Here is a 144,179-nt window from a genome sequence, read left to right as displayed (position 1 = left end):
TTACAAGAATATTTATTTAATTCATAAAAACTTTTTTTTTTTTACTAAAAAGAATAATTTGACTAATAGGTAGACTACAGGTTATTTAAAATTGGTTTTTTAGTTGACTGTTGTGTTTTCACAACAGGAAACCTAGGGTAGAGCTGGGCTGATTTTTAAGTTGTCTTATTGAAAATCACATTTTGAGAAGTCAGCATAAGAGTATCTGCCAGTGCTGTCCTGAAGCCCCACAAGGAAGCACTAAGACCCTGGACAAAATATGTTTGATGAGCCAGCAGCGAACCAGTAGTAGGTGGCCTGTTACAGATGCACTGAAAGGATAGCAGAAATATGCTGACATGGGTGGAGCCAGTCAGATTTCTCACAGGTATAGTTTCAGGTACTTGTTGGTACTCAGTAGTTGTTCTCTTTCATTTGAAAACATCACACAGAGATGATGGAGTAAATGTTAGAACTTCATGAGCCTTATCATGCCTTGCAGAGTGATGATCAGAGTCCCTTCCTTATATGTTCTTCCAGTTTAGGAGGAGATTTAGCATGAAGACCTCTCCTCTCCTTCCCATTCTTGTTTCTAGTGAGACTTGGAGCCCTCCCTTCTCTCTCAGACTGGAATAAATATTATGAGACAGATCTGAGGACATTGGGATGCATTATTTTCAAAATACAGATCACCTACTATGCCCACAAAGTTCTGACATAGAGAGAAATTATAGTGAATATCCTCTCTTGATATAGCCCACTATGCTGTACATACAAGTCAAGGCTGATTCATGTCTAACTGTTTTCCTGGTATTCAAAGGTTTATGCTATAATGCTTCTTATTTCTGAGGACTGACATGCTGTAAATCTATGTTTGTTCAGCAATGCAAGACACTGACGGGCTACTGTCTGTAATGCTGACTAAGTCAATGTCACTAAGCAGACTTAAATCAAAGTAGGATTTGGTCATTTTTCGAAATCCAGGTAGGTTGGCTGTAATGAGAGATCAAGAGATCTGGATGCACTGAATCCTCTCCACAATAATGCCCAAGATAAGGCAAAACTGCTGGATAATGCCCTCAATATACCCACATGTTTGGACTTGCAGGGCTCCTTTGGAAAAGAGCTGTGCTTGTGTCCACACTTCCCGCACCAAGGATGCTCTTCATCAGCCAGAACTCAGGGCAGCACCATCACTTTACATAAAAGCAGGAAAAACAAAGGATCTTCACACTAAACATGGTATGAATTTTACCAGTTGATTCCTCAATGCAAATGCTATCAATTTCATAGATTACTTCTTCCAAATCACCCCCAGATGTGGGTGGGTCCAACAGGCCCAGCTGCAGCATGCCAGAACAAAGGCTTGTTAGACTTAACAGTCCCTTCACTTTTATGCATACTGGATGATAAACTGCATAAAAATGTCCATCTGGTCTCTGCACTTGCCTTAATAGAGTTTTGTTAGACACTTTATGATCTAAAAGATAATCCCAGTTTGGAATACATTAGCTTGGGAAATACTTTATTAGCAGATTGTGGTGGGTTGACCCTGGCTAGACCCGAGGTGCCCCTGATAGCCACTCTATCACTCCCCTCCTCAGCTGGACAGGGCAGAGAAAATATAACAAAAGGCTCATTGGTCTAGATAAGGACAGGGAGGGATCACTCACCAATTACCATCACAGGCAAAACAGACTCAGCTTGGGGAAAATTAACTCAATTTATTACCAATCAAATCAGGGAAGGAAAATGAGAAGTAAAACCAAAACTTAAAACACCTTCCCTCCACCCCTCCCTCCTTCCTGGGCACAGCTTCACTCCCAAATTCTCTACCTCCTCCCTGCAGCAGCACAGAGGAATGGGGAAGTGGGGTTGTGGTCAGTTCATCACATGTTGGCTCTGCCGCTCCTTCTTCCTCAGGGGGAGGACTCCTCACTCTTCCCTTGCTCCAGCGTGGGGTCCCTCCCACAGGAGACAGTCTTCCATGAACTTCTCCAATGTGGGTCCTTCCCACGGGCTGCAGTTCTTCACAAACTGCTCCAGCGTGGGTCCCTTCCATGGGCTGCAGTCCTTCAGGCACAGACTGCTCCAGCGTGGGTCCCCCGCGGGGTCACAAGTCCTGCCAGAAAACCTGCTCCAGCGTGGGCTTCTCTCTCCACAGATCTGCAGGTCCTGCCAGGAGCCTGCTCCAGTGCAGGCTTCCCACAGGGTCACAGCCTCCTTCGGGCACCCACCTGCTCTGGCATGGGGTCCTCCCCAGGCTGCAGGTGGATATCTGCTCCCCTGTGGACCTCCCTGGGCTGCAGGGGGACAGCCTGCCTCACCATGGTCTTCCCCAGGGGCTGCAGGGGAATCTCTTCTCTGGCTCCTGGAGCACCTCCTCCCCCTCCTTCTGCACTGACCTGGGGGTCTGCAGGGTTGTTTCTCTTACATGTTCTCACTCCTCTCTCCAGCTGCCATTTCTGTCTGTCCCAGCAACATTTTTTCCTTCTTAAATCTATTCTCCCAGAGGTGCTACCACTGTTGCTGATGGGCTTGGCCTTGGCCAGCGGCAGGTCCATCTTGGAGCCAGCTGGCATTGGCTCTGTTGGACATGGGGGAAGCTTCTAGCAGCTTCTCACAGAAGCCACCTCTGTAACCCCGCTGCTGCTAAAACCTTGCCACGCAAACCGAATACACAGATGAATGACGTTTGCAAGCTCTTGAAAGTCATACATCTGGGATTGCCCATACATCATGATTTCCTTCCTGCTAGAGAGACTGATGTCTCACTGCTGAAGGAGGTATAAGTAACTCCAGAGAAAACAGTTACATCCAGTGCTCACACATGTACGCACAAGATTAATTACTTCTCTGCATCAGAATCAAGTAACACAGAGTTAAGCTTCAGTTCAATAGTAGGTGGCAATCTTATTTCTGTTCTTGTTTCTGATTTACCAGTGGTTTAGTGGATAAATTTTTTCTTGATTAGTAAAATTACAATTTGGAAGTGGAGTAAGTCCCCAAACATGCATTGAAAAATATCCAAGAAACACAAAGCTAAGAACAATGTTAGAATACAACTCAAATAATACATTTTAAGATACCAGAAGCTTTGATGGTGGTGGTCTGACTGGCTTTAAACCATACACCTGATGGGAATGTTTGGTCCAGGGGACCACACTAAATCTACTCAGAAGCAAAACTTGCCAAAAAAAATGTGCTGGATTTGTATAGGGGCCCAAACACTGACTGCTTTGATATGCTAATCTGTTCCCTGTGTGCCCAATTACTTGCTCATAAATGAATGGTAGAGGAGAAATTCCTTCAAGAAACATTGGTTGCCTATTTCTCACTGTATAAACCACAATTTAAAGCTGGGCAGATTGGTAGAAATGTGTGCTGCCACCACATTTTGAAAGCAGGAGAGAACTTAACTCCTCTTTGGGTGCACGAGCTGCAGGTTGGTGGCCATGCCATGTGCTATGGGAGAAAGCATTGCTCCAGTCTCTGTAAATAAATCAGATTGGGGCAGAGAGGCCTTCTGACCTTGTAGCTTCTCTGGCAAATGTGTGCCGGCAATACGTGTGCCTCAGGTGGCTTTAACCAGCCTGAGTACTGATAGGAAGCTAGATGTGGCAGCTGAGAAATGACATTTGAGGTATTCATTCACTAGCACTGGGCCTGACATGAAAATATGTGTAACCTTGAATGAATGATATGTAAAATGTTATTATGGATTGTGTTTTATAAATTATGTGTACTACGGTGTGCAATGAAAGTTTCACAATGGGAGCCATAAGAATTATTATCTAGTACAGCAGATGTTTAAGTGAAAGAAAGATATGGGAAACCTCATCATGGAATAGCCTGCTGAAAGGGAAAATTTCTTTTCCCTTCTCAATAATTTCTGCCATAATCTTATGCCTCAAACTAAAGGAGTATTATTACTTCATAGTTCCACATTCTTTACATAAGACTGGGTATTTAATTGCACATAGAAATATTAGATACATTTTTATTCAGACTAAGCAGCTGACCTCAGGAATGTCTGCTGATAGTGGATTCCAGAAATCATTTTTATGCTATGCAAAAATCAGAAATGGGCCTGGGTCTCAATCATAGATGAAGGCATACTGCGCCCTTTCTTCCATCTGAAAAGAGGAAAAAAGTGCACAGCTAGAAGTCCTCTGTCTTTTTTGGTTTTCACTTCAAAAATTGTAAGAATTATTATGTGTCCTGGAAAAGTGACTGATATGGTGGGTGTCAAGACACTTTCTCAAGCTTCAACCTTTCATTAGGTTTCATTCTTCTTTCGACACCCACAGGGTGTAAAACAAAGAAAAAATATTTAGTGATTTATACCGGAAAAAAGTCTTGGTTTTGTCATGCTGCACACTTCACAAGTGGGTAATCCCCAGGATATAAAACCTACTTGTATTTTACTTTGCTGCTAATCCTACTGCATAATGTTACCTGGTTAGATTAGGCTGGATTTACACTATGAGGTCCCCAGTAAAGGTTTGGCTGTTCTAAAATAGTTGTAATACCAGGTAATCACCACCTTTAAGAAAAATGAAAAATATTCTTGGGATTTTTTAAGAGTTTTTGACTTGGTGACCTCTGAATGCTTTGTTATCCGTGTGTACCTACAGGAGGGACATGAGAAACACTTTAATCTTCCCATGACTAGACACAGTGAGGAAATCACTGCGTATTTTCCCCAAACATCAAAGTAATAAACCCAAATCTAATGAAAGTCCAGTCTGAGTGGCAAAAAACCAAATCCTTGTCACTGCCTTTAAGTTAGCATAAGAAACTATCCATTGCTTGATAAGAGGGATTTTAAACAGTTCAGCTAAACCAGCAAGGAGTATAGTTAATAAAACTTGAGAGAAGGAAAATAAAGATGGAAGCCAGCTGGTATTTGTGTGTACCATTCTCAGGGAAAGTCTTGAAGCAAGTATAAATATTTTCCTGGGGTAACCTCACATAAGTGTCTTGAGTTTATGGGATACTGAGACTAAGAATTACTGGGAAATGTTGCTTCAGACCTTCCTTTCTCACTCAGTGGCTCCAATTACTCTCTCCATCAGGGTTGTACCTCTCTTTTTGCCTCCAGTTTTTCTTATGAAAAATAAAACAACTCATAAAACAAAACACTTTTGCTGTAAGTCTTGGGTCTATTGGTTTAGGCAGCAAGTCACCATCTACAACCAACCCACGTTACGTGTAAGAGATACCCTGGAAATGCCCCAGGTTGCTTGTGAGAGCACAGACATGCTCAGCAGCTTCCCGGGGGATGGACGGGCTGGGCATGGGCAGGTCCACATGTGCTACATCCACAGTACGAATGGATAACCCTGCTCTTCCAAAGCACCACGCGGACAGCTGGAGCCTGACCTGTGTAAACCAACCAGCTGCCTCCTTACTGTCTTGCATTCACATTTCCAACATCTCTATGTGATTTTCTTGCCTTTAAAACAGAGTTTAATTGGGATTGTGTTGCACTTCATAATAGGCTGTGAGAAACGATTGGATTTTTTGACTATTCCCTGCTATGTGTTCCCTGAGTCTGTCTGGATGTTACAAGTAGATGATTCCTGTTTACACAGGGGAAAGTTTTCCCAGCTGACTGTGAAAGTCTGGGAAATCAGAAGCTTGTGCATTTAGTTAGCTTGGCAAAATGTAGAAAATTTAATTTAAACTGCCATGCTCACTGACATCTGCTAGAAATTAAGCTGCAAGATCAGCTATTCTTTCTCATAAATATTTAATCAACAAACTTTCTTACAGAGTACAGTATCTAACTATATTAGGGTAAATTTACAACAAGACTAATTTAAGTTCAGACCTTAGAAGTAGGCAGGTTTAGTAGGCCATCAGTAATATCCTATAACATACAGGATGTACAGGTTTTATATATATATGTATGTCTGCATGTACATACATATATGTAAACATATATATACATATATAACCCCATGATCCAGTATACTACTAATGGATAAAGTATTGCTTTATATGTGTACATATGTGTAAGTATAAGTAAGTGTACAAACATATACACATTTGTGTGCATGTGTGTGTGTATATTCTTTTGTGTGTGTATACAAAGATATAGATATATGTACAGTGTATATGCATCATACGTATAGGAGATATATGCAATACAAATTGCTGCTATTTTAGGAAATTTTTATAGAGAACAAGCTAATTTCTAGTGGCAGGAAAAAGAAGCTATCTCTAATAATATGTTTGGATGAGGTTTGCTTATTCTTTGACTTTGAGATGACTCCTTCAATTGCCTTTTAGTTTTCCATTATAAAATTGTTGACTCTACATCATTTCATCCTAAAGGGAAAGGCTAGCAATAAGGAGTGAGCCAGTCTTTTCCTTATCACAGGTAGCTGTTAGGAAGCCCTGCTTCAGATAAAATAATATGGAAACTTTATTCTGTGATATGATTTGTCATCTATATCTTTCCGGGTTGGTTAACATATGCTGGCTTGCACATCCCTGAAATGTCTGCTAAATCTTGCAATCCCACTGCTGATGGGTTCAGTATTTGAAACTTTCCAGTTTCCCATGTTGCATTTTGGATTACATAGTATGCTGCTTTAACCTTTGAAAGTGGCTTTTGACTGCAAGTTATAAAAAACTAGTAGATAATATCTATCAAACTGAAAACAGTAACAAAATTTTTCTGTAACATTTCCTTCACCTGCAGAAATTCAAGTTCATTCAGGTATATAATTTATACTTTTTGTCCCAAAGCCTTTAAATATTTTGTCCCAGCCCTTCAGCACTGCATAAAAATTATTGCTTATTAGATGCTCAATGTGATGCTTTCACTATTCTTAAGAGAAATAGAAGTTAAATGGTTGTCCAAAGAACAGGTGAAAACTGAATCCAGAACTTTGGATATTACATATTCTTAGTCTTCTTACATTTTGATATAAACTATATTGTATGCAAGCTGCTACTTAACTTTAGTTTTGTTTAGAAGTTAAGTCCTTGTAAATGGACTCCTTATAATGACAACTTAAGGCTGCAACCCCATTTCATTTTCATCCATGGTATTTTGTTATGTCTTCCTTGAAAATTACCTTCTGTGTTAAAAGCTAGTACTGCTACCAAGAGTAGCTGTTTGCAAAATTTGTGTCCTAAATTCTCTACTGTAGCCCCAAAACTATGTAGAGTGGATCCAAAACACTATTGAGTCAGAGCTTTCCATTCAAACCGATAGGGATTAAACAAACATAAATCCAAGTAATAAGATTTTCCAGATTTAGAACCAAAAGGTAAAAAAGTAATCTCAAATAATTTCATTTCCTGATTACATTCTAGAATGGATTTTCATTAAACATGCAGTTTATTTGATCACTCGTGCTCATTTAACCAACAATTTTTCCTGAAAGTTTCCTAGTGCTAGACTTCAAGTCATTATGGAAATGTATTGACTCACAGCATTTGTTTACTTCTCTTTTTTAGGGTGAAGAAAATACCTGCAGGACCTGTAATTATTGAGAAATGTCAGCAATTTCACTTCCCTTCACTTCTAAAGCAATATAATCAAATGTCTGCTTACTTTGCAATTATGGTAGCAATCTCTGGGTGCTTTGTATTATTTACTTAATTCCACAGTAATTTAGTGAATGTTTTGTTTAAGAACAGAATAATTACATGCCTTTTCAATAATGAACTGCACCTACTATATGTTTTTAATGTATCATTTCATAATTCAGAAAACAAGAACAAGAAACTGTTTCAATTTTAATTGCTATCCTTCTTTTAAAGTGCATTTAGAAAGGGAGAATTCTTCAAAAGTAGAGATCACATTTCTCATTGCTATAACCAGACATTTCTAATATGACATGTCAACTTGTATATTCAGAAATAAAATTGTTGCAAAGCATGTGCAAAACAGCTTCAAATGTTTGTTTGTTTGTTTGTTTTTAAACAGCAGGTTTTATTGATTGCTGTTTTGCAAATTACTTAACTAACACTTCTTATTCAGTCACTTGAACTGTACAAGCTGAATAATTAGTGCAAGTCTTTCACAACACACTGCAGGTAGGTATGTTTGTATGCAATAGGGGAAGGGAGTCAACCAAGTTATTCACTCAGCAGTTCATTTTGGCTCTTTTGATGCCTGTGAATCAACTGTGTGTGTGTCCTACAGAAGCACTGGGGACCAGGTGCTGACAGTGGGCATTCCTCTCTGTGAGTTTTCCATGTCCACATTTACATTCGGCATGTTTGATCTCCTGAGTCACAAGGCCCAATACCTTTTTCTTTATTACTTGATCTCCGGTTTTCAGCCACGAGCAGTGTCTGAAGAAGTCCTTTGGGTCTGTATTTCTCAAGGATGTGTGAGAAGAAAAGTAATAGCAGGCCAAACAGAGCTGAGACACTTCAAGTAACTTCAATAATTTATGGACCAAAAGAAGCTACACATGCTGAGTCTAGGCCTGGAAGGTAGCTACGACAGTTCCAGAGAAGAGGAAGAAGAGATTTCACAGCTTCATATATAAAACTGATTTCTTGAGAATTTGTTTTTAACAATATTCCATTTCAATGGATCTCCAGTTGCTTTTTTTCCATATGCAGCTACCACTAGCCCTTGAAGCTTGTTGGAAAGTTTTCAGAAGTCTACCAAGAGATAATTCACTCAATGGGAGTTAAGAGCCAGACAGCTCAGCTCAAGTATCTGTTAAATTGGAGGTGCCTCTGAAAGTCTAAATCAGTTTCCTTTCCTTAATACAAGATATATATCTGAGTGCAAACGTGCAATTTCAATCTATAATGTTCATGCATGTGATTATGCCACTGTCCAAACTATAAAAAACATGAATATATGCTAATTTTCAGAAGGAAACAGGAAAAATGCCTTTAGGACACTGTAGCACAAGTGGGTAAAGTTTATCATACAAACTGACAGAAGTTAGCGTGTTTTTAGAAACATGCTGTTCTCCCAAATAAATAACACCGCCCCGATGATATGAATAGAAAATTAATTAATGAAGCTCTATGGATCATGAATGTTAAAAAATCTTAAAAGGAAATAATTTCATTTTTTTTAAATGAGATTATAATTATGTATAGTGGGTAAATCAGCATGATTTTACTGTTGATAACATTTAGTAGATTTTTTAAATAATACTTAGTAATTTTTATTTTTTAAAAAAAATCCACAGAATTTTTCCAAACAGCTAGCTTATCAGCTACACAAAATTTAAGAGAGAAGATTATCCTCTTTATTCAATGGGATAATAATGCTTGTGAAACACATGATGGTGATCCACTTTTTTCACACGAGAGAAGGCATCATAGCCATGAAGTTCCCATCCCATGGAACTTTCTGGGTATGAGTCCTGTTTCAAATGTGAAGGTGTAACACACAACAACATGATGTTTGTTTACGGTACATGTACCATAGCACTGACTATAGATTACATGCAATGCTGAGCTGACCTGTTAGGGTTTTTTTCACTACCCTTCTGCTTTTGTCAGCCTTCTCATTTTGCTTTATCCCGACACTTATTTCCACTGGAATAAAACCCATCTTCTCAGTTATTCTCAGTTCAATGTCACTATTCTCAGAAGCAAAGTACAAAACATAGCTTTTACATCAAGGTTTTCAAAAATATATCCTCAGCCTCAGGTCTTTCAGGGTAGTCCCTCACCCATCTGAGATCATCACTTGCACTAAAGATAATTTTTGTCTTTCATTTTTCATTTTAACACTTTGAAGGTGAAAAACAGACTACAAGGAAACAATGGCGAAATTTCCACTGACCTCAGTCAGGGTAACAATGGGATCAGGGAAAAAATCAGGGATCAGTCAATTGCCTAAAATCATTAATAGCATTAATATATTTATATAAGTCCTTTCTTATTCAAATTGCAACATTTTAACTGTCTACAGGAAAATACATGCAAATTTGTCTAGTAAGTGGGGTAGGGTGTCAAAGCCCCTTGTGATGGATTGATGATTCAATGCTCTCTACTTTCTGTATTCCCTCATGTGGCATTCAATGATTACATTTACTGTTATCTTCCCCATTTGTCCGAGTCTTTCCTCTTCTCCTTTCCCAATATTTTTTCTGGTTAACCATCGCTTGCTTTTTCTGTTCATATTTCTCTTGCTCCTTTTGTTTCCACTATTCTTTTCTAAATTTCTTGCTAGCTGGTATTTTTTAAACCTTTGTTCCCCTACTTCAGAAAAGGAAGACCATCAAGACTCTGAGGGGAGGTGGACTGCAAATATATTGTTTTGCTCGTGAGTGCTGTGGAGTTAGAAAGGACATCTGCCCTGGCAGGCTGCACCCGCACTTCTGCAGCTGAGCTTCCCCTGAGGTAGCTGCTAATACAAGAGAGGTGGCATATACTGCACTGCCTATACGTCTCAAACTGACAGCTCAATCACAGTCAGGTGCCATCTTTAGAACAGGGAAAAAACTTTGGTAATTTAATCCATGGGTGCCCAAGTGGAGATCCAGTGGTCTATGTGATATAATAGCTGGATCAATGTCTCATGAGCTTTTTTGTTCTCCTCAATTTTAACTCCTTTTCTCTAGTCTTCCTTCTTTTCTTTGCTGTTGCTGGGTGTCACACAAGTTAAGTATTTTTAGAAATATATACATTTAAGATGATGATCCTGTATTGAAGAGTCCTTGAAACACAGTGTCAAAGAGACCTCATTCATGACTCTCAGACCAATTTTCCAGGCGTTCACTATCAGAGAAAAGAGAATTTGCTGAGAACTTAGTTTAGATTTCAATAGGGTTTTTTCGTTATATACTACACAAGAAGTTACTACAGAAGCTGAGCAATCATGGTGTGATGCAAAGACAGCTAAAAGCTGGCAAGGATTCAGATATGAAGTAGAAGGGAAATCTCGCCCTGACAAAAGACTAGAATGGAGTATCTGGAAGTTCATACCATACTAATAAAATTACATTCACTGTGAGTAGTCAAGTAGCAAAATCTGCAGAAGACACAAAGTTGATTGCTTTAGCCAAAAGTGAGAAGTGAAAAGACTCTAAGGAATATTGGAGAGACTTAAGTGACCTATCCAAATAGGTGCTATGTCAGTAAGTACAGAAAGATTAACTGCAAACTTCTGCACAGGGTCTGAGAAAAGGTGCTGGCCTCTTGACATATCCTCTGTTTTATATGATTTCCTAAAAGACCATTTACTAAAGACTAATGTTTATCCTGCAACAAGGTTAAGAAAGCAAAAAAGGTAAGTTTGGAATGGGATGGTGAGTAATACAAAAAACGTAATCATTCACTGGAACAGGCTGACCATGGAAGCTGTGGAATTTCCTTCCTTGCTGGTTGGAGAAAGCCCTGAGTAGCCTGCTCTAATCTGAGCCCTGGGTAGATCATGAGGTGAACTGCAGAGGCCCCTCCTGTCCTTCCTTATTCTATGTTTCTATGTCTTTAAAGAAATCAGTGGAGCAGCTACCTTTGGGGACAAAAAAATCATCCAACCATCTGGAAGAAGCTTTTGAATCTTCTGAAAGAAAGGAAGTGATGAGACTTACAGAAGGACTCCACTGCAAGGAGTATAAGTACTAGGAAATGAGAGGGGGAATTTTACTCACTCATGCTCTCATACCAGCATGCTTACTAGCACCAAGACACATATATCCAAGTGGTTTGGTCAGGATTTCACGGAGGACAAGGAACACCAGCTGTCAAGTCCTTAGTACATCTTTTATGTTCTTCTTAGGTTGGTGACAAGATGCTGCATTTAGGTAGACCCTTTTCTGGATGTTCCTTTTTTGTGTAACCTCTGTACATCACTAGGATTTTTTACCTGTCTATCTATCTGAGTCTCCTACCTGTCCACCCTTCCTGTCAGTCCGCCTGGGTCACTTAAAACTTCAAGCCTTTTCTTTATATTCACATCACCAGCTCTTATAGTCTGTCCCTTGGTTTAAGCTAGTATTAGGCTGTCTGCTTTGCTCCTGATCTTGTTGTCATGACAGGTTGCATGTAGAAGTGCTGTGACCTTGATGACCTGCTGATCTAGGAGTCAACAACACAACCTATTCATATACCTTTTCTTCTGCTATCCCTCCTGGAGCTTCCAGTCCTGGACCCTCCTGTTTGCTCTCTATTGATACCAGTCTTTCAATCAATGCTTTGTACGGGACAACAATCTAATGGGAGAGACTGTAGTTTGAAGTGGCCAAAATAAAACATCCAAGAAAGATGCTTACAAGCCCTGAATATGAGAGTCGAAATCATTCTGAAAGTACTAAATAATTGAGTGCCACTTTCTCCCCTCCTTCCTGGGAAGGGAGGGAATACTACACTGAAGTCCCCTGACACATGCGGACTGTATCTAGAGGGAAACCCAAGTAAGAATGACTTTCAAAACTTTATTCAGAGCACAAAGAATAACCAAAGCACCAACCAACCACACACTGGGAGAGTCTGCCCTAGGAGGGAGAATCGGGAATGGATCCAAGGTGGGGAGTGAGCGAGCGGCTGTGTGGGGCTTAGTCGCCAGCTGGGGTTAAACCGTGACAGTAGGTCTTCTCATTTATGCTAGCAGGGAAGTTCTTGAATATTTTGGTATTTACCCTTTTGATTAAGAAAACAACATTTTAATACATATTCCCTCTTTCTTTTTCAGTTAGATTACTCTTCCTGCCTACTTGTTCTTCGTTCTCTTTCTAAGGAAAGTCTAAGATCACCTACCTTATTCCCTACCTACCTCATCTCACCAATTCTCCTTCTCCATTTTCCCTTCTTATAAAAAAGTTGCAAATGTAAGACAAAAATCTGTCATCCATATGAAAGACTATAACACCCTGTTCCCAAAAGCTTAGTTATCTCAAAATATATGTTACAGAAGAATGTTTGTGCTGCTTTAATTTATACTATTATAGTTCCACTCTTAAAAGAAATTGTGAGTTTTCCTGTCATTTATTTCATGTTTTTTAGGTTTTGACGTGCACCTAATTAGTGTAAAAGTATTAACACTAAAAAATATATTTGCCTGTCATTTTAATTGATGTGAATGGGGACACAGTATTTAAAAATAATCCTGTGCTTTGTTCCATGCAGTGATCTGATGCCTCATTAGAGTCGGCTTTTCACTGTGCCTCTGTGAATCCTTTGCAGTCTTATACTAAACTAGGATCCAGGAGGCCAAGGTGAGGATGACCCCAATGTGCTAGGCTCATTCCACTTCAATAGCAAAGTGCAATCCTTTCACCAAATATCTCACAGGTTTAAGAGAAATCCCTGATAAAAATGGAAGAAGAAAAACAGCATTGAAAGATAAAGTAGTATTTCAACATTCAGAGCCTGGTATAGAACCAAGAGATCAAGGTTTGCGCCTGCTGTTCAGACTGGGCTGGTTCAGACCACAGTGCTGAATTTCACTTGAGAAGAAGGTCTGCATGGAAAAAATGTTTGTTTGTTTGTTGATTTTTATTTCACTTATCATCTGCATGAATTGGAAGGGAAGTTTATAGGAGAAACGGTGGCTATCCTTCACACAAGGCACTGCACAGCCTGCTCTAATTGGACCATGTTGAGAAGGAGGATGGACTAGATGGCCTCTGGTGCTCCCTTCCAACCCTTCACACCATCCTGTGAATCTATGGAAGTGCCATATTGTCCAATGAGAAGCTGAAAGTGTTTCTTGGAAACAGCCCTGTCTATATTCACCTGAGTCGTATTGTAATGTTCCTGATATGGAGCTGTTCTGAAGGCCATTAGCATTATGTCCAAACTATCAGTTAAGCAAGGTAGAGTTAGCCTGTGAAGCCAGACTTATGCACCACTAATATTGTGAACCCTGCTACTCACACAAAGAATTTACCTTAAGGATGACTATCTAAAAAGGAACACCCGGACGTACTTTGTGCTTTGCCTCTGGTTCACACCATCTAATCAGATTAGATACAGATGTGGTCATGCACACTGACTGTTAGTTATACCAAGTTTAGATCTTCCTGAATATAATAAGAATGATCTGAGGCTGAACAATAGCCAGCAATGTCAATAAAAGGTTTGGGAATGATCTAATTCAACATGCCAAAATTTGCTGTAAACCTCATTCATCACGTCACAGGTAGGCATGTTCTCACAGCAAAGCCTCAGAGACTAGCTTGTGTAGAATACTGTCACTCTCTTTTCATGCAGGTTTTTAGTGTCTGAACTATATTAAACCTGTCTTCTGAAGACAACCAGTTTCCGACCATAATTCATGTGCAGTCATGATGGAAAATGGCACTGTAAATTGTATGTATGTCATCTCTTTATTACGAAGAGATGTTGCTAATGTTGCTATTTTCAAGTGATTTCTTGTCTGAAAGTTAATAAAAGGTTGTTGCCAAGAATAGAAAGTTTAAGACAAAACACTGACTGGAAATATCCACCAAGGCTATGCTGTTGCTCATAATATCCTCACAATGAACTGACAGATTTTAAGATATTACCAGAATTCCAGTCAGTATTTTTGTATCCTCTGGAAACTGCTTTATAATTTCACATAAATTTTCAGCCCCAGAAAGATGAAATGATACTTACACTGTGATCTGTAACACCCTTTCGTGCTGTCTTTTTCTCATGTTTTTTTCACTAAGCAATTGAAAGATTGAGAGCTCAAATGAGTGAGGTTCTTTGCTGGCAATAAAAAATGCTGAACCAAATATGCAACAGTATCCTTAATTCGACATCACACGCCTGGGTCCTGTAGTCATCATTTTGACCACTGGGGACTATGAAGAACACCTGAGCAATGTCTAAATCTGGTACCTGCACAGAAGATAAGTAGTTTGCTGACTTCCCTTCCTGCATCCAAGCTACATCACAGTAGTATGGTCCAAATGTACATTATTCAGTTACAACAGAATACTTTATTATAAAAATTCCCTTATTTGCTTGTTTGTAATTGTTGATCACATATATGTGAAAGGAGTGGTTGTATTTCATTACTCCTTGAACATTAATAGAGCTACATGTCAAACTATCAAGGCTTCCCGTAACGAGACTCTTAAATGTAACATGGATTGCATTTTAAAATTACTAAAACTGTGAGCAACGTTTCAATAAAAACCAAATCCAGCCTTACTGCCAGGAGAAAAATAATAATAAAAATAAAAAGTAATAATAATAATAATAATAATAATAATAACAATAGCAGCTTAAAAAAAGCACTTTAGTTGATTGGGTTTTAATTTCTAAAAGTAATAGCCCTGGCCAGTTAATTGAATGAGAAATAGCAATGAACTATCATTAACACTCATGAACAGTAACTCAGACTTTCAATCTCCCTTAGCTAGTCATTCACTCCCACACCATACTCTCTGTATTCATCTACCTTCTCATTTAAAAACTACATTAAATATGACAGTGAGTCACCCTGTACAATCAAATGATTGACTTCCTAAATCAGGTTTATATATATTAAGGCAAAGTTATATTTGTAATACATTTATATAAATCATATATAAATTAATATATTTGTATATATTTATATAACATCTATATGTTTAGGCAAAGTTCTTATTCAATTAATGATTATATTTTAATTGTATCCTAGCAGTGGACATCTGGAAAAAAGATAATGCTGTAGGGCTTTTTCTTTATTCCTGATTTCTGCTAGAGGAACCACCAAGTTTATGGAGCTAAACGTGTCCCATAACTGGGGAGGAGAGGGTATTTATTACTCTGTAATACAGAGTAATAGAGTAAGAGAGAGTAATCGAGTAGACCAAGCACTGCACAAGCAGAGAAAAAACTGTCTGTGTCAAACAGAACACAGTCTAAATAGACCCCTGAATTGTTCAATATCATGTGATTATTCCTGGCAAGCCACAACACTGAAAGAAACTGGCTGCTGGTTATCTACTGGAAGAAATTAGCTGCTGTTGATTTAGATCTTTCTCAAACAGATGTTATTTCTTCCTTTTTTCAATTAACATTTTCCTGATTTTTTTTTTTTTTTAAATCTATTAGACAATATCCGTAAAGCATTTACTCTGTCTTCAAGCTACCAGATTCAGGACCTCTATTTTTACATCTTCTCTGAAATGCTTTTAGATTTAGTTACAATGATGTTCTTTCTTCAAATACAGTAAAGGCTTTGGCTTTAAAAAAGATTGCAGAAGGATAAACTTAAAGCTGAGTTAAATCATACTGCCAGGGGTCTGCACTATAAACAAATCTTTTAATCTCAACTAATTGACTACTTTATGGTCATAATTAATGGCACAATGGGTGAGGAAAAGGAACAGTAGAAAAATAAATAAGACCTATCTGTACAACAAAATGGATATCCTACAGGCAATTTAACCACATGCTACATGGTGTGTAGAGAAGCAATGAAGCATGCTTTGTTTAAATACATATTTTGTAAGAAAAAAATCCATGGAGTGTTGACGTTTCGGAGATGCTACAGTTTATGGGGAACAGATGATTGAAGAGCCCTGTCTTAGACTTCTTGAATGACACACAAAAGATGCTAGTAATTTTATTCTGTGGCAGTAAGACTCAAAACAATAAATTGTTGAAGTTCCACTCCCAGAGGCTTCAATCATGGCAGGACAGATTGAGCGCAGAGATAACAATCAATAGTTCTGTCATTGGAAGGCATTATATGTTAAATAGAGGCACAATTCCCCACAGATCCCTGCTAATACTTATGGGCAAATCACAATGTATGTTTTTCAGATGTTTTCCATTAATACTAGCATAGGGGAGCGTGGATCTGTCTGCCACGCTTGTCTCATTTTCATTGCAGCAAAAAGCTCCTGTGGTAGAAGCATCATGACATTTTCCCTCATGTCTGAGCAATTGCTCAGGATACTTTGTGCAAAACTGCATCTGACAAGGCAGCCTCCGCACCATTTTCTCTAAATGAGAAGTTATATACCAGAGCACATTTGCTAGATGTAGCTACAACAATGAAATACACTCCTAGTAGTTTCCAAGAAAAATGTATAGATCAGGAGTAACTGAATATGCTCATTAGGCATCATGAGACTGTTAGCAATTATATATAGCACTGTAGGCATCAAACAGATGCAACATTTAGTAAATAGCAGAGTGAGACAATGCATTAAAATAGAGCACATATCAGCTTAAGATAAACATGCTCCACTTTCAAAGAGCTGCACAGAATTTTAAATAGGCAGCTACTACCACAGTGGGATCATGTGGTAAGGAGCCATTTGACAGTCTCTGGGAAGAGGCAGGAGTGTGATTAAGTCTTCTTTTTTTTTACCATGATCACTGTCTTTTGTTGCATCTATTGGGAGCCGAGTGAGGAAATTTTTTACTAATATAGAAAAGAACTCAATGACTTTGCAAGTCAGATTATAAAATTATTACTGGAAAAGTGTTGGGTCTGGAAAGTAGATTATGGGAACTGCTTAAACTAGGAGTCTTCCTACTGGGATTACTACAGTCTTTTGAGTTTGGGTGTCTCTTTTTCTCCCTTCTGCTGTAAGCAGCAGCAAACACTTCCATATTTCTCAAGTTCTTTCCTCCCTTTTCGGTCGAGTCCTGACATTGGGTTGGTTGGTGCTGAGGGTGGCTTGGGCCTGAGAGGGGCCAGCTCTGAGCCTGCTCTCCCAGGCAGTCCCTGGTCCCCATTTTCCCTCTTTGTGTCCCTCCGTGCTACTACCTGATCGCTGCTGTAGCCTCTGCCCAGCAGTCAGCAAGAGCACCTTCCCATCCTTGATGGCACGTTGGAAGGGGCTCTGCTCAGTATGGCAAGGGTAAGGTGTTTCCACGCTTAGAAAGTTGTTTTCCTTCACTAGTTCAAGCTCCTTTTCTGACTGCAGTGACACAGAGTAATAGTGTCCCTGCATCACTTTTACATGGGTAGCCGGGTGGCTGCTTTGCATAGTGGTGGGCTTTGAAAGGTCTCTGTAGAAGGATGGCATCTCCCCATAGGTGAAATGAGGTGGCCAGCTGAATTTATGAAAGAAACAAGTATATAGGAAATAATTATCTTCTGGATTACAACAGAACTTCATGTATTATTAATGCAAGTCTTTTAGTCTAAAGTTAATCCTTATATTTTAAGAGATATTAAGAACCTAGAATCATATCAAGGGAAAAACTAACCATGGGCACTCAGGTATGTAACTCTGCCTTTGGACTAGTAACCGATAGGATTTTTAATTCGCTATCTCTCTGCTCTTTTCTCAGCTGGGAACAGAAGAAGTCGGTAAATTAATCTTCTCTTTACTACACAAAGTTCCTGTGGCAGGGTTTTAGTTTCTTTTCCTGTTAAGGTCTTCATACAACCTATACTGTTGTTTACTGTTTCTATACATACGACCTACAACTGTGCCTACTGTTTTATTTCAAGCCCTACTTAGGAAAAGATTACTTTCAAATGTACCTAACATTACTGGATTATAAAAATCATGGAGTCTTTTATTTTGGCCTCTATAGGAACTGTTTTAATTGAAAAACATTTCTGTTATCAATGTTCTCTGAAATTACTTGTGTGAAGATTTCAAAAATAAGCAGCTCAAAAGGTTTAAAAGACAGTCTTTTACTTAATCAGTAAAGGATTGGACATATATTTTTATCATTATCATCAATAAAGAAAAGTTTAGTTAAATCTCTGCAAATGTTGTGAAGGAAGGTTTTCATTTTAATTCCAGTGAAATATGCTTCAGAAGAATTGGGATAAATAAGAATGTTCATGATTACTATAGTAGTCTCAGGACCCCAATATACTATCAGGTATTTTACCTCCTGACTATGAATAAATACAACCATAAAGCACTCTTAAATGGCCAGAAAATTAAGAGTCATCATCAGTCAATAATATATAAGAAAAATGTAGTAAAGAGTTTCAAAGACTTTACCTACTTTTGGTATTAATTGGCTCCAGCTATAAAGCATGTGACTGAGTCAAAATATTTAATATTTTGATATCAAAGTATTCACTGATGTGGGGATGTCACTATGCTAGGCAGCCAGCATGCTTCTGAGCACATGACTATACATACGTCTGCATTCAATAAGTAAAATCTTCTCAAAATCTGGCTCCAAATTTAAGATTTCTAGCTGAGTCAGAGAAGATCAATTCCTATTGAATTTCAATAGGATCTGGATGCCAAATTCTTTAACTTCTTTTCCTTGTTTCCGCAGCTTTAAAGTGATGATAATTTTTATTACTTGCACTCTCATTTGTTTCTGCTCTGGTATTAAGGAGTGGCTTTTTTCAGGGTACTCATAAATGTAGGCAAGTCCTTGTGATATTTTCCAGACTTCAGTTAATAATTAGTATTCTACTACTACATGCAACATGGAAACAAGGCAGCTCTTTATTTTTAGGTCATAACAGTTGCAGTGTTACAATTCGAACACTAGCAGATCATAGGTGAAAAATAACCTTGCTGATGGATTAACATTAGCTGAGGGTAACTTGGATCAATGATATCTTTACACAGGATAAAACACCAGATGGATATTATTGCTGATTGCACAGTGCTATGAAATTTACTTCAGGAGAAACAAATTACCATCAGTCTCAGTTAAGCTAAAGTACATGCACTTCAACATACTTGAAATCACATAGCAATTTCTCTGTGTTTTACAACACTGGTAATCCAATGTCTATTTATTATGTTCTATGAGTAAAGCTGAGAACTACATTCAACCCTCCCCCAAAAAGTCATCCAAGGGACAGGCTAAAATATTTTTATTGATACTCTTATCAAAATCCACAGTCCCCTAATGCTTCATAAGGTTATTGAGAAGTAGAATACAATATGCAATGTCCACTCACAAACTTCCTCAAAATAAGCATTGGGAATATGTTGACTCACTTTCAGGTATTCAGACAAATAAGAAAAAAGGATTTGCTTTACACTGAACTTTTTCAGAACTGTATTGGTATGTTCATTAACATCAAAAACTTTGAAGAATATTTATCTCCAGCTATTTCATCTCAGCACCTCTGTCCATTTTGAAATTATTTAGAAATGCTCCAAGCATAGAGTAACAGAAGTGTATTACCAGAGTAATATAAGCAATGCAATATGAACAGCCATTTAAGCTATTTTTAGATAATACATTTTTCCTTTCCTTTCTAGATACAAAAAATCCTGCATAAAACATTAAGTACTTTTAAATTATTACTTTTTTCCTCTGCATAGTTCTAAATATGGTGAAGAACAGGCTTTCAAGGAGACTGACTGAAATATCTCAGTTTAATCAAAGCTCAAGAAAGCCATTTACATTAGATGCCTTGTCCCATTTTTTGTTCTTTACACTCACTCATTGCATTTTATTTCAGATTAGACTTTAATGCTTTTGGCAATGCAGCTTACAGAGCCCAGGAAATGGAAAGTGCTGGAAATAAAGCAGCCACAGCTGTGGAACAAGTTTCCTGAAGAGATTAGAACATGGAAGGATGTGCTGGAAGATCCTGATTTCTATGGAAAAACCTCACCGTTTCATTACTTTTAAAACTTTTGGTCATCTTCTCCAGCAGTAATAAAACTAAAATGAAGAAACAAAATGTAATAGCCTTCTGCAGTACCAGTGGCCTCAGTGCTGCAAAAACTATCAAAATTAAATTATCTGCGGTCAAACTCCTTTGACCCAAATGATCCAACCTGGGATGTGCTAAGCTCCATGCTCTCCTCCCTGCCAAGGATACTTTCCTCATTTGTTACAGACATTTGTATGTAAAGGAATGCAAAAAGAGATAAAATCATGTCTTTGAGTTGAGTGACATGTAGTACAGAAACAACATCTTTCTAGCTAATGAGCTGCACAAATAAATTCTGCTTTTGCACAGTGTACTCTGGGTCCATTCTGCACCCAACAGCAGACATAGGATGACATGCCAGAGTACTTGCCACAAGAAGGTTTGCACACAAGAGACACCAGTGTGGCAGTGTCACTGATCTCTGTGCCTGTTTTCAGATCCAGCTTATTAATAAGATGCAAAAAAGTACCCATGAATGCATCTTTTACCCTCTCACTTGAAAGAGAAATGTATAAAACTTCCAGGGGGTGCAGTTTACCATGTCTGTATACATGCTGTGAAGGAAAGGCATAGAGCAGGGATACCATACCTGATTCTTCCTTTTCTTACAATGTGAGCCAAATGGAAATCAGGCTTGCTGTGCTTTGAGGAAGGAACTCTCTATAAATGAATATTCCTAATGTTTCAGGATGAAAGTGTTCACTCCACATCCAGGGAGATTTAAAATGATCATTATTATCAGTTATATTTTTATTACATATTCGAAAAATAAAGTAGCAATTAAAATGAGACAAACAATAGGCAAACCCTTCAAAGGAGAAGATTCCTTTTGTGTAAAGCACACACACACAAAAAAGCTATTTCAGACTAATACCATGAATACATAGGCAAGCACTTAATTTTTAAACATATATAGTACACTGCAGATTTATTGCTTGAAGGAAGAAAAAAAGCCAGAGTATGTGAATAGGGAATGAATAGCCAAAACATCATTAAATAGAAAGGTGTGAAGTGTTTAATAAATATTTCTGATTTGTACTTGGAAAGAAGCAAGGAGATATTATATTGCATATGAATGTTGAAGTACTTTTCATTATATTAATAATTAAGGAAGACTTTAATCACCTATGTGGATGGTGAAGAAATAATGTAAGCTAAGGAAGCCCAGACAGTTCACCCAGAGTAGCAAAAGCATTGGCTGAGAAGACAGCTAGTTAGCTGATGCTTATATTTAGTAAAGTTTGGAATATTGGGCAAGTTCCTGGCCAGAGCTAGCAGCTTATTCAGCAGTTCTGATCCAGGCTGACCCATGAATTGCTTCCATCTGAGCCGGTCCTTTTTCTCAGGAAAGGAAAGAGATGTCAAGCTCCCAAGCACCCATCAGGCTCCCAAGCACCTGTCAGGCTCCTGAGCATCTGACCAGCTCCCAAGCAGCCAGGTCTTCCCAGACAACTATGTGCCAAACTGCGACTGTGACATGATGAGCTGCTGCCATCCGAAGGGGTTTTGGTCTGGGGGGTGACGACTGCTGTTAGGGGACTCTCTGCCTAGAAAACCCAGATCCAGCTCTTGCAGCAGCTGAAGCTGGAACAGCCAATATTTATTAGGTCTATTCACACATTGGGCAGTCAGTCTGTAGGCCTGTTGGTCTCACCACTAAGCCTATAAAAGTATAAAGAATTAAAATTATCTCATAAAGAATTAAAGAGAAAGCATATAATGATTATCAGTCAGCACGGTCTTATGGAAACAAGATCTTGTCAAACAAATATGATAACCTTGGAGGAGATTTCACTTACAGTGGATAAAGACATAATAAAGGCACAATATAGGCTGAACCAAGACATTCATCTGAGTGCTGCGCAACAGTCTGATTAAAAAATGAGGAGTAGGCACAGCATCCATGAAGCATAAATTCAATGGATTAAAATTTATACAATTAACTGATGACAAAATGCCATTCTCAAGGGGGTATCATCATAAAATAGATGTATTTCTAGCATTTACAGAGCCTGATAATAGACTGAAAGGTCTCAGTACCTCAGTGATGAGAAGCACATAAAGGCAATCCAATAATATTTGCAGATGAGACAGAGCTGACAAAGTGGTAAATACTGATAAGGAGAGAGCAATCAGAGAGACTGCTCTGAATTGCTTGGCAAATGAAACTTGCAAATGCAAAATAATAGATCTATCACAGGAACAGTATTCTATGTCCTAGAAAGCAGCATACTGTTGGCATGTAGCATTACATCTGCAAAATCAGAACTTTAATGAGGTGACAGTAGAGTAATACATTTACTTCTGGTTTCCATAAGTTTAGAAGGCTGGTAGAAATGAGACGATGCTGAGAACAGCATAGAAAAAATAATGAAAGATTGGAGAAAGTACTTAGGTCTTTAAAATTAAAAAGAATGGTGAAGATACTTGTTTACAAGCTATATGTTTCTTTACAGGGAGAAACTACCAGTGACTAAACAGCTCTTTAATCTAGTGAAGAAAGGCATAATAAAATCAGTAACTGAAAAAACAAATTCAAACTGAAAAACTAAGCATAATTTCCCGTGACAGTGATTAAACCATGAAAATCAATTACCAAGGGTAATACTACCGCTTCTGTCTCTTGTTTTCCTTAGACAAGACTGCCTGTCCTTTAAGAAAAGTTCTAGCTAAATATAGTGGGATGAACTCAGCACCGGGGTAACTTTTGGAATGAGTCAGTCTCGTTCAAAAAAACAGCAGTTCAGATGATCTGTTATCCCTTCTGCAATGAATTATGAGCATCTTAAGATCTTAATTAAGGTCATTCTGCATTGGGTTTTTTTGCCTTTCAGTCTGGAATTGTACCCTTCCTCTGGGGTAGACCTCGTCCTAGCTCCTGTCCAGTGCACAAGGCGTATAGTGCAGCCTTCCCTTCAATATTGTTTAGTTTATTTTTTAATGCCTGGTCTGGTGCTGAAGCCTCCATCCACTACTCCATTTAGTTTACTATAGAAAGGAGAACTGGTCCTTGAAAATGCCTGCACTGAAACACTTGTCCCTCCCAGGACAGTCTGGTTATGTTTCGCTACTGTGTGTTAAAAGCTGGTGAACATTTGATACAACCTACCAATGCATTTCTCTGTTTCTTACCAGTTGTCTTCTTTAGCCTGACCATTATTATGCTAGCAACCCACAGTTATAAGCTCTAGCACTGGTTGCTCATTTTAATCAGTTCTAGTGTTTTTAATGCTACCCATTATCCTGCCGCTGTTTATTCTGCATGCTGCTTCTGGGTCTGGGAGATCTCTCCTTTGAAAGCGTGCAAGCAGGTCATGATGTGGAACTGCTCCTTCCTAAAGTCTGAGAGTGAAGGAGGTGCTAGGGACCAAATTTTGCCATCACCCTGTGTGGACACATATTTAGCTAACATCGGTCGCAAGAGCATTCCAGACGCCTTTAGAAGACCTTGAACAGAATAAACAAGAAGACAAAAAAAGAAAGATGCCAATTAGAAGAACACAGGTGCGCATTCCATAATAAAGGGAACTTGGCACAAAGAACCTCAATTCGGCAGTTTATCTTGACCAATTAGACTGAGACAAGTTTCGCATGTTTTAATTGGTATAACCAATTATGTCCTATGTTTATGCGCATGTACAGAGTTAGTATAACCAATTATATCTTATGTTTATGCACGTGTACAGTGTTGATATAACCAATCATATTTTATGCTTGTGCGCATGTACAGTGACTTTGCAGAATATGTGACTATAAGTATGTGTGTGTTTTAGCAATAAAGGGTCGTCTGTTGTCTGCTCTCAAGATTACAGGCGTCCATCTACTTCAATCTCCTCAACCCTGCAGTGTTGGGTTTTTGCCTTTAAATAGACTTCTTGTCTTCTTGCACATAGGTGCAGTGAAATCTTTTCTCATGGTCGTGAAAAGATCTGCAAAGAGCAAATAGCCTTTCAAGTTCTTCAGGTAGCACCCAAAATATGGTGTTTATTTTATTTTAGCTTTCTAAATGTTCCCAAATGAGGTGTTCAGGGATACAGACTTCCCTCCATTCCATCATAAAGCATTTCCACGTTGTTACAGCAGCTGTGAAACATCCACTCCACAATGACAGAAATGTGCATGCTGCAAGTGTGCTGACATGACACAATGGACCCAGTGCAATTAGGAGAGGAGCACAGAAGACATGGAGGCACAAGCAGGAATCTAGAAAACCATAGAGCTGCGTTGCTGTTGCACTGTGCCTTAAAATCTTGCAATGCTGAAGAGGAGGAGCTCACTAGTTTCAGCACAGTGCCATGGCTGAACGACTTACAGTTTTGGGGTTGATGGGGTAGTGAAGCTGGCATCTGGGGATCTCTGCATCTCACTGTATTGAGCAATAGAGTAATATTGCCTTCAGTAATACTGGCAATTCCACGATAAGTATGCATTACTAATATTTTTGTGTGCGCATTTTGTAAAACTGCATGTATGGATTGCATGTTTCCAATGGAATTTTGTGAACCATATTTGATTTCGTTACCCCACCACGAAACTGCCATTAAATGGTTATAGTATAAAACTATAGCAGAGAAATCTTGTTGTGTTGTATGTATATTCAAAAAGGCATAAAATATTTTTAAATAGCCGAATATCTTTATTTATGTTTAAGTTTCTTGCCTATCCTGCAAACCAGGATGAAGGGGGAAAAGTGAAATAGAAAATATGGAAATATAGGGGACTTTTTGGACACTTAAAGGACAAAAATTAGTATCACACAAGATGGCCTCTTAAAATTTTATTAACCTGCCCAAATGACAATGGATACTTATTTAACCCTACTTTTCATCATACGAACCCTCTTTTTTTCTACTAAAATGATAGACTTGAGTGCTTTTACCTCAGAGGCTTTTTGCTCTGTGTACATATATGAATCACTTCATTCAAAACCGTCTGATTCTTTTATGAAGAATAGATAATAGATATTTTTATTTCAGTTTGTTTTTAATTTCTTCTCTTTGACATTGAAATAATTTCATTGAATTACATTTTAAATGAGCAAAGATAGACAGAATGTACTAGCTGATCCATGTCGGAAACTGACTTTACAGCTGAATTTACATTTTGGTATTCTGATGTGTCACAGATCCTATGGAAACCTGGACAATGCTGGTATCCTTTCTGTGAATTTCCATATGGAAGGTTATACAGCTTGTGGTGCTTTTTTCATGTTTTCGAGGGAATAAAACTACAGCCTTACGCTTTTTGAAATAGTAGAGAGTTGCTTGCATTTGATTTCTACTGTTACCTTTCTCCTTCTATTCAGCACATCTAGATTTAACTGTAGTTCACACTGGAAGCTCTAGTAGAGCAGTGGCTATTTCTGTGTCTCCATTTCTCTCTTTCTTAGCACAATGGGACCTTGGTGCACTTCGAAGGTATACCAATACACCATAAGACCTGAATGGTTTGGCTATGGCAATAAGAACAATAAGGGTATACAGGCTCACTGGAATGTTTCATTATCTATTTTGGTTGAGTTCAGTAGCTTAATGACTAAAAGATCTGTAGCACTGATGCATACTGGTATTGTTTGCCACAAATGGCTTTATTACTTTACCACTCTTCAGCTTATAATGCTATATATAGCTAAATTGATGGAGTGAGAAATATAATGTTGTCCTTACTTTTTAAAATCAACAACCTTTAAAGTTGAATTGGTATAAAACAAAGATAAAGCATAAGCAATTTTAGGTCTATTGTAGCTAGTTAATTAGCTATTCAATACTTCAGCAATGCTTTTATTCAAGAAAAAATAAGAAAATTATTAGAATACTGTACATAGAAGTACAGAATCACTGAAAGCTAATGGGAAGTGTCCTCACCAATGTCTAGTGTCTTATTCTTTATAATATCATGCTGTGTCCTAGGTTTTTTTGGAGCAATACTTCATGCAACTGTTGCATTCTGAAAAAACTTCTTCAAAGATTGACTTAGTGCAGTGAAAGATCATCTTCACTTCCATTTCCTGCCCATGGTTTAGATAAATGTGCATAGAACTCCGTGAAGTTCAGGGAATTGCAAGCTAACATGGAAAACTGCTGCAAGAATTGCATTATTGTGCCTTTTAAAGTTCTAAAGTCCCCTCCTTGACATCAACAAACATTCTGACTGTGCTTATGTTAGTCAAAACCTAAGCAGATGTTGCTTTCTGAACCAGGGCCAAGGATTATATTCCCAGTATATGACGCAGACACTTGTCAGAGGTAGTTTACAATTTTTAAGCAGAACTGGAACTTCTTAATCAGATATTCGCCAAACAGAAAATCTGTTGGGAATGAGATGTTGGACCATGTATTTATTTGCAGTTGTTATTTGAAGTAAATTGTTATATGAAAGTAAAATTTGCTTAAAATCTATTTAAAATAAAACCAGCTAGCTAGCTGCAGAACAATCCAATCAGTTTAAAACTACAAAAGTTAGCTGTTTCATTAAATTTTCTGGGTCACTCAGGAAACCATGTGCATCACTTGCAATAAAATTAAAATAAATGCACTATCAGCAATTGTATCTGTGTTAATTAAAAGATTAGAGACAGATTGTGTAATCATGATGACACATGTGCAATGAAATCATTCTAACTGTCCAAAATTAGCCAAGTCCATTTTGTGGAAGACAAACAAAATGAAAATGAATATGTTTATAACATTCATGGATTATTAAATACAGTGTTTCTTTCAGAGATTTAAATAACTGATTAAGGAAAAACAAAAAACATGACTCTGCTTAGAACCACACAGGCATAGACAACCAGTTTGACTCTTTTCATACACCCAATAAATGGGGATGCTGGTGTGCAGATATCCACTTTGGTAACACCTAAACTATCTGTGCTATGGATACAGTATAAATATATTTGTGTAGTACCTGCTATCCTGTTATCATGAATCTGCAAGTACACAGTCTCTAGCCTGAAGCATATGTCTGTGTGGTGCTGTAGCATGCTACACAAGAAAGGAAGAGAGACAAATTTACTGCCTTAGATGATTTCTACCCAATGTAAGTATATCTTCACCATGACACATTTCATGCCACAGGCATGTTCGTAATTACTGTTCTTCTCTCTTCTGGAAAGACGTCTTTGTTTTTCTAGATACTTGAGGGGGTCTGTGCAGCCCTGTGCATTATGCATCTCATTGCTTGCTCCAGCATGAGGTGTGGGACTGCCTTATGACCTAAGGGTGCACCATATACTTCTGTCCTAAAAATGCACTGTACAGGAAGCAAGAGAGAGTCAGGAGGTATACAGCTATTTAAATTGAAGCTAGCCTCAGCAGTAAACCAGGAATCAAGAATCCTGATTCCTAGACAGATACAGGGGTCCAAATTTTCTAATCTGAACATATGTATTCAGAGACTGAATGGCTGGATTTCTAGAGATGTTGGACAACTTTAGCACTCTCAGAAGTCAGATTCCAAGGACAGTTTTCAAACTATCTTTTGCTAGAATTAGCACAGAAATTTAAACTTACCTAACATTATCTTAAAAAACTTGAAGATGATCTATGCAATCTTAATTTATCCCTCTTGCGTATTAGGGCACAGTTTTTAATTATATCGTCTCACTTCATTTTTTGTGCTCAGGACTCTTGCCTCATTCAATACTCCAATTAAAGACTTTAGCAACATTGTAAGAGCTGAAAAGGAATTATAACATCAGAAAATACATTGGGTATGATCTTTGCTATCTACAATAATTATTCTGAAAACTGTATTCATTCAGTCAGAACAGGGACCTATATTATACACTATGTTACTGTCATTCAGAATTAGGAATGACAACATACAATTTGGCTTCTTTCCAGAGGCAAGGCCAGCTCAAGCAGAAATATCTTACTCGGCTCACATATATGTAAGGTGGATCTTAGCAAAGTTCACGAATCTGCTGTTCATTGTACAAGGATTCATTTTTCTTAAAGGCTGTTCTACCTGTGAAGTCACAACGTATGTTGTTGCAAGTTATGGAACTAACTCAGGCATACTGAATTGTCAAAAAACTTTAAAAGATGACCAGAGAAGTGATATTTCCTGTCACTAGAAAAGTGACAGGTTACAGACAGTTTTGCTGCCACAACCAGTCATCTTGTAAAAGAGATCTGCTCAGTGGATTCCACGGTGGAATAAGGTACAGTGATAGTTTAATCTATATACTGAAAGGCAAAGAATAATGAGCTCAGCTGCTTTTAAATGCTGAGGTGAGAAGGAGTTAGCAGTATATTCCTATATCTGGGGAGCTGGCATAGCATGTGCTATAAAAGGCCTCTGGAACTGAAAAGGTTCACCCAGAGAAAGAGGGGAGATTCAGCAATGTAATGATAAAGACATTGGGGGAAAATAGAAATACAGAGGCCTTTTTTTATTGTTTCATAAAAACAGCTTGTCTCTCCTACCCTTCCCTCTCACTAACAGTGCAAGTGTGCCTTTAACTGTGGAAAGGTGTGAAGATAAGTCTGCCTCACCTTGGCACAGCACTGGGATGCTCTGGCTCTACCCCAGGCTCTTCTCTGACAGTCTTATAATGCTGCCTTTCTTTCACCCAGAGAATAACTTGGTTTTGCTATGAAACAACTGTGTGTTATAACAGCATGATTCAGAAACAGTGGAAATGTGTCATGTCATGGATGTTTTAAAACCAGTTTGGGACAGTTAGGAAAACCATACTGAACACAGGAGCCCTTTAATCCTGAAAAAGAGTACAGAAACAAAAGATTTTACTTCTCATGCTTCAGAATACTTCTGCATACTTCTTGTGCAACTTCTTGTGAAGGGATCGTGAGATTGGTCACCAAGCTAGAAAACACCACTGAGAAGTGAATTAATGTAAGGGGAGAAATCACATAAGCCTTACAAACAGACTATGCTAAGTGCATAGGCAGTAAATGGCACACTTGTTTACAGATGAGGGAAGTATGTAGCAGCCACCTTACTGTGCCAGTCTGAATCTGTGCAGTGAGAGAAAGCCAGAGCAGTGTCTCTGCAGTCTCAGTGTGGCTCTCCCACTGGAGATGGCTGGAGGTGCAGCCCTCCAGCAGTCAGCTACTTGGTACAGTTCTGCAGTGACTGGATCAAATCCCATCTCTGTGCCATTTATAACTGAACTACAAGGCATTCCCTCCACTCTCTAGATTGCCTCTAAGTATTTCATGTCCAGTACCAAAACAGCCCTATTTAATGGCATCCACATTATAGCTACTGACCTATCATCTTTCGTTTAGTTGCTGTTACTGGTTAGTAGTAATTTTGCAAGAGGTTGCCATGGTTGTTTTGGTAGAATATAAAGCCTGTTGATCGTAGACATAAATTGCCACTGATATTAAATCTCTATTTTTTGATAAAGCAGGTCTACTAAGAAGTTTTGCAAGTGCAACCCACAAGAAGGAATTCAATCTTTACAGTTTGTCATGACAGTTGTGGAAGAATTAAAAACAAGTTAGTGGAAGCTCTCAGGCAGAAGCCAGGAAAGCCAGGAGGCTTGAAATAGCTCCAATTTTCTCTAGGAGCTATTTCAACTAAAATGTGCTCTTTTAATCCATTTTGCCAACCTGAGTAGATTTACAAATTAAGTAACAATGGATATTTAGACTGTTTTCAGGGGGTTTTTGTTTTGTTTTTTGTAGAAATCCAAACTAGCTGTTTTCTTGAGAAAAAAGGTGGGAGAAAGGAAACTTTTCTACAAATACTACTATACTGAAAGCTGCTAATGACTGCAATCCAAGGATCGCTTGGACCTACGACCATTAGAGACTCAACCCAATGAACACATCAGAATTGTGCTTCTGGCTCAGGAGATGGAGCAGTTAAGGAGTTAGGGCTCCTTAAAATAGTAAGCATGATGAATGGGCAGGCCAGTGCAGTAATCTGCATGGTATGTCAGAGATAAGCCATGTGGGTTTCTGGATTTGTCAAGCTGCAAAAGTGGAAGCATACATCGAGTGAACAGAGCGCCAAGTGTATGAAATGGAGACAGAGAGTCTGGAATAGCAGCTGAAGGTCAAAATAAGTCTGGAGGGAAAGAGGCTGTCTAGAGCTGTCAGGTCAAGAGTGGACCTCCTTCCTCAAGCATCCTGTTTTTCATGCTAATGACATCTCTCTAGGTCAGGATTAAAATGTTCACACTGTATTCATGAAGAGGTAAGTGCCAGATAGCTGGTCTGTGGCAAGCCAAGCTCACTTATATTCACAGAAAAAAATCTCTACTGAAGTTTGTGCCAGACCATTGTTTATGTGTAAATGTGTGAGTGACTGGAGAGTCTAGACTTGAGACCAAGATCAAATATGTGTTAAGTGATAAACCTGGAGTTTCCTGGGCACATAACTGAAAATTCTGGTGAGTTTCCAATTGTTAATTTTAATGACTGAGGACTTGGTGTACATTTGTGGGAAACAACAACAAAAATAGAACCAGGCCCAGACAGTTCTTGTTGCAAGCAACTATGGCAATAACTCTTTTGGTGAATGGACTGAGTTCCATCTTAAAACATTCGGAGATTTTGCTCCTCTATACCAAAATGAAGGTTGACTTCTTTGGCAATTAGAAACCTTCTGCTGTTTTACAACATAAACTCACTGGCTAATACAGACAAATCATCTGTTGTCTTCAGTGACATGTAGACTGGTGGTTTTGCAAGTCCCACAATATCCAGTTACTGTATTTTGCAGCAATATTTCAGATTACTCTAATTTAGTGTCTTGTTTTATAAAATAAGTTTAGAAGCATTGCAGCTGTATTTTATTCATCATTATCCCTTCTTTAATCCCCAGGAAAAAGTCATATAAATGACTCTATTATCCAGTTTTCTATTACTCTCATGAAGATTTACACTTTTTCCAGTTTGCTTTGCTACTGTTGTTACTCTTTCATGCATTACTGTTTCTTGTATACCTGATTTTCGTCTTCTCATGTATCAATATAAGTTCCCAAATTCTTGCTTTAGTAGAACTCACCTATAATCATGTCAGATCTAAAAGGCTCTTGTTCCAGCACTCACACAGTGTTTGTCTACCTACGGTAGTTCCTACTCTGAACATACTCCAGTTCTAAACACCAAACCCTCCTTCATATTCCTGATACTTAAACCATCTGATCATTCTTTAACACTTTCATTGTCTGTCTTTAGGAACAAGAGAATATCACTGAAGTTCACCTGAATCTCTGTCTGGGAATAGTCAGCCTGTATCTAATTAAATATGAACCTTGAAACAACATTTCTCCTAAGAGTGATATAAAAAAATGTGGTAGTAAGGTAAAAAAGAAAATGCTAGTTAGCCCCCTGCCCCCCCCCCCCCACCCAAGAAAAAGTCAGTGAAGCAGGCAGAGACCAGAATCCAAGGATACCATATGGAAAGTATGAAAAAAAGGAAAACATTTAAAAAAAATGCATTCAGGAGGGAAAATGGAAAGAGCAGGACTGAAGGTTAATACAAACGTCAGAAACAGGCAAGTTTATGTGAAGAACCATAGGTCTTTTACTAGAGGAAGTCCAGGAAGGAAGTATTCCTGCCAGGGGCAAGAACACCTATTTCTGAAAAGGAATGAAGAATTCACTCTTTGTAATAAATTTAAAGACAAATACTCTTTCAAGGCTCCTATTTAATTAGAACACAGCTGACAACTCCCAGACAGAGATTCAGATGATCTTCAGTGATATTGTTTAATTAACCCTTCAAGGAAGTCCTGAGAGAAGTAAGAATCAGGATTTTCATGCCTGACTGACAATGCTAACTGGAAGCCCCTTTCCATTGCTGAAGTACTTTATGTAGGGGGCATCCATACCATCATTCCCTGTGCAAATGATGAGAGACTATGAGAGATTATAGCTGCAGAAATCCAAATGATAGATTTTTCATGCTCCCTTGATATACATTCTGTGTGTTCTTTACACTTAATGATAATGAAAATTAATCAGGTTTCTACTGGTTTTGAATTTGCACTGTGAAGAATACAAGCTCATTTTCACTCCTTTGCATCAGTCTCCTAAACATAAAGTAACATCCCCCTCTTCCTCAGATAGCAGTGTCTCCAGAAATAAAATTACATTCATTTTTTACTAATTCCATTTTTAAGCTTGGCACCCTAATATGACCATTACGCATGCTATTCTATTGGCTTTTAACTCAGCCAAAAGCAACAAGTATCAGTTTCTATAATGTGTGACATGAACTGTTAATTAGGCTCAGATGTTCAGCTTTAGTTTTCCATTTTGAAGTTATTAGGAACATGCTAATTGTAACACAGCAGGTAAATAATAATCTGAAACTCTATTTCATAGCAATCACAAGGAAGCCAAGATAAATGTGTGAGTTACAAACGGATTTAGAAAGCATAGTGGGTTTAATGATTGCTTATACATGTTACAACTCTTGACTGTTCCTAATAGTCAAACACTTATTAATCTTAGTACAAGTTGTACAACAAAAGAGTGCATTTTGATGAGAAGACAGGGAGATCTTTAATGTTCCTGCATCTTCCACATATACAGGACAGAGTAAGAAATTTTCATCCTTGGTACAAGAAGATGGAAGTATCTCACTCCTGATACTTGCAGTTCTCTGGTGCCATGCAAGTGCAGGTGTGACAAGAGCTGATGGGAGACCTACTGGAAGAAAGCAAGCACATGCATAGGTTTGACCAGTCTGATGATGGTTCTGGAAATGTGTTAGGAAATATCCAGATGACTCAATATTTGCACCTGTTGGAGTAATCATAGAATCATAGAATCATTTAGGTTGGAAAAGACCTTCAAGATCATCGAGTACAACAATCAACCATACCCACTAATGACCGCTGTTGTGGCAAAGTGCTGTGGTCAGAGTGTGACACTGATGTGGAGTACCACTGCTTGGTACTGGCTCTAGCAAATACCGTAATCAGTGCATTCAGAAATAGCTCTGTCCTTCTTAAGATTGAGCATTAAAGTTGTTTTTTAGTTAGTTGTAAACTGAAACTTTCTGACTTTTTTTCACTTTGCCATCTAACTTCTGCCCAAGCTCCCAGTTTTTTCCCAAGAGATTGTTTTAAGTGAAAGAAACACAGCTGTGATGGTTTGGATAACTGCAATAATTTAAACTCTCATATTACAAACCAGCCTTGACCCTGAACCTACATCCTTACAAGATAAGCTGTTATCACTACAGATGAGGACATTTGTATCTCACCATAACTGAACAACATGTCCTGTGGCAAAAAAAAAGGCAAATCTGTAGCATGCAGACATTCCCACAAGTCCATTACAAACAGAGGATGGTAAAGCAGAGGAAATATTAAAAACAAACAAACAAGCAACAACCCCACCCCCCCAAACTAAGAAATGTTTTGTAAGAGGCATTATGTGAACTGAACAGAAGCTTTTCCTGAAGGATTAATTTTTGGCTAGCTTGGACACTTTGTGCTATCTTCTGATAGTTTATGATACATTACTATTTCCTGTAGCTATCAATTTTTCATCATTCCCACTAAATTTTATGATGTCTTTGGTGAATATAAATGTCGTTGGCCAGACAGTCCAGGCATGATAAGAAAAAATCTCAGTACTGGACCATCTTTAAATATATAGTGGACTGGCTGAGGGATGGCAGGGCCAGGAGGGAAACATTCAGAAAGATGTGACCAAAGGGTATAAAGCTCTTTGTGGGGGTGGACCTCAATATGCCCAAATTAAGAGCCACACCTCTGACATTACCCACGCCCCAGAGTGAAATGTCCCTCAACACGTGAAGAAAACTTACAGGAATTACTTTTCATTTGTGATTTCTGACCTTTGAAAGCAGAGTTGGAACAGATTTTGGTTTTTTTTTATTTCCTGAAAATTTTGGAGTGTAACATTTACAAATGTTACTTATTTATTCCTTCTTTAGTCCTCTATATGAGGTCAGTGTTAACACACTTTCTCTAACTATCTATATTTAAATGTCCTTTTGAACTTCTCTGAAACTACAACTGATTCTCAGTTTCCCTTGGGATGTGGATGTTTCAGAGACAGCTCCTTTGAGTCAGTATCCCTAATATGCCTCTTGCCTTGCAACACTCAGCAAAGCAAATCTTCCTGTGTGTACTCAGAATTTTTTCTCTGTTAACAGATACTAAGTGAAACATTTGCCTTATCAGTCAAATTCAGTACAGGTAATTTCTTTCTGCTTCTTGAAAAGGTTTCTTGATAAATAAAGCATTGTAGTTCACATAACTGCAATATAGAGCAATACACAAACCACTCACAGTTACATAGGATTGTCGGCATTATCAAATGCTGTTGACATGGTTGAACTGAAACCAGATACTCTGACCTCATCCTTGATGGCTTGACACATTTTCCCACATGCAGGCATTTAAAATTGTCCTAGTTTCAGCTGGGATAGAGTTAACTGTCTTCCTAGTAGCTGCTACGGTGCTATGTTTTGAGTTCAGTATGTGAAGAATGTTGATAACACTGATGTTTTCAGTTGCTGCTAGTAGTGTTTAGACTAATGTCAAGGATTTTTCAGCTTCTCATGCCCAGCCAGCGAGAAAGCTGGAGGGGCACAAGAAGCTGGCACAGGACACAGCCAGGGCACCTGATCCAAACTGGCCAACAGGGTATTCCATACCACGGGATGTCCCATCCATTATAGGAACTGGGAAGTGGGGGCGGGGAATCGCCACTGGGGGACTAGCTGGGTGCCAGTCGGTGGGTGGTGAGCAATTGCACAGCGCATCATTTGTACATTCCAATCCTTTCACTATTGCTGTTGTCATTTTATTAGTGTTATCATTATCATTATTAGTTTCTTCTTTTCTGTTCTATTAAACTGTTCTTATCTCAACCCGTGGGTTTTGCTTCTTTTTCCCGATTTTCTCCCCCATCCCACTGGGTGGGGGGGGAGTGAGTGAGCGACTGCGTGGTGCTTAGTTGCTGGCTGGGGTTAAACCACGACAAAAAATGCAACTGGAGGTCTGGTACAAGACCTTTGCACATCTGCTAAGTGTCACCCACTGCTCTGCACATTGGTACCTTCAGTCAGGATTTCTGACTTAATTTATCCCCCATTCGCATCGCTTTTCTGAAGATCAGCTACAGGGCACCTCTGTAGCAGAAACCAGGAATGGGTAAGTAAGTGGAAATACATTAAACTATCCCTCCCCTTCCCATTCTTTTGCAATAGTATTCGTAGTGAGATGCAAGTGCAGGTCAACATTACAGCTTTCCACAGAGGATGTTGCCCTCAGTCTAATCCTTTCATTAGAAAATATGTTTGAAGACTAGATCCTGTTTGCCAAATCTGTTACTTCACTAGTAAAATTATTACAATGCAATGAATCTGTTTTAAGAAAAATAAATTTAAATGGCTCTCTTAGAATTCATATCAATGAAATTCTGAGAGAAAATAGCATGAAACAGGTGAGACAGGAGTTGCACAAATGTAGCAGGGCAGAGATAATGGAAAAGTAGTAGATAATAAAAAGAGGCAGCTTTTTTCCCCTCTACCCTGTAAAAATGGTAGAGCAACTAAAAGGAAGCAACAGAGCGTGAAAATCACAGACTAAGCATATGAAAAATGGAAACAGACAGAGGAAATTAATAATTTCCTGTACAACCAGAACAATGTTTTCAAGATACACAGTAGGTTTACAAATGAAAACAACAAAGTGAGAAAAAGTTTCTAGAGACCATTCTTTCTTCTCAAAATACCAAAGAGCACAAATTCTCCATATGTTCTGAAAGAAACCATTTTGAGAAAAAGCTTTGTGATTGGGCTAAATTTAGCAAGTGTATTTCTTTGTTCTTTTTTTATACAATTAAGTGGCTCTGAAATGTATAACAACATTTAGCCCAGAACATATATCATAGTAACAGCTTTTCATGTGGATGCTAAGAATAGACAGCTAGAATGCTCTTTGCATAAAATTATGTGTGCCTCTTTATGATAGTTATGTTATTTGCATTAAATAGCAAGTTAAGGATACATTATATCTAGGACATTATTAACACATGAATAAAACATGCTTTTGGTAATGTAGAGTATAGCAACACTTTTGGGGGGTGAGAGTCCCTAAAATTCAATGTAGAGGAAAATACACTCCAAGGAGCAGAACACATCATGGGCCAGCATACACTGCTACAGCTCTAGTCACATCAGTGACGCGGATTTACATCAAGTGAGGGTTTGGAATGAAACACTCCCTTTTCCCATTAACAGACACCAAGTAAAGCAGCTGTAGACATGATTTAGGGCAACTGAGTGATATGGTGCAAGACAGCTGATCTGTGGCCCTTTAACTTCCTGCAGCTTGTGAGCAGCTCCAGAGAAGTTCCCAGCCCAGGGCAAATTCACATGATTACCAATGAGATTTTGGTGTCTAAAGATTGCCAAGCAGTACAAGTTCTCAGTTTTGGGAGCAGCTGAACCAAGCACAGGCTAATGAATCTGATATCAGTGACTGCCTTGATGCCCAAAGGAACCTCCAGGCATGCTCTGCAGAACCCATGAAGAACATATGTCTTACAGTTCTTGGCTTTGATTTTAGGGTCACAGTAAATGGCCAGCACAGTGTAATGGACAGTCAGTGGGACAGAGACTCAAGGCAGATAATTTGCTCAGGTTTCAGATTTTGATTCTCTAGCACCACCAGAAAACTGACAAAACATGGTCCAAGCTTCATATTCAAGAACTGAGCTCTCGGTCAGTATCAGCTAAAATCAGTATTTCTCCTTCTTACTAGGACTGTATTAGAGATAAGACTGCAACTAGTGAATAAGAGGATAGGAGGTGTAGGATTGCTTTTTCTATTTCATTGTACTTCAGTACTTCTGAATGTTAACTTATATTGATGAACACTAAAAATTTTAAAAGCAGTTGCAAATTAATTTCCTCGCCAGAGCAAAATGGCAGATAATTCATATAGACTATAGAACCTCCTACTCGTCATGCTTGACAAGCAAGACATGATGAGTTTCTTCTGCTTCATTTCCCCTAGTATTTTGACATGAAAATGAGGGAAGGATGTGATGTGATTGCAACGTGTATGCAAGAAAAGAAGAGGAGGGGATGAAATTTTTCTACTTGATTACACAGATTGATGTAATACTGAATTTTTTTCTATTGTAGATTTTAATTTTAAAAAGAAATTGAAAATAATTTCTGTTCAAAAGGAATAAAGAACATAGAAATAAAGATCATATAGATGACAGTTTTCGCTTTGCTTGTGATATAAGGGATATTATCTATCCCTTATTCTGATTACACTGTAATTACATTGAGCCCTCATCTTCAATGGACGTGTTGGCACTAGACTCACCCTGTCTGGAGTACTTTAGTCTTAACATGCATGTAATACTACAAGAAGTTCATAATAGGACCAAACAATCTGTCCCAAAGAATATTGTAGATTTTAAGCTAAACCACCACTCAGTCCCAGCAGCTGCCTGAGTTTACCTCATAAAGTTAACAAGGTAAGGAGTTCAAGCGTTAGTGTTTTTCTGTAGAATACCTTAGCCACTAAAGGTTTTACTGATGCAACTGCAAAAAGTTTCTAGGTTTTTGCACTATTTATTATCTACTGAGGTTGTTTGAACATCATCAGTGGTGAAAGCTATCAGAAGTCACTGAGATACTTCAGGGGTTCATGAAGCTAATAATTCTATTTAGCATAATTATGTAATGGAAAGATGATACAAATACTTTGCACAAACAGAATGACGTGTAGAGATTACAATTATTTGGCTTACTAATTAAACCTCCCATTTGGCCTCTTTGCTACAAGTTTAATTTTATAAAGTCATCATGCATGTAATTCCATGAGTCATGCAGTAGTTAAACTAGTAGACTCTATATCAATTTCATCTCCTAATGGAGAACCTTACTGGGACTTTCCTGTGTATTTGGGGGTTTGGTTTTGTTTGCTGAAAATGCTCTGAACCAGTGGTAGTTAATCAAATTCAAAGCCAGTAGAACAACAGGGGTTTGATTCAAAGGTCACTAAAATCAGAGGAAAGCTTTCATAGGTGTCATGGTTTAAGACCAAGTGACAGTACGAAGGTTAACTGGGTTTGGATACCAAACCACCAATTATATGCAATTGTTTGAATTCCCCAACTTCCCTGTTTGGTGGGAGAGTCAGTGCCATCCAGGAGGGAAGTCAAAAGGGAGTTAGTGTCATGGCCCCTACCATGCCACGAGCTGCTGAAAGACACTAGAGCTAGTCTTTGATCCAAATGTGTTCAGGTTTAGGGACATAAAGCACATTACTAGAAATATGAGTGTTACAAATCTTCTGATCTCTCTGGTGTGTTCAATCAAATATTTTCCCAGGATTGAGAACTTGAATCACAATGTTCAACCCCATTCCTGCCTTTAGTTTTAAATCCATAACTTTCAGATCTTTCATTCTTAAATTTGAAAAAGTATGTTTTGGAAACAATCAAACTGGTTTTCAGTCCTGTGCAGACACGATCTCTGTTGCACAAATTTTTTTTAGAAACCTTCCGTTTCTCCCTCTTTTCATGGTAAGTATATTTCTAAAGACTGCAAAAAACAGTATCTTGATGGGTGTGTCTGAACTCAGTATTCTGACATTTTGATTAAGGTTAATGTCTTTTTTAATAGACAGAGACTCACTAAATTCCATCTACACATGCTCAGTTATGATCTATTGATGATGCAAACTCACTTTAGCTGTGTAGTTAAGCTGTGCTCATAATGCCTAGAAATGCTGAAGAATTGTCATCAATCCAAGGATTTCTTTTTAATCATTTCTGTGCTGTAAATTTTTAGCTAAATATCAGATGGGAAACTTCAAATGTGCACTTCAATATGCTATGCCTGGTGAAAATTCATAAAAAAATTATAACTGTTACTTATTAAATATTGTTCTGTACAAAGAAAACTGGACCTCTTACATCATCTAAGTAAGCAGGTTAAATCTGAAGACATATACAACTGCTTTACAAATTTTCATAAATGTATATTCAGTCTGGACTTGACATCTACTTCTTTGTATTGACTATATGGTTACTGTAAACAGAAAAGTGACCATTTTTTACCAATAGAAAAGTTACTCATATGAGAAAAGTAAGTATAATTTACAAGACTTCACTTTAAAGTTTGTGATGTAAAAAAGATACTTCTTATGGCCAGTAAGGAATAGATAAAAGTATTTTGTTCTACAAATTTGAGGAATGATTCTTATAAATCTGTTTTATGTGGTTAATGTTGTATAATATCTTACCCATGTAATAAAATGGAAAATAAAAATTAAATTACCAATCTGTGTCTTCACAGTATTATCTACATTCATTTTGCACAAAATTCTTAACTACTGAATTATAACTTGTGGGCAATAATTTATACACAGGTGTTTTACATTTAAAAAGCAAAATTGAACCTGTTGTTACTTGGATCACATAGATTATCTGAAAGCACAGAATTTAAATCTCTAAGACACAATTTGTTCAGTAGCATTAACACTCAATATGAGCCCTGTGGTACTTTACTGAAAGAGAGTACTCTGGTCTACTTGGTGGTTTAATTCATGACTCTCCCTTACCTGCAATGCTACAGTAAGAAAACAAAAGTGAGAGATGTCAGAACAGTATTAAATACAGAAAGGTTTCATAACTTGATGAAGCAATTTTAATTGGGAAAAAAATTTAATAAGACTTCATTTATTGTTCTGATTGATAACTCCTAATATTCCTTGAGTATGAAAAAACTGAAAACTGTCTCTTTTTCTTTTTGCATAACTTTCATAAGGTGAAGGCTCTTCAAGAAAAAGTAGAGTTCACATTGTTTCTCCTACAGAAAGTAAATATACATTCTGATAGAAACCTGATAAAAACAGAGGATGCCACAACAGAGGCTCATGTTTAAGGTCTATATTGTACAGTTGCTCCTAACAACTGCCAAGGGTGAATGACTCTTTGCAAACACCAAATGCAAAATTATTTAATTTTATTTTTATTTTCAGTCATCTCTATACTTTTGGGTTAGGCACAGTAGTGCTATGAGTGCTATGAATCCACAAAAAAAATGCAGTTCCCTGGAGTGAGGAAGTTGTAGGATACTTCATCTCACACTACGAACAAAGATGTGAGTCATCACAAGGGAAAATATAAAAGTGCTTACAGGAAAATTAACACTATGAAAGTTGTCCTTCAATTTACCAAACAAGGTGTGAAAGTAGAAACAGGAGAAAACTAAGGTAAATAGAACACAAATATTTTTTCCAAGCCTATTATTTGCACCCCACAATCAACATCTCAACATCTTTTTTGAAACACACAAGTACCTGAAGAGGTCATGCAGTGGCAGTAATGAGAATAGAATAGATTTTCATTAGGTTTGGAAGAAAAAGCAGCTTCATAGGTGATTCTGAATAAAGTTAGGAAACAATAGAGGTAACAAGGAAGCAGTCAATAAACTTAGGACATCTTAAAAATATTCAGGGCCTAGTGCTTTGTTCATAATATTATATTTGGGTATATTTATATATGTATATATTACACATACATTTTTTATACATAAAGTCTACACATACACAAACTTGCACATATTTATATACACATATGCATATAAGAGAGAGAGAGATAATAAGAGAGAGACAGACAGACAGAGTCATGTATATATATGTCCTGCATTGGTAACATTTGATATCTTGGCCTTCATTTTGGTTTGAGCATCTATGAAATTTTGACCAAAGACTTTTCTTTGGAAAAGACTTGCTTCTGTATAGAATCCTTATTTCTGGGGATTTTATAATGTTGGGAGAAACCTTTATATTTTCATAACATGTATGCACATTGTCTTTGCCAGATGAGGAATATTTCTGGCATAGTTTCAAAGACTAATTTTAAATAACATTATCACTGGTGATAATCTTTAGTTACTTGGCACACAAGCAAGGACTACACTGGTGTGTACTTTGAAATTGCCAAGACCAAAGTGAAAGACACCAGGCAGACCATTGGCATTAAAACGTTTCCAAATTAAGAGCACTTACAGTAATTTTAACTGTTTCCAAGAGGCTAAAATTATAGTAGCTGAATCCAGAATAATGAGCTTCCACTGAACCTTAATGCTTTGGCTTCAGAGACCTTTGATTTATTAAAATGCACATAAAGTAAGGGGGAAAAGGGAACTTTTAAAAATATTGCAATAATTCAAAAGCTTTCTGTGTGTTCAGATAGATGCATAATGCTTCCCTCCCAAGTCTGTGCCAAATTTCTACCAGTAGCAGCTTGTTGCCATAGAGAGAACACAACACATGAGAAGATGGTGAACCAGGTCACAGAGTGAACTATGTACATCTGTTCATCTCTGGAGACTGGATTGCCTGTATCAGCTGGGGACAAATGAAGCTGAATATAGTTATCCAATGTTAGCGTCTGCTAAAACCCAACACAATTTGGCTAATTCTTTCCTCCTGATATAATTATCTGTTTAGCTCGAGAGTTAGCATATTCATTATAATTCTGAACATCTCCTCAATCTATATTAATTATATGGATAATATTATTTAAAACACAGAGCTAGCAGGGTCACATCGCCAGTCAGGGAAACACATTAGCCTCAGGCTAATTGTTCAAGCAAATTGTTGTGCTTCTGTATGTATCATTTAGATCCTAATTCTGTTCACAACATAAATAACCACTAACTTGGCCTAAGGTATCCTTTCAGCACAAGTTCCTATGCATGCTTAAAAGAGGGAATTTTCTCCCATGTGGATAAAGAAAAAGGTTTTATTTATCTTCAGGTATCTGTAATGGCAACCGTCATCCCCTCAGCAGTGTCTGTGCCCTTTTATCATGAGATGGAGGCATGATAAGAATGAAAAAAGGAAACCAGTATGCACACAGATTTAATGGGATCTTGCTTCATAAACCATTTGTAAATCTAAGCAGCAAATGTATTCTACGGCATAAGACAGGATAAATGGCAAGTGATAAGGCAGTTGCAATTCAAAAAGTGCAAAGCTAATTATATCAGTCATAATTGATAGGACAATAAGCACAGAAAAACGTGGATACATTTAGTTGGTTTTGTTGACAATCAACCAAAGCCACTAAGTTCATGAATTTTAGCCTTGCAGAGAGGATTAATCTAGATGTGCTTTGCAGAGCAGACTGATAGAGTGTTTTCCCTTGCACAAGAAAAAAACAGCTGATATATCTGGATACTCTAGCAAAACATAAAGCAAGCAGACATAAGTAGCCATTATTCTTGGTACGGTAAATTTTTAAAAAATAAAAAAATAAACCTGGTTTGGCAATGATTCTTTCCATTCCAGATGTGGCAATCAGCACCTCTGCTTAGTAAAGATTTCACATTAAGACATCATGACCATGTCAAGTTGGCTTACAAAATAGGTCAGTGGTAAAGAGAAATGTATAATGTCTGCTTTAAAATCAATCAGGCTGTATGGGGGGAAGTGTGTGACTCTGGAATAGGCAAATTAACACTAGCAGATTCTCTGAAATCAGATCAAATCAAATTTAATTCAGGATACATTTTCAGTGCAAAGATATGTTAGGGACAAGATGTATAGCCATTTCCACCAGCAGACTTTTAATTTGATAAACTGTTCTTGCCTTGTCACCAGTCACAAATGAGAATGGTTTCTGTCTTCTTAGACTGCCCAATACCATCCTAAACATACCTCCCCAAACATGACAAGTAATCTGCACAAATGAGCTGCTCTGCTTGGAAGAACTATCTTTTCCTATGGGATATGACAGAGCCTGGTGCTGTCTCTGCTTGCGCTTCACATCCCCTTGGTTAAATGATCCTTCAGGGCAGGAGAAGGCTCATTCTGAAATGTTCTTGAAAACACATTTAGGTTCCTTTGAAGTCTGCAGTAGTCTTTCTGCTGACTTCAAACAGCTTGGGATTGGCTCTGTTATGGATAAACACAGAGGAAATATGAGCCGAGCAAGGAAAATTAGCTTATAAAAATAATGTTGATACTGATCTGAAAAGAAAAAACATATATATTACACAGCATGTGATAAAGACAAGGCATTCTCATGTAAAAGCTGCATAATAAACAATCCATTTCACATGCATGGGCATTTAAGAGGGAAATTTCAGCATAATTATCAAGATTGTAGGTGGTATGTTACTGAAGTTAATGCTTCAATATAATACACTGCTGAGGTAAAATTTTCCAGAAGACTTTCATGCCAACAGACTCGTCTGACTATTGCTACCATTACTTGATCCAGCAAACCCAATCCTGGAAGCTGTGTTCAGTTAACACTGCCTCTAAGCTAACATGTCCTGCCCAAAGTCGGCACCTGTTGACCGTGGATCTGACATGCTACACCTGCAAGGCATTTCTGCTGCACTGTGTGAACTTGTGTCCAGTGTTAAATTAGGGACTCTCTGCATTGATCTCTACTTGCACCGCAAGCATGCTTTCAGGCATCCTGAGCATTAATATTCCATGGTATCTGCTGCTTCAGAAGATGTTAAATTAATCAGGAGGTTTCATCACAGCCACACAAACTTGCCATGTATGCCTGACTGCTCCCAGTCTGCTGAGACTTACCTATTGCAAAATGACTGCCCTGCTCCTCGTACAAAACCTTCAGTAACTAAAGGAATTAGGTAGCCTTCTGCATGAAGTAATATTTGCTTGACTAGGATTGTTTTCTAATCATGGGCTGTTGTTTTGAAAATCAGCACCTTAGAATGCTGCAATTTTGCTTAAAAAAAAAAAAAAAATTTTTAAATTGCCAAGGCTGATCTAAAAGCATTATCTGAAGGAATAAAGGCCAACTCTGCATTGCAAATATTTTCATTGGCAAGCCACGGTCACAGAATTCTAGTGCTATAAGCAAGGTTCTGATGTCCGCTACAGTGTTGTTCTGACCGTCCATCTGCCCAGGTTTTGGTTCTAAAAATTACATTTTACTGCATTTTAGAGCAGAAATTAGGAACAGTGGGGTTTATTGGCACTCTCCAGATTATATTAGATACCGCAGCTGTTTTTGAATGGATATGTGAAACAGCCTCGCACTATCTCCTCCAATATGCTTTATGAATTTATCATTTGAACTAGCAAGTGCTATTGGCAGTTCAGACATTAAAGCATTTTGCTAAGTATTATCTCCACAGAGCTTTCTTATCCTTCTAAGATAAATCCTTCTCTGTGCATGGTTACTGTTAGGAAACCACCCTGAGAGTTTCAGAGAAAGAGAGGAAAGGAGAGATGAAAGGAGAGAGAAAGGTATTGCAGGAGATGTACAGGAATAGATTTCCTCTTTCCACCACTACTCCCTTCACACACACATCACTTATGTCTGTTCCATGCATTGCTACTATATACACAGTATATAGGTTTAAAAGATAGGCCCGGAAATGCTGATGCAAAACCTGAAAGCTGGGAAGAACTAGCAATTTCTTTGACTTCTAGTGTATCTTGAATTTCTCTCAGTTATTCTCATATTAACCACAGTAATTTTGAATTTGTGTTTTCCCAGAAAGAAGTCAAACTTCATTTGAAGACCTTAATCAATAATAACTGTGATACTAAAAAAACCGTTCTTGTTAATATTTACTGCTTATCTTGGTAGTTTGTATAATTGAGCAATTATGGCTTTTGTAAAAATTTACTTAATTTCTCATCTAAATTATTGAGTTTTAATTCCAGAGCATTGACTTTCATCACATTTTATTTTTTAGTGAGCTGAAAAACATTTTAACAAACCTGGTCTTTTCTCCTCCTGAAGATACTTTTACAACTGAATCACATCGCCTCTCACTCTTCCTTGTGCTATATTAAACAAAGTGAACCCTCCTGTTCTTTAAAAGAAAGCCATGTGTTACAGACCTTTCATCACTTCTAATCTTTGCACCTCCCTATGTGCAATTTTTTCATCATCCTTCTAAAAATGTGGATAGCCATGGGATTCAGTATGTTCCTTCTGTAGGAAAAAAGACATTTACAGAGGTAAAGCCATGTTTCTATTTGCTAATTCCTTCCCTCTGTAAATAAGAATAACACTAGACTTTTTGCTACAATGTAACATTGTGATTTTATTCCTAGTTACTTAACTCTTTGGAAAATGCATTTTGCCATTACAGAAGTGTAGCAGCAACTTCTGTATTTGAGCCTCGCAATGTTTATACATCTTCTTTGGAAATTATTTGACAAAACTTGTAAGAATGACTATCTGGCCTTCACTATTTGCCACTCAGTGTCACCTTTGTGTAATGTGCACATTGGTATTAATTTATTTTTTTTAATCTGGTTCTTGATAACTGATGAATGTCATGTTACACTGAAAACTGCTCCTTGAAAATCCTCAGTGGAAACTCCGGCACTAGAAACTCCATTCACCTGTTATTTCTTATTAATGACAAGGTCTGAGAGCTCCAGGTCAACTCTTATCTAATTATCTTGTGCATAAATGCCAGTTTTCAATCTGAAGGTCATCAAGTACAAATCAAACTGCTTACCAAAGGCTTTGTGTTTTACAGAGCCTTTATCAGCCAAGCTCATTATCTCAATTCAAAATGATATTATATATTGTAAAACAGATATACTCTGGGGTTTTTTCAGCTTCGGGGAGAGTGGGGGTTGCTGTTCGTTTTCCCCCCACAGGAAGCTACAGTGGCTGCCATTAATAATATTCTCTCCCATCACTTCTTTATGGATTGAATACAGTCTGATTTTTTCTGTTATTATTCCCAAGTAGACTATGAGTCTCCAAGCAAAATAATGCCTGGTCTGCAGAAGGAGTAAAACAGCATTTGATGCTGGTGTCATGACAGGCTGTCTACATAAAAAGATCAGGATTGCTGATCAGTGTAATATAAGCAATAACAGCCAGCATGGCAGATTATCTTTCTAATCCATTGAACATGCAGGAACTGGGAAAGTTACCACCAAACATCCTACACACTGCACAAAGCCTTGCATTGCACAAGGCACCCTTCTAGTTATTAAAATTTGTTACATTGGTAGAAACGCAACCCAGAGATTTCAAATTTACTTATCTGTGACCTTTATTGCTGAATTTGTATGAACTCTGAATCCAAACACAAAACTTGAAGTATCACCACATCTTTGGTTGCAAACTTTGAACACTAGTGATTTTGCTCTTTAATTTTGTCTCAGCCCTATCAGTCAATTACAGATTTTGAATGTATATGCTTACTTATGTTGCTATGGTTCCCTTTGTTATGCTGAGCAAAATCTCATGAAAAGAATTTGCATTTTGCTGAGGGAAATCTGTCTTTTGCTTCTTCTCACCAGGAGATTATTCTTTGTGATATTTCAGTCTCTTGCTGAGAACATTGTCTTAAAATTGCAGAGAATTATGGCTTTATATGAGGTGACGATAACAAAAAATACATGTGGTTATTCTTAAAACAAATACTATTCTTTATCAAAATGCTGTGTTGAAATGTAAGAATATTTCATCAAGTTAACAAAACCAAGAAGAATCAAACAGAACTCAGGACATTGTACTTAACAATAGTTTATTATAAAGCTGCATTAAAAAGAACACCTCAAACTTAGTTTTCTCCTTTTTTTTTCTTTACAGACAGAATCAAGAAGAAAAGAACTGAGGTATTGGAATAGGTGCGATGAAATACAGAAACTTTTTAATTGCTTTCATTTTTGTATTTCACTATTACAAAAAAAAATCAATGGATGTACCATTATTTACTTGCAGTAATGATTGTGTTGTTCTTTTTTCACTTCAAGGGCTTTTATTATTTGTTCTTTTACAGCATACAAGAACTTACTCATACATAGGAAATAACTGTGGCTATGTGTACATGTTGAATAAAAGGACAGCTTCTCCATTTTATGCCATCTATGACAGGAGGCAGCTATAGATGTATAGATATTCAGACATGGAAGTAAAAGAATTGACTGACACACTCTAAGGAGTTGCATTCACTTTTTAATGTTTAATCATGTTTTGACTGTGCAAATTAATACGCCTGCACTCTAGCAAATACTAGGTTTAGTTTGTAATAAGTTATTACAAAGTTATTATAAGGAATTATATTTGTCAAAAACAATACTGTAGGGAAAATTTTGTTGGTATGTTTCATACATACTGTCCTGGTTTCAGCTGGAATAGAGTTAACTGTCTTCCTAGTAGCTGGTACGGTGCTGTGTTTTGAGTTCAGTATGAGAAGAATGTTGATGACACCGATGTTTTCAGTTGCTGCTAGTAGTGTTTAGACTAATGTCAAGGATTTTTCAGCTTCTCATGCCCAGCCAGCGAGAAAGCTGGAGGGGCACAGGAAGTTGGCACAGGACACAGCCAGGGCAGCTGACCCAGACTGGCCTACAGGGTATTCCATACCATGTGACGTCCCATCCAGTATAGGAACTGGGAAGTGGGGGCGGGGAATCGCCGCTCGGGGACTAGCTGGGTGCCGGTCGGTGGGTGGTGAGCAATTACACTGCGCATCATTTGTACATTCCAATCCTTTCATTATTGCTGTCGTCATTTTATTAGTGTTATCATTATCATTATTCGTTTCTTCTTTTCTGTTCTATTAAACTGTTCTTATCTCAACCCGTGGATTTGCTTCTTTTCCCGATTTTCTCCCCCATCCCACTGGGTGGGGGGGGGAGAGAGTGAGCGGCTGCGTGGTGCTTAGTTGCTGGCTGGGGTTAAACCACGACAATATACAGCTCCACTACTGTATTAGCCCAGAATACTTGCCCCATAAATGAGGCACATTTTTACAACTACAGATTTCAAGCCACACCTTTTCCATTCACATTTCAATCCCTCAAATGCTGTAGCACATACTGCAGTTCACCTAAAAGCCATGGGGTAACAGTTGGAGGAAGAAAACATGAGATAATTATTTCCTTTTGCTTTTCAAAGAGGAAAGGAAGAGTTTAAATTCCCTGCCTTGATGCAACATGGACTTTGGAGTGACAAGAGCCCACTTCCACTGCACTCCTCTTCCCTCCTCCTTCCTCCCCTTGGACTAGTGAAGCAAGGATGAGGTAGTCACAAGGCAAAATGTTAGCACTGTTCCTGATGTTAACAGGTCATAATGCTAGCATGTGGACCTGCAACTTTTGTCAAAAGGGGAGAGACAAGTTATTTCTTACAGGCCATCATGCGGAAAAAAGTAGACAGGATATTACGAGGAGCCCCAGAAAAGGAAGGGCTGTATTACTAAATGGTAGTCTTTAACAATAGGGAGAAATAAACCAAATCTAAACATAATTTGGGAGATAATAGTGCATTCCAAAATGTTCAAAATAATTCTTTATAGTATCTGCCTAGTAGCTTGTGAAGCTGCTTATTATTGCAGGCCTAGCCATCAGAAAATGATGCCATCTTCAGACTCAAAATGAGAAGAGCTGATAACTAAACCGGCCATGTGAGGTATTGAAATTAATTTCCAATGCTAGACTTAGACTCATAACACCTGCAAGCCCTACAGTATTAGAAAGCATTGCTAGAGTGTTTGTGACTAAGACCAATCCTCTTCTCAGAAAGCAAATCAGAGAGCACATGTTCATGAGCTGAACTTTACACAAGCATCAATAAAAGCAAACATCCACTTTAGCTTCATGTAAAAGGGCATTCTTCTTCAAAAGCTCAGTCAGGTGTCTGATCACAGCCAGCAATTATTCAAGCAGATAAGTCAAGATTTTGTTGTAAGTGGAGACAGTAATAGAACTGCATTGATTAATGTAATTAAGTGCAATCCAGCATTCAGACTTGCAGTCTGAGTTGGCATTAGGTATTATTCACACTTTTATTTTGTAAGAAGCTCCACTTGCTCAGTTCCTCAAACTCTGCACAAACATATTCTCTAAAAAATATTGGAAAGTATTTTGCTGCTGGAGGTACTGACTCCTAGTGAGATAAAAAACATAGTTTCTTTCATTATAGAGACAAACACAAATGCTGAATCTATTGGAGTAAGGAAAGTTATGGGTAATTCTATTTTCTTTTGTGTCCCTGCCGTATTCTAGCACAAGTGTCTCAGAAAGTCAGAGGCTTTAAAAGCAGAGCAGAAAGAGCACCCAAATGATTTGTTCTGTCTTCATAGTTACATGATCATTTGAGCAAAGCTTGCTTTTTAAACGATAACAAAACTTGAGAACAAGAGAAGATAAGCCATATCCCTTAAAAAACATGACAAATCATTCTCCCTCTTTCCTACGGTAAGCAGGCAGGAATATTTATAATTTATTTTAATATAATTTAATTGCCTTCATTTCCCACCTCTATTTAGGGGGTGTTAGACATGTGCCATCATGGAACCAACTGGAAACTGGCTGGCCTGGGTCACGAACACCATGGGATGCAGTGTTTCCCTGGTGGTTACTGTTTGGATCCTCACAGATGTTGTTTAGGTTTAATGTAAGATGACAAACGTATGTTAAGTTCATGATGACTTCCCTTTTACTGTCCTAGAGACAGAAAGTAATGATTAATTCAGATAACTTCCTGTGACTTAAGATTCTTTTCTCCTGAACACGTAGCTCCTTAGAATCCCACTTCATGATCTTGTATTCATTGTGCAAATAGCCAGCAGCAGATTTGTACAAGGGGGTGGAAAGATTTACAGGATGTATCTGCAACTAGAGTGAAAGAAGCCATGGGGAAAGGAAAGACATTTAACTGGACACTCCTTTGTCAGCACAGTAAGGTGTTTCCAGTTTAAAACTTTTTTTCTTTTAAAAGCTGTATCTCCTCTGGGAGACCTGCATGAGGCAGCGGCACAGGGTGACACACTTTCCATGGCATGTAAAAATGTTTAATGGCTTAGACTGGGCTCCTACTGGCACTTCATCTACTCATAAGAGTGACTTCTAGGGAATAAAAATGAAAACCATTTGGGGAACTTCCAGTATGAAAATGAAACTATATCATGATAAGATTTTTTTTTTTTATTTCCTCTGAATTGCCTTCTTTTTTTCAGTTAAATTCAAGAATATAGAAGAGGAGTCTAAGCCAACATTTAATGAATGTAATTCAGAAGGCTAGCAATAATTTCCTAAGGAGTGACAAAGGGATCATAGGGGTTTTTTTAGTGGCATTTCTCTGACTTAATGCTTTATTAGAGAAAAAAGGAATGGGAGACAATTCTGACAAAGGTCGTGTAAATCAGCATTTTAGCACAGGAACTAGTTATTCTAGACTAGAGGAGAAAATAAGTTACTGTCCTCTCAATATACAGAAGAAACAGTCAGGTTAAATATCAGAAGGAAAGCCCAATAATGCCAGTGTATCAAACATCAGGTCAATGGTACTCATTGGCAATGCAGATAGTGGAATCACAATGAATGGAATTTTCCTTTTATTTCAAGCTAGACTTCATATCTCTATCAGAGACAAAATATCAGTAGTTAAACTTGCTGATATAGAGAACTGACTGAGCAGGCCTTTTAAGTTCTTTTCAATTCATGTTATTTCAGGCTTCCCCTGTGCATCTCTCCTTTCACCCCGAGAGATAAACAGTATTATTTGAGCCTGGGAAAAGTCTGCATTTGAGATTTCCTGACAATATAAATCATTCTGGAAGTTAGCAAAGTTCATTAAATGTATTTAAGCAAATCATTCTTTCTTGTGATTTAACCTTATGCCTGAATTCCCATAAAATGATACAAGTCCATTACCTGTGAAGGAGCTATGATGAACAGATAAAACAGATTTTTAAAACTGATTTTATTTTCCTTTCACTATGATGATCCTCTATTTTATTTTCTATCCTTTTCCCGCTATTCTTCCCCTTTCTTTCTTCTTTTTCTGTTCACTCTTGGCTACAATAATTGTAGTAATAGTAACACACACTCTTTCAAAAACCACATGGTGTCCATGTGATGAATAAGGTGATTAAGGAAGTGATTGCAGTGACTGTTTCTGAGCATTTGTAGAATAAAATAACATACCTTCTAGAAGACTGTGTAGTGTTAGCGATGCATATAAATGACTAGACATGCAGAAATGTTGTTGTACTAATATGTGGGAGATATAAAACAGAGAAAGGGATTAGACCAGTATTTACGGTGCCTGTGATTAGGATTGGCTTTCTTCCCAAAGAAATCAAATGCCTTTAACATTATTAAGAACCAATATTGTGCTGAAAAGGCAATACATTTTGTTAATTCATCAAAGAGGATCTACATATTCAGATCTAAATGAAAGATATTTCATTTATAATCATCCCCTCTTTTCTCTAATTGCATATCCATTAATTTAGCTCTTTCTTATCACATTACTGAAAATGAGTTTGCCCATCTTTCTATCATCATTTGCAAGCAATTCCATGAGGAAAGAATGCCTTAATTCTCTTGTTTGAGTTCCTGGTTCCTTGGGCCTTGAAAAAGGCATTTTCACAGTGTGGCAGCTGAAATTCAGCAGCTAATCCTAGTGAAGGAAAAGCAGTCTTGTAGCTGTCATATCAGTTAGCAGACTGCAGTGAAGAATGATAGGAAACCAAACATATACCCTGAGCTGATATCCTGGTAAGAACTACCCACGTTACACATATGTTATCCCATGCTTTTCAGTAGCCATCATTAACAACTGGAGGTTTTGCCTTAGGTCACAACTAAGTGTCCACCATAGTAAATTAATAAATAAATAAATAAATAAATAAATAAATAAATAAATAAAATAGCTAGAGTGAAATAGAGCAAGACAGTGTATTTTCTCTGTTAACGGAAGATGAAGTCCATCTCCCATGAAGGCAGGAAAACTTCCTTGCAAAATCATTAATACACCTCTGGGATAAGTAAATAAGTGGCCTTAGTTCTGTGAACCAGCTGCCTATCTTCTCTTCAGACTGGTTCTCTAAGGTTTGATACCATGATTTTTCTTTTCTCATTTGAACCTTTGTCTGAAGTGTTAAAATTTCAAAACTGAAATAATGAAGTCTGAGATATCAGCACCAATGCATTGACAATTAAAGTAACTTGTTAGATCATTTTGTACCCATGTATTATTTTTATGAGATTGTCATGGTCACAGATGACACCACCAACTTTGGAGTGAATGATTTCAACACAGTGGATACACAGAAAACTATCTTCTATCGACACTTAGAAACTTGGTAGCTACAAAATTTCATTATCACAGTATTTATATCATCATTTGTATAACCTGGTATTTAGGTAGTCAACTGAATTTTGCTGAACCTTAAAAATAATTCTATCTTTGTCATATTCAGCTTAAGCAACAGGAAACAATTGGTGCTGAGTTGTTGCTAGTACATGCTATGTATTTTAGTAATAATTTTTTCCTGACACTTATGTTTAGCACAAATTTTTCCTTTCCACAGAAGTGTTTATTCAGGGAAGGATGACTAGAAACTGTAAGGTATCATTTATGGCTTCCTGCTGCTGTAAGTTGATCTCAGTCAGCCTTACGGCTATACCAGATAAGAACTGGGAGGACACAACTACACTGCCTTCCTGTGCCAGACCCTTCCTTCACTGCAACTGGCAGTGACAGGGATGCTACCTAGAGCAGCTTTAAACTATTTTTTTATTTGAAGCAGCTTTCTGCTAATTTGTACTGCCTCAAAAAAACGAGCTGAAATAGAAAAGAGACGCTACAACACACCGTCTGAAGATTATTAGCTAGCAATTACCTAGCTGCCTGGCAGGTGCTTTTTAGGTAGACACATGTACAAGGCCAACCAATTTGTTCTATCTAACTAACTATTGACATTGCAACTTGCAGTGATAGTGAGCAGCTGCCAGTAAGCCAGGATCTAGAGCTTTCAGCAAAGGCACACAAGGCTTCTGTCCAATTCGTTGTTTGAACCTGCCTCTCCCAGAGGTATTCTGAAGCGTACTTTCCTCTGTCTGCGCCATGGAAGCTATTGCAGAAAATACCTGCATGTTCCCTGGAGCATGGATCCTGGAGGATTTGGGGTGACTGGCTTTCACTGGCCATGTGCTGAGAGAAGCCAATATCTCCCATGCTCGAATCAACATTCTTAATTACCTTAAGGTAAGGTAAGTAAGGTATCATGTGATTTGGGCACAATCTGCAGGTTTCCTCCCTTCCCACTCTTTCCTTAAAGGACAAGATCTTTTCTCCAGCAACTTCCATCATTTCCCTCTGGTCCCTTGAATTTCTTTCCCTTTTCTTGGCATCTCCCTACTCTCCACGGCTAGTCTATCTTCCAACACCTACTCCACTCTAGGTAATGCTGGCAAGCAAATTAATCACTTTCTCCCTCTCCTTCCCCTCCCATTCACTCTCATCATTTACTCAAAGGCCAAGATGGTCACGAGTAGATTGTCACCTTTGTTCCAGGGGATAAGTCTTGTTTCAGATTTAGGATCCACCATTCAGTACAGTGTAGAAACTAGTGGTGGTCCACATTCCACTGGGATTACTGGCTTCCCTGGCAGGCTTAGTGGAACACACGCCTTAGAAAAAAAGGTAAACCAAATGGGACTCAGATGGAAGGTAGGATAGGAGCATGTCCTATGCACGTTAATCAGAAGTCTCACTGGAGAATTACCAGACTTAAACTCATTGTGAATCCCCAGAGAAAGTGGTAGGTTGGTAGGGTATACTAATGAATAAGATTTAGATGTTGAAACTCACCTCACAGGTTTCAACTCCTTGTCTACTTACCTCATTAGTACCCATTCTGACGCTTTCCTGACTTTTAAAAGCCCAAGTATGGCACTTGGGGAACACTTCTCAAGTAAGACCATTCTTTTGTGTGTGGCTTGCAGAGTTGCAGCCACTTCATGAGTGGTGGACTGAGGCTTTGCTACTTACAGTCAGTGACATTGCTGTAGACACACCAAAAGAGCACCCCTTTGCTCAAGGAAGTTAATTTTTCTCTTTTTGCAGGGTTGACTCTTCAGCTTCATTTTTTCCTCCCAAGAAGCTTAAGTCTTCTCTGTTTATATTGATGAAACATCATCAGCATAACAAAAAAGTTGGCTTTAAGCAAATAGCTAGAGGATTAATTACTTGAGAGAAATATGTATATTTGAATACCTATTTCGTCAATTCCAAGTACATGAATCCTTTGGAAATCCTGCATCAAAACAGATTTGTATTTTCTGCAGAGCCAGAATATCTGCCAAGAACTAGTACAAAGTAACAACTCTGCTTAAAAGTACTATGTTGAAAACTTCTGAAAACTTCTGAGGTTTGATGTTGCATATTATAAAATACTATTCTGGGGAAGTGAACTGGCAAAAGTTTGAGAGGCCAGTCGTTAGGGGATTAAGTAACCTCAAATTCCATTCAGCTATGTCAACAAAGAGTCTAATCCGTTGTGATTTACTACCAAAATGTGAAATTCACACCCTTGGAGAGAAAAGCCTTAATTAGAAAAGCTACTACAGTATGTACTGATCAACCCTCTTCTTGGCAGTCATTACAGATACGCCGACAGCTGAATGGACATGAAGTCTGGGAACCAGGAAACTGCTCAGAGATTTTGGAAATACAAGGTCCACCTGAGACAAATTATTTATTATATATTCTAGATATTTAATATTGGCATTAGGGGAGAGGCATAGTATTGGACAAAGGCTAATATACGAAAACTAGTGATTAGGCTTCTGTTTTTTCCCCTTCTTTTTCACATAATAACCACCTTTGTGCATACTGGTTTTACCCTTTTTAACAGCTGGATGAAACAGTTTTAGAGAGAGGGAACAAGGAATCAAGCAACACACTTGTCAGTTTTATCAAAAATACTTTCAAATAAGAGTTAAGATGCATAGTTCAGACCAACATTTTTTGTTCAAGTGAGATTGTATTTATCATACTGAGATAGGGAAAAGAAAAAAAGGAAAATATTTCATACCAGAAAACTAATGTGTATACAATTTAATGATACATCTACTTGTCTGCTCAGTACAGGAGAGAGTAAGTCTGAGTTTATAAAATGTTATTTTAGAAATAAACCATAAGACTGGTAAAATTCAGTCTCTTAAACCTTACCATGTTATTGTCCTGAATGGTAAACCACTGAGGGTCACAGAGTTTACAAAAAGCAAGCCTTTTATACATCACCATTCACAGAGAATGAGAGTTATGAAGCAGATATTTTGAGTAGGATGTAGTGGAAACATTTGTCTGACAATACACCTCGACTTCAGAAACAGATAACATAACATTATTTTTATTAGCATTGGTTTCATTATGGTAATGCTTAAAACACCAATAAAGAGTGGGTGCCTTCAAAGGTACTGCACATTCACGTATTTACAGGATAAATAGATAAGCCAGTGAAAGAAGAGGAAATGAAATGGAGGACCACTGATCTTAAAACACATCATGGCCAGGAAAAGACTGCACCACTGTAATTGTCATGTCTGTGTTCATCATGCTGGACCAGTGGAACATCTTAGCAGTGACCTGCACTATAACACACCTAAACCTGCCCGAGAGTGGATACGTGACTAGGAAAGTGCAGTTACACAAGCACATAGAGCCAATGCATAAATATTTTAAATTAACACCTCTTATTAGATTTACTGCTGATCTTAATTTTCACCAAAACAATCCATTTAGTATTAATTCTTATCAGTACTTGCGTGTGTGCGTGCGTGTGTTAAGGGTGTGTTTGGACTCTTATCACGGGCCATGATTCCGTTTTCCTGTACTGTACCCAGAGATAGGAAAGGAAGCCCATGACTGTCAGGTTACGTATATAAGGGAGTTAAGGCAGGTGTAGCATATCCATCAGCGGTTTCCAATCTGTGCATAAGACAAGATGTAGAAGATGTTTGTAGGGAGTGTAAGGTCTACTCAGCCTGCCCACACAGCCCCGGGAGGCCCCAGAGAACCAGCATGACATTGCTGCCATCATGTCTTGTGTGCCTGAGTGCCCTGAGCACAGGCTGCCCCGCACGCCAGAGTGCTCAGCTGGTGGCCATGATGGGGCATGTACTGTGGTTACCAGTGCTCCCAAGGCTGGTTTTTTTGGAACGAGGTCAGGCTGGCTCGGTCAGCACAAAAGGCGCATTCATGCACCAGGAACCTGATGCTTCTCAGTCTTTTGTGGGGCCTCAGTAACGGGCAGTTTTTTTAATGTAAGGACTGGAAAGAAGATATTGAGATAGCTTTTGCTCTCTGAAATAGTTTGAGAATTATTCCAGATGTGATCTGCTCTTGAAATTTCCTTTATCTGCTCAGGGTGAGGTAGCAGTGTCCTATTTCAGTAAGGCTTTTAAAACAAATATAAGATCTCTTCTGTCAATATAGGATGCTGGGATTTACTTTTAAAAGTAAATAATGGTATTTTATGGTCCTTTTACCTACCTTCTCAGCTACTTTCCTCCCTCTCTGCCGTACTTCTAATAAAGCGCTAATCCAAATCACAGTAAGGGTCCTACCATGAAGACCTACCATTTTTTTTTTAAGATAATCACAAAAAAGAAAAGTTTTCTTTTTACTAAAGCTCCATATATGTGGTAATTGTTTTAGAGACCAGCCTCAATGATGCTGTTTTCTTTCTTCCTGAAAGGCATATTGGTGCTGTAAGGATATGTCTGTATTACTAGACACTTTCCAATTTTCAGGTCTGGATGAATGCCCTACCTATATTCCAGTTTCATATCAGCACAAGACAAGTGGCACACACTACACCCCCCAGCACATCACAGACAGTAGTCTGTAGACAGCTAAAGTAATTTGCCTTCCTAAGCACCATAAACTTTCTGTAGGTAAAGTTAGTACTGCATAGTCTGTGAAGTCTCATATATTACCTCTTAAGACTTAAAGGCTGGTCTCAGATGTCTCCTTTTCCCACTCCATAAAACTGTAATCTTATGAGGACCATTGATTTTTCAAGTTAATGTTCCATCTTCAACTCCCACCATGGAGAAAGTGGTTTTATCTTGTTATTTGCACCATGGAGTTTTTCCAGAAGGAACAACACTAACACTGCCACAGGAATGGAGAAGGAGAAGAAAAACAAAATGTTATTTATCACTGTAGCCTGGGGGCATAAAAACAGACTGAGAATATCCTATTCCTCCTTTTTTCTTTTAAGGCATTTCTAGCATGTTATTACTACATGAAAGATTAATTTCTGGCTTTGGGGTTTTTTTCTTTCTCTTGTGGAGCTGAAAAACTCACTGAATTTAAATAGGAAGAGAAAAAATATCTCTCTTAACTGCTATAGCACAAACTGCAGCATATGAAATTGTCCAGATGTTTCTCATGGTACAAACTATCAGAATACCTGATAGAATGGAAAATCCTTGTGTGTACATGACATTGTAATACACAATCAGAAGTGCCCACTGAAAAGCAGCAAGAGAAGCTCCATCTCTGTCCAAAATCCCTAATGAGAGATGTATTGCCAGATTCCTCTTCTTTGTTCATGCCACACTGTACCCATACATCTTCCTATAGAAAGGGCTCCCCTACCAGGAAGATGTACTAATACATATATGGCATTGACTTGTTCTAGTGCCCCATACCCTGAGAAAATGCAATGAGGTCCTTGTAGTACATGTCCACTTCCCCCTGAACAGTAAGTCCCAGGATGAAACCAAGTCAGGTTTCCAGAGTAATGCCTCCTGTTTTGGGAAACGTTAGAAGCTTCTTCGCTGTTACCTTCCTGTTGTCTTCTTCACTGTTATAACCCCATTCCATGTCAGAGGAACTCCTCCTTCTGGGTGAGCATGCCACTGTAGCGCCCAGGTAAGAGCATGTGTAATACCCAAGTTGTTGTGCATGCTGAGTAGCTATTGAATTGTGCAGAAAAGTCTGCAGGACTGATCAAGCTGTCTTTTCCAGCCATGGAAGGAAGCTATTGTTTAGGGCAGTCAATGAAGCAGGCACTATGGTCGTGATACAGTGTTCTCTGAGATACCCAACCACTTCTTCTTCCAGCGCTGGTCTTACAGAGGCTATGTCTTTCTCTCCTGGCAGAACACCATTACGTGCAGATTATGGGGTTCTTCTGTTATCGAGTCTTGAAAATGAGGAAGGATTCCACTTTTGGTTTTGCAATAGTTATGATGACTATGATGAGAAAGGAGGACTGTGTACAGAAACCAGAGTGTGCTCATTTGTAACTGCCCAGCAAACGCCTTCTTTTTAGTTGCAGGACTGTATAAACATCCAGGCATTCAGGCTGCGCATTACTCTGGACGAGGCCATAGACATCTACAGTGCAACACACTCTGTAGAAGGTGAATTACACATCTGTGCAAGGAGGAGCAAATTGCAATTAAAATGAGCGTCAATTCTGGAAGACATGTCTTACCTATATTTGGATGAACACCTGCAGCCAGTTGAAGTGCACTGTTAATATTTACATTAACTTTATTAGCATTAAATTAATATTTAATATCTTTATTGTTTTATCTAAAGACTGATACTGGTCTGGATGTATGTAGTTTTGTCAAGTCCATTTTCCTGATGAGTCCTGTGCTGTTAGCTGTCCCCACTTCTGACCAACACCATAAGGCAACACACTCTCTGAAGGGTACAGAAGCCCTCAGCAGGCCTATGGGAGTGTCTACTCAGCAGTGTCACCTATGTGAACTATTCTGGTTCTCTGCTGTGTATTTACGGCTTGGGAGGGTTTTGTATCTTTCTAAACTGATTTGCCTCTTAGCAAAGAAAGTGCAAAACAGATGCACTGCAAAATCAGCATTCTCCCATTGTTTACACCACCCATAGTATTTTCTGCTCACTTGTCACACTTTATTTGTCCCAGTTTTGAAAACACAGGAGAGTTAAAAAGTCACAGGGTTGACATTTTCTCTTATTCTTTATGAGCATTGTGCACAGTCGTTGATCCAACAAGATATCATAAAGGCAATTTACAAAAAAGGAAAGATTTTAATCTATTTGACATGACTCAAGGGTGTACCCAAGGGTTATATCTGCTGTGTACATTTTTGCTTCAGTAAGAAGAGAAACTGCTTTTGTATAAAAACCTTCGCTTGGTTCTGCCATTGTGCAAGCTCTGGGAACACGCTGAAGGGTTCTGATGTGCCATGGCTTCGCTTGCACAGTGTCTGATATAAGACTTTGTCAGAAAATATCTTTATTTTCACCTGACAGACTGAGGGAATAACCTTTTTTACTTTCTGCCTTTCAGTCGAATTACTATGTTGTGCTTGTTCGTATCAATATCTTTCACATGAAATAAAAGTCATATGTAATTTAATTAAATATAAAGGGGATTCTCTAGTAAAAATTCTCTGTACACGGGAAAGATCCTTTAAAACTTGACCTTTTGCACATATCACTTCTGCACGGGGACTGTCAAACAGTTCCCTAGACTTAAAACTAATGCCAGAGAGTTTAAATTGGGCAGTTTGGGTTCTTCTGCTCCTCAAACCCAGAAAATCTCTGGCATTAAGTATAAAATCTGATTTTTCTCTGCTTTTTGCTTAGATTCAAACAGAACTGTCATTTTTCTTACTAGACTTAAATTTACTTTTTTTTCACATAATATGTGACATCTTCAAGAAAAAAATCTTGAGCTTTTTGTATAATATCTTTTCTTGGAAAGAATTTCCATTTTTCAGACAATCCTAGTGAAAACCATCATTCAGGACACCTGAGTTTGATTTTCAGTTGTTCTTTGTTGGTTTTGTACTTTCATGGGAATTATAGAGGCTAAATGAGATGAATAAATGGATTTTTAACAGGCTTATTACAATGAACACTTGCCAACATGTTCTCAGCTTGAAAAATAAAGCTCTTAAGATTTAATTTTTTAGCAGCCTTTCTCTAAAAGTAAAATTTAATTAGAACCCAATTATACTGAAATTGAAGTAACTGCTGAGGTAGTGCAATGAATACTCGGTTCCATATGGTTTGATTTATAATCCACAAGCACGTTGAAGAACTACCTTATTGTCCTCTCTATATTCATATGTATTTCCTATTAAAATCAATAAGAATTGTATGGCTGCTTTGCATATATTTGAGAAAATTTTTAAATAAACTCATGTAAGAATCTCTATATTATTATACATTTACTATGGCTTTACACTGCCAAGAATAAACATGCATAAATTCATGTTAAATTTCAGGACCTTAAAGCTTCTGTTGGAAAGATAAAGAGGAAAGTAAGTCAATCTTTCAGAAACATCAGTATCACCTTAATTCTTTAGTACAGAAAAACCTCTCCTACAAAACACGGAGTAAGATTTCCTATTTTGTACCCACTTACACCAATGTGAGCCCAAAGTAATGTTTCTGAACTCATGATTTCTAGTTATTCCAGACTTAAAATGAAGTATAACAAATATCTCTAAGTGATATGTTGATCCATAACATAAAAGTTTTAAAAAAAATTTTAAAAAGCATTTTAAAAAGCATTTGGAAAAAAAAAAAAAAAAAAAAAACAGAGATATTTTGCCAGACTATTTTCTTACGCTCCATCATTTTTCTCTCAGGGAATTTCTGACACTTTTAAAGGGCTTGTGTCTGAGATTACTAGCTAATTACATGACCAGAACTTAGAGCAGAAAGCATCTTCATGCTTTCTCTGTGTAAGGGACAACCTAAAGTACAAGACAATGGAGAATCAGCAGGGTAAAAAACAGTGAAGAAACATTTGGTCTGCAGAAATGGCCCTCTTTGACTCATGCTTTAAATATTTTTTGGTCAAATTTCAAGTCAAAAATATCTGCAATTGTTTACCTTTTAATGTCTAACAGGAAATGTTAATGATTAAATGGTACTTAGTCACTTGCATGATTAGCATTTCCTAGAAGATAATTTTGATGTGGACCTAGGCTAGCTTGTTAAGTTCAAGTTATTTTCTCCAGAGATCATTTTGTATTTTCAAAATGGTTTCTGTAAGATAGCAACCTACATTTTAAAAAACAATTTTCTGTATGATCAGCATGATGATCAGGTTTTGCAGGCTAGTCAAATGGCAGTAAGATACCAAGTTAGCGTACTAAATAAGTGTTTTGTTAAGACCTAAAAACTTTTCTTTTTTGAAATGCAAAGCTCCTCTTACTTCCTTTCCTTTTCTTACATACAAGAGGCTTAAAAATACTTTTATTTTATCTGTTTTCTCCACTTACACAGTCTGATTGCAGATCTGACACCACCATGGTAATTGCCAGCAGTTCTGCTTGTTGGCATATAATATCACTGAATGCTGATACTGTACATCACCACACAACTTCTCACACCACATTTGCATCCGCAATCCAAGCACTGCCACAGAAAGCTAAGGGGTGTTCCTAAAGGGGAGGCAGGACTTCACCACCTCCCATCCAAACGATCATTGATCTCTGCAGCATTCAATGCTTGATTACACACTGTTGAAAGGTTGAAAACTCTAGCAATGTGGCTTTTTTTTTTAACCCAATTCAGGCTGCTGCTATCATTATAAAATCATCATAAAATTTCTTTACCTCTTTGAAAAGGAGTTCAGAATTTGGTTAACTTCCGAGCACGTACTTACCTATTTGGGAATCTCGCAGGATGTGATCATCAGCACACTGGCCCTCCTGTACATACTGTGTAAAAGGACCATTTCCTCTCCTCCACATGTATTGTCTGGTTTTGTGGGCAAAAGAGCCAAACCGTGAACTTGCACCTGCTCAGGTTTTAATAATATTATTCAGACATAAGTCTTTATTAGTAGCTTTTCTGGTCAGATGCTGCTAAATCCTGCCCAGGTATAAGCTGATTTGAAGCTTTGATGTTTAATTGAAATGTGTTCTTGAGCCTGTTGTTAGTATTGGCCAATATGCTGGAAAATGTAGCCTGACTTCTTGTGATACAAGCTGTCAAGGTGACCCAGCCACTTTTGTTTCAATGAAGGCTAAACCCATAAAACCATTCTTGCTTTGTAAACATGATGAAGAACATTCAAGAAAATCATAGTCAAAGGTCATTATTGAAGTAGCAAAGCAAAGATCTCCAAAATTAGGAAATGCTGGATTTACAGTGACCCTTGCTACCTTTAGCTCCTGCCCCGTGCAATGAATAAAGAGAAGTCCTGTGGGAGTGGAAGAGTTTGTGGTCCTAGACAACCTTAATGATGTCTCACGCAAAAGACAAGTGAGAGGCACCAGTGATTTTAGCTTTTCGTTCTTTGTCAGTGCTCAGGTCCAGCAGCTGAGCCAGGCTATTAGCACAACCAGGGATATAATGTTACACTGAGGCTCAGGAACCCATACGGCTCCTGGGGGTACAAAGGAGGTTTAGAACAGTGTCATTCCTCCACTGAGTGGAGTACTGGTACAGTCCCTGGGTTTTCTTCGCTGAATCTATAGGAAAGTGTTAATGGTGAAACATGGCGAATACATCTGTCTTTGCCCAGAGAGAAAATTAAAGCAAACAGCGTCTAGACATGGGAGAAGCATTTAACTGAGGCTGGTGCATAGTAAAAGCTATTTGCCATTGCTGGCATTCTCTTCTATGGATACTTCCCCTGCTGCTGACAGCTCCGTTCTCCACAGCTACAGGATCAGATCGGAGAAGCTGCTGTAGACTCATGAGCCCACCCAAAGATCTGCTGTGCTTTTCTGAAATGTGTGCACTGTTACAGAAATCAGGTAACTTTGCTCTTAGACTGGCAAAGCTGATGGGGGCTTGGCAGCATTTAGTTTCAGATGTTGGGATGCTCGAAGGTAAGGGTACTTTGTCATTTTAGAACTGGCAGTTCTTTTAGATTGTATTGATTTTATTTCACTGTTGAGATCATCTATCCTTAGCTTTAAGTATAACTCCAGAGTCTCACATCTCAGAATATATAAAGTCCAGGGCTATGCATAACTTAAGGCTGGAATGCACTCCCCAGCTCAGCTGGGGCAAAGGGCTGTGCAGAGTGCTGCAAAAAGACCAAGAGACAGTATGTGCCGCTGGGAATAGAGGTGCTCTGACGACAACAGTCATGGCACTCAGGCAACAGCTAGTTGTCCAGGCCAGGTGCTGCAGAGTTTCAGCAACAGGAGACAAATCTTGGGATGTACTTATAGGTTTCATGTAAGTCTGAGGTTTGCAGTGAGAGGAGTGACAGTCGCCATGCATGGAGAGAAGCCACAGGGTGCTCTCAGGCACTCACCTTTTATGCCTAAAATATATATGACATTTTTGTTAGTAGTTCAGATGGACAACGGTCAGCTACAACAAGCACACCTAGCTTTCCAAAGGTGTTCACCTGTGGTGGAGCTGATTTCCCGTTATGCACATAGGGAGGGGACAAGCAGGTATAGGATATAGCTGAAATACCTCCCTTTCCTCCTTTTCCTGTTCTGCCTTTCCAATTCCCAGGCACTGTGAGAAGCTGGCTGCTACATGCCTTGTCCATGAAATGAGAAGATGCTGAAGACTGAAATGAGAAAGATCTTATGTGACAGGCAGGTAAGTACTAATGGTACTGTATGGAGTGGCTGTCTGCTATATGCTGGAGGTGCTGTCTGCTATAGAGCAAGGTCTTGCAAAATTGTTAATGTCAGCAAGGATATCTTGTCTTGGATGCCATGTACATGGGACCCTCCAGCTTTATGGGCACTAAGGCAGAAAGTTGCAGCCCATCTCCACACAGTGCATGTGCTGGAGGTAGACTGCTGGAGATGCATGGGAAAAGCAGTCTACAGGCACTGGGCAGCAGTAATACACACTGGTTCATGGAGCAGCTCAGAACCATGAAGGGTTAAAAACAGCTCAGCTGCAGTACCATCCCTCTTGGGAGAGAGACAGCATTAATATCTTCTTGTGTTCACTTGATAGAAACGTCTTTTCTGAATCAAAAATGCACTACAAGGCGAATCCATAGTGCATTGAGCCAGGAATGACACAGAGCTTCTGACTCACGAATGACTCCCCTTGTTTAAAGAATGAAGTAATAAAATCCCACTCCTGACAGATTAAAAACAGCTCACCAGATTAGTTAAGTATGGCCATATATTACACTTCTTCTGTTCAAAATCAATGCTATAGAAATTTACTAAGTGTACCATGTTGTAATACTGCTTTAATTTACCTTATACACTGAACATCATCAACTATACCCCTTAAAAGAAAAAGAAAAGAAAAAAAAATTTTCGCTCCAGTATATTGCCATTTTCTTATTGACTTAGGCCATAAAACTCATTAACAGATGTTCATTGAAAGCTATCAGAATTCTTTTGCATTCTTGCTAATCACCAAGATAGCAGTAGAATGGGGAGTCAGAAACAAGTAAAAATTAAAGCAACGTGTCAAAACTGAATTAGACAGTCGTCTAAATCAAATCAGAAATCAAAACCAGATCTGGCTAAGCAATATACTTTTGGTGCCGACCTGTCAGTTTAGCAGTTGCAAAATGTGCTGTAATGTAAAACATGGAGTCAAGTTCTTCAGTCAGACTTCCCCCTTCACTCCACTGGACCAGGACCAATCCCAGTAGTGTCTGAAGGTACTTGTGAACTGTACTTGTTTCTACCTTAGCTGTATATTTCCATAGCTTGAAGTATAAAACTTTCTATTTCTTTGGGAAGCTACAGCTCTTGAGCTATAGCATGCACATTTTCAGATGTCTTTCTCTCTCATCCAGATCCCAAGGGACCCCTAACCTATTAAAAGTTTTATGCTTTCAGGCTGTTCTTGCCAAAATGCAGTCATGCTGGTAATCTTTGAGCCAGCAAAGACCATTTGAAGACATATCTCTTTGGTCTACTCTTGTTCTCATTCTTCCTCCTCCCATACCCACTTCTGGCACAGCAGATGGGACCCCTCTAGCCTTTCGCAGGCAGGAGAATGAGAAGACTTATCACGGTGCCAGAAAGAGGGAAGAAGCCAGTAGCAGGTAACACTGAGCATCTATGTAGAGCCCTGTGATTGTTACAAGTACTACAAACATGTAGGTGGATTTTTCAAAGCCATCCAGTGATTTTGTGAGGTTAAGTTGTGATGTCATTGAGACGCTGACTATCGTGCAACAGACTCTTATTTTAGAAATACATGAAGAAAGAAATGGTACTGGAAATCAACACAGCAAATCTTCAACTTCATATGAGTCTGTTTAAATTATAAGAAAGCCTTTTTCTCTCCTACTCCCAAATTGACTCTTCCTGGCTTATATTTCTGTTAATCTGTTTTGACTGAGGGAAGAAAAATATCTAAGGGGCAGGTGTGTTGCAAAAAGTAAAGACATTTTTCTGTACTGTAACCAAAGTGGTTTTGTTGAAGATAATTATCACTTCACAGTGTAATGCTAAATAAGGCAGCTCAGGTCTGTTGAGAATTCAACCATACAGGCATTTCAGGATTCAGAATTGTAATGTTTCTGTTATAGGCAGGGTGGGGTGACAAGATGCTATCAGACTTATTTTGTACCAGCTCTAGTCTAGAAAAAAAAAAAAAATTCTTACATAGCGGAAACAGTAATTACCTCTATTCTCTCATTTTTCAAAGACTGTAAGAAGGGATGAAAGTTTTCTCAATCATTGCAAAAATATTTTTGAAAGAAACCAATTCAATACTCAGGAGAGGAAGATAGAAAAGAACCAATGTTTCTGAAATAAGAAAGTTTTCATAACAGAAAAAAAGAATCAGATGGTATTTTAACAACTGTTTTGGTGTAGATCTCAATGTAGTACCCAAAAAGCTGACATGATCTCATTTACAGATTTCCTTTGTTTCTTTGACTACAGTTAGAAGAAAATACTTCACATAATCCAGTCTACAATCATTTTTTTAATTGTTAGCAAGCAGTGTTGTCTGGAAATAGCATCATACATACAGATGTACTTGTATACAATGTGTACTAAAGCACAGTAACAGACACTTCCAAAATGTGCATATTGGGTTAGCAATACACCTAGTAAAGCTCCAGACAGATTAACTAATTCCACACACACACCATGCTACAAGAATTTGAGAGGAGGCATATACAAGTTAGGTTACTTACTCAAAACAGGCTTTGAGTATTAGGCCTGGGAAATAATGAACGAAAATTGTGCTGATTTCCTGACAAGAAGGAGTTACAGTCTACCTGGGAATACCTTCCCAGCACAGCAGAAAAGAACAGGCTGTAGCTTGCAGTTCTGCCAGAAGGCAGACTCGTGTTGTCCATACCACACACAGCAATTTAAGACATTGAGTGAAGAGTATGAATCAAACACAAGCAACAAATCTACTATAAATTAGATTATTATTTTTCCAGTAGGGTACCTGTATCATCTGGTAAAGTCCACATCAGAAAAATGCCTTCAGGAAATAAAAAACACAATGGATTTAGGAGTCCTATGAAATGTTATGCTGTGTAGAGAGATTGCCAAACAAAATGAGAAGCAGGGAACCAGAAAAAAAGTGCAGAAATAAAAGGGAAACTTGATCACAGTCAATGATCGCCATTGAGAATTGAGAAAGGAAGACTTTAAGCTTTTGTGTTTTGTGGGTGTAAAATATCTGTGAGTGAAAATGATTCAAGACTGATCAGAACAGAGGAATCCAAAACTCTGGCTGGCATCCAGGAAGAATTACTGGCATAAAATTAAAGAGGAGTTCTGAGAACATGTGGGCTCACACGGAATTAAGGCATGGAGAGACAGAAGAGGTGAAATGGAGAAAAAAGGAGGATGTGGCAGTGTTAGGCAGCTATGGGTGACAATTTCCTAAACTATTACAGACATATTTACAAGTTCGTGTCAATCTGCTCCTTCGTGTAAAGTCTTCCAAGGAGCCACTGAAGCCATGGGGCAGGCAGTATGGCTAGGGCAGGCAGTATGGAGCTGGTCTACACTGAACTTCATAAGTTTTCTCATTTGAATGCTGCACATGACTTTAACTACATTACATACTATAGGTCTCACCAGCTGGACCACACTGGGTGACAGTCAGACCTTCAATCTGTTACTTTCCCTGTTGAGTGCTAACAATTGGGGATTATTTTTCAGGCAATTAGCTAAAATCATTTACAGATTGCATCAATATACCTATACCTTCTTGTTGCTTTAAAAATTGAGGTAGAGGTATAACTAGCCTTGAAGGCAGGGGAATTGGGAAAGAAATTTTGAACTTCAGCTGGTTCCACAGAGTTACAAATAGAACTAAATAACAGCAAGTGCATTCATAAGGACAAAAAGAACTGTAAGCTGCTACACTGCATTAGCACTTCAGCTTTTGAAATTATAAGACTAGCAACTAATTCTGAAATCCAATCTGAATTTCTAGTGTACTTTCTAGTATTCACCTTAGAGAATTCACTGCAGAAGTACAGCCTACAGTGTTGTGACAGAGACAGATCTGTGTTGGAGCAGTTCCACCCCATTTGAAAGAAAAAGCTATTTAAAATTGCATTTGTCTTATGAACTGGCCATAACAAACTGCTTCCACAAGGTGCCGTTGTCTGCCATTACTGCCCCTTCTCCTAACAAGGACATTGTGAGAATCTCCTCTCTGGAGCTCAGACCTGAAACAGACCCTGCCCCAGCTAACCTCTCACCTGGCTTGCAGAATGGTTATTAGTCTGACAGCATGCAGCCATATAAGGGGGGGAATCAGCTCTGACCCCATCAGCTCTCTCAGCAAGAGCTGGTGCAGCCCTGAGACAGGTTAGAAACTTTTATATGGGTAGCCTTACATGGGTTTTTGCAGCAACGAGCTTCAGTCATTGTGTCTATTTGACTACCTGTGTTGACATGTGAACTGATTTTTAAAAAGAAAAAAAAAAGAGTCAAAAGAGAGAGGTGTTTTAAAGCTGAACTGCTTGCTTTCTTGTGGTCTGAAGGGCAGCTTTGCAAGCCTTGCATAAGAAGGTATCCCCAGCAGAGGACTGTGAATGAAAAGTAAGAGCCCTAAGCCCTCCTAGCAAATTTATTCTGAGCAGGATGGTAATTGGTAACTACAGCCTTACCCACCATTCCCTGCTTTTTTAATCCTAGCTCTGCACTGACCATGTACGTTGAAAATGTCCTCCTTGGAATACTGACAAAGACCTGTGGACTCTCCATGGCACTGGGGTGACTCACAAAAAACATTTTAAAATCCTACTTTTAGGCAGCCCAACCAGGATTTTCAGAAGTGCATTGACTATTTCTGCACGAGGGCCTTCAGGAAAAGAAACACTGTCTTTTAAACCTGAGATTTTCAACAGTACTTGGGCTTTGTTTAGACTGGTAAACAGTATGTGCAAGAATAGATCGAGACAGCAAACAGCTGGTACTGAGCAACCAATGCCAACTACCCATGTTTCATCACTTGGGGGTTATTTCAGACTAGAACATGTCTGGTCCCATGGGCTGGATGATCATTAGTGATCAGAGTATGTTAGGTGTGTTCCTGCAGGGCATCCTTCAGTTTGGTTTTGTCAGTAGTAACCTGAGTTCTGCACTCTGAGACTGCTCTGAGCTGTATGGAGCCTTGCCACAGACCCTCTCTGAAAAAAAACACTCAGAACTTTACCTCTTTGAATGTTCAGCCATCCCACTACACTTAGTGTTCTTAGCTGTGTACTGGTATCAGCAGGATCAGTTAGTAGTAGCAAATATAAAGCATGTAGATACTCTAAACCAATGATGTTACAGACTTAACAAATCAGAGAAATGAGCTTTCAGACACTGAGTTCTAGAAAACCTGCACGTTGCACACATTTTTCTTTTGAGAGGTTAATCACAAAAAGAATGTAATTGTAGCAGATAAACTTCTGACCTCAACAGCAGACAGAAGCCCCAAAAAGTAAATTCTCATCATGTATGTCTGCCAAAGTGAAAAACCAAGGCAGATTTAAATGAGGTAAAGATCTGGCACTCGATACTTGAATATTTTTTTATCTGAAACTAGAATCTATGCATTGCAATTGTTCCTTAATTGGTCAAAAAATGCCCACCAGTCTTAATAAACAATGTTTGTACAACAGCACAGCTAAAACCATGCAAAATCTATTAGAGTAAGACATAAGCCTGGATCAATATTCAGTTAAAAATACATATTTTTCAGATCAGAAAATCTATACTTTTTAAAGCAATATTAGATCAGCTATACTAATATTCACACTATTGTTTTGCTTTCTTATATGTTAAACATGTATTAGCAGCTACTTTAAAGTACAATATGAAGCCAGTCAGTTTTGTTTTCTCAATAAAACATACTCTTCACTTCTATCTAAAAGAAAGACTAGGTGTGAAATAACCTTGGCCAGACTTTAATAGATCCTCTGTTCTGGGGACTCGGACGGTCTAAGCATATGAGAGCCAAAAGTGAGTTACAAACTGCGAAGAAAAAGTTCAAATTTGTTCCATGGTCAAAAACTACACCTATTAAATCATAATGACACATCTTGTTTCAAGTTGTGCCCATTCAGTTGTGTCATGCTAGTCACTGTGTTCCTGGTATTGCTTTTCAGGGAAGTCATTTGAATGGCAGAAGAATTGCGCAAGTAGCTGGCAGATCTCTCTTGCTGAGCTTTCCTCCTGCAGCGAAGCTGGTTGTTGAAATGCCTTCTAAAACTCTCACTGAGAAAATACAGTGCAAATGGGTTGACACAAGAGTTGCAGAAGCTTAGCACTCGGGCCACTAAGGTAACAACCATATGTCCTGTTGATGGATCAATCTCATTGTAATTAAAAGATCGGTACATGTATAGCACGTGGTTAGGAAACCAGCAGATAGCAAAGAAGCCAACAAAAACTAGAACAATTTTTGCCAGACGTTTCCGAGTTTCCATCTAAAAAGGTGAAGAGAATCCAAATGAGCAACAACAAACAGAACTACTCCACATAACAGATTTAATTAAAACATATAGCATTTTGCTTTATATTATCTTTAACAACTATCATAAGTAAGGCCAGTAAAAATGCTTCCTACAGGGGCTGAATTACTTTTTCTATCTCATTTACTTTCCCACTTTCAGTTTACTTTCAGTGAAAGATCCTAGCTGTTTGCAGTTACAGAAGGTTGCTCTTTCTATGTGACATATGCAGCAAGACTGATTCATGACCCAAGTAAACGCTGGCTTTTAGTCTGAAAGCACACACCAAAGGATGTCATGAAACATTGCCTTTTCTAATGAGATCTCAGTGCTTGGCTTGAAACTTAGCTTTAGTTAGAAAGCTATTTAGAAACTGTTGACTTTGAAATCTAGAGACATTATGAGTGAAATGTAGTGACATTGCTAGGGTGTTAGCTATACAATGTTACTTACACCCCATTATTTTGCCCAAAATGCCTCGGCTTGCACACCTCTCTCCTAGACAAACCACTGCATTGCATAGTCTGAAGCATCTTAATTCCAGGGTTAAAGTGAAAGGTTCAGTTAATCTTCAGTAATGACATGAAAGAAATGTACCTTAATTGCAGTGCTAATGTATAATGGATTACCATGTAGATATTGAGAGTGGCTGAAAAGTCTGAGGCTACAGAGTGGTTCCAAACTGAGAGAGGGAGAGAAACTGGCTAGGTAGAAGGCACCAAAGGGAGGCACAAATGTTCTACATATTCCTCCCAAAAGATTTATTATGTGTGTCAGGTACCAAAGTTTTGTAAAGGCAGGAAAGTTGTCTGGCTTTGCTCAATTTTCTGAAAAAAATGAAGTGAATTGATTCTAACAGGGTTTCAAAATCTGTGAAATAAATCTGTAAGTAGTTTTCTTGGCTCTATCTAAACCAAAACCAGTGGGGAATTCACAAAAGATGGGAAAACTAACATTCCAATTTGGTAGGATTTGCACTCAGACAGATTGCAAAGGCAGACTAAAAGGTGCAGACCTATAGTGTGAATATTACACTTTTGTGCTATGGCCTAAAGAAACGTGATTGATAGCAATAGTCTGAATATACTTCCTCTTGCTGGGAGATATGTAAGTACACTGGAATTTTCCATTCTTCTGAGCTTCATAGATTAACAAAAAGAAAAAAACTAAGTACAATGAAAAAAATACGTTCTTACTTTGAAAATACATGTGGGTTCAGAAATGTGATATAAATTAAATATTGTTTCCATCCTGAGGGTTCAGCCAAAAGGCTCTCTATATTTCACAGGAAAATAATACACGAAGTGCTAATATGTATGCATTTTTGACAAGAAACAGGCTAGACTAGAAATGAAATGCTGAGCAAAAAGGACATGAGGGAATGTGGTCTTTCTTTTTAAAAGAATATGTGCATGCTATTTATGCAAGGATATTTCAGTGAGTATAAAAGTATTTTCTAAAATATTGGCAGACAAAACCCTTCCAAATTGTTTTGATGAGCATAAGTATTTTTCTCTGTCAATACTAATGCTTGTGTAAAGTGGTTGAGGCACTTTCACCGCAAAAGCTGTTGTTTCTATATGTAAATGTTCCTGCTAATGAACAGCCTGTTGCTATCTTATTGCTTCCTGTGCCTTTACAGGGAAAATGGCTTTGTCCAGTATTTTAAAATGCTTTGTCTCAAAGGCATACAGAACCTATACTAAAAGTTTTATAGCATCTATAATAGAAAGGGTATTAGAAAAGTGTGAGTTCATGATTGTATCCAAGAAAGATCTACTGAGAAAGCCAAAAAAGAAACAGTTAATTCTCTGAGTTCATGTTTTCAGCACTCCTTGATCTGAGAAGAACCTTAGATCCCCTAAGAAAAAATTTCCCTGCCTATGTCAGTTTTTTCATCTCCAAGCACAAATAAAACAGGGACAATTCTCAAAAAGTTCATGTAAGATTTCTTCCCAAAATAGCTGCCTATAGGGACGGGTGAAGCCACTAGAATTAACTACAATAATGTTGTTCCTCAGTAAGACCACAAGTAACAGTTACAGTAACAACACTTACATACACATATACCAACCCCATTTCTTGTTAGGAATACGCATTGATGGCATTGAATTTATATTTTTCCTTGCTCGTATTCATTTACATAGTGGGCTTAATACTGAGTAATTGTGAAAACAAGGAGATTTTTCAGATAATCCTCGGCTTAGTTCATGCATGTGGAAACTGAACTAATCCTCTGCAAAATCCAACAATTTGGATGTTACAGTCCCTGTACCTTGATTTATAAGTGTATACAGCACACAAATCTTTCATTGGGATGTAAAAAGCAAATTGCTTACCTGCCTTTTGCAATGCTCACTGTATTCTCCCGGGATGTTGTGAGCACTTTTTATTAAGCTCTTTGCAATATGATAGTAGTAGATACTAATGATGGCAAGAGGGATAAGGAAATACACAAGGAAAATCAGCACAGAATGGATCTTCGGGTGCATGTCGTCCGTCATGGGGTATGGTATGCATGCTGTGAAAGTGGCATTATCCGTGTCATTGATGTGGGCCAGTTCAGAGAACACTGCTTCAGGAACTGCTAGGAGCATGGAGATTACCCAGATGGCAATGGCTTTAAGACAGGTCCATAACACTGCACTGGAGGTCTGGATGTCCATGGGATTTACAATTGCTTTGTACCTGAAATTGATCAAAATGCAGATGCAAATCAAAAGGTATCTTTTCAAATTCAACATGTGATGCATAAGGCCACTTCATACCTTTGATTAAAATAATGTCATATTTTGTTCTTATTTGAAATGTCAAGGGGTTTGTAACCTTTCTTAAATTTGTATTCTCTAAATCTCTAGCTTCATCTGTATACATAGCCATTAGAGGTGGCAAAAGGAGCCCTGGGTACAACCTGTGGCTGTAGGTGCCCATTCTGTGCCAGCCTGGTGAAAGCACAGAAGCAGCCATGGCTCTACTCTTTCTCTCTCCAAATCCCCGCAGCAAATCCCCAGATACACATCCTACCTCCATACTTCCACCTCACTCTCGTACCAACTCATGCACACTAGAGTTTGCTTCCTTCCTCGGCTCCCGCAGCCCAGGACTCCCCCCTGCCCACCACCACCACGGCTTTCCCACTCTCAGACTCCACCAGCCCCCCCCGGGAGCACAGGGCAATAATCAGCATTAACCACCTCTTGCCAGACCAGCAACAACCGCTGCTGTGGTGGCTCTTGCCTTTCCACCCCAGCACCTTTCTACATACAGATATACTGTCCCGACTGTAACACCTGGAATATACACATCTTCATAAAGTCAGGCAGGAATGTCTCCCAACGGCCTGTGCAGAAGTATTAAACTCTTAAATAAAGTAGACATTTCCACATCGATAGTTGGAAGCTGCTGCTCTATACCGCGTTTTGGGAAACTGTCTCATAATATATGATTACATATAAACCTTTGCAGAATTGATAATTTCATAAACATTACAATGAAAACAGGGAGCCTTGCAGAGAATGGAAATATCACACTACAGCAAAGTAAAATAAATTAATAAAGTAAACTCTGGTCAGGAATTCTTTTATTAAAAAAAAAAAATGTTGCAGGAGGTGAAAAAAAGTGAAACTTTCCACAATAAAAGGTCAGTTTTAAAAGGCCAAATATACTTTGAGAAAAATATTTCAAGGATACCATAATGTTTTGTTTAGATTTTTAACTTATTTTGAAAAGGATTTTTTTAAAAATGTAAGTAAATTATATTTTGATGCTTTTATTAAAAACTGAACATTAAACAAAGCATTTCAGTTTGCCTAAGCTGTGATAATTTGGAAGGTTGGGGGGTTTTGTGTGGATTCAATTTTTTGTTTCTAGTTTTGAATTGATTTGGGATGGGGGTTTTTTCTGAAATTGCACAAGTTTTGAGAAATGGAAAAATTATTTTTGTTTAATATCTAAAGAAAAGTTTAACAGGAAGAAGGAAGTCAGGAGAGATTCATACTCCAGGTACATAATTTTATTCATCTTAAGGTCTTTCTGGTCAGTGGAGATGTACTTTCAAAGAGTGATTCACATTTTAGGTTTTAGGCACCTCTGAGGTGCTTATTTTTCTCTGTTAGCTATACAATGAGCTGAGAGTGAAAAGAACTGTAACTTAGATGTCTACTTGCTGATAAAACTCCTGATCCATGCATGTAGATACATATACATGCATATACAAATATAAATATGAATGGGTATGAACAGGTGTCTAAATACATACCAAGGTCTAGGTTTTGGCTAAAAATAACATAGTTGCTGAAGGGAATGCTGAGAAATGGAGTCGTGATCCCAAATACCCTTTATGGCTGGTTTGCAGGTCCTGACCGGTACTTCAGAGCCCCTCAACACCTTGAGCAGATGTTTGAGGAACTGCGGGTAACAGCTATACCCCCATGCAGCAACTTGTGAGTTTGCTGGCAACCAACAGTGCAATTGGCTACGCCATGAAAATGTCTGGAGCAGAGTACTGTCTTGGTACCCTAGCAAACTTTTCCTTCAGAGAATATTTGAGTCAAAATGTGCCTTGAAGTCCTCTTTCTCAGGACTGTGATAAATTGTCTTATCACTAAATAATTAAAAATAATGCGTATGTTCTCTGAATTCAGAGAGAGGATTTTTACTGTGTCTTCACCCATATCATGGAGTAGAAAATAAAACTCGGTATACTGCCTCTGTTAACTTATATTTACCATTTCTTCTAACACACAGTGAGGAACTGTGGACACCAAGGTGTAAAGAAATCCTTTATACTGCCATAGGAAGGATAGAAGCTTCTGCACAAAGTGTGAATGCTCCCCAGCACAAACTGTGAGCTTATTATTCAATAATTTGCTTCCTATTGTTGTCTGCCTTGATTTCATTACATAACGGCAGACCTAATTCATTTCATTTCATTCAACTGAGGTGACATCAAGTCCTTGCATCTGCTCATTTCTTTAAAACTTTACGTTGCTGGGGAGGAGCTGGTTTGGAGACTAGGGGAGGTAGGGAGGACACTGGATAAAAATCGTGTTTTGTACTACAGATATTTTTTTTTCCTCTCTTTTCCCATTGCAGTGGTTCAAACTGTTTTGACCACAGACCTATGACCTAAGAAAATGACCATGTCACAATCAATTGTTTTAGCAGCATTTCGTCTGGTTAATATCTAAATGGGAGACCTTTTCAGAAGCCTTTACATTAGCAGAAGATGTGGCATATATTTGTGTCTTGGCATATATTGCTGTTCCAGCAAATACCATGCTTTCCCCTGAGCTACGACTGACTTGGAAGGCACTGGAGCAGAGTGCCCTTTTTTACAAAAACAGCTGGATTCAGCCCAGAAAACTTCTTCTTTAATCCTATCAAAATTCTACTTGCTCCTTCAGCTGACTACAAGATGGCACTCTTTTTCCTAGGACTCAGCCCTGCACAGTACTCAGTGTCAATGGGAAGGAAAAGGCACTAAGTGCTTTACGAAATCTGTCATCTTGTTTATATCTCTGAAAAGATATAGAGAAGAAAGAGACAGGTCACAGAAAAAAATCGAATGTGAACTGAGTGAAATTAGAAGTGTTCCCAAAATGAACACCCAGCCTCTTCCTTTGTATAAAACCAGTGTAAGGCTAAAACATACCCCCAGCCATTCAAATTACAAAGTGCATATTTTCTATCAATAAAACAACACTGGTAAATCAGAGGAAGGGTGCAAATTATTTAGTCAAATTAGTAAGCCAAATTCATCTTTTCCTTTACTTCACGGATGAAAAAAGAAAATTACAGGTTGCCATGAAGTTCAGGAAATAATTACAAATATGCATTTGCTTTTAATTAAAAGCCTTCATGTAAATTCTGTCTTCCCACATTCTCTATAATTATCACTGCTGACAAAGGCACCCCAACTCAGGAAATACTTTATAAGTTTTCTTTTTTTGGAGCTGTGGTTTCTGCCAACAGACACAAGGACAAACTTGTCCATTCTGCAGACTGGTTTTGTTTGTATAGTGTATTTTCATTATAAAACAATTTCCTCCCTTCTACACAACCCAAAAAAATTGATGAAAAAAGGAATATCCTCTTCCTCCAGAGTTATAACATGTTGCTACCTTCTAAACTCCAGTATAGTTTCTCCACTTCTCACCATCTCTGTTTTCATAGGCCTTCGTAAAGGTATTTCTCAGCTCTTAATTAGAATGGAAAGCTCTATACCTGTCTCTGTTGCATCCAAAATGCTATTCCCCTCCCACACACTTGACTTCAAAAGAAGCTGCTCCATGATTAGTTGTAAGCTGTCCCTCCATTGCAGTGCTACCTCTTTTTCAAGAGTACTTTGTTGTGATGACCTTCAAAAACAAGTTAAAAAGAAAAACAAAAACAAGACAATACTTAGGCAGCCACTGGACTATGATTACAGCCATTCTAACCAGAATTGCCTTAATACCTCCTTGCCCTTTTGTTTCTGTGTCTTCTGTTGTCTCTATTAAAAACCCGTCAGGTCAAGGACTTTCTTCTTGTTCCTGCTCATATAGCATCTACCACAAATAGGACCCTAATTTATCACCTAGTTTCCTACATGCCATCACAATGCAAATAAATAAATAAATATAATAATGAAGTGTCATAAACCAAGCAGAAACCTAATTCAGGCAGGGCAGATCCATACTACTTTGATATAATTTGCATTTTAATCCTGGAGCTGGAAGGATTGGTATCATTGGCCTTATTATAAAGCTTCTGTTTTAAGTGATGTTGCTGTGTCATAGCACTGCATTTCCTGCAAACTAGAGCCATTTATCAAAAACATTTATATGTTAGCATTTTACTGTGCCATTGCATGAAGATTTCAAAGACAAAAAGACAGCATTTAGCCTAACAATATAAAACAATATAAATACACCTGAATAGGAAACATGTCAATATTTGTTAAAAATACTAATTATCGTGTCCAGTTGTAGTCCACTCTATTAAAGTAGAATGAAATTTTGGATGGGACCAAATCCCTTTTCCTTGTATGGGCAGTTCTGTTGACTCAACTCCAGTTGAATCATTAAGAGAAGAACAATTTATCTAGCTGAGAACAATGTGGAATAATCTGATGTCCAGGGTTGTGGGAATTTCTTTCACAACACACAAACAGTCTGAGATTCACATTTATTCTATTTCATTCTTATAAATTCTTGCAATTTAAAGTAGATTTCTTGACTTTTTTTATAGTTAGTCCCAATATTTTTGTGCTGTTCTTCTCTCTTAAGTGCAGAGAATTGCATTCACCAGGAATGAGCGTCTCAGAGGTCTGATAGCTGAACATAATGAACAGTATTTGAAATGAAGCCTAGCAGACCATGTGTAAACACAATTAAAATGAATGTCAATGGCATGTGTTCTGTGTTCCTCAGGGAGAAAATCCTAAGATTTTCCTAAGTGGAAAAAGTTTTCCACTCTATAGAAATATGCTCCATTGAGCCAACAACCATCAATAATGCTTCAACAAAAAAGTCTGATTTGGTCTTTTGAATGATGATTTCTCCACCACAAAAAGAATCAAAACATAAGTGTCTCAGGATGTTTTTTTTCCCCGCATGAAATACATTACCTGTCCTGTACACCCAGTGTTTCAGAGAAGAAATTTTCTCTTTCCTGTTCATTTTTATTTCTCTTGCTGCTTCTTTCTCTCACCATTCACCTCACATTAGCTAACTATATTTCCTACAAGCTCGTACAAATCTTGCAATGCTAGCTAACTGCCTGCAATCTGGCTTTTAAGTTCTACTTCTCTATTCCGTTCTTCGGCCTGGAGGCAAAGTAGCATTGGCTGGACACCCATGACCATTCCATTAAACTCTTTCATGTCCTAATACGAGACCACCATTTCCAAACAAAATAGGCAGTTTACACTTCTGTTGGTAATGGCCCCTGGGCTTCTGTTTAATCCTGAATCATGCCTAGAAATTGTTCAGGAGTATATTGATTGACCCAGGTCAAAACCACACCATGGACTGCTCTAACAACAGTTTGACAAGTGGTTGACTTTCAGTGCTCAGGCCTATGTTTTGGCACTGTTTAATATGTTTTTGTGCATATATATTTTTTTTAAATATACACACATATATATGGGCATATGAACATTATGTACATAGCAAAAAACCACACACTTTCAGGTGCCTGGTCCCAAGAACACCAGAAGCCTCGTGCAATGGCTGGCCTACCTTGGCCTGCTGTGTCCCTTCTTTCTTGACTTTTAAATTAAGCAAGTAGCTGTATTTCCCCTGCTGTGCATGCCGGGATCTCCCCTGTTCAGACCTACTCAGTTTGCATCTAGGCTTCATTAGGACCCTGAAACTAAGCACAGCAAAGCTGAGGAGCCTGATCTCAAAGTTGTATTTAAGTAATGGCTGGAGTGCACTGAAGTCATCAGCCTTCACAAAACAGCCAGGCAAAGGCAGCTCCAGTACCTGCTTCTCCAAGAACAAAATGGAGCATTCATTCAGCCAGGGTGTCCAGGAGTCATGGCCCAGGTCTGCTAGACAGTGGCTCAAAATTAACATTTCATTAATGAGGAGAGAACCTTATTCTTAGCAGGCTGCATCATACAAACCCCTGGATGTAACATCTCCCACTGGGAATTACAAGGCAGCTGAGCACGTGTATTCTCTTGGCTTTTATTGCCTTGCTGGAGCATTTCCCTCATTCCAACACTAATTTGGAATTCTGGATTTTGGATTCTGGTCAGGCGAGGTGGAAAGGAGAAAGTGAAAGTCAACACCTAGGTTAGAGGTTAGGCAATGCAATGTGTAGCCTAGACAAGCTTATGTACTGTTTGGCTTTGTCCCCTAGTGCTCTGCTCTCCATTTAGTCATATTACTTCTTCCTCAGTATAATCCTGTTGTAAGAAAAAAGATCTTAGAAAAACACACCTAACCATATCCTATTCTTTCAAAGTTTATATTCTGAATCTTGAAGGATCAAAGGAGTTTGAGGAAAGAGAAACATTTCCCCAAATGGGCTTGATCCACATCGCGTTGATATCCCTGCCTTTAGATCGCTGAGACAGAGATGCATGTTTCTCTGTATATCCACCATATGCTTACTGCATATCTCCCAGCAATTATATCCAAACATACTTGAATGAAGAAGATCTCATAAAATCATCAGTGCTGGAGCAGAAGGTCAATAAAAATGTCAGTTACAGGAACTAAAGTGCCTGGAAGCAGAAATCCCAACTGTAAAATATGCTGAGTGCCAGTTTACCTTTATAAAATTGTTGCTGTTGCAGAACAATTCCTCCCATTTCCTTGATGAATTAGCAATAGTACATGCCATGGCAGATAACATAACTATTGAGGAGAACATTACATGGTCAGATGATTTTTAGAAATGTTACAAGCCAGGAAGAATTAAATAACCAAACCTCTATTAATGTATCTGGAACAGACTTAGATTTTACCATTTGAGAATCTAGACCCCAAATCTCTAATTTCTAAATCCAAAAAGCCTCAACTTCATTTATTTGCTCCAGTATTATCACCTAGAAGGCTCCACTCCATCACTTTTAAACTTGTTTCCAGTTCAATTTCATTTGCAACTTCTGTTCTTAGTTTGCATTGAAATCAGTCTAGATGGGAAAAACAAGTACACACCATGGTAAAAAAAAGGAACATTAAAAAATCACAGAGGAAAAACTTAATATAGCAATCCTTAAAATGCAATGAATCAAACAAACTTGGAGCCAAAGCACAAACATGACAACTATGTTTAAAAAAATATTGTGAAAAGTAGTTGGAAAAAAAATGAAACAGTATTTGGGATAGTCATGTGAAGGACAAAACAGAATCATAAGAGAGAGAATGACAACATACCAGAATAATCCATTTATCTCATGTTCATACACACACCACAATTTTGTTTGTACATATGCTCATACAAAGCTGAAAATACACGATTAAATCTACATGCAGCAGATGTAATTATGCCAAGGTTCATATTGATTGTTTGTCTCTTGGTTATTTTCTCTGACATCTGAGAAGTTGTGTCAAGTTAATTCCAAAACACACTTCTCTTCAATGGACACCAAAGTAAGTTTCCTCTTACCTTCCACAAATTTTGTGAACTTGTAACAACTTACTTGCTATTTGTAATTACACTGTCAAATTGGGTTGAATCTCAGCATGGATTTAGAAGTTACTAGTGGAGGTACATGTTTAGACCTAGGGATTGTGACTGCATATGCTTTGTTTCATTAGTACATGTAAAAACACAAAAAGAATTTAGCACCAGGAATATATAGTCTGGAAGAATGGTTCTGCAGCAAAACCCATATGAGAAATACACCAGTCCTTCTATAATCAAACTATTTAAAATGAGGATTCAATGAAATTATCCCTTTCGGGAAGGATATTTGAGAGTTTCGTCACTCTGCCCATATATAGAAGATATTTATTATTTATTCTCTAACAAATCTATCATCGCAGAAAACATGTGAAATTTTTTCCCTAGAGAAAGCATTGGTATAGCATATTTGATCTTTGACATCATTTCTGAGGACTTGCTAAATGCAGACTTGAGGATTCCAACAGTCCAATTTGGATAAACCTGTTGCAATGTAATATATAAGGGAATTGTGTACCATGTTATGGGGAGAGGCAAACAAATAAAATAAATGTATGGAGATTTATGTTCAGGCCTGCTTGGTAAGAGTTCAGCTGGATCTGCTGTTTAGCAGCTGTTTTGTCTGTCACAGGCACAGGCTTTTACCCAACTCATCAAAGAAACAGGAAACAGGAGGAATGGTTTTGTAACAGTTCCTCCAGTTTTAGGTTGCAGCCTACACAATGTTATCAGACCCTGGCATTTGCATTAATCAAAGCAAAGCTGGCTTTGATTGTGCAATGCACAACACAGGTGGTGCATTGATCACCGACTAGGATAAGCACCACGGTCATCTCTCACTTTGCCATCCTCAGGACTAAGCTGTTTCTGTATGAGTCAAAGAGCACACATGGGACACGCACAAAGGTAGGAGTTTAACGGGTGCATGTGTCTGCGTGAAGTTTGAGGAAAAAATTCCCTAACTTGGGAGGAAAATATAATTTGCTGAGAAATCATTTTCAGCTGTGTAAAGATAGTCATAAGAGGAACTTCTGCAACAGCTGATTTGAATTGCCTGACTTGGACAAACTCACCCCAGAGTAGGTAGCTCCTTAATCTACTCCAGATATAAAATGCCCTCTGCTTTTTTTTTTGAGGGGGAAGGGTTGCCATCCTTTTTTTCTTTCTGGAATATTTCCCATCGTATTCCTTTTAGCTGTATGGAATGGATAAAAACAAGCCAGAACGTTTCGGGGTGAGGACAGGCTTCACTGTTTAACTTGACAAAATACGTCAGAGTTTCATCAAAGGTATTCTGGCAAGCTTTATTTTGAGTCAAGTTTGCACATATAAACTAAAGGGCGAGCTGAAAAAAATGTGAGAGACAAAGCTTGTGCAACCTCTCTTAAATTTCTTTTCCTTTGCCTGTTATTGCATAATTATAGCCATACTGCTACAGCCTACAGTGAGGGAAACACATCTGGACCACCATTTCTTTTAATGTACTTCAGTAAGTCATTCATTCAATACATTTATCTCACGTGTTAGGCTTTCTAAGATATATACTTATAGATTTCATAGTTCTACTGGGTCCACATAATTTTATTTTCCCATCTACTATATACAGTCATGGCATTGTTTTTCTCTTACATAGATAATCTTTTATTTTACCTTTGATTATTTTTTCTTTATTCTTTGGTTAATTATAAGTAATTTTCAAGATGTCATTTAATACTACTTTCCTTGTAAAGGCTCTCTAGTCCCTGAATATTAGCTATTAGATCTCAAAAGGCAATCACGTCCACTTTCCTGCTTCACCTGCTCTACTACATGTAATAAGAAATGAGGATTTTAGAGGTCTCCAATCACTATATTTCAGCCTGAATCAGCACCTGACATAACAAAAGAAGAAACTCCAAATAAATACTGAAGAAGAGTAAAAAAAAAAAAATTTTTTATTAAGGGTGATTTTACTAATGAAAAATCCTAAAGTAGTTACTAGGGCACCTTTTCACACTTGTGAATGTCTTCAAAACATTTCCTGAGTCCCCCCAAAAGTAGGAGATGGTAGATGTGCAAACTGAGCCAGAATGGTTCTTGTTATCAGTTGTAGTCAGAAGTCAGCACATGGGTATTAAACTTGCACAAAACATTTTTTAGTCTTTTTACACTTTTAAAAATACAGACTGCAATCTTCCAAATTTAAAGCAAAGAAATAAAGAAATAAACAAACAAAAAAAGGATCAAATAGTTTAGCTATGCAAATCTATAGAACGCACTTTAAGCACCTCAGTCAGGCACTGTATTTAGTTATTTAAATATGAATTTAAATTTTCAAACTCCTTTGTTACTAAGATATAGGAAAGGAGTCATGGTAGTGATGAAAAATAACTCTGTTACCTGGTTAACCAAGTATTTGTCTCATCAGAGGTGTCCTTCTGTCACACTTTTAAGGAAGAATACAAAGAAGATGCTATTTCAATTTCAGTAGGGCGAGTTGCTCCACTGTTCAGCTTCACTGTCTTCATTAGAGTGCAGCAGGACTGTGTTTGAGCTAACACATTTAAACCCTTCATTAGAAAGAAAATTCAATGTAGAAAAAGTAGCGGAATTAAATTTAATCCTATTTTTACAGACCACATAAACAATGAGGCATAAATGACAGCCAAAGAGAAAAGGAAAGAGTATGTGGGACAAATCTATAGCTGTTTTAAGGGGCTGATATTTATTCCTTCAAAGTCTATTTACCCTGGGTCTCTTGGCATCTTGTGGGTACAACTGCTTTTCATCAGCATACACAGTAATGCAGTGATGGCCAGAGATCCACACTGTAGCACTCAATCTGCTGCCCCCTGACCTTTTCCAGTCACCTCTCCACACCAAGGTTTATGCATCATCCAGACCTCTAGCTCTGAAAAGCATCTTGGAAACACCTTTCCATACTTGTGCTCCACTTCCTTACCCTAGATTGCTTCCCAGGCACAAAATGGCAAGATCTCTCACCCTAAGAAGAGGGTGAGGAGCCGCGTGGGCCCAGTTTGCATTCTGCATGGCCCACCATGGACATAAATTGGAAAAACACTCCCTGAAGCAGTGAACAAGTTCACGGAATGGTTCAAGTCAGGCATAGTTCAAGTCAGGTTCATCCCTGGCTTCTGTCCTTTTTGCAGTGAGGAGACACGGGCACACCTTTTCTTCATGTGTGCCATGCCGCAATCCCTCTGGCAACTCTTCTCCTCTCACCTCTTTATTTTTACCCCCCTTATCCAAGACGACACCAAGTCCTGGGACTTTTTCATCAAGATCCATTAGCCCTGGCGAAAACTGTAGTCCACGGCCCCTGTAGAAACAAGCTCAACAGGGAACCCATTTTTAATTCCTTGCCCCACTATACCTCTAGGAAGTGCACTCCTGGCCATTACTCACCAGCTCTGTGGGCACTTTCAGGGTGTGCCGAGTGCTATTGGGGCTGTTCTGCCCTATGGACCCCTTAGTTCCCTCTTTTTTTGTTGTTTTGTACATTTTCGTCCCTCAGCCCCCTTCCTTTTTTCATTTGTCATCCACTGTAATTATTAGGTTTTCTCTTTCTGTAATCCACCCTCTGTTTTTTTCTTGGTTTTTTAAACCAGAGAAATATTAGAGTTTCTAGAGGCCATCTGGTTCCTCTGCAACAGAGGAAAATCAATAGGAGCAGTGGCCATGAGGGGCAGGGGTGCTGTCCCCCCACATCTCCTGCATGGCAGTGAGAGGGGATGGCTGCCTCAGCAGCACTGCTCCTGTGCTGCCTTCTTCATCCCAGAGGAGCAGGAGATCGCACCCTCCTCTGATGCCGACACGCCGCACCACCAGTGCCACCACCGCATTGCCTCTGCTGCCACCAGCCCCACCGCTGCTGCTGACCTCCCACCCCCCTCTGCCCCAAAACGTGTGGGTCTGCAGCAGGGCACCACCACCCACACCTGGCAGCCGGAGCCCAAGGGTGAGAAGGGCTGTTTAGTGGGACCAGCTGCTACTCCTGGGATGGGGATGGGCAACCTTGGGCAGATCTGCTGTGTGCTGCCAATTTCAATCTGCAAGTGTGCTCCAGGGAAGTCTGGGAAGCACTGTTACAAATTACACATCGTATTTGTACACACACACACAAAAAAACCACAAAACCAAACCAAACCAAAAAAAAAAAAAACAAACCAACCAAACAAAAGAAAATCCAAACCACAAATAATCTCAGTACTAAATAATGAGCTTCCAGATAGAAGGTGCATGTCTGTCACACTGAAAGCACTAGTGATGCTGAGACAGACTTCTGTGACAAAAAGCATTATGAAATAAAGCAACTTGAGAAAAGATACATATGCAATGAATACTACTTTTTCTTCCTTATAGTTTCAGTTTGTAGGTAATAATCATTCAGAGTTTATTGCTTTTATAGCCGTTGTTGTCAAGTGTATCACATACATGTAATTTGCCATGCAGAATTTCCACATAAACAATAAGTGCTAATTACACCGTGGAAACCAAGATGACCTCCCTTATCCTAATTCACACAGGCACACTGTAAAGTGCTCTAAATATTACTAAACCTGTTCCTTAGTGTAATCAATGTCTGGAGTTCTATACAGTCCTGTGCTAACAGGGAGTAAAAAGCAGGAAAGGCTTTAATGATCATATATTAAAATGTATTTTGAGCATTATCTGTGAAAGAAGGGGTCACTGAGAAGACATTGTATACCAGACCAAATACGTACCAGATTATAATGGAGCCTTTTTAGTGACACCACTGCTTCCAAACTGCTAACAGCCGATGCAAGATTTGCTTACCTGGAGAAAACACTTCCCTCAGCCAGGCCTCGCCTCCTCAGCACCTCTTAGGTGCAGGATGCTGCCACCACTCCTGACCTGCCAACATAATTACCCATAACTGATCTAGTCAAGATGACACACGTTAGGATCTGGCTACAAACTAGTGTGACAAAAACCCCTCCACACCAGTGCCTCCCCTTTAGTTCAATACAAGTGTCGTACAAAAGAGTAGACCTGAGTCCAGCTCAGACTCCACTGAGAGTCCAGCCATCTTCACCCAAAGATGACTTGGACCCCCTTGACTTGGACAGGACACTGGTCTCTGAAGTCAGTGGCTGCTCTTCTGACTGAAGAAGAAATGGGGTTTGTTCTCAGTAACTGAAGATGTAACTGCAGAGGTTAAAGAAACGGAGTTGCTAAATTCTTAGTATAACCATTTCTGATATTTGCATATACTGTGGACTCCAAAATGCTGGAGGAATGTATTTATTACAAGCTTATATGGTCACAGCACAACATCTGTAGCTGTTTTCTAGGATGTGTAATTCTAAATGCATTCAGTGTAAACAGACTCAGCATTATTACTTCTTGAATCTTTACTGATATTAAAAGGATATAAAATTATATGGAAAAAGAAAACAAGGAATGCTCCAAAGCTATATAAAAAGTAAATGAATGAATCCTTAAACATTAAACCACCAGCATTCCCTCACATTATATTTCACTAGAGACATGACCTCCTCTGCAAATAACTTCTTCCCTTTTCAAATAAGATACCACAATCATACTTCTAAACAGTGGAAATAGAGCAGAAAGAAAACTGCAAGGTTTGCTTGGCTCTCCAAGGACAGGTTTGACACAGTTTTTAACTGAGGCAATCAGCGAGTTAGAGGTGTTCACTTTAAGGTATGCTTTGTGAGCTCTTCTTCAAAAATATAATCCATTTTCATAAGTTACAAAGTTTTTATACACATGTATTTTAGGTCCTGATTCAAACACCACTGAAGTTGATGGCCACTGAAGACTACCCTCAAGTGGAATCAAACAATTTACTAAATTGGCTAAAAAAAAAAAGAAATAAATTACACTTATACTCTATAAAAAAAGGATTCAAAGTTTTAAAGAAGCATTACTGTAAGTATGAAGATACATTACTACACTCAAGCCTTTACATCATGCACCAATGCAATGCATTGGTTTGGCTTAAACTCCAGCAAAGGACAATGGGCTAATTCCTATGGAGAAGGAATTAAACACTTTCATTTCTGGCTACAAAAAAAAAAAAAAAAAAAAAAAAGTTGCTTAGATAAGGGAAGAAAGATAATTTAATTTAATTTAAGGTTGCCAATTACACTGCAAGATTTTGTCTTTCAGAGCCTGAAGCACAGTCCAACAGCCACCCAGTTGCTATAAATCCCTTAAGTACCCATTTATAGTAATTGGGAGGAAAAACTTGGGGTCCAGCTCTTTGTTTCTTCCTAATTTGACAAGTAATGGAGATGGAATTGTTACTTCCTAGTTTGTTTGGGGGATTTTCTATTTTTTCTTTTTTTTTTTTTTTTTTTCTATAGGTTCAGAAGAAGCCAAAACGAATAGTTTGAACAAAAGTTTAAAACTGACAATTACAACAGAACAGTTTGGTGCCTCCAAATTCCCAGAGGCTGAACTAGTTCTGGCTGTCACCTCTGGTAACCTGTTCTTCTACTAGGGCACAAACACACACACACACTTTCTTGGCAGAAAGAAACAAATCAATTAAAAATACCTCTGTGCTTGACTTGCTTTAAGCTGCTCATTGCCTGTTGACATACCACTGTGGCTTGGCATGGGTCATATTTAGCATCTAAAACCTTCCTCTAATGAGTAGGACTTCAATAAATGGGCTGTTACAGGACCATCCCAGAGGTGCAGAAGACAGGACTAAACCCAGTTCTTGCAGCCAGCACCCTGGAAGCTGGAGGCCCAGGCGCACCCATTTCCAGAAACCCTCTAACTTAAGTCAGCACAACTTGCCATCAGTCAGTGAGGGAAGGAGAAGCATAGGCACCTCACAAGTTGGAATGAGAGGATTGCAAACCAGGGATACCATATCACAGAGGTGCTTTACCTTTCATGCCAGCTCCGGCTGGCCTTAGCCCAAGCTGCAGAGAGCTGAGAAGGGGCAGCCCAGCTTTCCTACCTGTCGGCACTGAGGGCAGTGAGGGTGAAGACAGAAACACCAACGGACGTGAGCTGGATGGCAGGGATGAGCTTGCAGCCCACCTCCCCGAAAAGCCACTCCTCAGAGAAATACCGGGAGGCATCCACAGGCACACAGGTCACTAGCAGCAGCAGATCACCGGCAGCGAGGCTGGAGATGAAGATGTTGGGCACACTCCTCATGGCACTGTTGGAGATGAAGATCTTCATGAGGGTGATGTTGCCCAGCAAGCCCACAGTGATGATGAGCAGGTAAAGCGAAGGGATCACGCAGCGGACGGTGAACATGGCCGTGCCCCGCCCCGAGGGCAGCGGGGCTGTGTCTGGCACCAGGTGGGTGCTCCCGTTCCCCCCGAGGGGCATTGCCGTGAGCTCGGGCGGCAGCTCTGTCTCCATCCTCCAGCTTCGGTCAGACTGACGGTCTCTATTGCAAAGCGCAGTGGGAGCCACTGGAAAGCTTCACCCCTCTGCCAGTCAACCAACTTTCTTCCCCCTTTTGCTCTGCCGAGTTTTCTCCCCTCAGAAATGCAGAGGAAGCACTGCCCGCCGGCGCAGTGCGGGGAGGGGCGGGCGGGAGATAAGAAAAAGCCCGTGCCGCTCCCTTTTGGCTCTTCGGACAAGCCCTCTCCCGGGTGGGCAGGAGGGCGAGATCCGGAGCCTCGCGGGCAGCGACCGCCATCAGGACGGCAGCCTGCCCTCGTCCTCGGGACCGCCCTCGGGGCTCCGCCGCCGCCGCCGCCGCGGAGGCGCGGTCCGGCCGCCCCCCTACCCCGCCGCGGTCGCCCCGCCGGGGCCGGGGGCCGGGGCCGCGCTGCGGCGGAGCCGCCGGCGCTGTCCAGCGGCGCCGGTGCTGCTCGCCCCGCGGCTGCGGGCGGCGGAGCCGGAGCCGGCGGCGAGGCGCCGAGCGAGCCCGCTCCTTACTTCGCAGCCCCGATTTATACCTGGTGCTGGGAGGAGCCGCCCCGCCTCTCCTCCTGCCTGCGAGCGCTTGTGCCTTCGACCCAGCCCCGAGACGCCGAGGTGGGTCTTGCGCGGAGGAGAGGCGCGCATCCCGGAGCCGCGGGGTCCCAGCCCCTGAGCGCGATGGGGACGGCTCGGGGGGGGCGAGGGGGGCCTCTGCCCCCGCCGCTGCCCTCCGCAAGCAGCCCCCGCAGAGGCGCTACCCGGCAAACCGGAGAGCTGTCCGCCCCATCGGGCGGAGGGCGGGATCGCCTCCGGGAAACCCGTCTTCCGGCATCTTACCCGCTTTGAAATGCAGGGTGACGGGGAGCGAGGGACTTAGAGGCGAAGAGAGTTTATTCCTGTCATTCAGCTGTGGGGTCTGAATAGATCCTACTCAAAGACATCAGCTGCCTTTAAAGGTTTAGGGTTTGGTTCGCGAAGCTGCATTTCACATCAGCCTCGACTATGGAAATGGGGACAGGTGATGTGTTTTATCCATGACTTCCTATGCAAATGGTATAACACAGTGCAGAATGAACATTATTTGCCTCTTCTAAGTGTAGCATTTGTCCCTAGTGTTTCTTGCTTTTCAGTGAGGTAGTATCTTTTACTTCCCACTGTCTGCACATGAACAGGCTTTCCAAAGAGCTCCGTCTGTTTCCAGCAGAAGCCATGGATGTAGGTAGCAGGGCAAATATGCTGAAAGAGAGGCAGACTTACTGGACTGACGTTTTGAAGATAAAGAGCTAAGGCAGAGGAATAACAGCATTCGCCAGTAACGTTCTCTGCAGACTGATTCCTTCCCTTCCTCTTCTCAAAAGGGAGAATAATTGAGCTTGCAGTGAACTTGCTTGTTCACATTATTAAAACAGTTCTCTTGAAGCCCTATGGGTTTATGACAGGTGTGTGGAGAAAGCAAATGAATGCACAGAGGACTTGCTGAAGTGGGAGAAAGAGTTTGACCACTGACACACTAGAAGCAAAGCATGCCACGTATGCAGTGACACATACCCTGTCCATGGCATGCTGTCCAGTGTATGAATTAAATTTAAAAGACATCAAACAAAAGGTATTATTGCTTCTTAAAAGTTACACCTCTCTGTATCTATTGATTGATCTTTGTGACCCTTCTCACTTCCCTGAATATATAAATGTGTTCAAAATTGTGTAAATTACTGATTCATATAATGCTAATTAGTTTTACTAGAAAACCCAGCCAGTGCTAGTCCTCAGAAATGATCAGGCTAGAGACTTCACCTTTACCACTAGCAGCTCATGGGAATTGTCCCAGAGCTCCTCTGGAAGCGGCTCTTGCTACTGATCAAGTTTCCTTCACACGGTGTTAAATTCAACTGCACTCCCTCCAAGGGAGACTTACTTTCGGCTTGGATATTTATCACAACTGCTGGGACCCTCTACTTTGCTGTGCATACATGAACTTATCTAAGACCATCAATATTCAGGTTTCTGCAAACAGTCCGAATCAGTCTTTTTGGTTCCCATTGGTTGGATCCAGTATGTGTCTTCAACACTGTGACCCCAGACTATGGACCTCTCACTAATTTATTTGAAAATGGGTTTATACGTGAACAACCGATATGATTGCCATTGGAAGAATAGTTTAAAGTCAAAATGTCTTTAATATTGATTTATCTGGGACAACAGGAAGCTGAATCTTTTTTGCATGAATATCAACAGCAGAACACTTTAAAAGCTTCTATTGGCATAAATTTCTTGCAGTTTGTATGAAGAGAGGTGAGACCCGTTGCTTTTTGTTGCACAATAACACCACTCCTACTGCTACCCTCCAGGAGAATTTCTTCTATCCTAGTAAGTTTTACCTGTCCTTTAGTCCACAAGATGGAATTCCTAAGGTTGAGGAATCAGGAACATATTCAGTGGGAATTTATGTTCCTGATTTTTACCAGTACTTGATTTTATCTACTCTATATTTTCAGAACTCTGAACAGCAAGGAAATAAGCTTTGGAAACTGTGTTTCCAGCTCAAAGGAAACAGAAAGTTAGATTATGCTTCTAATGTCATTCAACGGATGTCTGTGTAAAGACAAGGGAATATATTCAAACAGCATAAATATAATTTCCTGCAGAGGCAAAAAGAAGAGGGAAAAGATACACAGACCCTGACATAAACCAGCCAGAATTCAGATCCCCACATACAAACCGTTCATCATTCTCTTTTCAAACAAAAGAATCCACCCACCTCTTTGGATGTTATTTCAGATTACAGTTTAGAGACAATCTCATCATACAGCTGTGACACAGTACTTGGCACAAAAGCAAAGGTGAGAGTGCCACAGTTAAGCCTCCTTAGTGGTAAAGAAACTGTGCACAGGCTGAAATCAACCAGCGCAGATGGAGCATATCTGGGAGTGCAACACCACAGGGCAGGGACTGCAACAACTTGGAAACGTGGGAGGCAAATCTGCTTCATCAGTAATTCCCAAACGTAGGGATGCAAAATCAGTGCGGATAGGAATGAGGAACTCCACACATCTCACAAACGCCCTCTACTGAGAACTGCTTCCAGCAGGGAAAAAGGCTCCTTTCACATGTTTGTGCAGCTCGAGGCGCTTGATAATTCCAGGGCTAATTCCAGATTTGCACATCACAACAAACTTTGTGTGGTCCCATGAAGAGCCAAGCATATCTGCCACCAAAACTACCTGCACCAAGTAGCCTTTAATTAAGTATGCACGCTTGCAAACTAAATGAGGACTGTGTTCAAATGCAACCCTGGAAGTGATCATCTTTAAAGGCCTGATCATTAGTCATACATTAAAAAGAAACAAGGCAACAAACAAGGAATAAATACTATTTGATTTTAAACACTGAGCATTAGGAACCAAACCTTAGGGAAATTTTTGTAGTATCACGCAATCTGCTGGAAATTCCAGCAGATTCAGCTGGAAAAAGTGGACATGCATTGTACCAGACAGTGACTTCTCCCAGACAGTCAGATGTACAATAACCTTAAGTAAGTCATGTCTTCTTTCTCATTACTTAATTACAGGCTTTCTTAATTTGGTGGTGGTTTTTTTCAGCACAGACTTCCATTACCTTTCAGCTTCTTGAGTCAGGGACTCTAAAGGAGAAGAGGATACAGAAACAGGTCACTTCCCCTATCCCCAGGTTTCAGAATAGATAACAGGTTTTGCTGCTGCTACTATCTTGGTAGCTGGAAATGGGTCCACGAAGCAGCTGGGAAGAGTAGGCAGAGTTGGAGAAAGGAGGAGATGGAGACAAGGGCTCTCTTCCTGGGTATGGAACACTCCATGTTGTGGAGCCTCCAAGGAGGACAAACATTCAGCTTCTAAGGCCACATCTCTAAGGCCAGACCTCAAACTCTAAGGTTAGACATCTCAACATCAAACCTCTACAACTCTTTTACTAGTAAAGTAGCACTGAAAGTTAAACATCTCATAGGCCATGCCAGTGCCTTCCCTGGGGGAAATGGGTATGAGAAGAATTACTCTGAAAAGAATTGTTGTGGATTTGTGTAGAGAATGTCACAAATGGCATAAGCTAGCAAACTAGATATGTTCAAAAGAGAAATGCTGAGTTTAGCTATGGCTGCTCAGGGATAAGCTCTAAGAAGCAGCGAACTAAGAAAATATGTCAGATGTGTGCCATGCAGCCCTTTCCACTTCAAGACTCCAGAGAACAGAAGAAGTAGCTACTCTCTGTGGTCAGACCCAAGCTGTGTCTGCCAGCAGTACTATGTCCTTGGAGCACTGGGCTGCAAGCAGTAGTTTGTGGCCACCCAGGCCTCACAAAGCTGCAACAAACACCAATATGGAAATTGCTTTTTTTTAAGTCTGCATGACTGGACACGGTGACTGTAGAAAAGAATTCTAGAGTGAGCCATCATACCTATTTCTTAATTTTTCAAAATATGCTTTTTAGACTTTGCATTAATTTAAGAAAAGGGAGGAAGAAGCTTTACGTATGACACACATCTCCCCAGACTGAGTGCCGTGGCTGAGCCCATACCCCTGTACAATAAACCCAGACTCTCTTTAGTCCATCCTTCTCAACTCCCAGACTTTGCATCCTGCCTGCAACTCTTTGTGCTAAACATAAACCGGCAGGCAGGAGGACCTGAGGAAGTCACCTGCCTCTTAAGCCTCCTGGCCTAGCCGAAGGTTGAGGCAACCTCCACCTCGGGTCTGAATTGCAGTGGAGGCACCAGTCTGCAGCTGGTAGAGGCCTCCGCTGGGCCTAAGCTTCAACATGGGGAACTCTGCAAACCAAAATGGAAGTGCAGGTCCTTTCAGCACTAGGCAAAGCTGGAAAGCTGGCAGAAGAGGCTGTTCTCCAAGGCTTAGGCATGCAAGCTCTCTTTCGGCAGTCAAAAACTTATCTTACTGATACCGGTTCATTTTTTGTGCCATTTCATTTTGTGCCATTTTCATGGTGCTACTTTTTCATGGCACACGGATAATAGGTGCCATTACATTTAACCACACTAATAAAGCAATGAACTGGGTGCTTAATGCCAAACACACAGTTCACCCCTCTAAGCATAAGTGCAGCTTTATGCATGCATTTAGTTTCCATTTGTTTAACTGTGATTATTCAGTAGGACTTCAACACATTAAAAGGTTAAAGAGCACACTGCTGAGTTGCAACCTTGAGCTGAAAGCCAGGCTTAGGACTCACTTAGAAACAAGTGTGATATCAACATCTTCCATCCCATTTGTGCATAACAGACAGCCACTCCTGCAGATTCAAAACAAATAATGATTTTCTCTCAAGGAAGCCCCAAGGAACAGCTTGAGTTGCTTTAGCAGACTGCATTCAAAAGGACCGCACAATGCCAGCTTATTCTACTCCCATCTCAAGTTATCCCTTTAATGTGGTGTTACGAAGCACATTATTGAACAGACATGACAAAAGAAAAACATTGCTATCAGTTCCTCCTAGCGCGAAAATAATGGGCTTCCTGCGCTTCAGCTCACATGACACGTATTTGAGCCACTTCAAAGAAACCGACAGTTTTACTGTGGGCCTATTCATCACATTCAGTGGGGTTTGAACACAGACGCCCATGGGGTTTGTATTGGGTTTATTTGACAACCTCTCCAGAATTCATTTTTTCTTTCAATGCAGCTGTATTCCTTATGTGTTCCCAGAAATAAAGCAGAGCATTGCCAGCTAACTCTTCTTTTAGCATCTTTATCACAGGACAGAAATTCAAGTTGCCATAATGTTACTGAGGTTGTACAGAGAATGATTTGATTGCCTTAGATTAGACAGTCCAGTCAGGTAAGTAATTATGTTATCCCCACCTAACAATAAAAAGATACAAAGAAGCATTTGTATAGTGCAGCTTTTTACCTCAAATGTGTTCTTAAATATCATTTCTATCTGTAGCAAAATCAGATGCTTTCTGACCAAACTTAATGATTATTGTGGGTTCACATTCATCAATTAATGTGAAAATAATTGCTACTGTACCAAGCATAATAAAAAGTATTGAAAGATCTACCTCAGGTTAGAAACTAGGAGCTTTTCAGTTTTCCCATTATTGCTTTTTTAAAAATATTTCTGCTGAAAGAGATCATAAGAAATACTGATACAAGTAGTCTTTGAAGTACATTCAACAGTAGGTTTTCAATAGCAATTCACATTTTAAAAGAATTAAAAGATTAAAATATTACTGATATTAAACATCTGTCCAGCATGATAAGCTAATTTAGTAATTTTATAGTATTGTGGGAACAAGAAAAATTGCTTTTGGGTGATAATTAGGCTCCATATGTATTATGAGCAGAAGAAAAACAATTCACTGTAATCACAATTATTGCATTTTTGTGAAGGTTAGTCACACATCCTAAGAGCCGCAGTATTTTATTGCAGATCACATACCACTGGGAGATTGCTTTTAGTTCATTCCATATATACAAACCTCAGCATTCTCTCTACGCAGCAGAGCAGCAGACTGCATTGAAAAAAGTTTAGAAACCTAGCCTCAGTACTACTAATACAACACCTTTTACAGTCCTCCAGGAGATAAACAGACATTTAATTAACCGCCTGAAAAAGGAGCTGTAGTAAATAACACATACTTATTGAAGCACCTTCCACCTTATTCATAATCTAGCTACTTCAGCAGATGCAGGGCAAGTTCCCCTTACAAAGGGTGTTCCGATGTCTTACAACAGTTATTCTAATCATGCCATTAATATAGTCATTGTGACGTCTTTTAGAGCCACAGCAGACAAACCTACACAAAAAATGAACCCCGATTCCCATCTCTTCCCTCCTCCTATGTTTCTGTGCCTATGAGCATACATCACAGAGGGAGCAACACTTTTTGCTACATCATCTTGAAGTCACGCTGCAACCAATTACAAAGGAGGCTTTCTCATGAGTTTAGAGATAAGAGAATAAATGACCCCCTTTGGATTTGGTGGCTGGATTTCACTTTCCTGCACACCCTCTTCAGAACGCCGAATAAGCTACTGCGTACCAGCGATGGAACAACGATCTACCTCTTCCCCTCTTCTGGTTTCCCATCTCCATCCTTCCTCTCTCCACCCTCTCATACAACTCCCACTAGGTTCAGACTAAGGTGTTGAGGTACATCCCTGTGGCTGTTTACCGGCAGGAGTGTCTGGCACATGCATGAGCTCACATGCATAGCTATTCTGGAGTTCCTTCAACTGCGCATATGGAGTGCGCTAGCAAATTATTAATAGCAATTATTGCCATTAAGTTATTTGTAGCTATATTGGAGTGGTTAATATCATTTAATTCAATTGCTGTTACTTTGAATTCAGAATCTCGGACCTACAGCTTCCGAGTTCAGTTGCATCCTTACTTTTGACTGGACTTAGTTAAAAATAAGTTATTAAACTCCAGATGGTGTAAATTGAACCTGTCACCAGCCCAGGATGCTGTCGTCGCGCCCCGCTGGCGGGGTCCCGGCTCCTCCCGCCGCCGGCTGCCCCGACAGCGCAGCGCCGGGGTGCGGCTGCTGCGTAGCCCCCGGCCGGGACCGGGACCGGGACCGGGACCGGGGCCGGGACCGGGGCCGGGACCGGGGCCGGGGCCGGGGCCGGGCGGGAGAGAGGCAGCGTGGAGGAGCCCCGCTGCCGGGGCCAGGCTGGGGTGACGGTCGGTGCCGCGGGTACCCCGAGGCGGGGTTGAAAGGCCGGCTAAAGGCAGCGGGGCAGGGGCAGAGGGGCAGTCGGCAGCGGCGTGGCGGTGGCAGCCGGCGGTGCTGACGGTGCTGGCCGGGGTTACCGTCCGGCGCTGGCGGGCCCCGCTGTTGTTGCGCCCGCTCCCTCCCCGAGAGCCGGGGGCAAAGGGCGGAGCGAGCCGGGGCCGGGGCCGGGGCCGGGGCCGGCTGCCGCTGCCGCCGCCGTCGCCTCCGCAGGGCGCCTTCCGCAGACATGTCCGCCAACTACATGCGGAGCTTCTCGGAGGGATGTGTGAGTACGCGGGGGCGGACCCGGGGCCGGAGCCGGGAGCCGGGAGCCGGGAGCGAGGGGTCCGGCCCCGAGCCGCCAGGGAGCCGCGCCCCGTCCCCCGTGCCGAGTACCGGGGAGCGGTGCTGGACGTCCGCCTTCAGCGGCCCGCTCAGCGGCAGGGCTTCCCGGGCGGGACGCGACGCGACGCCCACCGAGGGAGGCCCGCCCGGGTGCTAGAAATGCCCCTTTGGGGAAGCTGAAATTTAATTTGCAAGACCAAGTACCGTGAGGTTTGATGATGGCGCGGCGGTCCTTATTTTGCCATCACCTGACATCATGCAAATCGATACAACAGCAAAACGAATGGACTTTCTTTCGGTAGAAGCGTTCAGCTCCGTCTGGTGCATTCTGCAACAGCAGAGTACGGATAAAGGCAGGGAAACAAATTAACTGATAAGGGCTACACAAGCGAATGTTTATATAAAACTAGTAGCAACAATAAAGTGTTCTAAGCCATTATTTTGTTAGAAGGCTACTGCAGCCTTCATAGGCAATCTCTCTCTCCTTTTAAAACAAGTAGAATAAAATAAATATTTTGGATAATGAAAAAGAGCAAGTAGGCCTCCAACAATAATGCTGTTCATTTTTGTTTTCATGTTGAATAACCCTGTGATTTGCAGCTCAGGCCACCAACGGTAATTGGCCAGTTCCACACTCTTTTCTTTGGCTCTGTTCGTATGTTTTTCCTTGGCGTTTTGGGCTTTGCTGTTTATGGAAATGAGGCCTTGCATTTCAGCTGTGACCCAGACAAGAGAGAGGTTAATCTTTTCTGTTACAACCAGTTCAGGCCTATAACTCCTCAGGTAATTCTCTTTTTTTTATTGTAGAAATCCAATGTTAAGAAAATAAACTGCAAAAATTAAACATAATTGTTCTATATAAGGAGTAGGAACTGATTGGGCTAATTATCACTTAGCTTTTTCATGAATATTTTCTTTTTAATAACATTTCATCTGTGACTAAATATGGAGTTGTGCTTTCTATTCTTCATAACGACAACCCTCACATTTCAGAAACCAACTGAACTTTTCAAATTAAAACATAATAGTGATTTTTACCTTCATTGTCATCTAGGTGTTTAGACATTTGATATATATTAAAAACAGACTTGCAAAATGTTCCAGTGTGTGTGTTTTAGCTGTCCCGATGCAGTTGTAAATGATCTGACAGCTACATTTCTGCTACATTCTAGGTATTCTGGGCATTACAGCTGGTGATTGTGCTGGTACCTGGAGCCTTTTTTCACCTTTATGCTGCATGTAAGAGCATCAAACAGGAAGATAACCTCCAACAGTCATTCTACACTCTTTTTTATATCTTCTCTGTTTTCTTAAGGATTATCCTTGAAGCTGTGGCTTTTTGGCTTCAGATTCAGCTGTTTGGTTTCAGAGTGAACGCAATCTACATGTGTGATGTGGGAGCACTTGGAAAAAAAGTTTAACATTACCCGGTGCATGGTGCCAGAGCACTTTGAAAAGACAATTTTTCTTATTGCAATGTACACATTTACTGTGATTACAGTGGTCTTGTGTGTTGCCGAAATTTTTGAGATCTCATGTAGAAGGCTAGGTTTCCTAAAAACTCGGTGATTTCAATCACTCCTAGTCATTTACCACCCTGTCCGCCTGTAGTTCTGTAACAACAATTTCAAGCTGTAACAAAAAACATCCCCTGCCCTCTATGCAGTGTTGCAGAAGAGAACCACACTGATGATTACTGCTGCAGAGTAGTCATCTGACACTTACTCCTCATCTAAAAACTACCATGTTACATGAATAATCTTTGTTTCCATGTCAAGACCAAAGGCGGTAAGATTCACAAGAGTAACATGTTTTCATGACCTGCCACATACAAATAGTTTTGCCTCCAGAGGAGTGTGTGTGTGTGTGTGTGAGGAGGAGGTTAATTATAAACATATTTTTATTCACAGCTTTTCTGAACACATGCAATTGGAGCTAATAAGTTTATTGACCTTACAGGAAAAACTATTCCAAATTTCTTACATGTTCTCATGGCTTGAGAATTAATCAGTAATGGTGGATAATCTCTGGGTGCCAGAAAGCATTCAAACATTTTCCCAAGCACTGCCACTGTTGCAACCTGCATCTCAGAGCCCAGGGGCAGAGACTCCTGGTTAGGCTGTGGTGACAACACATCCATGGATACCAGCTTACTTTGGAGCAGTCCAGCTAGTGTCATCTGCTAGCTGTGAATCTCCTTTTAAAAGTCAAAGACTAGCATGATATTCTTTGTGCTGACTAGAATGCCTTACCCTCATTATGTTTTGGCTTACAACATAGAAGATTTTTACCAACTTTGTATGATCACATTTTGAAGGAGTAAAAGGGCTTTATGACTTAGTTTTGCATAAGAGGCTTAAAAGTGTCAAAAGAAAATCTCGGAGAAAAGCCTTTTCTGGGTCCAGTCATGTCTTGATTTCAGTGAGAATTTTGCTTGTGTGTGACTGCAGAATTGGGCCCACAGAATTTTTTGCGCTGTGTGTGTCATCTAACTTCTTATTGCTCTGACTAAAGCTGCTAGAATAACAGTTAGAAAGAAGTCTGCATACTAAAATTATTCCATGCAGTAAGTGTATTTGGATAGGTTACGTCTTGAACTTTTTATAGGTATCAGATATTTTTGTGTGTGAGTTTCTTCTTAAGGACTAATAGACATCTTAAACTTAGAAGTGATTTCATTCCTTGTGCTGAAGTAAGGTAATGAAAAAAAACAGATTTCAGAACTGGGAAGAAAGGAGGAGGTAGTTTCCTGTATAAAATATGTACAAATAGCAATCATAACAATTAGCTATTTTCCATTTGTTTTTCAAATACCCTCAAATTCTAGGAAAAAAAATGGAAGGTTTCTTCCTCTTTCATCATTTTCTACGGCTACTAAATTGAACAATTTCTGTTCTGAATCTCAGTGAAACAAGAGACTCAGACTCATCACTACCTAACAGTGATCCAGGAACCAGCAAAGTCAAAAGGAATCTGTCAGCATCTTGGGATACAATCTGAGGTCTGTAACACTGAAGGGAAGAACATCTTTGCATCTTGAATTAAGTTTAACTTATGTGAAAAAACATTCAGCATAAACGCGTAAAAAATTGAGATCCCACTGACAGCATTTGGGTCCTTCCAGAAATATTTGGAAAATTCTGGAAAAATTACTACAAAAACTTTTAGCACCAACTGTTAGTTAAGCAGTCCCAGACAAGGTTGGGTTGTCAGAACTTTGTAACCCTCACCCACAGAAGTAGTCCTCATTTCATAAATGGAATTGCATGATTTAGGTGTCTTGGATTTGATTGATTCTGGGCCATTTAAATCAAAAGTGAGTCACAAACAGATGTGTGATTTTTTAAATATGCTGATCAAGAACAAGATTACAAATGTCCATACATTCACTGCATTAAAGCATTAATGTTATTTTTTTCCCTACGGAAATAAGTTATATGTTGTCTTAAATATATGTCCAGTTGTTCTTCTGTAGATTTCAAAACACTTCAGAAAGGTCAGAGGACTGCCAAAACCCCCAGCCTCTCAGGGGACTTCCCTGTTTCCATCAAGAGCCTTGCAGAGCGAGGACTGGCACAGGATTGCCTGAGAACCCCTGGGGGGGGTCCAGGAGCTGGATTACCCACCATGCCCTTTCCCTTGGTGGTCAAAACCTGGAACATATTAAAACACCTTCTTCTTCCAAATGAGATACAATGCAGATTTTTTCCGCATTTCCTGTGAAATTAAAATGGTCAAATTCCTCAGTTTCAGTTTTTCATTTAAAAACAAAATGTGCATTATTGCCTTTTAGTGCAGATGTTTTTCTGTGACTGATTCTGTCATTAGTTTCTGGAACAGGTTGATGGAGATATTATGTCCATGTAAAGAAACCATTTCCCCATGGTTATCAATACTTTTCCTTCCTACATTTGCCATTTGTTTTTCCTGGCACTCATTGTATTCTCAAGTGTCTCTAAACTTTTCTTTCTTTCAGTCTTCCAAACTCCCACCACTTTTATACTCATTTACATCGGTTTCTATCAGCTTCCTTCCACCCTTACTCCCTCTGAGATTTATAATATGCCTGCATCCATCAGTGTTGCACTGATTTTAGCTCAAATGCTTAGCAAATATTTGAGATGATCCTGAAGGCTTTTTTTGCCATTATGAAAGGAATTATATAATACTTGGGGATTCTTTGATTCAATTCTATTTCTTTACACAGCGAACATGAAGTCCTGTCTCCCAGAACACAGTAGGAGAAGTTTTGTTGCTTACATCACGGTCATATTGTAAGTGCTTCTTCGACTTTTTCGTTGTTTTCCACCATACTCTAGCTGCCTCATTTTCACAGGCAGCACTCAAGCCAATCCCCAGCTCGATACATTTGCAGTCAGTTTTGTCTCTAGCCAGACATCATGCCCATTTCAGTTCTCACTTAACAAAGAGCCGTAATTGCTCCCTCCATCATCTTCAGTGAAACAAGCTAAATACACCCAGTAAGTGATGTGATTGCCTTCACATCAAAGGTATAGTTGCTCTGGGCCAGCCAACTTCTAGTACACCACCACAACATCCCAGTACTATAACCACTCCTTGTTCTGTTCCTTTCTTGGCTTCCTTTCTTCTTTTCAGCCATCATTTCCCTTCTGTTCTCTTTTACAGCACTCTCCCATGATAGCAATGAGAAAATGCAGCCACCTCTCCTACCCCGTGCCTCCCTCCAACACGCATCTTTCTTTATGCCCTGGAGCATTGACGTTCTCTTGCCTCGCAGACAGCCATTTTGAGACCAGGAAGAAGTCTGGCAACAAGGCCATTTAAAAGAAATTTAAAAATCATTTAACTATGCTGTCAGAATGAGAAGATGACTGACACTAAAATAATTTATATTGCAATTTGTGAGATCCATTTGAAACCGTTTTGCTTCAACAGTTCCCTTTTTTTTTGCTGTTCTTATCCCCTCTCAGCAAAACCAGAAATCCCTGGAGGTTCCTCTGAGAAAAAGTTATCTGGGAAGTGGTGATCCTGCGAGATGTACTTTCCAGGGCCGGCAGACTTGCTGACAGCTGCTGGGAAGCAGCCCAGTCCAGCGAAGCGCTGTCAGCCAGGCCATGGTAGCACAAGGCTTCTCCAGGGAGCGGCAGCAGGATGAAGGGCAGAGGCCCAGGAGCAGAGTTGTGGTTCAGTGCTCGAGGGCCTCCCGGATGTCTGGTGAGCGTCGGGGCAGCCCAAAGGCAAGGTTTTTCAATCTGAAAGTGGATTTTACTTGCAGATCAACCTCCATGGCGAAGGTCTGCATGGTTGTTTGGGCTGACGTGCCAAAGGAAAGGAGAGACAAGGGCTGGTGAGGGCTTCGCCACTAGCCCCTTGAGAGCTGGAACCAGGCCGCCATTCCCCCGGGCTGGGCCAGGAGAAGCCCCGGCCGCCCCGAGGTCTCCAGGCCCCTCAGCGCGGCGGCTGTGGGACACGTTTCAAACACTAACGAGCCACGGAAGAGGCGCATGAGGCTGTTCGTCCCCGCGGGCGGACGGACGCACGGGCGGGCGGGCACACGAACAGTCGGACGGGCCAGTCTGCCCGGTCCCGCCCGGCTGCGGTGGCCCAAGGCCCGGTGATGCCGCCCTACCGCCTGCCTCCTCCCAATCAGCAGGGGGCGCTCTTCCCGGGCGCACCGCCAGGGGCGGCAGCCCGCCCACCGCGCAGGCGCCCCGGCGTCCCGTGCCGGAAGCGGAAGCGGCCGGCGCCAGCCTCGGGAGGGAGAGCCGTTGTCGGCAGCCCGTTGTTGTCGCTGCGCGTCGCCGCCCGCGCGATGGCGTCCACGGCGCTTCCCCCGCTGCCGCCGCAGTTCAAGAGCATCCAGCACCATCTGCGAACCGCGCAGGAGCTGGACAAGCGCGAGCCGGTGGTGGCGTACTACTGTGAGTGAGGCGGCCGCAGCGCCGCCCCGCCCCGCCGGGCCCCGAGCCGGGCCCGGCCCGGCCCGTCGCGTCCCGCCCCGCCCCGTCGCCGCCGCTCCCCGCGGCTGGGGCTGCCACCACCCCCCGGTCACCAGTCCCAGAGCGTGCCCCTCGCTCTGTCCGCCTGGCTTGTCGGGTTGCGCCGAGTGCCCGTCGGATGGACGGAGAAGTGGGGGCGGGGGGAAGCCCCACCTCTTGGGGCGGTCCGGGCTGTTCACGGTCTTCCTTGTCTGCCGCTTCAGCTGCAAGCCCCGACCCGTCTTTCACGTGCTCTATTTTTGCAGAGTTAAGCCTCTCTGCAGTCGTAGGGTGTATGCCAGCAGCCTAAATACGTGCTTGTACGCATATGTATAAAGTCGAGTTTGCTGTCTGTGTTGGGATAGTCCTAATAAGCATCGCAAAAAACTAACCTTCGAGAGTCTTTCTCCTGCTGATTAGACTTCCTTTCTGTCCTGTATCCGAGTAAGCAATTTGGATTTGAGAGTCTTTAATTCTTTCAAGTGTTCATTTTATTTTCTGTGAGGCTTTGTCACTTCTTCAGGGTTGTCTAAGGGGGAGAGTAGGTGGCTCTTTTTTTGTTCGTTTCATTGAACACAGCAAAATCTTACTTGAACTCTTTCAAATTAATATGTAAATTTTTCAAGCTACTTTAAGGCTTCTAAGCTAGTGCTTGTCAGGGTGGTCTGTGAGCCTTTCTAAAAGGCTATCCACAGTTAATTAAGTAATGCAAGCCTGTTGTTAGTAGTCATAAATTCCTGTCACAGTTAATCACCACACTTGGAAAATTTCTAAGACTAGCTGATCACCAGAAATGTATGTTTATGTTGTTTTTTTTCTTTTTATTGAGATGTGAGGTGGTCATTTGGGGGTTTTACTTGGCAATAGCTTGTCTTCAAAGAGAGTTAAATAAAAAATAGAGGTAGAACTGGTAGTTCAATAAGTAGGGCAATCTTAAGTGTAGAAGGATGAACTCATGAAATTCCAGCTTCAGAAAGCTCTGAAAAAACCGTTAGCTCGGTGTCACAAGAATAATTTTAATTTTTTTGTGTTACACAGGAATACTGTGCTAATGTGGAAGAGTGCTGCCAGAGAAGTGAGGTAGCCACATATTAGAACACTGGATGTTCTCAGTAGTACTTGGTCTTTTTTGCTGGAAAAACAGGATAAATCTTACTTTGTGTGGTAGGAAGCACTAGCTAGGTCAAGTTGCACTGGGGTTTTTTTTTGGTTTTTTCTTTATTTCTTTTGGGTTTTTTAATCAGATGTAACACCCTGTCTGGCTATACAATAAAAATACTAGCATTTAGTGTAGGTAACAGAATGCAAGTCTGTTTTAAAACAGGAATGTTTTGATGGCTGATCTCTATTTTTCTTAATGTCTTTCCTATTCTGAAAGTCTTGGTGCACAGGGAAAAAAAAAAAAACAAACATCTGTATTGAATAATTAGCATTTTCTGTAAAGTCCTTTGCATTCTCTGTCCTAAGTAGCCTGAAAATTTGCATATCATATGTTTTAATTTGAGTACTTCAGAACATCTGATTCATTACTGAGTATACTAAAGACATATTCTTGAGATACCTTTCTCGTTACATTATTACATAAAGTAAAAAGCAGCAACACCTCTTTTTCAAGACAGGTCTTGCTTGGATCCTTTGTTCTTTTAAATACACAAAGGAGAAGAATTAATTTTCTCTAGTGTTCCACTGATGACACGTATTTCCTTCCATGGTGGATGAGTTTGGATTGACTAAAATGCAGAATTCCTGTTTCATAGGATTTTTTTGTTTTGTTATTTTAATTCTGGCTTTGAAGCAAAAATAAGGTTTATGAACCATTAATTTTGAACATTGTGGGTTTGGAACAATTATGTGGAATCCCAAAGTATTAATTATTAATATTGCTACTGTAAAAAAAAAAAGTACTGTATATACTTCTAGCATGCTATGAATAATAGGGGCTTTCCTAAAAAGGTAAGTTTTTTAAAGTGTAAGCCTGGGGATACAAAAAATTTTCAGGATACTTTTCAGATAATGTTTTGAAAGCAACACAGATTTTATGTGGAGTTAAAGCAATGTTTCTCATTAGATGCTTCACTGAAAATAGTGAAAATCTCTTTGTTGAGCCTTTGAAACGTGTTTTGGAGGAGCTGTATACATTTGCTATAATGTATTGTGTGGAAGGAATAGCGTGAGGAAAGCTTGGTGTGTGCTGGAACATGTGCTGTTCTCTTCTGGTACTCCTCCGCTAGCCTTGTTTGCAGGCACCGCGCATGTCCTGAGACCAGGAGGGTGGTGTGGCACAGCAGCCAGCCAAGGGGACCCTGCGGTGAAACGTCATGTGATGGGACAGTGCTGCGTGTTCTGTCTCAAGGCTGCTTGCACAGCCACTGTGTGCGGGGGAGAATTTTGGTCATATGACAGATGTAGCTATCGGTCTGAAGAATAGAGTAAGGTGTTTATAGCTTTGGAATGTTGCCAGAAGTGCTTCATCCCTAGAAAAAAGCTTTGGTCCTAATACTGATGTTTCCACGACACAGTGGTTTTCAGTATGGACATAAAGTTTGCTAGGTTTTGATTTATGTGCATTTTGGTTCAATTCCACTTGTATATTTCTGATAATAAGAGCTATGACACAAAGTCATTTGAATATCAGAAGCAAGTAAACTCTGGTAAGATGTGTTCACAACCTGAAATACTACTTTCTATGGCTTAGCAATAAAATTGTCAGGAGGAACTACTTAGTGCTCATGTTAGTATTTTTGTCTCTGATCAGCATCCACTGGGGCTAGAGGTGTGCTGTCAAAGCTGGAAATTTCAATGGCAGTTACACATTTTATTTGCGTGCACCATTTTAAATTTTTTTCTCTCATGTTTTTTGGCTGTAGTTCATTTGGAGCATTAAACTAGCACAAATCAGCACTGCCACCTGAAGACGATACTGTAGTCCTTCTCTGACCTTTCATTCCCAACCCTGATGTGCTTCAGAAGCAAACATTGATGTAATTGTATGATGAAAACCAACAGTAGAGCTATTTTTCAGCCAGGCCAATTCACTACCACTTAAACAGCTGTGCTCCCACACACAGACAAAGAACAAGACACGGTGGCTTGGAGCGAAGACAGGACTCCTGCTTTTTTGATATTGCTGGCATATGTTGATGTAAAGAAACTGTAATTCAATGAACATTAATCTCCGGTTTACACAATATGGATAGCTACAACAGGGATTATTTATATTTTTCAATGGCCACATAGTTTTCCACATGAAAAATAAAACATTGAAGAGCAACATTGATGCTCTTGTGTACCATAACATCACAGATGCTTTTTGTTGTGGTACTTGCTGGAAACACTGCAACCATAAAAAAATGGGTTTATTTCTGGTAGTCCTGTGTATTCCTTACAAAGCCTTCATGCTTAAGTCCATTTTTAGGTATTCAAATTCAAAGCAGGATATAATCAGTAGCTTTATATGTTGTTTGTAAACCATTACTTTTTTTAGCACTAGCCACTGTTAGTAGATGGACATAAGTGATTGAAGCACTAAAAATATATTTGCTTCCTGACAGTATGTACCTTCAATTTACTTGCTTGTAAAATTTGTTCTACTTAGAACGTAGACTGTAGAGAAATAAAGAAATCAAGTTTATTTTTTAAGTTGTACAGGACATGATCTCACAAAATAATTCTCCTTTTAAAGAAATTAGACATTTTATGGTTAATGTAAGTGTTCAGCACTGGGGTCATCTGCTACCTTCTTTTAAAATATTTACCTCCTCATACAATACTTCTTCTCACATTTTATGTTATTTTGTTAATCATTGTCATTAAGTATGTAGCTTTTTCAGGTTCAGTAAAGATCAGCTGATTCAATAGGTGTAAGGGATGCTATATTCATTGCCTAGCAAAAGGAAAATAATTGATTGGTGGTCAATAAAATAACTTTCTCATGTTAAAAACTTACATGAGTCTGACTGCTTTGAGATGTTATTCTGCAAACACAAGGAGGCAGACTTTGATTAAAAAAAAATCTGTGGTCTGTGTAATAACTAAAGAAATTATGTATCTAACTGTGCCATAGGCAGTTTGACTCAGAAGTTGTTTTTTGAAAAATTGCAAGGTTTGAGAGGTAGTTCTGTCTTCTGAAAACTTCTGTTCTAGTGTTTAAAGCGAGACTTTCCTTCATAGCTCTTGTTTCAGCCTTTCAGTGGTGTTGTTAAGCTCTTTTCAAAGATGATTGGTAGTTTATTTTATACTTCAGTACTTACTGGCCATTGATGTTCTAATTCAAAAGTATTGAGAGAATGCCAGTGAGTTGCCAGAAAAGCATTGAAGTTTCATGATGTATAACATCCTAACACACAACAGCGTTTGCATATCCAGTGAATGCAACATGAAAAATGATGATTCTAATAACTTCCGAAAAGCAGCACTGTGATCATTTTTGCTTTACAGTCTGCTAAACATCAGAAAACATTCATAGGAGATCAGTAGACTTGATCTGTTTAAAAAAGGTATGAAGAAAATCTACAATTCTCAGATCAGAGATAGAAAAGCACCAGAGAAATCCTTCCAAAGGATCTTACTGTTGTGTTGACATTTCTGATTTTGTGGGATCAAGCAGGAGAGAAAAGCAGAAGAGAAATTTTTTTTCCCACAACTAGTTGACAACCTCTTGAAACAAAAGTTGTTCAGCTTTTAACAGAAATAACCGTGTGACTGGCTTTTTACTTTGAAGTTTAGTCACACATCCATGAAACAAGCTTCTCGGTGCATACCAATTATGACTCTTTTTTTTAATTTTATTTTTATTTTTTAAAAATAAGAGACAAAAAAATAAAGTTCATGGCCTGATTCAGAACCTGGGAAATATAGTTACTGTGTAATTTTACAACTGAAATACTGTTAGTTTTTTACTGATCCTTCCTCAAAGCAGAGGACTAATAACAGACAGATATTTTAAATGAGCTTTTAATTTATTCAACTTTTTATTGTATCTTGATGCATTTTGAATGACTAATTTAGAAGTTGCATGTAATTCTGAAGTATTAATGGAAATAAAAGTAACTGGTATTTGCTGTATTTCACTGCAGAGGTTCTGCACATACTTACTGACTTCATTTAACTGGGACATTGTAGAATTGAAATGCATAACATAATGTTCTTATGCCATTCCTTATCTAATAAGATCAAATTCCTGAGTTTTTCAGTTTAAATATTAATTTCTTTATACTAGTTTTATATAATCTATTTGTAAAAGTACATTTTCCGTATTCTCATATTGCTGGTGGCAGAAAACTGTTTTGTGTGCTACTAATACTACAAATTATTTAAAGCCTGTTATTAGAGATTACATACTGAAGAATAGATTTAATCTGTTCTTTACTGAGGATAAGTTAATCGAAATGGTCAGATATTTAAGAAGTAGATATCCATTTTGTAGTGTACTGTGAGACTTGTTTTGATTGTGCTATGAGTATAAACTAAAAATATTTCTCAATTTTTTTTTTTTTTTCCCTTGTGATTTCTATTTTTTTCTGTCTTCAGTCTTAGCTTGTTTGCTCTGATTTGTTTCAAAGTTTTGTAAGTGGGAAAACTGTGCTCTTAAAACTCTGGTTTGTCTGTGGAGACAGGAAAGCAGTGAGAAGTGATTGGAATAACAAAGATAAATACATAAACCCCACAGTCCTCAAAGCAAACTGTGGGTAGAAGCAAAAATTAAAGATGATGTTAACTATTGTGTAGTATTTTTGGCACCTGCTTTGATTACATAGGTAATATTTTAAAATAATCTGCTCTGACAGAGATAGGAATGAGAACATAAAATAGAAAAAGTGTACTTGAGAGATTGAAACTTTATTTCTGAGGTATGTGTATTTGTATAAAAGTCCTAATGTTCAATTGTGTGGTGTAAAAATACTAACATGCATTTTTCCACCGTATAATTCACAATTCTTTGGTGGATCTTAATTCAACTTGAATCTCTGGAAGTAGAATTAAGAACTGCCTTTTCCTGCCTGAGGTTTGCTGCTGCTTCTGAAGAAGGGATGCATCAATATCAACATTTCATTTTGCAGAAACACAGAATCGCTGAGGTTGAAGGGAACTTTGTACAACACCTAGTCCAATCCCCTGCTCAAAGCATGATCACTAGTGCAGGTTGGTCAGAACTGTGTCCAGGCAGGTTTTGAATATCCTCAAGGATGGAGACTCCACAGCTGCTGGGAGCAACCTGTTCTAGTGTGTGATCATCCTCACAGTAGATTTTTCTTATGTTTAAATGGGATTTCCTGTATTTCATTTTGTGCCCATTGCCTCTTGTCCTGTCACTGGGCACCACTGAGAAGGGTCTGGCTTTGTCTTCACTCCCCACTGCCCCCCTCCCCACATCATGTATTTATATGCACATTGATAAGACCCTCTGAGCCTTCTCTTTTCAAGATGAAACAGTCCCAACTCTCCACCTCTCCTGGTGTGACAGATGTTCCTAGCCCTTCATCAGCTTTGTGGCCCTTCCCATGTCTTTCGTACTGGGACCCAGTGCTCCAGGTTTGTCACACCAGTGCTGGGTAGAAGGGAAAGATCACCTCAATCTGCTGGCAGTGTTCCTCCTAATGCAGCCCTGGATGCTGTTAGCAATTAAGGTCAGGAGTGCACTTTGGAAACTTAACTCACGGTCATGCCCATCTAGGGTGCTTTGGTTCACCTCACAGAGTAGTTTGAGAGCATGAAATAGGTTTCTTCCAGTTTAAACTAAACCGGAGGGTGTTACACAGGAGTGCTTCAGATTGTGCTGTAATCACTACAAGCTGTTTTATCGGAATGACTTGACCATAACTAATCCAGTGTAGCTGCCTTCTCCTCCTTTTGCCTTCTTGAGATCTCAGTTACTATAAATCCTACAGTTAAGGTAGTTTTTCTGTTTTAATTAGAAATATTTCATTTTCTTTATTAGACTATAGAGACAAGCTTTGAAAAATGCTCACAGTTTAAATATTGTGCAAAAATTTATAAACCTATGAATTCCACATATAGATCTCTTACTCAAATTTTACAAGACCAAAATTTGTCCTTAAACCACACTGAAGAATGGCAGTGTAGAATACGCAGTAATTTTCTAGGATTCATAGTAGATATTATTAGATTACTTGTTTTGTCATCTAACCTTAATAATTACCACTCTTGTTTGTTTTTGTAAATTTTGTTTCACCTCTTTAGTTTGCAAGTTGCTATTCTTCAAACAACAGTGAATTCTAATGTAATTTACTATAACTTTCAGTAATTTTAAGTAAGAGACATTTTACTTGAGGTAGTTTTGACTTGACAAAGTTTGTCTAGCATGTAACATAACCTTGAAATATACTGTTATCAATCCATTTCCTTCTGTAGGATTTAGAATACTATAAAAGAATCTGAGGGGAAGAGGGGGTCATACTATCCATTTTGGTTTGAGTTTCTTATTTAAATTTGTCTGTAGCCTTCCTTCCCCCCACTTTTGCCTCAGAATTTTTTTTTTCTTGCATTTCTCCTTAAACTAATTTTACTTGAAAATAAATATTTAAAAGTAATTTGTTTTCTCTGGAATATTTCAGATTTTGAATTGATGCTGCGAGCCTAATACTTATCTTGTCTTTAGCCAGTTTCCTTCAGCATCATGTAATGAAGAGGAGGTATTAGGCCCTTTGAAGTTTGTTTGCCAGTGCTATTAAATCTATTTTTTAAAGTCTTTGAATTCAGACAATTTGGACTTAGCCATGTAGAAATACTATATATTTATGATCTGCATGCAGAAATTACATGAATGAAGTATTATACAGTAATATTCATGAAAGCAAGAATAATTAATTTTATTTTTATATGCAGATGAATTCTTTATGAAAATACATTTGTAGTAGTTTGAGTACAATCCAATTTAATGTTTTTGTGTCCTTTGCTTCCCACATTTGTATTCCAGCTGTTGTCTTCCCGTACCAAGCAGTTAACAAACATTTTTCTGTCAGTGGTTTGATAAAGGGAAGAGGAAGGTGTAGTATATGAATAAGTAATAACTTACAGCCTGAAAAAACTTTCATCTCTTAATCAGAATCAAAATATGGCTAAAGTTTATGGCAATGCTTTTTTGTTACTAGTTCATGTCAATTTGTTACTATCAAATGTCAGAAATATTCCCATTCCTAATAATTCTTTTTCTATACTAGAGAATTAAATACATATGGGGAAAAAGAACTGTAATCTTTTGATCCTGTTAGACCAGGAAAAAGAAGGATGGATAGTAGGACAGAATTTAGAAGATAGAATCAACTTATTGTGCATGCTTGCTGGCTGGAATTTTTGTTCTTCAGTATTTTTACTTGGCACAGAGTTAGTTTAAAATGGGAGTGAGGGGAGTTTCAGTTGTTATCCAAACATAAATCTGGAATAACTTACTGTGTATTAGGAATGAATGCCTGGCACGTACTAAAGACAAAATGCTCGCTCTGAAATTGTGCTGTGTATTAGCAAAGGAAAAATAACGTGGTATTACGTGACATAAATAAAAGCATAGACGTTTCTGTAAAGCTCACTGTATAATTCCATCCAGCACACCCACACTTAGTATTTGCTGAACAAAGATTAAGGGCAACAAATCAAGACATAAATTTTGTAGTTGTCTTGGCAAAACATTTTTCTGAGAATGATTACTTGCCAAGTCTTTATGAATTTGAAGATAAATGTCCTGTCTGCAAACTGAGAGCAAACCATATTTTAGTTAATAATTGGCAAAACAGTTCTGTCTTCATGTGTAAAACATTACAAGTGACTTTAGCTCTACCTATAATATTAATTAATATTTAGACATTAGCTCTGTGTAGCATCTTTTACCTCCTTAGTGCTTTGCTTTATGCATAGACTACTGTTGTTGGCCACACAAAAATCTTTTTTGCTACTTGATTTAGATAAAGAGGGCAAAAAATATAGGTTGTATCTGTTATGAAGCCAAGCGCATAAAACAAGCTTAAATAGAACCAATAATTGCATTCATTTATTTGTTACCAGGTATTCCAGATCTTCATCACGAATAGTGAAGAGAGATGAGAATTACAGGTCACTTATTTCCAAGATTGTCTACATTCTTCAGATACTTTGTTTAGGCTTTAAAAACTTGAAAACTTTTGCAGCTACAATGTATGGTTTTAGTTGTCTTTTTATATCAGAATTTTCAGAAGCTTGTTTTTTCACAGAGGAAATTTTTTATCAAAAGTTACCAAGCAAATGGCTCCTGTAAGTCTAGTTGTTTAGTTTTACAGTATATCACTGTGGTCATTAGGGACATGCACTTTAAACATTTTTCAATATATAGAGAGAAGTTCTGAAAAGAAAACTCTGAAATAATTTTGATCTAAAATGGAATCTCAAGTGTGGTATTTTTAAAAGGTGAAATAATGCAATTGTAATGCAGAACACTAAGAGGATTTCTTTCTATGGTGTCCATACCATTCAGGAGATTAACTTCTAGTTATTAGAAATTGAACCACTTGCATTAAAGTAAAATTTTTGTGACTTAGCAAGCATAGTAATAATACATTCCACTGCTTTTGCAATATTATAGAAACCAGAACAGCTGTATTTAAAGGAATGTAAATAATTACTGTTTTCTTTCAGATATAGGTGGGCAAAAAACTGAACTCATGTTACATTTGGCTGTCTCAGCAGAACTGTTGGAGGTGATAAACTTGCAGCCTCTTGCTTATGAGTTCTTTGCTACTGAGATTACCTGTCAGCATAAACATGGAGAACAGTTCTTTGACCATTAACTGTCAGTTTAAAATTTCACTGGTTATATTAACAGAGGAAAATTATGTTTTGCTCATTGCTGCTGGAAACTCAGTAATGAAGTGAGTTTGCCTATTTGCTGCAAGTTAGGAAAAGGACATGATAGATTTCCTTCACGAGATCAAAGCATGTCTTTCAGTTACTGTCATGTATCCTTACCATAAGTAATATTTGTGTGATAAACTACACACAAAAGTAAAAGATAGGCAAGAGACTTCTGACACCTTGATTAGCAAAGGTAGTAGTATCCAAAGCAACACAAACCAACATGGTCTTACAGATAGCCTTGATTTAGAATACTTGGGACATTTCAAAATTAGAGAGCAGAGAGAAGGATGACAAAAGATGCAGACATGGAAAAACTTGTGTTTGGAGAGAAATTAAGATTCTTTGCCTTAGGAATAAGATGTAATAATGATACACGAAAGTGTGAAGAGCAGAAGTAGTAGACACTTTTTCCTGTTGTCTGTGATGAGGCAAGGGATTACTTGCATACTGCTCTTCATACAGGTAATTTCAAAAGCAAAATTTCAAAACACTAAAAGAGTATTATTTTTATTTCAGTAGTGTCTGTAGAGGCAAATACCAAATTATTTCGCTTGCTGTCTGCTTGGTAAATTTGATGATTGTTGATACAGGTTTTCAACCCCCAAGCCCCACTTTTGACTAGAGCAGCACTGAGTAAAGCAGTAAGTGTGCCTATACATACTTAACATTTCTTTTTGTCACTGGTGAGTTTCAAACTGTGGAGAGTATACTTTCCTTCTGTATCTTCAGTTCATCAGTTGAAATTGATATTCCAGGAGATTTTGACTGGTAAGGTATTGGTTTGCATTTTCTGACCTGCAGGTTGCCTTGTACTTCATTACAATCAGGTTGTTTTATCAACGGTATTTGAGTCAAGACTCCCTTTCAGTACTGAATGCTGCTAGGTAGTGATGCTCTGTCAATAGTAGTTTTCACAAACATCGTACTCTTTCTTGATTACCACTTACTTGAGAAAGAAGGAGTAGCTTTTGGCGTTACCTCAAGGATTGCCTCATCAGAGGCCTGTCTCTGGGCAAGTTTTGTTATGTAGTACTCCTTTTGAACATATTACTGTATGTGAAGAAGTGAGTATGCAAAAATTCTGAACTTTGAAAGGTAGACTCTCTTGTTAGTGTAGCTTAAGTGTGCTTTGACCTTTTACCAGTTGATAAGATCTTGCAGGAAATCTCCTTTCCAGTTTATATAGACGTTGATACAAATCGGGGTTTGATGGCCAGATGTGGTAACTGTCTCGTATAGTCAGTTGTGTGGTACAGAGATGTAAGTGCTGTGACAGGTGGAATACATTTAATCTTAGCTCAGGTGACAATAATTGTCTGTAGGCTGTCTCTGTTCTTAATACCTGTAGAGCTGCTGCTGCTAGAGCACCTTCATGTTTTCTTGACAGTCTGTATATGCTTTGGATAATAGTCCTTCGATCCTGAATGACCTGAGGACTCTTAGACACCTTAGTCCCAGAGTCTTTTGTCAGTAGGAAAGTGTTGTTGGTATAGAACATTGCTTGATGTCACCCATAGTGTAAATTTGTATATAGACAAGAAAAACGTGTTTCTTATGTGTAACTGTTGTTCTTTGACCTGTGTTCTCTGTGTGTTCAAGACTCACTCTTCTGTATTTGTTCATTGGAGTGCCTGAAGGAGTCTTTGAGTTTTTCTCAGTCTCTGACATCCTAAGAGGGGTAAGGGCTGGCTTTTTAGGGCTGCCTACAAAGCATACAGATGTCATAGTCTTGTAAGTACACCCCTTTGGATATTATTGAGGAAAAAAATTGTCTTGCTTTCACGATTTAAATGGATGTATTTGCAATGAATGTGGAAAAAAAGCCACATAAAGGTAACAGAAGAGTAACAATTACAAATAAACAGATCTTTTAATGATTAAACTGATCTTCGAGACTAAAGAAATTTACAAGATTTCCATTTGTATGGAAACGGAGTTCTTTTTATGTAAATGAATTATGGAAGAGGTATAAAGATGCATACTTCAGCAAGTAAGATAAATCTATATCCAGTAATAACAAAGGGCTTTCTGAATTTGTCACCCTAACTCATATCAGTCTAAAATTAATTTACTTTCCTCTGAAAATACCTGATATTTGCATCTATCAAAAAGAAATAACTGATCTAGATGGCCCATAGGTCTAGCATGCATTATGTTAATTCCTAAGTTCTACATTATTAAATCATACCATGAAATGTGTTCAGGGAAGCTTACAATCAAGTATGTACTTAAAAATCAGTTTAATTGAAGACTGTAAGCATTAACTTCTTATCATGTGATTATGGTATTTTAATCGGCAGTAGACTTAGAGTGCTTTAGATAAAAATCTCTTATCTTTTTGTGTTTGGATTTCTTTGAAATGTAATTTCAACTTTACATGTGCTGGTTTTATAATATTTAATATTAATGTGTCAGCATCCTGAAGATGAATAAGGTGGGCTTAAGAGTACATATCAGTAATAAGCTTAATATTAGTGTTGTCGCTTGATGAAATCTAATAGCATAGAACCTACATAGCAATTCTTGTTAAAAACTTTTCTTTCGTTTGTCATGGTCAGTTGTTGTAGTTGTTCATAGCCTTTATTCATTCCTGAAGTTTTGCTCAGAGTAGATTTTTACTTGGTTGTTCTTTACTGAAAACTTGAATACGAAGGTGTTAGGTTGTTTTATAAATTGTAAATGTAGGAGTAGAGAGGCATTGGAGATCACAAGTATTTTATTTATTATTTTGGGGTGTCTTTAAATGGTTGGGCAACCCAACAGCTTTAACATTCAAAAATTTGTCAGCTTTGCAGTCCCAAATAAGGAATGTACACTTTGTCTGGTTTGAATAATCAATTGTATATGAAATGTGAAATGCTACTTTTAAAATCCAGAAAAAAAGAGTTAAATTGTGATGCTCACCAGCAGAACCTAGGTAAGTTTTGTAGAGAGATCTAATTTTATTAGACTAGCTGATAATAGGTGGAAAAGGCAGACTAGCTTTTGAGCATATAATGCTTTCTTCTGCAGCAAACATCAGGATAAGTGCAGTTTGAAAACATCTGTGTTACATTCGTGTTAACTGAGGCAATTTGAAGGGAAAAGGCTATCTCTAGTGTATGAAGAGATGCTTGGAAGGAGAGAGATTGTAAAGCTGTGAAGCAAGTAAGCATCACTTGCAGAACTCTGTGTCCTGTATGGGGTGTACCATAATTATTAGCTCATGATGGTATTTGGTAGAGTTACAACTTTTAGTTCTTAAGCTCTGCATTTGAAAGTGTTTTGTAGGACTCCCTTGAGGGTCAGGAGTGAGAGTTAGTGGAATGGCTTTTTTGTGAAAATGCTCTGCATTTGTTTACTGAATGTTTCTGTCCATTTCCCCTTCTCTGTGTGTGTTAATCCTAGTAAATAATAGCTGTTTGTTTTTACCCACAATTTCCTGAAGCATGTAAAGTTCTGCCATGTCCATATCTAAAATTCATAGATTTTTTGGTAGTAAAAATATACTTCTTAATCAGAAGATGTTAATCATTCATTTTCAAGATCATATGAAAAACTGGCAACTTTACTTGCGGGGAAAGTTCAATAAAGTCTGTCTTGTCTGATTTAAAGATCAGGTTTGTGTCTTGTCTTTTGATACTATATGTATGCATATACATGGAGATAATAGATGCTTAATTCCATTTGTTAAAGTGGAGTTTTAAAGCTAACTGGTGTCTGCTACATAAAGTTCCATTTTTGAGATATACCCATACACTCTGTACATATATGTAAGTCATATGAAAATTAGTCATGTATAATTAGGGATAAAAATCTACTTGAAGTTCCTATTTGAGAGAGTTGCAAAGAAGCATGGAGGTTTTTTACAAAAGTACTTAACATTGCATAATAGTGATAAAAGTATCAATCTGAAATCAGCAGGAATACTCATTGAGAAAAATAAAGCATAAATCTTCGAAAAATATCTCCTAGTATCTCTGCAAGACTGAACATACCTAGATTTCGCTGTCGTTGCTGGCTAGTGCTGCAATAGTACGTTCTTAAACCACAAGATGAGTTTGTCTTTCAGATGTGTTGGGGGGGCATTGCTTTGTTTGCTTATGGGTTTTGCCTTAGATAATCACTTCTGGGGTTTTTTCTGTGTTTTGTCTCCTTTAAAGGTCGTTTGTATGCAATGCAAACAGGAATGAAGATTGATAGTAAAACCCCAGAATGCCGTAAATTTTTATCCAAGCTTATGGATCAGTTGGAAGCTGTAAGTAGAATTTATTGCTCTCCTCTAAAATGATTCATGATGTTACTTTAGTTTTTATTTAAGCTTCTGCAAATACTATCTTTTCTCTGTCATTGGTCATTGATGCAACTATTCTGTATGCAGGCACACTGTATGAATTTAAGTCGTATGTAATTGGCAGACGCATTGAAAGGAGATAAAGCTATATGTGTATATGGGTGTTTATATGGATGTTTAGGTATGCATGCACAAACATAACTGAAATTTTATACAGCAGACATTTGCCATAAGATTTTGTTTAGACAACATGATTTACGATACTTTATTCATATGTATTCTCATGAGAAATCATAATTCATTATGAAATAAATACAGGAGTTCTAGAATACCTTTTTTACTGATTTGTTTTTGTTTCCTTGAAGTCTGTGAGAGTTATTTTCACTGCTCTAGGACTGACTAGCCTAGTCCTTGGGCGCTTTTGAAATTTTTGCCCTAAACTGTTGTACCCAGGGATTTTTTAAAACATTTTCTGAAAGATCTAGACACTTTTGATCGTATCCTCTGTTAGAGATTGGGGATCTTATACTTTGAATTTTTGTAAGCACAGTCTTACCTGTGTGGGTAGGAGATAGCTATGCCACGCTCTTCTGAGTGGACCTGACACTGTTAAAAAGCAAACAACCTTAAATAGAACAGTTAAACAAAGAAAAGTCAAGTCATTGTACAGATGGTCGGTTTAAGTTCCAGGAGCTGTTTACGTTCATGTGCTGTAATTTTCAGTAGTCTCGAAGGAAGTAGTGTGTAGATTTCAAAGTTTAAGTGCTCATTTGAAAGCAGAAAGTAACATTGAAAAATGAAGCAGCGGTCCTTTGTGTTCAGTATTAATGATTCCATCCAAAATCTAGCCATAGCAATGTCTGAAGAGTTCATGTGAAACTAGTGCAACAGGCTTCAATTCTTCAGAAAAAAAATGAAAAGTGAACCATTGCTGTGTTTTATCTCTGATTTTTAGCAATGGAAAATCCAGTGTACAGTGACTTCTTGGTGTGTTATTTCATCAAATTTTGACATCTCTAATGGGTCTGGTTTTCATCTTCAAAAGGGAAGAGAGGTGGCAGGAGAGATGAGATTAAAACTTTGAAGGATTTTGCTCTTAATTTCCTAAGGATTTTTAAAATTTATTGGACCCCTTGTGGTACTGCAGCAACTAATCTGTCTGCAGTGTTCAGTTACCCCTTTTGTTTCAAATTTGAAAAGACTAGAAAAGCAGCAAAACCCCATGGTTTCATCTTTCAGTTGCTGGTAAGATTGACAGCTGATCAGTGACAACTGATGCTCAGGTATTGAAGTTCCTTCTACGTAGTAAGTGGTGGAAGGATGGAGAGAGTACTTCTAGATAGGTCTAATACAGCATGTTTGGGTCTAGGAAGTTTGGGTATATTGACAAGTTGGACCTCTGCAGTAATTTAATAGCAGCCATTTTCAGTCTGCCCTTAACCAGCAGGGGGGGCACGAAGGGGTGCTGCAGGTCTGCCCTAAATGTTTCTCACAGCTTTCTGTGTGTTGCCACAGCTGATTATTTTAGAGGTTAAGACAGAAGCTTATAAACAATCCTGAACTTTACAGCGGCAAAGAATAAAACAGTGTAGATATATCTGGAAATTACCAGATGTGTTCTTTGCAAGAAACTTCATAATATTCCAATTATATGAATTAATTAAACACAGTGATTTTGTATCCAAAATGCATGTTTCTGTCATTTTTAAAATATGATTGTGTTATGCTTTTCCAATAGGTAACTTTCATTTAAATGTTTTTAGTAAAATTAAACCAAATTTGCTTGATTTTAGGTTCAAATTATGAATCATTTAAAACATCAGTACCACTGTGCAGAATCACAGATTGTGTGAAGGGTGATTTCACAAGTAAAAAACTTGGTTAACTTTAATAGTTTTAGAATCATATGTAACCGAGTGTCATTTGTGCATTTGAAATAATATCCATTGAATATCAGATTAAGTATAGTAATAAGTTATTTTCTGAGTGTAAGGTACGTATGTCGGTTGGTGAAATACAAATATAAACCATTTTCTTCCTCAGTTAGCTTCAGTGTTTCATTTCAGTATTAATTCTTGCAACTTACAAATTGTGGTACACTTATAAGAAAAACAATTACACTTTGTAAAACAAATACTTTTTGAAAACTACGTAGAGTATGAGTTTGACAGAAGTCTTCAAATTTCAGGTTCTATTTGGAAAGTTTATTTTACACTACCGAAATCAAGGAACTTTTTTGGCAACATTCTATGTATTAAAAAGTTGGCAGCAATCTAAAAAATATGGAAATGCAGCCTGTGTGATTAAATTTTCTCCACACGCACAGTGAAACATAACTGCCATTCAGAGATTGTTTTTAAATCTTTTGGCAAAATAAAGGCTGCAGGTTAGTATCATGCAGTGTTCCTGTTTTTGTTCTCTAAGGATAACCTGAGATTTCCTTATGTGTGAACAGTAAGCCTATTCAGAAGCTGTAAATCCACCTGTTGTAACTGTTAGAGGGTTATTTGCTTTACTGATTTTTATTAGGAAACCTGACGATTCTTGTACTCTTAATATCTTTGAAAGGAGGTCTTTGAATTGCAGTACACTGCTTAAACAGAAAATTCCAGTAAATCCATAGGTCACTAGACCGGTGAAGGTAAGGCTCAGACACTTTGAAAGATGTAATGAACTGCAGTGAAATAACTTTACAAGAGAAGATACATGATCATGCTGACCTAAAGTACCTTTATAAAGCATGCATTACTTTATCAATTGAACTGTGTTGAATCCTGGCACAGGTATCAGAGTGTTTGGTCTTTCGGATAGTAAGGGGAAAAATATCTGTAGCTATTCCTTCACAATATTGTAGCTGTGTTTATTTTTGACTTTTTCTTTTAGTTTGGTTTGGGTTTTTTTTAAGTATTTTGTGATTGAAGGGGGTATTCAGAGCTACTTATTCATAATATTTCTCCCTCCAAAAGAATGTGCTTCCTCTTTAGCATGCTGCTTTTAGTGTTAGTTATGTTAGAAGCTGGAGATTTGTGAAATAGTTAAAGTGTATGTTGTTTCTTTTTTAAATTGGACTTGGCTTTGTCTAAATCAGCAGCTTCTTGTATTTGAATTAGACTGCAGAATTGCTAAGGTCTAATAAGGTAATTAATGTATTTTTTTCAACTTTTTTCAGATGAAAAAGCAATTTGGTGATAATGAAGCAATTACTCAGGAAATTGTTGGTTCTGCTCATGTGGAGAATTATGCTTTGAAAATGTTTTTGTATGCAGACAACGAAGACAGAGCTGGGCAGTTTCATAAGTAGGTGAAAATCTTTGTTATCTGAATTAAGATATGGGTCAGGAAATTTGAATATCCAAGCTCTCTTTAATTTGACTGGAAGCAAGAATTGGGCTTTAATGCATCCATTTCTCTTTCAGAAAACTTGATTTCTTACTACTTGTATGTCTCTTAACTGCACACATTAACTGGTATCCTCCTCCTTGTGTTTTTTAAGAGGTTGCTCACCTACTGGCAAGCCTTCTAGAACCCCAGGCTAATACTGAGCTTGACATCAAGCATGTTATACTTTCTACTGTCTAGTGATATTAAAATAATTGTGATGATACATTATGTGGTTTGATGTACAGCAATTGCTAAGGCATGTTGATGGCTTTTTCTAAGATAATATAGGATGTCCTATGTTCAATATTGAACATTCCAAACTAGAAACTATGTGCAGAACACATGACCAGCTTTAAAAGATAGTGAAACTTCCTGCATAGTAGTCAAGACACTAGTCAATATATTGCTAAATTTAAATACTGTGAAGTACATTCTGTAACATCAGATTAAAAGAAAAAAAAGTAGTGATGATTGGCTTGAAATAAGCCAGTATGATCTAAAATGCCAACTTCTAAAATGTGATCCTGAGAGACTGACATTACCAAGTTAGTGAAATGTTTTCTTGTTTACAGAAACATGATAAAGTCCTTTTATACTGCAAGTCTCCTGATAGACGTTCTAACAGTATTTGGGGAGCTCTCTGAAGAGGTAAGTGTTAGGGATATCAGTGTATTATCTGATTGCTTTTCCTAGCACAGGTGCAAATTACTGTTTTAGTTCTGTAAAGTTCTTTTTATAATTTGTGAAAATAAACTTCAAAGAACATAGGTTCTAATTGCGTAGTCAAATACATGCTAGTAAGTCATATGGAATTGTGCTAAGTATTGCATAAATTATGTTTGAAATATTAGACAACTGTTATCTGTTAGAATATGCTTCATGACTTAAGTATCAGTTAGAAATTCAAAGTCTGATTATTACTGTGAGACAGATAGCATTACATTGAGCAAGTAGGAATGATTATAGGGAAAAATGATGCAAGGTTCCTGTCTTTTTCCACCTTCACTTTTTTCACCTTGCAAGCCAGAACTTCAGTGCTAGTAATTGAGATGGAATTGTATACAGTTTTAGTTAGAACAGATATATTTGGTTTTGCAACAAACCCCACTTTTTAAAGGTGATACAGTAAGTTGGAAGAATGTGAATTTACTTCATAAAAAATGGCTTGCTATCTGGCCATTAGAACATGACATGTTTAATTAAAAAAATTATCTACTAAAGTAACTAACAGGGTGCTCTTTATGGCAGGTAATCTTTTAATCAAACCAGTATTCTAGAATTGGCAGAACAAGATCATGATTACTTTTATTAAGGTACACCAGAATAATCTCTTGGTCTGTTTTAAAACAAACTTTTCTATTAGGTGCATGGTCAGCTGCTCTCTGTTATTCATGCCCCACAGAAGAATTAATCTCTGATATAGAGGAGCAGGTACTTTTAATAAAATATTCCTTGTTCTGAAAATTAAGAGTGAGGTTTCCTTGCTAAATTAACTGAATGAGAAGCTCAATTTTAAAATGTAATGGTATAGTTGATAACTTCTGGCAAATAAAAAAAGAATTAGAGAAAGCGGCTGCTGACTCATGAAGACAAGTTTCAAATCTTGTTAAAGGAAGGTTGAAATACCTAGAAAAATAAATAAGAAACTGCAACAATGCTGAACAGTCTGAGACAGAATCAGCAAGTGCTGATCATCTAAGTGCTGAATGTGTCTCTCTTTTTTTTTTTTTTTTTTTTTTCCCTCATATGCTTGAGTGTTACAGGCTTCCGTACTTACACTAGTAAAGTGCCTTAGAAACCAAAAGTTCTGCTGCTTTGCAGGCCCATTACAAGCCCGTGGTTGTGTTGGTCCCAAACTATTCCATGCTGTGCTTGGAATTCACAGACTTGACATTCTGTATGTAAATCCCTGATCTGACAAGTGTGCCTAACATGCAGGCATGTTTGCTTAGTTTAAAATGCAGTTGCCGTGGCTACTTTCATTTGTAAATATTGGAAGGAAGGTAAAAGAATGGTTTTGATAGTGGTGCACTTCTTGTATACTACGACGTACAGGATTGTAAGTGTAGATATTAAAGATAGGTCTTGCCCAAGAAGAACACTTGGCCAAGTGTTCTTGCAAGATTCTACATCTTCCATAGCCTGAGCTTATACCAGGCTACAATTTTCATCTATCAAGAGGCACAAGTAAGATTACTCTTTTATGTGATCTCTTAAAACTAGCTGCTATGTACTCTGACATCCTTTATGATATCAAATAATGGTTGCTAGAGCCAGAGAGTGAATGGACATTGAATTGGGCTGAAAAGACAATCATCTTAGACTGTAGGAATCTAGTGCACAGGACAGTGCACGGATTTGGTGACTCCCCAGAGGTCCTGAAGCAATCCTTCTTGCGGATGGAAACTATTGTTATAAATGTCAATGTGGAATGCTAGCAGTGGTGTGTTTACTACTGAATGTGTTTGGTTGGGGGGTTTTTTTGTTGATGCTGAAAGGAGAGAAGTGCTTTGTAATTGGAAAGAAGCAGAATTATCTCATTTCGTTTAATCAGTGAAGACGTTGTTTAAAGAGTGTACGACAATACAGTAGAAGGTTTCCACTTCTGGCTAGCATCATTACATTTCAACAGTTTCCTTATCCAGTGTCACATGAAGAAGTGATGGGACAAGTATGACATGTGACTGTCTTAGACTTTTGCAGAAGCTTTTATTTCAGAAGTTCAGCCTGACATCTGGTCATATAGTATGACATCTATATTCAGACCACCTGTGTGTATTTTCAGTATGTAATTGCCTTCATATGTATGGAATATCAACTATTAAAAGGCTTTTAAATCAACAGCAGAAGGCATAGAAAGCAGATATTTGACATCTAAAATCAGAAAATGGGTGTTGTAAATAATATGTGTATTTTTAATTGGCAGGTGGTTGATTATTGGGTAGTATGACTGGATTGTGTCACAGGAAACAGTGGATGTTCCATATCTCAATATTGGAACTAGGTAAAAGGATTTTCTGGAAGACATGTTTTACAAGACAGCTTACGTCAGATCAGTAAGAAGCTGTGTGATAGTAGTGTTATTTTCATTTACCTCAGTAGTAATGTTCGTACAGTAGGGCAGCCTTCCGAAAAGGGACAGCAGTGTGTATTAAAAACAAACTAAAAGCAACAAAATTTAGGTTCTCAGTTCCGGAATGATAAGCTTTGCAGTTGGGATGCATAATGACACACATCAAACACCTTGTTCCCTTCTCCTCACTCCATCCAGCGTTTTGGTGGGAGGGGTTTGGGCTCATTCTTAAATACACTTTCCCAGGGGCACCACCAGCCTGGCTGAGAAGCTCAACTCTGTCCTGCCATGGGTCTGCTGGAGCTGGCCGTGCCTGGCATAGGGCAGCCCTGGCCTCTCCTCACAGATACACCCCTGCTGCCCACCGTTGCCAGCACCTGGGCGCGGACACCTGATACAACAGCATCTTCACACTTTATCAAGAAATAATTGCGGTATTAGAACAGAGGGGAGATGTACAGGCTGTTAAATCTTGCATAATGCTCTTTTCTAAAAGTACCATACTCTGGATGTGTATTTCTGCGTTTTGTGGCTTTTAGTGTATTTGTGAATGATAAAAGAATTTAATCTGTAACACTACCTGGCCAGGAATGATTATTAAAAGAAAGTATTTAACAGAAAGCTGTGTTTTCCAATTGTACTTTTCCTTTCTAAGGTATAGTGAATGCGTTTTAATAAATCTGTCATCAGGATAGGCTTTTTTCTGGAGAACATTTTATTTGTGAAAATGAAAATCATATCTTTCTCCTGGGCTGCATAAGCATCCTGGTGGATAACAGTGTATTAAATAAGAACAAGGGAGCTTTCTGGAGATAGCCATTATACTGTCACTCTCTACCCTGTTCTAGACAACAGTGCAATAGACTTTGTGAAGTACAATTTTGAATTTCATTTTATTAGTTCACAAAAACTTTGGATGTAGTTTCAGTCAGGACTTTTAAAAAGACATTATTCTGTCTACCTCAGTTTGCAAACCACTTTACCTGTGATTGTTACTGTGGAAATCTGAGTTCACCAGTACCTTGCAGGTGATGATGTTGATGTGAAACACACTCTCAAGCAGCATTGTTCACTTGGCCAAATTATTCCACTCATCCTTCCACATTTCTCATCTCTGTTTATATTCAGCCTTGTTCCTTGAAATATATTACCTCATAACTGTCAGAACTGGTTATTTCTCTTAAACTTTTGACAAAGTAGTTGATTTGCATAATCAGTTCTCATAACAATTGAGAATTCTTCCTGGATTAAAAAAACACTGTTGTAACAGTCCCAGGAGGTATAAACTGGCCAGTCTTCATTTCATGTTTTGACATACTAAAGTTGTCCCTAAGAACAGTATATTTTAAAAAATGAAATGGAAAATCTCAGAATAGTTGAGATTCTGACATTTATTTCAATCACTCATGTTTTGTGAAAAGAAGAATTTATGAAAACCCAGGTGAAATGCTTTTCCTCAGTTTCTTTTTCCCAGAAACTGAAAATAGTGAAAAATCATGTTGATTTTCTTTAAATACTGAAGTTACTACCACATTTTTTCAATTTCAAACTGTTACCATGGAAGTGAAAATGGAATCAGAAAGGCAAGCAGCAGATTTGCTTCTCACTACTGTTGCTTCATATTGACACCATTTCAGAAGAAGAGTTGGCAATTGACTGTCAATATAGTAATTAATTTTTTTGAGAAGTATTAACATTTTTTTCTAATAACTCAAGTATCATAACCTCTTGCTCTGCAGGTAGTTTATGTATTGCTAAAGTCCTTCATCTGATTTTTTAGCTATGTTGTGAAGATATTAAATCAAAATATTTTCTGTCCTAGAATATCCCACACATACTACCTTAATCTGCAACTGCAGCAGGAGTTGCATTTTAAGTTTCAGGTATTTAAATCTAAAATAAATAATCATCTAAGTTTATGGAGATAGGAAGTTTTCTTTATTATTTCACATCAGTAATTACTACACAGTGCCCAGCCTTTCACACGAGGTGGTCCTGGTGTAATTTATTTCCTTTTCCTGACATGCTGCACTAATTGAAGATCTCTACATTTTCCTTTCATGCTGAGAACCTGTTAAAGGTGTTCTTTTTATATATTTTTTTTTAATACACTGATTAATTTTCACATGTGTTGTTTAAAGTGGTGTCAAATGATAGCAGAGAAAGCAGTTTAGTTTTATAATATCTTCTCAGGGTGGAAAACCTGCTTATACTTCTGTTTTGAATGCATTAATTTGCAGAAGTGGGTGGTTAAAATGGCTGGCCTTTTCACTTCCCCAGAATGCCCAGCACAGGAAGTACGCCAGGTGGAAGGCAGCATACATTCATAACTGCTTGAAGAATGGGGAGACTCCTCAGCCTGGGCCTATTGGAATGGAAGGAGAGAGCTTCGGTATGTGTTCCCCTTTTCTTTTTAAAAGAGCAGAGGGCTGGGCTGAGACCAAAATAGTGGTATGCATAGTTCTTCTGGGAGCACCCCACAGGAAGCACAGCTTCCCTGTTTAATGTTCCATTCACAGTGGGCCACCCTCTGCTTTTTCTTCTCTGCTTCTCCTACTGTTACTTTTATTGGATGTTACTATTTGATTGACTTATTTAATTTTTTTTTTTTTTCTTTCCTCTGTAGTGGAGATTATTTTGAATACAGCTACTCTATAAGAAGGCATTGTCACCTTTGGGCCAGAACCATGCATTTCTTTAACGCTACCCACAGTCCTCCTTTTAAATCTGTTCTGTAAAGTTATGATCCCTTTGCCAGTTTATCCTCTCTTAGAAGTTAAATAGGAGTCAAAAGGGGATTGATCATAGATAAATTCAACTTCAAAGCAAACACCTGATTATGAGACAACCCTTTTCTCCCTGTATAATAATGTGGTTTTCAAAACAGGTTTAAGGCCTACTCTTTTTAGATTGGATTTCCTGCTGCTTTCTCATTCATCCCCCCTTTCCTTGTGTTTTTAGTTACTCCCTGTGTTCTTCTGGCTACCTGACTTTCTTGCACAGGATTCCTTGAAGTTACCTCCTTAACTGTTAGATAAAAAGTGGTGATTTCCAAGGACAGCCACTTACTGAAATGAATGTTTATCAAAACAGGTTGTTTTCAACCTCCCAAATTGTAACTTTTACTGCCTTCTATTTAATGCATTCAGACCTGTCTAAACTCTGTTGCTAATTTAAAAGTCCTAGCTTTACAGTAAGAAATGTTAGGGGCATCCAAACCTTTCTCATTTAGAGCTTTTTAAAAACAGAGACCACCACTGTGACCTGACGCAAGCTAGCCTCTCCATGAAGTAACAGAACACATACTAAGCAGACTCTCTCTTACAAGAGCACACAGATCACATCCTAAGCTATTCTAGGAAAGGCAGCTCCATTCTGTTATTTCATTATGTGTATTTTTTCTAAAAATAACAAAACATCAAACCAGAGCTGCCACGTTATTTCTAAACTTTATAAATGTTACCCTGTTTCTAAAGTATAGGTCCGCAGACTTCACAGATATGTGTTTTTGTGAACTCAAATAAAATCACATAAAAAACTTTTTTTGTTAAACTGCTGAAACAGATAATAGTATTACTGTTCTGTGTATAAACTGATCATGCTTTTCAATTATTGATAAAAGCAAAATATATGCACAAATGGTTCGTTTCTGAAATACATCAAAATAGAAATGGTATGTAATTGTTAAATTAACTTTCAAAATATTTTCACCCATTTACTTTTCCATTGTTTGCAGGTTTTCTATGCTTAATGCTTTATGGATGTTTAATTATTTTTGCATTTTACCAGGTGCTTTTGATAGCCATCAGTTTCATTAATAAGGGATCTCTTTGGTTTTTTCCCCAGTCAGTGCAGAACCTTGAAATACAAATTTTAAATGTGAATCTCTTACAGAAATAGGATGACTTTGGAATGGATATTTTCATTATGCAAATTAAAACAGTCTAATTCTGCACAATGACAATAACCTCTATGTATAATTCTTCACATACCTAATAAAACAGCTAAGAACATTGAATGATTTGAAATTTTCCTCTGAGCTAGTATACAAGACTTTGTGGCTTGAATAAATGTCACTTAAGTTGATGCTCATTTAGCTCTTAACTTACACTTGAATTTAGTAATACAAATGTTTGTTGATCCTTTTTATTAGAAAAAAGTCTACAATGCAGAAGAGAGAAATCTAACTTGTAGAGTGTGGCTTGTATCTAACTTGTAGAGCCACCTTGTAGAAGTGGCTACACATGTGTATTAATACAATATGATCCATATATTTACACATGCGTACACACACAGACACATACACACACAAGTATTTGTTTCCATTCATTCATGTTTGGGGTCTGTACCTAGGTCTTCAGTGAATTTTGAAGTCTGAACCTGTAATTTCAAATATGTTATGAATAGGCTTGTAATTCTTTGCACGTTGGTTTTATTTTAAACATGTCAAAACATTAGAAAACTGGTTTCTCTTCTGGTTCTCAATCTTTTCATCATACAATCTCATATTTTGAAGCTTCTTTCCTGTTTATCTGAAGGAGGAGGATGGGCATGACCTACTATTTGTAGAAAGATTAAACTGGTGGTCCTTCCAGTAAGGTGTAGCATCCTATTCCACTTGGCAGCCACTAGCTGATTCTTTAGCAGAGGGCAAATGTGGAGCAGAAGATAAAAAGTGAGAAAATAGCATGAATAAAAACTGTCTAGCTTGCCACCTTTATCAGACAATGAGCAAAGTATGAGGAAGTAGAAGACAGGCATTCTTACTCCTTCCAAGCCCACCTTTGTTAGAAAGTAGTGTATTGCTTGAAGTATGAGGGTTTTCTATTGTCTTCCGAATGTGAACTGGAGAACATGGCATATAAGGTGAAGATAAGTGGGTCTAAGGACTGTCTTAAACTATACCTAATGGGATAGTGTAGCAAAGATCTAAGCCAGACTCTTCTTGGACATGCATAGTGATGGGACAACAGGCGATGGACACAGGTCGCAACCAGGAAAATGTGAATTAATTATTAGGAAAATAATTTTCATCATGATTGTGGTCAGATATTGAAAAGGGAGTCCAAGAGAGGTTATGGAATCTCCATCCTTGGAAATATTCAAAACCTGACTGGACACAGTCCTGGGCAACTGGCTCTAGCTGACCCAGCTTGAACGGGGGGGGTTGGACTAGATAATCTCAAGAGGTCCCTTCCAACCTCAGCCATTCTGTGCCCAGAGCAGCATGATCTGTGTTAGTGCTGCTGTGAGTGAGGAATTGGACCAGGTAACCTGCACGGATCCTTCGGCCTTCTTATGATTCTGGAAAAAATGATTCAGTTATATATGGAAAAGAGAATCAATGGGTGGAAAGGGGAGAGGGCCAGATAAGAGTGCTTCTGAGGTTCAAATTTAGCCAAAAAAGTCTGAAAAGTGGCTCTTCACTGTGTAATCTCTTACCATTTATATGTCCTGGCCACCATTACATTGGGAAAAAAAAAAAAAAAAAAAAGGTAAAAAATTATAAAGTACATCAAAAAAAAAAAAAAAGGTAAAAAATTATAAAGTACATCATCACCATGAGAGTGTGTACCAGACATCTATCTCTGCTTATTGCTAGCCTTTATTTTGTAAAAGTAAACAAAAGTGTCTAAAAGCCTGGGTGCCAGTTATAATTTCTTTGCAGTTTTCCTGGATGAAATACTGTTTGGGTATTAACACTCTAGAAACACTACAACATAAGTAAATTCAAATATTTTTGAACAAATAATGAGTTGGATACAATTTGATTTCCAAGTTACTAGTGTATTCTTGTTGTTATGTTTTCCTTACCTAAAGTTGCCCTACAGGCTTAAAAACTGGAATGGCTATCTTACCCACTAAAATATGCTCCAATCTAGGCACAGCTCTATTTGAAGTGAAGCATTAGCAAACTAATTTCTTCTTCAACATACAATCTTTTTCAAGGCAGTTTTCTTAAATGCCGGTGCAGCTGTAGCGAGAGAGACTTATGATGCAATTCCAGCTGCAAACATCACCACATCTTTCTAAGTCAAATTACACCAGTTTGATAATTTAATGGAGAAGACAATATGTGGGAAAAAAATCTTTTGTTATAGTGAATGTAATGAATAGCCCAATTAAATATTGTGCTCTTTAGTGGTCTGGCTCATAGCGTGGTAATGTTTACAAAGCTCACCTGATTATGTGAAATGAATTATGAATTCTAAATAGTTGCAAAAATAGAATTTCTAAGCAAAGATTACAGAGCTTTCGCTAAAAATCTGTGTATGCAGCTTGTGTAGAAACAATAATTGTTCCTCAGCAGCAACAAATAGGCTCTTTCTTCATTTTATTAATGTGGAGGCAAAAGTAACTGACTTGCTCAAGGCTGCAAAAGAAACTGTTGTAGGAGGGAAAGTAGAATTCAGACTTTATTCAAATCCCTACTATTCATGACAGGTCATTACAAGCAGTAGTGTGAATTGGTGAAGACTGTTGCTTTCATTACCAAGTTATGTGTACATGCAACTTAAAAGGGACGCAAATGCTGAGTGAGCCAAAATTTTAACAACCTTATTGATGGGGAGCCTGCAATATCTATAGTTTGGCAATATCTTTGTTGAATTGTGTTTCATGTAGTAAGAGAATTTCTCACGCTCTTATTTTCTGAGCAATTAAATGAAAAATACTTCCTGACGTTTATTTTTTGATATTAACTCTGTAGAGTAGGTGCCCATAATGCTTTACACAACCAAGACAAAAATTTTATGCAAATAATTTTTATTAGAAGAATCAGTTAAAAAAAGTGTGAATTCTTGTTTTGTGCATCATAAGAAGAAAAGCAACATTGTTTGAATGTACGACTGGACCTTCCCCATTCCTTTCTGCTTGCTCATTTTCTTCTTCCCCTTGCAAGTGGAAAAAGTCTGTTTAAACAGAGTGAAACTAGGTCTCTGTAGCTTGACAAATTACCATTTCTTTCCAAAGTGTTATTTTCTTTGTGATTCTTGAAAACCATACTGTAACTCTTGGAGATGTTTTTACAGTAACATAGGCATGCTTTATGCAGTTCTGCTGTTGGATTTATGGATGCTTTTGTCAGGATGCCACCATGGAAACCTTAAAATGACATGCGTAACTTATTAATGCAGTTGGAATACAAGTCTGAGAGTACACATAAAGGTCACTTGGCAGTAACCCTAGGTCACCCAACAAGATTTTATACTAATGGAAAAAAATTAAAAGTATAATTTCAAATATGAAAAAGTTCCTAAATGGTTATGGTATGGCCATAGTAAAATACATTAAATGTCACCACTTTCATTGCAATATATGATATGTATTCTACATTTATATTACAGAATTCCAGGAAACCTTCATAGTCCTAACTAGTAGAAAGAACAGCGTATGAAAAGTTGATGGATTTTTGAGTCCATTTCTCAATGTTGTAGGAAAAAAAATATACATTTATATATTCTAAAAAAGCAGTGTTCCAATAGTTCCTTACATTGTGCATCTTTTAGCAACATCTCAAGCTAAAGAGGAACAGTGCAGCAGAATGAGAAAAAGTTTTTAAATTAAAATTAATAGATTACCTTTTTAATTCTCTGGACTCCTTAAAAATAGGAGTCCAGAGGATTGGAGGAGTCTGGACTCCTTAAAAATAAAAATTTTGCTAGTTTTAAATTTAGTGCTTTGGGCTGCTGAAGTTAACTCATAATTGGTGCTTCCTTACACTAGACAAGGGAATGCCATTAAGCCTTGAGAATCCTCTATTTATATGAAAGTATCTTTGGACAGTTGGTAAGAGGCCAGGGGTATCAGCCTTATTCTACAAAGTCTTGCCTTCAATAAATAAATAATAATTTAAACAAACAAACAAACAGATAATCTGGGTATACTGTAGCTCTGAGGAAAATCTAAAGAGCACATGGATTCATTATGCTGGGATCCAAGCACAAAGGCTGATGAGGTTCCAAGACACGAAACTCAGCTGGAGCTGAAACTGAATGTGAAACAATAGTGTCACTGTTTCACAGCTTAGTATTTCAGCATCCTTAAGCAAATTGCAAGGAACTTTAAATTCTAGGGCATTACTGCTTTATGAGAAATTAATTCTCTAATTTTCAAGTGTTCATTCCCATTCCCTGGAAAAGATTTGTTTTTCAATAATGTTATGGATGTTCTAACCACAGAACTTAAAAACAGTTTGTTGACTTAAATATTCTTTTCAAGCAGCCTGAAAACCTTTTATTTAGCACTACTGTTAAAATTCTTCACAAATATTGCAAGTGCATATCTCAAAATGGTTCTAATACTTTAATCTTTGATAAAGAATATTTTAAATATTTACTTTGCAGAAAGAATAGTTGCAATGTGTTGATGACATTTGGGCACTTTAAAAACCTAAGAAGAGTTAATTTAAACAAAGATACTTTTATGTTTAATACAGTTTAATATTTGCCAATTGCATAATGAGCAAATCAAACAGTTTAGCTAGATCTTTTGATACATATACCTGATTAAAAAGTATATCGCCCTTTTGTGAATTTGCCTCTTACAGGCGCTGTTATTAAGGGTGGTCAGCACTTCTAACACTTTTTTGTTGTTGTTGGGTTTGTTTGTTTGTAACATTCCCAGAACCATTTGAGTTCCTATCTTCCATGGCCAGTGTTGCCTACAGCATTGCACTTCTAAAGGAGTGACTCGAGACCATGAACTATGCAGTGAGGAAGTCTGAAGCTGAAACTGGGAATGTGTTGGAGAGAAGATTGGGAGGTAGTGCAAGACAGACACAAGTATGGGGCAAGGGATTGCAGATATGGGATATGAAGTCCTGGTGCAGAGAGAGAGAAATCAGAATGGGACTGAAGAGCCAGATAAGGGCAACAGGAAGCTGCAGGGGCAGAATAAAGGAATAAATTCATTAATGGTTTAAGTCTGGGCAAGAACTTGCAGGTAATTTCTCTTAGTTGATATACTAAGTATAATGAAAGCATGTTTTCTCCCACTCTCTCAGTCTTAAAAGTGGCTTAATTTTTTATGTCAGCTTTCCCAAAATACTAGCTTCAGGCAGGCACCCAACATAGAAAATCCAGCCTTATGGCTACAATTGGACCAAGCTATAAATAATCAATAACAGTGTTACAAGTAAACTTGGGCAGCCTTACCTTCAGACAGCGTAAGTGTTGTGCATACCTATTTCATTAATCTTATGTATAGTAAGTCTCTGGGATTTTGTTAAACTAAATTTTATTTTCTGAAACTGTTTTAAAACAATTTTTTTAGTGACCACCAAAACCACTGAAAAGTATAGCAGTCAACCAATGGCTTATTCCTATCATTATGTCATTATTTGAAAGGCAGCATATCCGGTGTTTACTTATGAATCTCACTTTTTTTTGCCAGTTTTAACACATTTAATTTTTCTTCCATGCATGTTAGCCATATGATATTGCAGTATGAGTTACTAGCAAAAAATACAGCAAAGGAAAAATCTGGCACCTTAAGATATCCTTTGCCTTCCAGAAATCTGCCATATGTTTGTTTGCATATGTCAGGAATAGCCTCATAAAACCACAGCCTGAATTACTGGTTACAGCAAGTGAAAGTAATTTTTGCAAGAGTAACATACAAAAATTTTACCATGTTCTGTGTTTTTATATTAAATTTTGCAAGCAGTGCTTGACATACCTGACAGAACTTTGCTTCTAATACTTTTAAATAAAGTTTCTTGGTATTAGACTGTGGATTTGGGGGATTTGCGAATTTGTTTATTAGTACTTGGATATTCTGAATGAAACTAAACTACTACAACTTTGAAATATAAAACAAAAATATATTCTTTAACTGTGTATTTATTAAAGTCCAGTAAAAATGTCCTAATGACAATACTGCTGATTTTACTCCACGTTATAGCCTTTTTTTGTAGTAAATAGTATTGTGAATTAGAAGGTGTCTAGTCATTTTTAGTAAAGGTACCTGAATTTTTCTGGAAGAGCGCCTTACATGGGAAAAAAATTCTGATATTTGTGATAGTAATATTTGTAATAGTAGACTGTTTAATTATTAAGCAGTAGAGGTGTTTGCATAATGCACAATCTTGTATAGTTGAAGATCAGTGTGGATTTCATAAAGAACATCTCTTTTGCCAGCTCTAGACATATACAAGTTTTGTGCTCCCATATTCACTTTGCTCCCTTTCAAGAGCTGGGTGTTAACAAAGCCATTCCCCAAACTCTGCTCATTCCACCTGACATTATTGATACAGACGAACACACACCGTAAAAGAAAATTAGCTTTTTAAAATTGAACTGAATTCAAATTAAGGAGCAGAAATCAACCATATTCTAAATTAACTGGGTCATTAGCATAATAAAATTGGACCATTAGCCTTCAATGCAACATTGAATAAACTAGACCAGAACCTTAAGAACAAGACTAGATTGAAAAATAATATATATGTTCTTTGTACATGCTATGGGATATGTTGAACCTCATTATTCTTACAGAAGAGGTCTTTGAAAGTATGTGAGTTGCTTTTGTTGCTTTTTTACTTTGTCAGATCAGCTGTAGGTGGTTTGGGTTGATAAATGTTTTATGTCACACTGTGGTGCAACTTTTCTACTAACTAAAACTTGAAAGGAGGTTTTAAAAGAAAGCCTAAGTTTTCAAGTGTTTGTACAGAAGAGTTGCAGTAATTCCTATTCTGTGTCATCCTAGCAGATGTTGAAAGGGAAGAAGCAGGGTCATCTTCTCTCCATAGTGGAACGACTCAACCAACATCATCATCTACGTATGAAGCTAACAACATACCAACTAGTAATTACACTGGCATACATATACCACCAGGTGCCCATGCACCAGCCAACACTCCAGCTGAAGTTCCTCATAACACAGGTATGTCTGAAACACCCAAAAAATTCATGGCTTTATTGACAGATGAATTCTAGCCCTCTTTCCATTACATAAACTAAAACAATACAGGTATTCTATGGCAGAAGAAACTTCCTAAATTAACATCATAAAAATGCCATAAAAATATTTTTTACGTTTTTATGGTTTTTAAAATACATAATTCATATTCTGGAGCACTTTGCCAGAAGAGATATATGAACTGAAAGGGTGAGTGTTCCTGCAGACAGAATGTTTTTTTCTTCTCTAGAATCATGCGTTGCAACATTTATACTGTAAAGCAGTATTTGAATCTTTCACTTGATAGATGAAATTGTATTACTTCATTTCATATTTAGCTTTCCCTGTGCAGATAGACTGCTGTTCTTTATGTGGGAACATATCAAATATAATGTTGAAACTGTTAGAACAACACTGTAACAATCATGCCTGATGTACCGTTCATACTTTTCTTCTATTTGGTTTATGCTCCTTTTCCCATGCAAGTACTTCAGTGTGATTGACCTCAAACAATATTATTAATGGAAATTTTGTCCCTACTGCTAAACATACTGGCTCCTGCATCCTTCATATTCTGTGTCATTTTTGGACCAAACCCAAGTTCTCAAAAATCCAAAGTTCTTCCCAGTTGTGGTATTAAAAAAAAAAAAAAAGTTGTGTTAAATGATTTTTGAATGCAACTTTTTCATGTCATGTTACCTTTTTATAATGATGTTTAATAAGACTAACAAATTAAAAGCTCTTGATTTCAATCCTGATGATAATTTGATTGTTCAGATACATTTTTATATTACAGAACATATGAGATATTTTTGTCCCACAGCCTCTCCTTTTCTTTTACTTTCTCATTTTAAAAATGCTTCACCCTATGAAAAGTTCAGGATGCTCATTTTTTCAGATTTATCAAAGGGAAATCCTTCAGATAGGTGGGGGGGGGGGGGTCTGGGAGGGGGAGAGCGTTGGTTTTTTACATTCAGCCTAGGTAAATGCTAGCTCTTCGTTTTTACTAGATCTGAAAAGTATGGAAAGTGTACCTTGTTGGAATACATGGAATTCTTTGCATTACATAGTTTTAACCTCATCAGTCATTCCGTGAAATAACAGATAATTTAGAAAAGTGATTATACCATCTTCCTACATAGCAGATGTTGTAGAAATAACTTTGTTAGTCTGGTATGTTCTGGATATACTGCAAAAGTACAGTTTTGGATCAAGGCAAATGAGAGTGTCTAAAATGTGAACACAGATACAAGAATGCTTCACAGCGTAAAGTGCTGTTTCTTCTAGTATCACCATTTCCCTTTTAAATCTAGCTAGCTTTTTTTATTCTCACTGATTGTTTTTGAAGGAATTGGGAAGGAGATAGTTTGCAAGTGTGAGATGGCAGGCATGGGGCTTTAAAAATACAGTAATGGAGACTCTGTCTGATATTAAAAGGCAGAATTTAAACTTCAGATATAAAATTTTACTCCTACTCTTTTTTAGCAGGTTTTCCTCAGTACTATAGGGTAACCAGTGTCTTTTGGACTAGTATTTTCTTATTTTTTTTTAATACTTGAAATTAAATTTCTGTGAAATACTGTACTGATAAAATGCATGACAGTCTGTAAATTCTTCTGTATTACTTTATAAAACATCCATAGTCTGAAGTGAGGGTTTTAAAATTATTTGTTACAAACTTTCAGAATTGGGAAGCTATCAGCTGCTTAATTTAAAAATCATGGAGTCATTAGGTTTACCTGTTCTGTTTTCTTATTTTGTCTGCTTACTTTTAAAGTCTGTAGGTAAAAATAACCGAAGACCAATTTTTGCATTGATTTGCAGGAGTGACAAGTAACACCATTCAGCCTGCTCCTCAGAATATTCCTCTAGTCGATCCTTCCCTTTACAGTGCTCAGTCTGCAGGTAAGGTGGTGGTGTTTGTATTGTCTGTACACGGACATGCTGTGTCCTGTGTGTCTAACCCTGCACTGAAGGAAGAAGTTTGAGAAGTAATGACATCGTTATCTGAATGCTATTAATTCAGAAATTGTAAAAATAATAGACATCATCTAAGAATTGTGTTGCTAAGAGTTTTTAATAGTTTCTGAAAGCTTTGCTGCAGTGTATGTTTAGTGTTTGTCTATCTGACTTTTTCGAACCAGTGAACTAGCATTGTGTTAGGCTTTTTTAATATTTATGTTGATGCTTCTCAGGTGAGTTTCTGATATACTTAGCAAAGCCTATATTCCTGATGGCCTTTGCTAAATGATATTTTTGGTAATCAATACGCATTCCCTTTACTTAAAATTTCTTCTACGGGGTCAGTACATAAGTTATTTATTCACTTCATTAAATAATCGTGACATTCCAGTGGTGTTTTTTGTTGCAGCATAATTATGTGTGCTTGTTGATTATAAGTAGTACCTGTATTAAATGAAATAATTTATAAGGTATTGCTAATCATGTCATTTTGATGTACCATTTAATCAAGGCTTTTATCTTTTAAAATGATGTCTGTCTTTGATGTTAAAATCACTGATAACCTATATTACATGGATTTTATGTCTGCTTGCATATATCATGCTTTGAAGTGCACACATAAATACTAACCCTAGGGAAACCATGGCCTGTGAAAGAGTAGTGACTGACAATAAAGCTGGAATCATCCTAGATTCTAGTTTGAACACTGATGTGCGTTTGGACAAATTATTAACTGTTTTCTAGGAATTTTTCTGTCTGGAATAGAGGTAATAAAAAGATAATTTGCATCCCTTTGTAATAATCAGATTTTTGTTGGCAGTGTAATGTGGATGTTGAGTGAGGAGGATGTCTAGAAGTCCTGGTATGAAATCTCTTCACATTCTACCCTACAGTTTATCCTCACCAGGGAAAGCTGATAGTGTACGTAATTGATGTTCTAAGTTCCAGTACTAGATACAGTCAAATGTTGCCTATTAAGACTACCGAGTTTAGATAGGTATATATTCTTGTATATTGTAACTTACAAATATTTAGTTAGATATTTTAGTTTATTATGTTGTAGAAGAGGGTGTCTATGTTAAAATACCAGCTTTACTGAAAAAGCATTTTTGAATGCTATAATAGGAATTCAGTGTTTAGCTTGATTTTCATCTGCTGTCATAAGAATGCTCAAGGATGTGTCCATCTTAATATTAGGAGCCATTTTTGTAGAAGATGTCTTAAAAAGGTAAAAATAACAAAATTTACCTTTGATAGAGACACATTAACCTTTAGTATTATCTTGAAGAACAAAAGGCACATCCTATTGTTTGTCTGGCATATTACTGTAATGTCTTATGTGACAGTGAACTCATTTTACTGAAAACAATACCTCAGACTCGTAGCTGAACTGTTTAAACTGAGTGATAGTTTTTGAGTTTTGGGGGCTGTTGTGGGGGTTTCAGTAGCTCCTTAACCAAAACAGCTGAAGGCTTTACTTAAGCTTTACTGTAGTAACTGCTAGTTGGAAAGTAAATTTTGGGTTGTTTGGCAGCAAAGCTTTCATATTTAACCAGCTTATCATGATCCTCTAGACAGTCATTCTAATAGGTTTTTGGATAACTACTCTGAAAATTTTAGTCATCATTGTGTCTTGGTTTGAATGTTTAATTCTAGTTGTCAAAAATGTCATAATTTTGATTTAAACTTTAATTCTTCATTAAGTATTAGAAGTACCATTATTTGGTATCTGGATAGTATCAGTGCATTGCTCCCTCTAGCCACTTACCTGTGATAACCTGATTTAATAAGTACATAAATATAAATAAAAAGGAATTGAGTGAATTAAGATACCCTGTGTTTGTGAGAATTCATAATAACTACTGTTTTGTAATTAAGAGATTAAGACCCTTGCTAAGCACAGTGATGAATCTCTCACTTGATCTAACCTGAGTATTTGCATGCCTGCCTTCCTCCTCTGCACATCTGTTGTGTCACTTCATGTTTGGGTCTTGTAACAGCTTAAAGTGTTACATTCTTATGAGGGAGTTTTGCAAAAGTGCACCCAAAGAGGTGATACAGCTCATACAGATCCTTGGTTCTGAAAGCTCAGAAAATACACTGTCAATTATGCGTGAGTTTGAGAGGGCATAAGGGGTATGTCAGTCAGCAGACATACAGTAAGAGTTTTGTTTGTATGAATAGAATTAAGAAGCTTGAGAGCAATGGAAAGTGTTTGTCCTTGACTGTCACCATCCTGTCACTCATGCCTGGTCATTACCCAAAACATCCTCCCTTCAGCCGTACGTGTAAGAATAATGGCAGATATCATTCTTCTCCTCATGCTGCTGAGGAGTCGTTTTTATGCCTTTTATACTGTTCCACAGTAGCCTTGTTCCCTGACCTGTAAGTAGATTTAGAAATGCTTGTATCTCACAACGAACATAGTAAATTGTAGGACCCAGGAGCCCTCCCCAGTTCCTGATTTGCAATACATATATATTCAGGCTAGATCCTGGCTGTGTACTGAGGTTAGACCTTGGTATGCACCATTGCTGTGGAATTGAAGTTTCCTTTGGACGGGAAGAAGGGATCAGTGTTGCCCTCCAGTAGATCCATAGAGCTAGCACAGTGCAAAGTACACTTGCTCCACGATTTAGACACGATGTCTGTGTCTATACTAATAAATTAAACATGCCTGTAAATATTTGACAGAGAACAGCTGGCACAGAACCACTTACATCCATACTATTAAACTTTTAAACCTTCTAAACAAGCTAGTTTGTGAAGGCTGCCAATCCTGAATGGTCTCTAGCCTGTTCTGACCACAAGTCATGCCCAGGAATTGTTTGGGAAAGTGCTAGTTTGCATGGGCCAAAACCATACTGGAGTCTGTTCCAGCAGTTTGACAGTATAGACAGTGAAGTTTGAGTGCTGCAACGCATTCCCTGGCACTGTTGAATGTACTAGTATAGGCATAGCCAAACAGGATATTCCACATATTCCTGCAAGACTCTTTCTGGTAGTAAGATCAAATGTATATTTTTAAAATAAATTATATATTTTCTTTCCTCCTCATAACATGGCAGAAGCAATTTGATTAATGCTATGATGGGAGAGAAACTTTTGGTGGAGAAGAGTGGAATATTTTATCAAAAGAATATTAAGTTAAAGTAATAGTATTCCTTTGATTTTAGTCAGCATGAATCCTTCAATAATTTTCCTGTCCTGTGGGAACAGGTTTCAGAGTTTAACATTGACTTTTGTAAGTGTCAAAGCTTATGCAATTAAGCATTGGTTAATGCCTCTGACAACAGAACGTAGAGCAGCTACACAGCAACTTTGTATAATATGTGCGTGCACTTCTCTGGTGTAGTTTGCTTAAAAAATTTATTACCCCTAGATTTTGCTAACACTAAATGCATTCATGGTTGTGCTACACAGTTTTTATAAAGTCTTATTACGTTACCATATGCTCCCTTCCACAGGTGGCATAGTATAGAGAAACAATTTGTCCATTCTAGTTGTGTGTATAATAATGTTTGATTTTCTGCACACAAAGTAGAAATAATAGTTTGACATTTTACATGTTTTCATGATCTTAAGAAGAAATCTTTGAGGATTTATATTTTTAATATCTTAAGTGCTTTAATGGGAAAAAAGAGCATCTTGGTTCAAAAATCATTTCAGTTACCTTTGCCATCACTGTTTTTATACACCAAGTTGCATTATTAAAATGTTCTTAAATCAGCTGCCTTGTATTTGGGCAACTTCATAAAAAGGAAAAACATCCAATGGCTAGAAAAGGCTACAAGGGAGAAGCGGATACATCATGTAAAATATACATTATTTTCATTCTAAAACTGCTTTTTTCCCCAGCATGATCTTCAGCATCTCTAGTCAAATTGCCTTTTGGTTTTCACTTTGTGTTCCTCATAAACTAAATGAATCATGCTGCTTGTTACAGATTCCATATGTCTCTCAGGTTTCAGAAGTAAATATAACTATTGTGCTAATAATTTCAGATTAACACAGAAGCAGGTCTGTTTCAGGATACATACAGTATACTTTTCCCATCTCAATGTTGTTGGGTTTTTTTAGAGCTCAGAATCACAGGACGGTTGAGATTAGAAGGGACTGCTGGAGGTCATCTCATCCAACCCCTCTGCTCAAGCAAGGGTCCTGTAAAACAGGTTGCTCAGGACCATGTCCTTTGTGTCTCCCCCTACCCCTGCACTCTCCCCATGGTTTAATTTGCAGCACTGAAGGAAGAAGTTTGAGAAAAAATGTCATTGTTAATTCAAAAGACAGCTTTTGAATCTCTTTAAGGATGGAGACTCCACAACATTTCTGGGCAACCTGTGCCAGTGCTCGGTCACCCTCACAGTAAAAAGCGTTTCCTCGTGTTCAGAGGGAACCTCCTGTGTTTCAGTTTGTGCCTACCACCTCTGGTCCTGTCACTGGGCACCACTGAAAAGAGCCTGGCTCCATCCTCTATGCACCCTCCCTTCAGGTATTTATATACATTTGATAAGATCCCCCTGAGCCTTCTCTTCTCCAGGCTGAACAGTCCCAGGTCTCTCAGCCTCTCCTCATATGAGAGGTGTTGCAATCCCTTAATCATCTTTGTGGCCCTTCGCTGGACTCAGTCTCTCTGTGGTACTGAGAAATTCAGCACTGGCCACAGCACTCCAGGTGTGGCCTCACTAGTGCTGAATGAAGGGGAAGGATCACATCCCTCCACCCGCTGGCAACACTTGGCCTAATGCAGCCCTGGATGCCATTAGCCCTCTTTGCTGCAAGGGCAGGTTGTTGGCTTGTGGACAAATTGGTGTCCACCAGGACCCGCAGGTCCTTTTCTGCAAAGCTGCTTTCCTTTTCTCCAAAGCTGCCTAACCCTTAGAATATTTAAATTGAAGTCAGTTACTAAGTTTTGTGGTTATACCTTTGATGTAAGTACAGACATTATAGTTAAGTTTCACATTATTTTGAAAACTCAAGAACACAGAGCTGGTTTATTTCTATTCTGCTTGCCCATTGTGAGGTGCTGACTTCAATAGGAGCTGAGGCCACTGAGCACATCAAAAGATCAACACCCTTACTGTGTAAACTTTGGTTTATAAATTTAAAATGGTTAACTTTTTTCCCTCAAGTTATGTCATAATAGCATCTGAAGTAGATTTCATAATAAATAAGGCTTTATGCCAGCGAAACATTAATAGAGCTCATACTGTAAAAATAAGATTAGACTGGTGAATTTAGGCTTCCTTCCAATAAATCAGTTGAATACTGGACTGATGCCTTGGCCAGTTTTTAAAGAATGATTTTGTAGTTTCTTTTGGCATCATAGCATAAAGCCACTTTGAGGGGAACTTGGTCTTTTTAATTTCTTAAAGATGTTCAGTAATGTGGTCGCAGATTGACCCCAGCTGCTTTTAGTCTGTGACTTTATTCAGGTTACAAAATAACCTAAGTGTGTGCCTGTGTTTATGCACTCCCTCACCCGTATTTACTCACATGTGTATGTATTTTAAGAGATTTAATGTGGCTTCACTTACTCAGCAGTAAACTAATACACATTGCAAAGATAATAAGTCCACCAAGTTGTCATGTGCCTCAATATTCAACAGTTATTTTGTGGCTATATTTATTTATTGAAGGGAAAATAAGTAGACTTCTAGAGTATATTTTAAAAATTGATAAAATTAATCTTAAGAGCACTTACCCTTCTGCTTTTTATTGGTGTAGGGTTGTTTTGAAAACCAGCAGACCAGTCTAGTTTTTAATATTTCCAGGTTTTCCGTTTTATTTGTTCAAAAGCTGTTCTTAAATAATAAGATTGGGGAAAGGAAAAGCAAATATAATAGACATTTTCTGATAAGCACTGAGATTCTTTAGTAAACATTCTCACAGTATTGCTAACAGTTTTATTTTTAAAGAAGGGGATCCAGCTAACTGAAATTGTACCATAAAAAATGGATTTAAGTATATTCATGTCCTTGCTTAAAATTAGGAAGCTGTACTTAGCTAAATCTGTGTTTAACCAATTTTTGTGTAATATCTATAGTGCATTTTAAAATGTATTTTTCTTAATCTGTGAAATCTGTTCCTTGCTTATAAAATGCTGTGAAATAAATACATAGTTCTTTAGTATTGCATATAGTTTTTTATCTGTGTCTGTAAAAATCAGTCTTTTACAAGTTAAGTTGTTCTGAAAGAACATGAGTAAAGGTTTTATAATTTATCCATAGGTTATTAGAATGGCATGGGATTAGCCTTAAAACTCCCGGTGATTTTGTGGGTGGTAGGAGGGACAGTAACATAACTGTGCTTTACTTTATGCACCCATCAGTGCCGCTATTCACATATCAAATCTGCCAGTTAGGGCATAAGTCCCTACTATGCTTTGTAGAAGACTGAGTGCATGTGTTTGAGCATTACAGAATTCCCAATGTTTTAATTTATGTCAAGAAAATATTCTGGTTAATAAATGAATAAAAGTTAATTGTTTTATACTATATTATGAGAATATTTTTTGCTAGTGTTCTCCAGTATTACAAAAATGGGCACATTTAATGGGTTCAATCTTGTTTTCTGTCATTTTACATAAAATTGGAAACATAAACATTACTTAGATAAAACAGAAATATAAAATGTGCAAAACCAGGCCAGTGGGAAATGCTTCTACATTCTGAAAAGTTATTCCAGTGAAGAAGGAACAGTTTCTATCTATGTATTATTCCTGAAGAAGAGAGCAAAGTAACTATACTGTAAACACAAAAAATACTGTCCTTGTTTCTTGCAGGTTGTAATATGATGACAGTTAACTTACTGTCATTAAAAAGCTCTCCTTTGCTGCCTTAGATGAAGAGCAGCTCTTTCTCAAAGGTGTTGACTTACTTTTGAAAGGCACTGTGTCATACAAATACCAGTGTTTAGAAAGGTCCTCTTATGTTTTTCAAATGCCAGCAGGAAAGATGTTAAGCATTATGTGAATGGAAAGAATAGTGAACAGAAGAAACACCATAGCTTGGTCTTTGTAATATTACCACAAATATTACCCTGGTTTTCATAATAATACTGCAAATATAAGTAAAACACAGAAATCATGTTAAAGGAAGCCTCAGATTTCCTTTATAGTAACTTTGTAATACTTATGTTTTTGCAGGGGAAGTCCGTTTGACTCCAGAGGACTTTGCCAGAGCTCAAAAATATTGCAAATATGCTGGCAGTGCTTTGCAATATGAAGATGTGAGCACTGCTGTGCAGAATCTACAGAAGGCCCTCAAGTTACTGATTACAGGCAGAGAATGAAGCCTTTATCCAATAGATTCACGTCTTTTGCCTAAAGAACTAACAGCTTATTACTGTACCTGTTAGGGGAGTGGAGTTACACAGAAGTTCTCAATCCCATCACCCATGACAATGAAATCCCTGTTTCAGTGTCAGATTAGCAATTAATGGTACAGTAGGAATCTCTGTTTTCATTTTACAAACAGTGGAGCTAGAAACATACGAATGCAGTGGCTTGATGTAGGCAAAATACTGAAGAAAGTACTGTGAACACTGCTCAAGAGTTAGAATTCATCTTGCAATATTTAGATTATCGGAATGGGAAAATGCTGAATCTGTAAAAAACTTGAGCATAAGAATGTTCTGTTAAAATTCTTACTCTGATTTTATTATTTCAAACAGTTATTTAATAAGTATAATAGCTTTAAAATGGTAACTAAGATTAGCGCTTTCCTCCTGAAATGAGAGCATGTGAGAAGGCTGACAGATCCACAATGGGAAGGACTTTTTTCTATACATAAATTATTTGGGTATTATCTGAGACATAAGTCAAAGTTGAGGGAGACTTGAGGACATTTGTATTTCATTTTAAAACATGCTGGAAAAAAGATCTCTTGACACTTCAGAGAAAGTCATTTTCATGGTGTTCCAACCCAATCCCCCACAACTGTATGAACGGCTACATGTGTTCTTGATCATTGGTTCTTGCTCCTTTTGTGTGAACACTTACAATTTTGTATATGTTTGGGTAATTGAGAGAAAGTACTAATATTTATCAGAGATGATCCTAAAACCGGAGGCAGAGATTCTAAACAACATGAACTTTTAGGGCAATTTACTTTGTAGCTGTTCTGTCTTTTTAAGAGGCTGAAAAAAAGGCCTGTTCTTTACCTGTTAAAGCAGTATAGGTTCATCTCTGGTATTAGTGTCATAGAGCTTCATATTTCCAGCTAATATTCTTCCTGTCTGCTTTGTTGTGGAGACTTTTTGGACTTGAGATTTAATTAAAATATCTTGGAAACTGAATTTTGAGTCTTTATGAGGTCTGCCCTTGCAATTATAGAGCTCTTGATTGTTAAAAATCCATTCATGGTGTTTAAAAGAAAGAATAAGTAGTCTTTTAACTGGTGTGACGTAATAATTGAGTACACCATAAAGAATGTCTGATTTATGTAATAGTTTTAATGACATACTATCTGATCTGTCTTTCTTTCCAAGCTGCCGGATCAAATCCATGTATTCTTTATAGCTGCACTGTTTTGCAGTAACTAAAATAAGTCTCATATTCAAAGTAAAAAGATGAGGAAAAGAAAATCCTACATAAGCATGCGTTAAAGTTTAGCTGTTGGTATCCTTTTAAGAGTGTAGAATCTTTGGCAGCAGGTTTGAAAAGGATAGTATGAAACTTGTAAATGTATGCTTAAGCATTTCAGTTGACCAAGATTTAATAGATAAAACATCTGGTATTGTTTATGCTGCTTTCTGATACGGGATAGCATGCTAATCTGGACAGTGATTTGGATTAGATTTTAATTGTTTTGGGAAATTTAGAATAAATCAGTCTGAAACTTTTTTGACAGAACTGGGCAATAAGCCTGTGTTGTGTACAGTACTTCATGCAAGATAGATCCCTCACTTCATTTTCAAACTGAATTACTGTAAATTATTCCATGTATATTACTGTGGTGTTACACTGGGATTGGAAAAGCTGCTTTTCAGTTTAAAGGATGCAGAACATTGATCCATGTAGAAATACATATATTTCATTCTATAAAAAAATCAGAAGTTGCTTTCATTTGTGGATTATACCACTTATTACTAATACCAGCTTCAGTCCCCGGCACTTGAAGGAGGAAAGGCAGTGTTCCTGTTTCTATTTATAAAATGAT

General features: G+C 38.4%; 3 protein-coding genes across 9 annotated transcripts; 2 read left to right on the top strand and 1 right to left on the bottom strand.

Moving 5' to 3' along the window:
• Positions 1-68,794: 68,794 nt before the first annotated feature.
• On the bottom strand, positions 68,795-101,795 carry NMBR (neuromedin B receptor). Of its 4 annotated transcripts, XM_030022057.1 has the most exons (4): positions 101,762-101,795; positions 95,832-95,955; positions 72,409-72,757; positions 68,795-70,045 (listed from the first exon to the last, which is right to left on the bottom strand). In XM_030022057.1, exons 3-4 carry the CDS (start codon positions 72,733-72,735, stop codon positions 69,644-69,646), a joined length of 729 nt encoding a protein of 242 aa, XP_029877917.1. In that variant the 5' UTR covers positions 72,736-72,757; positions 95,832-95,955; positions 101,762-101,795; the 3' UTR covers positions 68,795-69,643. The 4 variants fall into 4 exon arrangements, with proteins under 4 accessions (XP_029877917.1, XP_029877916.1, XP_029877915.1 ...); XM_030022056.1 differs by lacking the exon at positions 101,762-101,795 and having other exon boundaries at positions 95,832-96,032; XM_030022055.1 differs by lacking the exons at positions 95,832-95,955; positions 101,762-101,795 and adding an exon at positions 87,150-87,670.
• On the top strand, positions 95,442-97,267 carry GJE1 (gap junction protein epsilon 1). Its single transcript, XM_030022062.1, is given in 4 exon segments — positions 95,442-95,568; positions 96,228-96,410; positions 96,800-97,030; positions 97,032-97,267. Coding segments are annotated over 4 exon segments (618 nt in total). The 5' UTR covers positions 95,442-95,529; the 3' UTR covers positions 97,197-97,267.
• On the top strand, positions 101,326-143,316 carry VTA1 (vesicle trafficking 1). 4 transcript variants are annotated; one of them, XM_030022061.2, is made up of 9 exons: positions 101,454-101,530; positions 110,606-110,830; positions 115,573-115,667; positions 118,873-119,000; positions 119,657-119,732; positions 124,438-124,549; positions 132,865-133,041; positions 134,881-134,961; positions 142,166-143,316. In XM_030022061.2, the coding sequence occupies exons 2-9, from the start codon at positions 110,737-110,739 to the stop codon at positions 142,309-142,311; spliced, it is 909 nt and encodes a 302-aa protein (XP_029877921.1). In that variant the 5' UTR covers positions 101,454-101,530; positions 110,606-110,736; the 3' UTR covers positions 142,312-143,316. The 4 variants fall into 4 exon arrangements, with proteins under 4 accessions (XP_029877919.1, XP_029877920.1, XP_029877921.1 ...); XM_030022059.2 differs by lacking the exon at positions 110,606-110,830 and having other exon boundaries at positions 101,326-101,530; XM_030022060.2 differs by lacking the exon at positions 110,606-110,830 and having other exon boundaries at positions 101,328-101,530; positions 132,868-133,041.
• The last annotated feature ends 863 nt before the right edge of the window (positions 143,317-144,179 follow it).

Source organism: Aquila chrysaetos, chromosome 8, assembly GCF_900496995.4.
Source record: "Aquila chrysaetos chrysaetos chromosome 8, bAquChr1.4, whole genome shotgun sequence".
In the NCBI taxonomy this organism is placed as follows: Eukaryota; Metazoa; Chordata; class Aves; order Accipitriformes; family Accipitridae; genus Aquila; species Aquila chrysaetos.
This window is presented reverse-complemented; position numbering and strand designations above follow the sequence as displayed.

What these genes read in the sequence shown, in the direction of transcription:
- NMBR (XM_030022055.1), bottom strand. Translation starts at nt 87,565, where the DNA reads ATGGAGACAGAGCTGCCGCCCGAGCTCACGGCAATGCCCCTCGGGGGG. An exon ending in ACTGCCCTCAGTGCCGACAG is followed by an intron (nt 72,758 to 87,149) that starts GTAGGAAAGCTG and finishes GATCAATTTCAG; the next exon opens with GTACAAAGCAATTGTAAATC. An exon ending in GTGAGCATTGCAAAAGGCAG is followed by an intron (nt 70,046 to 72,408) that starts GTAAGCAATTTG and finishes TCACCTTTTTAG; the next exon opens with ATGGAAACTCGGAAACGTCT.
- VTA1 (XM_030022059.2), top strand. Translation starts at nt 101,422, where the DNA reads ATGGCGTCCACGGCGCTTCCCCCGCTGCCGCCGCAGTTCAAGAGCATC. An exon ending in GCCGGTGGTGGCGTACTACT is followed by an intron (nt 101,531 to 115,572) that starts GTGAGTGAGGCG and finishes TCTCCTTTAAAG; the next exon opens with GTCGTTTGTATGCAATGCAA. An exon ending in TTGGGGAGCTCTCTGAAGAG is followed by an intron (nt 119,733 to 124,437) that starts GTAAGTGTTAGG and finishes TCACTTCCCCAG; the next exon opens with AATGCCCAGCACAGGAAGTA.